This window comes from Triticum urartu, chromosome 4, assembly GCF_003073215.2.
Source record: "Triticum urartu cultivar G1812 chromosome 4, Tu2.1, whole genome shotgun sequence".
In the NCBI taxonomy this organism is placed as follows: Eukaryota; Viridiplantae; Streptophyta; class Magnoliopsida; order Poales; family Poaceae; genus Triticum; species Triticum urartu.
In genome coordinates this window covers 600202055-600346233 of record NC_053025.1, presented here as the reverse complement: position 1 = coordinate 600346233, position 144179 = coordinate 600202055, and the positions used below count along the sequence as shown (strand labels likewise).

Below are 144179 nucleotides of genomic sequence, written 5' to 3'. Positions count from 1 at the left end.
AGAATAAACCATTCACCATCGGAGCATGACCATAAAACATATCTCTCATATAAATAGAACAACCATTATTCTCGGATTTAAATGAGTAGCCATCTCGAATTAAACGAGATCCTGATACAATGTTCATGCTCAAAGCTGGCACTAAATAACAATTATTGAGGTTTAAAACTAATCCCGTAGGTAAATGTAGAGGTAGCATGCCGACGGCGATCACATCGACCTTGGAACCATTCCCGACGCGCATCGTCACCTCGTCCTTCGCCAGTCTCCGCTTATTCCGCAGCTCCTGCTTTGAGTTACAAATGTGAGCAACCACACCGGTATCAAATACCCAGGAGCTACTACGAGTACTGGTAAGGTACACATCAATTACATGTGTATCACATATACCTTTGGTGTTGCCGGCCTTCTTGTCCGCTAAGTATTTGGGGCAGTTCCGCTTCTAGTGACCACTTCCCTTGCAATAAAAACACTCAGTCTCGAGCTTGGGTCCATTCTTTGGCTTCTTCCCGGCAGCTTGCTTACCGGGCGCGGCAACTCCCTTGCCGTCCTTCTTGAAGTTCTTCTTACCCTTGCCTTTCTTGAACTTAGTGGTTTTATTCACCATCAACACTTGATGTTCCTTTTTGATTTCCACCTCTGCTGATTTCAGCATTGAATATACCTCAGGAATGGTCTTTTCCATCCCCTGCATATTGAAGTTCATCACAAAGCTCTTGTAGCTCGGTGGAAGCGACTGAAGGATTCTGTCAATGACCGCGTCATCCGGGAGATTAACTCCCAGCTGAGTCAAGCGGTTATGCAACCCAGACATTTTGAGTATATGCTCACTGACAGAACTATTTTCCTCCATCTTACAACTGAAGAACTTGTCGGGGACTTCATATCTCTCGACCCGGGCATGAGCTTGGAAAACCATTTTCAGCTCTTCGAACATCTCATATGCTCTGTGTCTCTCAAAACGCTTTTGGAGCCCCGGTTCTAAGCTGTAAAGCATGCCGCACTGAACGAGGGAGTAATCATCAGCACGTGACTGCCAAGCGTTCATAACGTCTTGGTTCTCTGGTACAGGTGTGTTACCTAGCGGTGCTTCTAGGACATAATCTTTCTTGGCAGCTATGAGGATGATCCTCAGGTTCCGGACCCAGTCCGTATAGTTGCTGCCATCATCTTTCAGCTTGGTTTTCTCTAGGAATGCGTTGAAGTTGAGGACAACGTGGGCCATTTGATCTACAAGACATATTGTAAAGATTTTAGACTAAGTTCATGATAATTAAGTTCATCTAATCAAATTACTCAATGAACTCCCACTCAGATAGACATCCCTCCAGTCATCTAAGTGAAACATGATCCGAGTTAACTAGGCCGTGTCCGATCATCACGTAAGACGGACTAGCCAACATCGGTGAACATCTACATGTTGATCGTATCTTCTATACGACTCATGCTCGACCTTTCGGTCTTCCGTGTTCCGAGGCCATATCTGTACATGCTAGGCTCGTCAAGTCAACCTAAGTGTATTCTGTGTGTAAATCTCGCTTACACTTGTTGTATTCGAATGTTAGAATCTATCACACCCGATCATCACGTGGTGCTTCGAAACAACGAACCTTCGCAACGGTGCACAGTTAGGGGGAACACTTTCTTGAAATTATTACGAGGGATCATCTTATTTAAGCTACCGTCGTTCTAAGCAAATAAGATGTAAAACATGATAAACATCACATGCAATCAAATAGTGACATGATATGGCCAATATCATTTGCTCCTTTTGATCTCCATATTCGGGGCTCCATGATCATCATTGTCACCGGCATGACACCATGATCTCCATCATCGTGTCTTCTTGAAGTTGTCTCATCGTCTATTACTTCTACTACTATGGCTAACGGTTTAGCAATAAAGTAAAGTAATTACGTGACATTATATGTTGACACGCAGGTCACAAATAAATTAAGACAACTCCTATGGCTCCTACCAGTTGTCATACTCATCGACATGCAAGTCGTGATTCCTATTACAAGAACATGATCATCTCATACATCACATATATCATTCATCACATCCTTTGGCCATATCACATCACAAAACACTTGCTGCAAAAACAAGTTAGACGTCCTCTAATTGTTGTTGCAAGTTTTTACGTGGCTGCTATAGGATTCTAGCAAGAACGTTTCTTACCTACGCCAAAACCACAACGTGAATTGCCAATTTCTATTTACCCTTCATAAGGACCCTGTTCATCGAATCCGATCCGACTAAAGTGGGAGAGACAGACACCCGCCAGCCACCTTATGCAACTAGTTCATGTCAGTCGGTGGAACCAGTCTCACGTAAGCGTACGTGTAAGGTCGGTCCGGGCCGCTTCATCCCACAATGCCGCCGAATCAAGATAAGACTAGTAACGGCAAGATAATTGACAATATCGACGCCCACAACTACTTTGTGTTCTACTCGTGCATAGAAACTACGCATAGACCTAGCTCATGATGCCACTGTTGGGGAACGTAGCAGAATTTTAAAATTTTCTACGCATCACCAAGATCAATCTATGGAGTCATCTAGCAACGAGGGAGAGACGAGTGCATCTACATACCCTTGTAGATCATGCGCGAAAGCGTTCAAGAGAACGGGGTTGATGGAGTCGTACTCGTCATGATCCAAATCACCGATGACCTAGTGTCGAACGGATGGCACCTCCGCGTTCAACACACGTATGGTTGGGAAGACGTCTCATCCTTCTTGATCCAGCAAGGGGGAAGGAGAGGTTGATGAAGATCCAGCAGCACGACGGCGTGGTGGTGGATGCAGCAGGATCCCGGCAGGGCTTCGCGAAGCGCAAGCGGGGAGGAGAGGTGTTACGAAGGGAGAGGGAGGCGCCAAGAGCAAGGGGTGTGGCTGCCCTCCCTCCCCCCTCTTTGTATAGGGGCCTTGGGGGGGCCGTGTAACGCCCCGAGACCGATGTGCCAGGTGTCCTCCAGTTATTCGCTGTTGTTGCCTTGTCATTTGCTTGCGTGTTGCATCTTATCATGTCATCATGTGCATTGCATTATCATGTTTTCAAAACTTGCATTCGTCCTGGTTCTTCGAGTTCTCTCCGTTGTCCGTTGTGAGCCCAACCACACTTGCACGCGCCCGCGGCATGTCCGAAATAGTATTTTTTAAGTGGCGGGAAAATGTTCTCGGAATGAGATGAGACTTGACGTGTGGTCTTATTATAGTGTAGATAGACCGCCTGTCAAGTTTCATCGCATTCGGAGATCGTTTGATGCCCCAACGGATAACTATAGCGGCAATATAGCCGGTCTAACGTCGGACCTTTTCGGTCTCCAGAAACAGATGCCGGGCCTCCCTCTCTTCTCTTCTCTCAGCTCGAGACCGTCTACACAGCCCACTACCTACCGCCAGGCCCAACCTAACCTCTCTCGTTAGCCCACGGCCCTCCTCGCGCGCGTCCGAAAGTTGTCCCGGACCCGACCCGGACAGTCGTCACCGTCGTGTCCAGATCATCCCCAAACATCTACAAAATGTCTCCGTTTTCTTATTCGATCTCCCTAGCCTGTTTATTCGAGACCGTCCGATTATTATCGGAGGACCCGAGTATCCCCTAAACTAACCCACCTACTATATATATAGTCTATCCCTAGTCCATTTTGGACAACCCTAATTTTTTAGGGATCCTCCCAGCCGCCGCTGCCGCACCCATTTCCCACCCCGGGATCCTCTCATTCCCCCGGCACCAACCATCAGCCACACCCAGATCCAATCCATCCATCCCATCGACCCATCTCGAGTCAACGAACACCGATGCTCAAACCCTCAGGAGCCTGAGCTCCACCTCCTCGCCCACCATCCCCGTCTCCTGGATCCCAATGCACCCGAGCTCTCTACTGCTCCTTGCGCCAACAACCACCGGAGCGCAGCCGCCCTTCCGCCGCCGTCGAGCAACGGCTGTGACCGACTCGACCTCCAGGCCGCCCGCGCCTCTGCTTCAAGGACCTCCTCGTCCCCAACCAAGAGCGCCATCCGGTCCCGAGCACCACGCCATGGCCCCGCCGTCAAGGCTGCTCACGTCCCCTCTGTCCCGTCGCCTGGATCACGCGCCGCAAGTTCCCTGTCTCCAGCGCCGCCGCACCTTGGAGCAGACTTGGTGGCTTCGTCCTTCTCTGAATCCCGCCGTCTTCTCTCTGCTCTCTGGCTCACTTCATCTCTCTTCCTTTGGGGTTCTACAGAGACCTCCCCATGGATCCTCGTGGCTGAGCTCTCCCCGTCGCCAGTTGCCTCGCCGACCCGCCGCTTCTCGCGCCTGCCGACCCCACCATCTCGCCTTCGCCCGCTGCCATCCTCTTCCCGGAGGTCCGCCGTCGCGCCCCTGTTTTGCCCGAGCGAGACGAGCAGCGCAGCCCGATCCGCGTCGCCGCGCGTTGACCACGGCCCCCGCACCCCCTCGTTCGGTCCAGCAAGGCCCAACGGCGACCGACCCAGCCGTGCCCTTCAGCAACCCCAGTACACCACCAAGCCGGACTCAAGGCCCAATTGAGGCCTAGTCCACCCCAGTTTTGGCCCAGATCTTTTTTTTAACTGCGATTTAATCAATTTCCAGGGTTCTGCAGTTTTACAGAAAACCCCCCTAGTTTCATACATTTAATAACTTCACAACCGTGCATCGGATCTAAATAAATTATATATGAAAGTTGCTTAGAATTTTGTCTAGTTTCATAATATGTCATTTTCATCCATGTTCAAAATGTTTAAAATGATGTTTGATTAAATTTGCTCCTATGCCATGTTAAAATGATTTAATTCATAACTAATTAACCGTAGCTCCGAATCTAACAAACTTTATATGTAAATGGGATAGAATTTTGCCTAGTTTAACATGGTGGCATCATCTTGCATGTTTAATAACTATAAAATATGGTTTAGGACAGAACAGGACCTAACCTAATATATGCACATGAGGAGTTTCCGGATTTGTTGTTTGTTGTTCCCGGCCTCATTTAAACTTGACTAGATAGGTAGTTTTTCTTTGCTTCACCCTCTTGCCATGTTTAACAACATTTAATATTGTTGGGTACATAAACAAGATCGAACTAAATAATTGGTGTGGTGTTCCGTCAATATGCAACTCGTTGCATATTGAGCTCCACTTAATTTGTAGGATTGTTTGTGCACTTTGCCATGCCATGCATATTTAAACCGGACATGCATCATACTTGGTTGTGCATCATGCCATGATTATGTGATGGTTGTTTACTATGTTGTTTGCTTCTTTCCGGTGTTGCTTCTTCGGGTTGGTTCCGGTAACGTCGTGTTGTGAGGACCCGTTCATCTACGTTCCGTTTGTCTTCTTCATGGACTCATTCTTCTTCCTTGCGGGATTTCAGGCAAGATGATCATACCCTCGAAATCACTTCTATCTTTGCTTTGCTAGATGCTCACTCTTTTGCTATGCCTATGCTGCGATACCTACCACTTGCTTATCATGCCTCCCATATTGTTGAACCAAGCCTCTAACCCACCTTGTCCTAGCAAACCGTTGATTGGCTATGTTACCGCCTTGCTCAGCCCCTCTTATAGCGTTGTTAGTTGCAGGTGAAGATTGAAGTTTGTTCCTTGTTGGAACATGGAGATGTTGTTCCTTGTTGGAACATGTTTACTTGTTGGGATATCACAATATATCTTATTTAATTAATGCATCTATATACTTGGTGAAGGGTGGAAGGCTCGGCCTTATGCCTGGTGTTTTGTTCCACTCTTGCCGCCCTAGTTTCCGTCATATCGGTGTTATGTTCCCGGATTTTGCGTTCCTCACGCGGTTGGGATATTATGGGAACCCCTTGACAGTTCGCCTTAAGTAAAGCTCTTCCAGCAATGCCCAACATTGGTTTTACCATTTGCCACCTAGCCTTTTCTTTCCCTTGGGTCGGCCAGCCCAAGGGTCATCTTTATTCACCCCCCCCCCCCTGGGCCAGTGCTCCTCTGAGTGTTGGTCCACCTTGTCAGCCGCCGATGGCCACCAGGGGCAACTCTGGGCTGGCCTACCGGAAGTTTAGACAATCCGGTGTGCCCTGAGAAAGAGATATGTGCAGCTCCTATCGGGATTTGTCGGCACATTCGGGCGGTGTTGCTGGTTTAGTTTTACCCTGTCGAAATGTCTTGTTGTACCGGGATACCGAGTCTGATCGGAACGTCTCGGGTGGAGGTCTATTCCTTCGTTGACCGTGAGAGCTTGTCATGGGCTAAGTTGGGACACCCCTGCAGGGATTTGAACTTTCGAAAGTCGTGCCCGCGGTTATGGGCAGATGGGAATTTGTTAATGTCCGGTTGTAGAAAACCTGAAGTCGACCTTAATTAAAATGAATCAACCGCGTGTGTAACCGTGATGGTCTCTTTCCGGCGGGGTCCGGGAAGTGAACACGGTGTTGGAGTTATGCTTGACGTAGGTTGTTTAGGATCACTTCTTGATCATACTTTTATCGACCGTGCTTTGCCTTCTCTTCTCGCTCTCATTTGCGTATGTTAGCCACCATATATGCTAGTCGCTTGCTGCAGCTCCACCTCTTACCTTTACCTTACCCATAAGCTTAAATAGTCTTGATCGCGAGGGTGCGAGATTGCTGAGTCCCTATGGCTCACAGATACTTCCAAAACCAGCTTGCAGGTGCCGATGAGTCCGTGCAGATGACGCAACCAAGCTCAGGAGGAGCTCGTTGAAGATCTTGTCCTTTGTGTTGTTTCGTTCTAGTTGATCAGTAGTGGAGCCCAGTTGGGGTCGATCGAGGACCTTTGTCGCATTTGGGGTTCTTCTTTTATTTTGGTTCTGTAGTCGGACCTTGATTGTATTTGGATGATGTAATGCTTTATTCATGTAATTGTGTGAAGTGACGATTGTAAGCCAACTATGTATCTTTTCCCCTATTGTATTACACGGGTTGTGTGAAGATTACCTCACTTGTGACATTGCTTTCAATGCGGTTATGCCTCTAAGTCGTGCTTCGACACGTGGGAGATATAGCCGCATCGAGGGCGTTATACGCCGGCCCTAGGAGATGGATCTCCAAGGGGGCGGCGGCCAAGGGGTGGCTTCCCCCCCCCCTCCCCCCAAGCCAAGTGGGGGGCGCCCCCACCCCTAGGGTTTCCCAACCCTAGGCGCAGGGGAGGCCCAAGGGGGGGTGCACCAGCCCATTAGGGGCTGGTTTCCCTCCCAATTCAGCCCATGGGGCCCTCCGGGATAGGTGGCCCAACCCGGTGGACCCCCGGGACCCTTCCGGTGGTCCCGATACGATACTGGCGACCCCCAAAACCTTCCCGATGGCCGAAACTGGACTTCCTATATATAAATCTTTACCTCCAGACCATTCCAGAACTCCTTATGACGTCCGGGATCTCATCCGGGACTCCGAACAACTTTCGGGTTACTGCATACTAATATCTCTACAACCCTAGCGTCACCGAACCTTAAGTGTGTAGACCCTACGGGTTCGGGAGACATGCAGACATGACCGAGACGCCTCTCCGGTCAATAACCAACAGCGGGATCTGGATACCCATGTTGGCTCCCACATGCTCCACGATGATCTCATCGGATGAACCACGATGTCGAGGATTCAATCAATCCGTATACAATTCCCTTTGTCAATCGGTACGTTACTTGCCCGAGACTCGATCGTCGGTATCCCAATACCTCGTTCAATCTCGTTACTGGCAAGTCACTTTACTCGTGCCGTAATGCATGATCCCGTGATAAACCACTTGGTCACATTGAGCTCATTATGATGATGCATTACCGAGTGGGCCCGGAGATACATCTCCGTCATACGGAGTGACAAATCCCAGTCTCGATTCATGCCAACCCAACAGACACTTTCGGAGATACCTGTAGTGTACCTTTATAGTCACCCAGTTACGTTGTGATGTTTGGCACACCCAAGGCACTCCTACGGTATCCGGGAGTTGCACAATCTCATGGTCTAAGGAAATGATACTTGACATTCGAAAAAGCTACAACAGACGAACTACACGATCTTTGAGCTATGCTTAGGATTGGGTCTTGTCCATCACATCATTCTCCTAATGATGTGATCTCGTTATCAATGACATCCAATGTCCATAGTCAGGAAAGCATGACTATCTTTTGATCAACGAGCTAGTCAACTAGAGGCTCACTAGGGACGTGTTGTGGTCTATGTATTCACACATGTATTACAATTTCCGGATAACACAATTATAGCATGAACAATAGACAATTATCATGAACAAAGAAATATAATAATAACCATTTTATTATTGCCTCTAGGGCATATTTCCAACACAACGTTATTTGAGTTTTGTTACAAACAATGGCAAGTTAATAAAGGTGACTAGGTGTAACTTTTGCAAAGTTTGTTGAAAGAAAGGCAATGACAGTGCATTTCATTCTCATATGTGTTCCTTTTACAGCCCAATGCATCCTTTGGAACGGGAGTTGAGTAGGCATGGTTTCCCTCTACATCCAACGACCACACGCTAGATTGGCAGGTCTCACTATGGCGGTGTATCAGAACGCCCCCCATGAAATTCAATTGGATATTTCTAGGGATCAATTCTAGAAAATCACATAGGTACCCTCAGTTTCTCTCATTTTGCGGTTATTTGAATGACTATTTATTGTTGTTCAGTAGCTATAAAATTTCAGAGTTGAGCTCGTCTCCTCTTTGTTTCGTAGTTTGCCTCAGATATCAATGATGGTAATGTAAAGAAACAACAGATTATCTTTTGATCTTATACATCAATAAGCATGTCGATTAATAGCTTCTCTTTGTTTCTCACCTGGCAGTTACCATGAAACTCTTGAATTGTTCAAAGCTATTTTGTCGAATAAATAAACATATATATGGATTTTCATCATGTGTTTCTGATTTTTATTTGTTCATGCCAAAATATTGGATGAACTCTGAGATTGTCACATGAACGATTTTATCATATTTCTCTTTTGATCCGATATCATGAATCAACATCACCCTCTTGCTCAATAATGCTTAGATAATGGGGGTGATGTTTGATTGCATGCAGCAGTCGTATGCACACTTGTGTAGCAAAATCATGGATATATTTATCTGCAAAATGGTAATCCTCATCTTTCATGCTTTGGTTAGATGCAAAACAGCGGAGATGGGGAAAATTATAGCACAACCCTTGCACACACACCCCTCCAGAATATATGAGAAATGGTATGTTTTTACCCTCATACAAGTATTCAAAATGTTCTCCTCCCAATATTATGTTGGGGAACGTAGTAATTTCAAAAAAAATCCTACGCACACAAGATCATGGTGATGTATAGCAACGAGAGGGAAGAGTGTGATATACGTACCCTCGTAGACCGACAGCGGAAGCGTTATGACAACGCGGTTGATGTAGTCGTACATCTTCACGGCCCAACCGATCAAGCACCGAAACTACGGCACCTCCGAGTTCTAGCACACGTTCAGCTCGATGACGATCCCCAGACTCCGATCCAGCAAAGTGTCAGGGAAGAGTTCCGTCAGCACGACGGCGTGGTGATGATCTTGATGTTCTACCATCGCAGGGCTTCGCCTAAGCACCGCTACAATATTATCGAGGAGTGTGGTGGAAGGGGGCACCGCACACGGCTAAGAAAACGATCACGAGGATCAACTTGTGTGTCTAGAGGTGCCCCCCTACCCCCGTATATAAAGGAGCAAGGGGGAGGAGGCCGGCCCTAGGAGGGGCGCGCCAGGGAGTAGGATTCCTACTCCTAGTTGGAGTAGGTTTCCTCCTTTCCTAGTCCAACTAGGAGAAGGGGGGGAAGGGGGGAAGAGGGGAAGGAAGGGAGAGAGGGGCCGTGCCCCAAACCCCTTGTCCAATTCGGACTGGGCTTGGGAGGGGCGCGCGCCACCTCCTGGTCCTTTCCACTAAGGCCCATTGCTTCTTCCTCGTATTCCCGTAACTCCCCGGTACCTCCGAAAATACCCGAATCACTCGGAACCTTTCAGATGTCCGAATATAGTCGTCCAATATATCGATCTTTACGTCTCGACCATTTCGAGACTCCTCATCATGTCCCCGATCTCATCCGGGACTCCAAAATCCTTCGCTACATCAAAACTCATAAACTCATAATATAACTGTCATCGAAACCTTAAGCGTGCGGACCCTACGAGTTCGAGAACAATGTAGACATGACCGAGACACGTCTCCGGTGAATAACCAATAGCGGAACCTGGATGCTCATATTGGCTCCTACATATTCTACGAAGAACTTTATCGGTCAGACCGCATAACAACATACATTGTTCCCTTTGTCATCGGTATGTTACTTGCCCGAGATTCGATCGTCGGTATCTCAATACCTAGTTCAATCTCGTTACCGGCAAGTCTCTTTACTCATTACATAATACATCATCTCGCAACTAACTCATTAGTTGCGATGCTTGCAAGGCTTATGTGATGTGCATTACCGAGAGGGCCCAGAGATACCTCTCTGACAAACGGAGTGACAAATCCTAATCTTGAAATATGCCAACCCAACATGTACCTTTGGAGACACCTGTAGAGCTCCTTTATAATCTCCCAGTTACGTTGTGACGTTTGGTAGCACACAAAGTGTTCCTCCGGCAAAAGGGAGTTGCATAATCTCATAGTCATAGGAACATGTATAAGTCATGAAGAAAGCAATAGCAACATACTAAACAATCGGGTGCTAAGCTAATGGAATGGGTCATGTCAATCACATTATTCTTCTAATGATGTGATCTCGTTAATCAAATAACAACTCTTTTGTTCATGGTTAGAAAACATAACCATCTTCGATTAACGAGCTAGTCAAGTAGAGGCATACTAGTGACACTCTGTTTGTCTATGTATTCACACATGTATTATGTTTCCAGTTAATACAATTCTAGCATGAATAATAAACATTTATCATGATATAAGGAAATAAATAATAACTTTATTATTGCCTCTAGGGCATATTTCCTTCAGTCTCCCACTTGCACTAGAGTCAATAATCTAGTTCACATCGCCATGTGATTCAACACTAATAGTTCACATCACCATGTGATTAACACCCATAGTTCACATTGTCATGTGACCTATACCCAAAGGGTTTACTAGAGTCAGTAATCTAGTTCACATCGTTTATGTGATTAACACCCAAAGAGTACTAAGGTGTAATCATGTTTTGCTTGTGAGATAATTTTAGTCAACGGGTCTGTCACATACAGATCCGTAAGTATTTTGCGAATTCTATGTCTACAATGCTCTGCACGGAGCTACTACTCTAGCTAATTGCTCCCACTTTCAATATGTATCTAGATCGAGACTTAGAGTCATCCAGATCTGTGTCAAAACTTGCATCGACGTAACTTTTTACGACGAACCTTTTTATCACCTCCATAATTGAGAAATATTTCCTTATTCCACTAAGGATAATTTTGACCGCTGTCCAGTGATCTACTCTTAGATCACTATTGTACTCCCTTGCTTAACACAGTGTCGGGTATACAATAGATCTGGTACACAGCATGGCATACTTTATAGAACCTATGGCTGAGGCATAGGGAATGACTTTCATTCTCTTTATATCTTCTGCCGTGGTCGGGCTTTGAGTCTTACTCAATTTCACACCTTGTAACACAGCCAAGAACTCTTTCTTTGACCGTTCCAATTTTTGAACTACTTCAAAATATTGTCAAGGTATGTACTCATTGAAAAAAAACTTATCAAGCGTCTTGATCTATCTCTATAGATCTTGATGCTTAATATGTAAGCATCTTCACCGAGGTCTTTCTTTGAAAAACTTCTTTCAAAACACTCCTTTATGCTTTGCAGAATAATTCTACATTATTTCCGATCAACAATATGTCATTCACATATACTTATCAGAAATGTTGTAGTGCTCCCACTCACTTTCTTGTAATACAGGCTTCACCGCAAGTCTGTATAAAACTATATGCTTTGATCATCTCATCAAAGCGCATATTCCAACTCCGAGATGCTTGCACCAGTCCATAGATGGATCGCTGGAGCTTGCACATTTTGTTAGCACCTTTAGGATTGACAAAACCTTCTGGTTGTATCATATACAACTCTTCTTTAATAAATCCATTAAGGAATGCAGTTTTGTTTATCCATTTGCCGGATTTCATAAAATGCGGCAATTGCTAACATGATTCGGACAGACTTAAGCATAGATACGAGTGAGAAACTCTCATCGTAGTTAACACCTTGAACTTGTCGAAAACCTTTTTGCGACAATTCTAGCTTGGTAGATAGTAACACTACTATCAGCATCCGTCTTCCTCTTGAAGATCCATTTAATCTCAATGGCTCGCCGATCATTGGGCAAGTTAATCAAAGTCCATACTTTGTTCTCATACATGGATCTCATCTCAGATTTCATGGCCTCAAGCCATTTCGCGGAATCTGGGCTCATCATCGGTTCCTCATAGTTCGTAGGCTCGTCATGGTCAAGTAACATGACCTCCAGAACTGGATTACCGTACCACTCTGGTGCGGATCTCACTCTGGTTTTACCTACGAGGTTCGGTAGTAACTTGATCTGAAGTTACATGATCATCATCATTGGCTTCCTCACTAATCGGTCTAGTAGTCACAGGAACAGATTTCTGTGATGAACTACTTTCCAATGAGGAGCAGGTACAGTTACCTCATCAAGTTCTACTTTCCTCCCACTCACTTCTTTCGAGAGAAATTCCTTCTCTAGAAAGGATCCATTCAAAGCAACGAATATCTTGCCTTCGGATCTGTGATAGAAGGTGTACCCAACATTTTCTTTTGGGTATCCTATGAAGACGCACTTCTTCGATTTGGGTTTGAGCTTATCAGGTTGAAACTTTTTCACATAAGCATTGCAACCTCAAACTTTAAGAAACGACAGCTTAGGTTTCTTGCCAAACCATAGTTCATACGGTGTCGTTTCAACGGATTTAGATGGTGCCCTATTTAACGTGAATGCAGCTGTCTCTAATGCATAACCCCAAAACGATAGTGGTAGATCGGTAAGAGACATCATAGATCGCACCATATCTAATAAAGTACGGTTATGACGTTCGGACACACCATTACATTGTGGTGTTCCAGGTGGCGTGAGTAGTGAAACTATTTCACATTGTTATTAACTGAAGGCCAAACTCGTAACTCAAATACTCTTCTCTACGATCAGATCGTAGAAACTTTATTTTCTTGTTACGATGATTTTTCACTTCACTCTGAAATTCTTTGAACTTTTCAAATGTTTCAGACTTATGTTTCATCAAGTAGATATACTCATATCTGCTCAAATCATCTGTGAAGATCAGAAAATAATGATACATGTCGCGAGCTTTAATATTCATCGGACCACATACATCAGTATGTATGATTTCCAACAAATCTGTTGCTCGCTCCATTGTTCCGGAGAACGGAGTCTTTAGTCATCTTGCCCATAAGGCATGGTTCACAAGCACCAAGTGATTCATAATCAAGTGATTCCAAAATCCCATCAGCATGGAGTTTCTTCATGCGCTTTACACCAATATGACCTAAACGGCAGTGCCACAAATAAGTTGCACTATCATTATTAACTTTGCATCTTTTGGTTTCAATATTATGAATATGTGTATCACTATGATCGAGATCCAATGAACCATTTTCATTGGGTGTGTAACCATATAAGGTTTTATTCATGTAAACAGAACAACAATTTATTCTCTTACTTAAATGAATAACCGTATTACAATAAACATGATCAAATCATATTCATGCTCAACACAAACACCAAATAACACTTATTTAGGTTCAACACTAATCCCGAAAGTATAGGGAGTGTACGATGATGATCATATCAATCTTGGAACCACTTCCAACACACATCGTCACTTTACCCTTAACTAGTCTCTGTTTATTCTGCAACTCCCGTTTCGAGTTACTAATCTTAGCAACTGAACTAGTATCTAATACTGAGGGGTTGCTATAAACACTAGTAAAGTACACATCAATAACATGTATATCAAATATACTTATGTTCACTTTGCCATCCTTCTTATCCGCCAATCACTTGGGGTAGCTCCGCTTCCAGTGACCAGTCCCTTTGCAGTAGAAGCACTTAGTCTCAGGCTTAGGACCAGACTTGGGCTTCTTCACTTGAGCAGCAACTTGCTTGCTGTTTTTCTTGAAGTTCCCCTTTTTTCATTTGCCCTTTTCTTGAAACTAGTGATCTTGTCAACCATCAACACTTGATGCTCTTTCTTGATTTCTACCTTCATCGATTTCATCATCATGAAAAGCTCGGGAGTCGTTTTCGTCATCCCTTGCATACTATAGTTCATCACGAAGTTCTACTAACTTGGTGATGGTGACTAGAGAATTCTGTCAATCACTATCTTATCTCGAAGATTAACTCCCACTTGATTCAAGCGATTGTAGTACCCAGACAATCTGAGCACATGCTCACTAGTTGAGCGATTCTCCTCCATCTTTTAGCTATAGAACTTGTTGGAGACTTCATATCTCTCAACTCGGGTATTTGCTTGAAATATTAACTTCAACTCCTGGAACATCTCATATGGTCCATGATGTTCAAAACGTCTTTGAAGTCCCGATTCTAAGCCGTTAAGCATGGTGCACTAAACTATCAAGTAGTCATCATATTTAGCTAGCCAAACGTTCATAACGTCTGCATCTGCTCCTGCAATAGGTCTGTCACCTAGCGGTGCATCAAGGACATAATTCTTCTGTGCAGCAATGAGGATAAACCTCAGATCACGGATCCAATCCGCATCATTGCTACTAACATCTTTCAACTTAGTTTTCTCTAGGAACATATCAAAATAAACATAGGGAAGCAACAATGCGAGCTATTGATCTACAACATAATTTGCAAAATACTATCAGGACTAAGTTCATGATAAATTTAAGTTCAATTTAATCATATTACTTAAGAACTCCCACTTAGACAGACATCCCTCTAATCCTCTAAGTGATCACGTGATCCATATCAACTAAACCATGTCTGATCATCACGTGAGATGGAGTAGTTTCAATGGTGAACATCACTATGTTGATCATATCTACTATATGATTCACGCTCGACCTTTCAGTCTCCGTGTTCCGAGGCCATATATGTATATGCTTGGCTCGTCAAGTATAACCTGAGTATTCCGCGTGTGCAACTGTTTTGCACCCGTTGTATTTGAACGTAGAGCCTATCACACCCGATCATCACGTGGTGTCTCAGCACGAAGAACTTTCGCAACGGTGCATACTCAGGGAGAACACTTCTTGATAATTAGTGAGAGATCCTCTTAAAATGCTACCGTCAAACTAAGCAAAATAAGATGTATAAAAGATAAACATCATATGCAATCAAAATATGTGACATGATATGGCCATCATCATCTTGCGCCTTTGATCTCTATCTCCAAAGTACTGTCATGATCTATATCGTCACCGGCATGACACCATGATCTCCATCATCTTGATCTATATCAATGTGTCGTCACATGGTCGTCTCGCCAACAATTGCTCTTGCAACTATTGCTATCGCATAGCGATAAAGTAAAGCAATTATTAGGCGCTTGCATCTTATGCAATAGAGAAATAACCATAAGGCTTTTGCCAGTTGCCGATAAATTCAATAAAACATGATCATCTCATACAACAACTTATATCTCATCACGTCTTGACCATATCACATCACAACATGCCCTGCAAAAACAAGTTAGATGTCCTCTACTATGTTGTTGCAAGTTTTACGTGGCTGCTACGGGCTTAAGCAAGAACCAATCTTACCTACGCATCAAAAACCACAACGATAGTTTGTCAAGTTGGTGCTGTTTTAACCTTCGCAAGGACCGGGCGTAGCCACACTCGGTTCAACTAAAGTTGGAGAAACTGACACCCGCCAGCCACCTGTGTGCAAAGCACATCGGTAGAACCAGTCTCGCGTAAGCGTACGCGTAATGTCGGTCCGGGCCGCTTCATCCAACAATACCGCCGAACCAAAGTATCACATGCTGGTAAGCAGTATGACTTATATCGCCCACAACTCACTTGTGTTCTACTCGTGCACAACATCAACACATAAAACCTAGGCTCGGATGCCACTGTTGGGGAACGTAGTAATTTCAAAAAAATTCCTACGCACACGCAAGATCATGGTGATGTATAGCAACGAGAGGGAAGAGTGTGATCTACGTACCCTCGTAGACCGAGAGCGGAAGCGTTATGACAACGCGGTTGATGTAGTCGTACATCTTCACGGCCCAACCGATCAAGCACCGAAACTACGGCACCTCCGAGTTCTAGCACACGTTCAGCTCGATGACGATCCCCAGACTCCGATCCAGCAAAGTGTCAGGGAAGAGTTCCGTCAGCACGACGGCGTGGTGATGATCTTGATGTTCTACCATCGCAGGGCTTCGCCTAAGCACCGCTACAATATTATCGAGGAGTGTGGTGGAAGGGGGCACCGCACACGGCTAAGAAAACGATCACGAGGATCAACTTGTGTGTCTAGAGGTGCCCCCCTACCCCCGTATATAAAGGAGCAAGGGGGAGGAGGCCGGCCCTAGGAGGGGTGCGCCAGGGAGTAGGATTCCTACTCCTAGTTGGAGTAGGTTTCCTCCTTTCCTAGTCCAACTAGGAGAAGGGGGGGAAGGGGGGAAGAGGGGAAGGAAGGGAGAGAGGGGCCGTGCCCCAAACCCCTTGTCCAATTCGGACTGGGCTTGGGAGCGGCGCGCGCCACCTCCTGGTCCTTTCCACTAAGACCCATTGCTTCTTCCTCGTATTCCCGTAACTCCCCGGTACCTCCAAAAATACCCGAATCACTCGGAACCTTTCCGATGTCCGAATATAGTCGTCCAATATATCAATCTTTACGTCTCGACCATTTCGAGACTCCTCGTCATGTCCCCGATCTCATCCGGGACTCCGAACTCCTTCGCTACATCAAAACTCATAAACTCATAATATAACTGTCATCGAAACCTTAAGCGTGCGGACCCTACGGGTTCGAGAACAATGTAGACATGACCGAGACACGTCTCCGGTCAATAACCAATAGCGGAACCTGGATGCTCATATTGGCTCCTACATATTCTACGAAGACCTTTATCGGTCAGACCGCACAACAACATACGTTGTTCCCTTTGTCATCGGTATGTTACTTGCCCGAGATTCGATCGTCGGTATCTCAATACCTAGTTCAATCTCGTTACCGGCAAGTCTCTTTACTCGTTCTGTAATACTCGTTCAGAACTACACATCACTACTTTTGACTCGACTCATGGACAGGAGCTTGGATGAAGCCGCCATCTGTCGTGATGGTCATGAAATCACGGGCGTTGTCAGCCTGCATTTGTAGCATTCCGTCTATCTCAATGTTGGACGGTTGATATCTGAGGAAGAACTGCCCCGAGGTATGAAGGACATCTTGATGGATGATGTCCGCAAACTCCGACTGGATGCGAAAGAATTCTTGTCTGATGTCCGCATCCTGGATTGCCGACAAGCTCGCGGCCCAATCTTTGAGATTATTTGGTAGCAGAAGGTGATGATGGTCCCTTACGATCACCCGCATGTGATGGAGGGTGTAGTAGGCATCCTTCTGACCGCCAGGCGGCTGCTTGACGCAGCAGAACGTCGTATTGTGGGCGAACACGTGCTTGCCGTACTTACGAACTGCCCTGGTGAAGGTGCCTTCAGATTTGGCGTAGCCGGGGAGAACGTCATCAAGAACTTTCTTGATATTTGTGTAGTCTATCTTGGAGTTACGGTTCGGGTCGAAATACGTGGCCATGGAATATTTCGGGCTTAAGAGGATGAGTGTGCAATGTGTGTCACTGCACAGAACACGGAATGTTAGAAAAAAAGAACGATCGAAATCTAAGAAATCATATGTTATGGGGCGGTTAAGGGATGACTTACTCGGGAAAGTAAGCCACAAGGAAGTTATGCTTATCTGGGTTTGCCAGAATGACGTCTTCGAGGTGTGAACTCGCGACTTGGCGGTCCCCAGCGCTGCTCAAGAGCTTGGCACGCATGTAGAAGGGGTCGACGATCACGATGTCCGGGGTCTTGTCTCTAATGATCCGCATCTCCATACTCAGCGAAAACAGCCGAACGAAGGTGTAGTGCAGCGGATGAAGATTGAACATAGCAAAGATGTCATCAAACCGCAGGACGATCGTACCCCCGATGGCGCCATCCACAAAGCCCTTGCCCTCTGGCACCTTGGCCACGAAAACCGGGTATGCCACATCATTCTCTCTGAGACGCCGCTTCTCCAAAGAAAGAACACTGTCGTGCAGACTCCGCATAGCACTGGTTGCAGCATTGAGCATATTTGTCGGTAGCATCGCCCTACCCGCCACATGCACCCTCCTCAAGATATCCTTAGGTGAAGGTGGCCCATCCTGAGCACGGATCGTACTCGGTGCCGGCTGGCTCGCACCGGCGCCCTTTTTAGTCTGCCGTTTCCAGGCCTTCTTCTTGATCTGTTGTAATGGGACCGAGTTCTGCTCACAGACCGCCTTCTTGAGTGTGTTGGGGCTGATAATATTTGGCACCTCCGCTATCTGAGGCTCGGTGAAGGCGGCAGCTGGAGGCGTCTCCTGAGAACTGAACGCCAGATGACGCCTGTTGCAATTGGGTTTCTCCGCCGTACCAGCTAGATCGCGGTCGTCTTGTTTGGGTTCTTGAGAAGGAGGCCCGCAGAACTCGTCACCGCACCCATGTTCGGCAAAGTACTTATCGACGTTGGTAAATGTACCATCGTCATTGTCGTCGTCGTCCGGATCCTGTGCCATAGGGATGTCCGGCATGTCCGGTAGCGTTGCGACGTTCTTGCCATGGCTTGGCGCCAGCACGACTGGCGGTCTTGTCTATGGGGTGGTGTCCCCCGCCCCCAAACGAATCTGGCTCTTCGGCCAAAGCAGGGGCCAGCTTACGCAGGCGCTGAGGGTCATCTCATCTTCTTCGTTGGCCCCAGCGGGTCGAATCGGAGGTAACAGCTCGTCACAGCCTGGCAACACCCGAACCACTTCAACCCTATACATTGTGGGTGGCATCGGATTACCGTGGAACATGGGGTTGCCCGGTTGAATGATTCTGCCCTGGGCGACATCGACCAACTCGCCGCCCACGAAGTGCAAGAGAGTGCAAGGAACGTCAGCGGCGCCCTGCGAAAACATGTAGGGCATCAGGGATGCCCAGTCAAAGGCAAGGAGATGAAGTCCTCGGCCGAGAGGCTTAGTTACCGTGATGCCGTCAAGCTCGGCTAATGTCGAGGCACCGCCAACGGCGGGCGTGCAATTGACGGAGGCACTGCTTGCTGGCGAGGTGTCGGCCGGCGTACACCCGGAGGTGCTCCAATGCCGGCGTCGGAGACACCAATACCGCCGCCGCCAGGGACACCAATGGCGCCGCCTGCGCGTTGTGCGAGTTGCTAGTCGTGAAGCTGGGAATCGGGGCGGCCCCTGTTGGCCACCCGCAATCCACGTCGTTATCCCATGAATCAAGGTAGGCATAATGCCGGTGAGCGTTGATCCCAGTTGTTGTTGCACTTGCTCTTGGACCATCTCCGGAATCCGCGCCACTTGCACCTTGAGTGCTTCAACCTCGCGCGACTGGCTTTCCGAGCTGGTCTTTTTCTCCTTTCGCCCACCAGCGGCATAGTATGACGACCATTTTGTGGACAAGCCTTTGTCGGCCACACGACCAGCTGACGTCGGCTTATTGAGCTTATCCCTGTTTTTCATTACATTCAACGCCCTATTCAAAGGGGTGCCGAAAGGGGAGTTCTGAGACGACCCTGCGCTACTGCTTTCTTTTTCCTGCGGAAGGAACATGAACCATTTAGAAATATTGGGGATTAATTAGAATGCAACCATATGGAGCTAATTACGCGGGGGTGTATTCCTTACCAGAACAAGCTCAAGCTCCTTGGTCTTCGGATCCGTGGTAAGCTCCTTTGTTATCGAGTCCTCCTTGTACCGGGCCCTGAGAAAGTTCCTGGTCTGCTTGTCACTGTATTTCTCGAAGCGGGGCGGTAGGCCTTGCTCGGCACGCTCCGCGTCCTCCTTGTCCCATACAGGCTCCGCCACTCTGTAACCGCCGGGACCGAGTTGGTGGACCCCTATGTTCAACTGCCGCATTTCTTTCCCCCACTGACTTGATTCGGAGGTTGCGGGTCTATTGCACTTGATCTTGAACTCCTTGTAGTCATCTTCGCCAATCAAAGGATATTTCGCCTTGATCTTCTCATAACTATCACCTTTGTCAATCATTGCCTTCACCGTGATTTTCCAAGTAGACAGGGCCGTGCTCATCGTCGTGAGGGCGGAACCGTTCACTTTATTACCCGAGAGGCATGTGTTTGCGAACTCAGCGGGGAACTTGTATTGTTCGTGCAGCTTTGTGAAGAGGAGGTTGCGCAAATTCCCTCGGTCCTTATGCCTTAGGTTCTCGGTGTTGATCGAGGCGGTGCTCTGGAGAATGCACCCGAGATGAATCGAGTACCCCTTGACTACGTGTTTGGGCACCGTCGGATGCCCGTCGGAGTTCACTTCAGTAAATTCCTCCCTGACGGTGCCGAGCATGTTCGGGCACCGGTCCTTCTGTTGCCTCTTCGGTTGGCTGCCATCTGTGCATGCACCGCCATCATTAGTGGTGGCATCCGCGGCGCCATCATCAGTGGTGTCATCCCCGACGCCACTAGGGGTTGTGTAGTCAGGATCGGTGTCTTCCGCGGCATCCTCATAGCGGTGAGGTTCTTCCTCCAACTCCTGGGATAGCTCCCAGAATTGCTTGCCGCCCGAACCGCCGGCCTCATCGTTGTGGGCCATATTTCGCTCTAAATAGGAAAAAAGTTTGGTCAAAAAGTTGGTTATTGTCAAGGAACAAGATCATGGTCTCATCATTTAGGGTTTGTCGACACCGAGGCATCCTAAAAGCTAAGCTTTTATCATTTAGGGTTTGTCGACGCCGAGGCACCCTAAAAGCCTAAGCGTACATCATTTAGGTTCTCATCGACACCGAGGCACCCTATAGAAGCCAAGTTAAGTTTTCATCATTTAGGGTTTATCGATGCCGAGGCACCCTAGGTTGGGCCTAATCACTTGGCTCCATTGCCACCTATGTTGGGTTTATCATCTAGGGTTTATCGATGCTAAGGAGAATTCTAAGTTGGGCCTAATCACTTGGCTCTATTGCCACCTATGGTTTAATGCAGCAAGAATGGCGGGGCAGTTGATCCTACTTAACTAAGTACTAAGATACCCCGGCCCATGCATTAGTCGCAAGTACCCCATATGTCCTATTTTTAGCAAAGTCATGCTAAAATTCACGGAAAATTTCAGCATGACCTTTGCTGAAAATAGGACATATGGAGTACCCGAATTTGCCGGAACGGAAGTTAATCGACATTCCGGCAAACTCAAGGGCCTCTCGGGGTACCTGCAAATTCATCACGACACAATGGTCGGAGACAAAACCCAGCCACAGACCATATGGTCCTCTGCTTTCATATGGAAAAAAATCAGCTCAACTTATGTGAGCTTCCATTCCAGATATAATAGGTCACCAAACAAAAAATCATCCAGATATAATGGTACAACAAAGAAACAGCTTAATCCATGCCTCAGCTTATGAACAGTCATTACTTCAAATACAGAAGAAGGAACAATTTATTTGTGACATAGTTACAAATGATGACAGAATAAAGCAACACCCTGCACTAGCCTAAAAACAAGTGAAGTTTCACCGATATAAGAACAACTTTATAAAATCAGAGAAGTTGCTAAAAATTTTGTATCCTTCATATACACTGGAGTACAATGCTTTATAATGTTCCATCATCATTACAGAAAATTGACAATTCTCCATAACAGTTAACTGAAATTCTTGCCTCATAGCTTGGGTGGGTTAAGTACTAGGAGACTTTGTAATGTGCAGTACAGGTGCAGTAACAGGCTTCTGAGTTAAGAAAACATTTCTGTTTGATTTTCAGTAAAAAGGCTTAAGAACTCAAACATTGCAAGCATAAAATTACTCCAAGAAATTTACTCCTGCAAGCACAAAATACAATCAAGAAATCCAAGAAACACATGGTCTTGAGGATATTCTTTATGACTGATTATTTCAGTTTTACATGCAGATTTTGACCAAAAAACACATGGTCTTTTTAACAGTTTTCAGTTTGGACAGAATATTGAAAACTACAGTTTGGACAGAATACACTTTGGTCTTCTAGTTACAAAACAAAACTGACATATTTCTAGATGCCATAATCAGATCAAAATTTCAAACCACACACTTACTTTCAACTATAAACAAAACTGACTTGCTGTTAATGAAACTCATGGTGGAAGTAACTACTAGCAGCATGTCATTATCATGGCAGTCCACTATATATTTTTATGACAAAATACATCATTATCAGGGCACATTATGGCCATTTTCTTACATGATGCTAACTGTACCTAACTGATTTTTTTGACAATAGCTCAAGTTTTTGACAGTAGCTCCTAACTGTACCTAACTGAATTTTTTGACAGTAGCTCCTAACAGTAGCTCCTAACTGAATTTTTTGCTTAAAGGGAAGGCTGACTTAAGTGGCAAGATGATACAATTTGCGTAACATAACAATAATATAACACCATCTCCTAACAGAAATAGTATCCAGATCTACTAGGGGGCAAAGTAGAACTGATATTCTTTTGCTGACCTCTAGTACAAGGTATAGAAGAGGAGGTAAGAGAAGAAATAGTGACATTTCTCTTAGCAGGAGACTTTTTCTTTCTTCTAGAAACTATAGTAAATTTCTCCTCCTCTTCCACTACAGTATCATGCCAACTTAGACACAGGGAGGCGACATTTCCATTCGAGTCATGAATATCTAAACAGTGTTCAGTTTTCTTACTAATTTGTTCCCTGGATAATTCCAATTCCTTGAGAACATGAATAAAATCAAAATTATCCAGAGGTATATCAAGACCCATCATTGATGCTCTAAACATAATCTCCTTAGCTACTTAATTCCCCAACCCTAGCTACTTAATTCTCCAACCCCTTTTCTTGTCCAAAATTCTCCAACCCCTAACCCTAGAACACATCTCAGAAGGAAATCAAGAGGGGGAAGCGGCTCGGGTGCTCACTGGGGAGGTCGAGGGCGACTCGGGGTAGCCGGAGCTAGTCGAGGCGGCGCGAATTCGGCGTCGAGCGGTGGCGATGGTGGCCGAGGCGGAGGAAATCGGCGGGCGTCGAAGGGATGGCTCGAGGGCGTCCGAGCTCGTCCGGGTCCTCGTAGTCGAAGAGGAAGACGGGGCGGCGACGGAGACGGAGGCGCGAGGGCGGCGGCAGCGTGGGGGCGGCGACGGAGACGGAGGCGCGGGGGCGGCGGCAGCGTGGGTCGGGGCAGCGGGGGGAATTAGCTAGGGAGGCGAGGGAGAGGGACGAAGGGGATCTGGCAAGAGGGAGGGAATTAGCTAGGGGGAATCTTACTAATGGCGCACCGCGGTCGGTGCGCCATTAGTAATCTTTTTTTTACATAGCAATGGCGCACCAGGCAGAGGTGCGCCATTAGTAATATTTTTTTACATAGCAATGGCGCACCAGGCAGAGGTGCGCTATTAGTAATCTTTTATATATATAGCAATGGCGCACCAGCCAGGGGTGCGCCATAAGTAAATTTTTTTTGTTGCATGTAATAATTTTTTAGAAAATGAATATGAATATGATATGAAACAATAATATTTTTTTATAAAAACAGTAATAATTGTTGTTTAACAACAATTGTAGTCTACACTTTTTTATTATTATTTTTTTTAAATGAAGAGGGGAGAGGAGGCGGAGCTCACCGGGGAGCGGGGGAGGGTGCGGGGGGTGCTCGTCGGTGGTGGTGGAGCGGGGGAGGGTGCGGGGGGTGCTCGTCGGCGGTGGTGGAGCGGGGGGGGGTGCGGGGGGTGCTCGTGGGCGGCGGGGGAGGGGGGAGGGGTGCGGTGGGTCGGCGGCGGCGGTGGAGCTAGCGAGGGAGGGTGCGGGTGGGATCGAGATCGAGATGGAGGGGGAATCAAGATCGATATGGAGGGGGATCGAGATCGAGTGTCCTCATGAATATTCAATATTTTATCATATTGAATATGAAAAAATATCATCAAATTTGAAAAAATATTCATGAATTCAAAAAGTGTCCATGAAATTTAAAAATATTCATGATATCAAAAAGTGCCCATGAATACAGTCGATCTTAGCTAGCTATCTGTTCATAATCTTCTTGCCCTTCTTTTTCGCAAATGGAGTTCTTCTGTGGAACGGACGTCCTTTAGGTAGGGTGGTCCTGCTTCTTCTTGTGGTGTATGCTGCTACTTCATCGTCGTCTTCATGTTCGATCTTCGGGTCGCCGTACTTGTCGAAGTCTTGCTCATTGGCTACTCCATCCATTCCGATGATCTTCCTTTTGCCTCTCCTCACGACAACACGACTGGGCTTTGACGGGTCGGTAATGAAGAAGCATTGGTCCACTTGGGAAGCCAGTGCCCATGGCTCATTTTTGCGGTGACGTTTGCGCCCGCGGTCTTGGATTTGGCTTCGGGTATAACCATGGTGGTGAAATACCGGTCTTCTTTTAGGACGCTCTTGGCTCATCTGACACGGAACATCGGTACCTTCTCTCAAGCGTAGCTCAGCTCCTAGATCTCCTCGATCCTTCTGTAGTATCTGTCCTTGACATTACCGGTGTAGGATTCCATCGTTACCCCGGAGTTCTGATAACCATCGCTCTTCATGTCCTTGTCCTCGGTGTAGAATGTGTAGCCGTTGATATCGTACGCCTCATAGGTCATCAGGTTGTGCTCGGCGCCCTGTGACAAGGCGAATATGAGTTGTTCTTCCGCAGAAGAATCCTCATGTAAAGGGTACGACAGAAGCTTCTGCTTGAACCAACGCGTGAAACATGAGTTGTGCTCTTTGATTATATCTCCGTCCGTCCTCTGTTGGCCTCGGTCATTGTACGTCTTCTCAATAAAGGTTTTGTGCTCTACCACCCAAGGATCGACCACGTCTATGTGTTGTAGCGCGACTAGGTTTGCTCTTTCAAAGTCGGGGAGTCGACCCTTGAAGTCGACATGCATTTCGCGGCGACCCTCACGGTGACCCCATCCAGCGAGCCTACTGAGGTGCCTGTTGACGGGCAGACCAACGGGGTTCTCGATGCCTAGATAATTCGTGCAGTAGGAGATGCACTCTTCGGTCAGAAAGCCTCTGGCTATACTTCCCTCTAGACGTGACATGTTGCGAACGTATTCTTTGATGACACCATTCATCCTTTCGAACGGCATCATGTTGTGCAGGAACGTCGTCCCGAGTTGGATGATATCCTCCACGATATGGACCAGCAGATGCACCATAACGTCGAAGAATGCGGGCGGAAAGTACATCTCAAGCTCGCATAGTATCACCACGATCTCTTCCTGTAGCCTTCTGAGTTGCCTCACGCCAACCGACTTCCGAGAGATGACGTCGAAAAATTTGCATAGGCCAAATAGCGTTTCACGGACGTGCGCGTCCATGATCCCACGAATTGCAACTGGAAGTATCTGCGTCATCAGCACGTGACAGTCGTGAGACTTCATCCCGCTGAACTTCTGCTTCGCTGGGTCTAGGTATCTGCTTATCTTCCCCGCGTAACCGTAAGGAAGTTTTACTCCTACGAGGCAGGTGAAAAACTGCTTGATCTCCTCCTGACTTAGAGTGAAGCACGCGGGAGGGTAGTCATTTCCGGTCTTCTTGGCCTTTTTGCCTTTGCGACGACTTTCTATGTCCTGCTTCGCCTCATCATCATCATCATCATCATCATCATTAGCATGAAGCTCTTGCCTGATGCCCATTGATTTCAAGTCTGCCCTTGCTTTCGGCCCACCTTTGGTCCTCTCTGGCATGTTGAGCAGGGTACCAAGCAGACTCTCGCACACGTTCTTCGTGATATGCATGGCATCAAGGCTGTGAGGCACACGGTGGATCTTCCAGTACGGCAAGTCCCAGAAAACAGACATCGTTTTCCATACCTTCAGCAGCGGCTCTGGCGCCTTTTGCTTCTTTCCCGGCAGTGGGCAATCTTTCTAATTTTTCAACAGCCCGTCTATTTCCTCGCCGCTCCTCGTACGTGGGCGTCTTCGGAGTTCGGTTTCACCATCGAACAGATCCTTGCGTTTCCTCCACGGGTCATCGTCGCGAAGCCACCTTCGATGTCCCATGAACATGGTTTTCGAAGACCCGGGATCTCTATCTAGCTGGCGATACGTTGTGTCATCCATGCACCTGACGCATCCAGAAAATCCGTGGACCACCTGCCCCGCGAGATATCTGTAACCGAGATAGTCGTGCACCGTCGTGAGCAGTGCGGCTCTCATAGGGAAACATTCTTTCTCTGCGGCGTCCCACGTATTGGCTGGCGTTTTTCTAGCTCCTCTTTCAGCAGCCCCAGATACAGATTGATGTCGTTTCCTAGTTGTTTCGGCCCTTCAATTAGCATACTCATGTGAATGTACTTCCTCTTCATGCACAACCAGGGGGAGGTTGTACATCCACACAAACACAGGCCAGGTGCTATGTGTGCTTCTCTGGCTGCCAAACGGATTGACTCCATCGGTGCTCGCGCCCAGCACGATGTTCCTTGGATCCTTCCCAAATTCTGGGTGTTCGAAGTTCAACGCTTGCCACTGGCTCCCATCCTTAGGGTGACTCAGCATCTTGTCTTTTTTATTTATCTCCGGATCATTTGCGTCATCTTCTCGCTTCTTCTCCTCCCTATCCGCGTGCCAATGCAGGAGCTTTGCTACCTTAGGGTCCGTGAAATACCGCTGCAGACGAGGAGTGATCGGAAAGTACCACACCACTTTTCGAGGAGCTTTCTTCCTCTTCTTGTATCGAGTGACGCCGCACACCGAACATATGGTAGACTCCGCGTGCTCGCCCCGATAAATGATGCAATTGTTCATGCACACATGGTATTTCATGTGCAGTAAATCCAGAGGACACACGACTTTCTTCGCCTCCTCGAAACTGGTCGGGCACTTGTTCCCCTTGGGAAGACGTTCGTGCCAGAATGACATGTTCTCGTCGAAGCATGCGTCGGTCATTTTGTGTTTTACTTTCATCTCCAAAGCCATGAGCGTTACTTTCAGGCGGGTATCCTCGGTTCTGCATCCTTCATACAATGGAGTAACCGCGTCTATCTCCAGTTGATCCAGCTTGGCTTTCTCTCGGGCGTCAGCTCTTGCGTTATCCGTTTGCTTGAGAAGCAGCTCTTGAATATGAGGGTCCTGCACCCAGCCCATCGATGGTCCATCGTCGTCTGCTCCTCCGGCATCTAGATCTTCATGATCATGCCCTTCGTCTGCTCCGGCATCTTCCTCATCATCATGTCCGGCATCTTCTACATGATGACTGTGTACAGCATCACCGTCGTGATCATGTCCTGGAGATTCTTCGTTTTCTCGCCCGCCCGAGCCGCGGTGGTTGTCTTGCTGCCCTTCCTCATTTCTTGCCCGGCCCCCATGGACGACTTCATAGTCATCTTCATCACCTTGCCACCGATAGCCATCCATGAAACCACGCAAGAGCAGGTGGTACCGCACCTGCCCGGAATCCGGGTCCGCAATAAGGCTCTTCAGCTTGCATCTTCGACACGGACATCTTATCTCCGTCTCGTTCTTTTGAAGCATCTCAGCCTTCGCGGAGCTCAAAAACCTATTCACGATGCCTTCGGTCATCGTGCGGACCATGGTCGCCTGCGGGGTAGAGCAAAACGATATTTTAGAACCAAGAAAAAATTTGGCATGACTTTCCTTAAAAATAGGACCAAAAAGAATGCATAGTGCCAAAATTCTCGCCGAAACGGAAATGAATCAACATTCCGGCAAAATATTGGCAACTATCGCATTTCAAATACCGGTACCTGCAAACACAAACATATATGCAACACCACAAACATATGCAACACCACAAACATACATAGATCTAGCTAGGCCACAAAAAGTGCATGTGCACGTTGTTCGAGCGAGCTAGGGAGAAAAAAAGTAGATCTACAACATGAAGATAGCTTTCCCCTTACTTACCTATCAAAAAAAGGTAATTTCAACACTTAATTTTGATGAATCTATGGTGCAAATGAGGTGAGGAGGAGGAGGCAGCCGACAAGCTTAGAGAAGGAGGTGGGGGAATGAAGTGGGGAAAGTGAGTGTGTAGGTGTGGCTGTCCAAAAATATCTAGCTGGTCCCAGGTTATTAATGGCGCACCACAGAGACATGCATCATTAGTGACCCAACATACTAATGGCGCACCACACAGACATGTGTCATAAGTAGTTTTGCAAAAAAGTAAAAAAAAATATACTAATGGCGCACCGTGGCACAGTGCGCCATTACTAGTTTTGCAAAAAAAGTAAAAAAAATACAGTAGTGGCGCACTCTATGGCTGGTGCACCGTTAGTAGTTCTAACTACTAATGGCGCACTCTGCCCGGATGCGCCATTAGTATGTTTGAAAAAATGAAAAAAAAACATTTTATTACTAGTGGCGCACCGTGTGCCTGGTGCGCCATTAGTGTCTTCCACACTAATGGCGCACCAACAAATGGTGCGCCATTAGTATATAGTGGTGCGCCATTACTGTCAGTTCCATCTATAGCCCTTTTTCTAGTAGTGACCAAAGAAAACCTCGAGGACTACATTCACTCACATGATGATGCGTTGAAGATCAAGCTCTTGCCAACAACAAGGTGCATGGCATTGTTACATCATGTTAGGAATGGAAAAGAGAGCCACCATCACCATCAACTGGTCAAGGTTTCGCGATTATGCAAACATCCACCAAGGAGACATATACGCCTTCCGCTTCAAGGTCACCGCAAATCGCTGCCTTGCTCTCACCGTGCATCGCCTCTAGACGCATCATCATCAACAACAGAAGCCTCTCCTTTTGGACGTTGCAATGCCCTGCTTGTGAACAGCTAGCATATTTGATGTCGCCATGTAGCCTCTAAGATTTCCACCTATCAGTTTCCACTGCACTTGTTTATATATATACTAAGACTCTTATCTATCTTTGTTTTTTATGCTCTACTCTGTTTCAAATATCAGTTCAACATCAATCACATAAGTTAGTAGATTCGGGAAGGAGGAAGGGGCGCATCCAACCTGACACTGCTCAGCTCCCGCTCAAGAAGCGCCACCAGTGGCGCCCCAACCCCTAGTGACTATAGATAGACGGGTGTCTGCACCTTTGTGAACACTGCTGATTTCTTTCCTTTTTTTTCCAAATGATACCTGTCACACTTTTTTTCCAACGGTCATTTGCGTCTCCTCCATCACATCACGTGTCTACGGCCGCAGGCACAAACGCTATGGACAGAAAAAAAAAACAGCGGTTGTTCCCTAGTGGTCAGCTGTACATCGATGTGGAATCTATTCGAGGTAATATTACCTTTTTTTGCGAAATCACACGGGAGTTTATTCCAAACTTATAGGGTTACAATCGAGAGGCAACAAGTTCTCATAATATAGAGGACATCTGCACATCCACATCGCAGTACATGACTCGATACGGCTATAGTTTGTCATACAATCTGCTACCCTATTTTGAGCTCTATTAATTTTCTGTGGAACAAACTCCATTTCATTCACCATTGACTTGATTTCTGTTACTAGGTGTCCATAAGTCGAACGAGACAAGCTATCACTTGAGAGGATTGATAGCGCTTCGAAAGAATCAGATTGCACCCTTACTTGCTGCTCTGTATGTTGTAACACGCTAGGACCATCCCCTGCATAAGTGCATGAATCTCGGCCTCCAATGCCTCGTTACAATTAAAAATAACTCGGTAGGCAGCGAAAATTACTGATCCATCATCACGTTGCAAAATCATACCAACACCCGCACTGCCATCCTGAGACGAGTAAGAGCCATCAACAAACAAGGCAGTCTAGTTTGTCGGAGGATGTGGCCAAGGAGTTGTAGGCCCCGTTTGATGTACCATTGGACGTACTACCTCCTCTCCTATTAACATTTTACCTTTAATAATCTCCTCCATACTATGATCCCTGGCAAGATCAAGTGATTTGTAGTAACTATCTAGAAAATCCATAGTAACCTCAACGCGTGGTACTTCTTTCCCATGCACAACATCATTACGTAGCTGCCATATCCATCATACAAGCAGAATTACCATATCACGAGTTTTGTTATCACATGTCGCCAATACATGCAATATCCACTCTTTGCCGTTATCTACTAGCACATCATCCCAGGCAGCGGCCATATTCTACGCATGCTTTGCCAAACCAGACGTGCCTGAGTGCATGCAACCAGCGCGTGAAAGGAGCCCCACACACCCGGCAACGATCTGTAGTGCCCAAATGGCGAAACAACCTGTTTTGTTCCATTGCAAGAGCTCCTGGCTCGGCCTTCCATGCAGTTATCCTCATCTTCAGAGGGACTTTAGCTCGCCATATAAAATTCTATATAGATCGTTCTTCCTCTGGATGTATACTAGATGCCCCACCCGCAAACGAATCATCGTGGTTTTTTGTTGCGAGACGATAGGCACTTTTAATAGTAAAACATCCTGATTTCTCTGGGTACCAAGCAAGGAAATCAACACGATTCCTCGACGACGTACGTATCCTCAAATTTTGTTGCACATCCATATCCCAGAAATGCTACCGGAGACGCTCCAGATTCCATCCATCATTATCAAAAAGGAAATCTGAAACTAGATTAAACCAGCGGTTTCTTTTCGGACTGATCAGTCGTAAGTCGTTACCCCTAGGTATCCAACGGGTCCCGCCACGTACATACCATAGAGCCATCACCAATTCTCCAAATAATTCCTTTTTTCACTAGCTGAAGGCCATACTCAATGCCTTTCCAGACAGCCGAAGAACAGCCAGAAAACATTGTATCCAGAATATTTCCGTTTGGGTAATATTTTGCTCGAAGTAGGCGAGCACACAAACTATCTGGGGTTTCAATCAACCACCACGCCTGTTTAGCTAGCAGGGCTTGGTTGAAAGCGCACATATCTCTGAACGACTGAACCCCATGCCACCCGTCAATTTTGGAAGGCGCATTTTATCCCAACTGAGTCAAGCCATTTTTCTCTTTCCTTTATCAACTCCCCACCAATATTGTCTCATCATGCGTGTTAAATCATCGCACACAGAAGCAGGCAATTTGAAGACTCTCATAACATATGTGGGGGTAGCTTGCGCAACAAACTTAATTAGAATCTCCTTATTACCTGAGGACATGAATTGCTCACTCCAATCTACTAGCTTCTTACTAATTCTTGCTTGAGTTGTTTCAAACCTACCTTTGTGCATCCTACCTTCTGGCACTGGAAGGCCCAAATACTTTGGCTCAAAGACCTCTTTTGTAATATCAAGGATTCCTTTAATCTCGTTTGCCACTGTCTCCGAACACTTTGAAGGATTAATAAGTTGACCCGTAGCCACTGCATAAGTGTTCAACAAACCTTTGACAATTGTAGCTTGTTGTTCGGAAGCCCGGAAAAATAATAGAGAATCACCCGCAAATAATAAATGAGAGATCACCGGTGCACGTCTACATATCTTACACCTTCCATACTCCCGTCCATAATTGCTTTGTTGACAAGAGCAGAGAAAGCATCGGCCACAAAAAGAAACAAAAACGGAGATAATGGATCACCTTGTCGAAGTCCTCATGAAGGAATTTAAAAGTTTCCCATAAAACTTCACTGAGTATCTCACTGAACAAACACATGTCATTATCCATGAAATCCACTGATGTGAGAACCCCCACTTAAGGAGGGCCTTCTCCAGAAACTCCCAATCCACCATATCATAAGCCTTGGAAAGAACAAGCTTGTAAGCACAACATGCCGGTGAATTAGCCTTCAGATTTTGGATATAATCAATGCACTCAAAAGCAATGATAGAATTATCTGAGATCAACTGTCCTGAAATAAATGCACTTTGGTTCTCCGATATTAACTCTGACAAAATGGGACGCAATCGGTTAACCAAAGACTTAGAGACAATTTTATACATGACATTACATAGGCTAATTGGCCTAAAATCTTTTAGCTCCTTAGGATGTGAAACTTTTGGAATTAGAACAATCGATGTATCATTCGCCCTGGCGGGCATGGTCCTAGTATGAAAGAAGTCCAATACCGCAACAATAATTTGACCCTTCAAGACAATCCAGTTGCGTTGATAGAAACATGCCGGGAAACCATCCGTACCTGGTGCCTTTAGGGGGCCAATCTGGAATAACACATCCAAAATTTTCTTTTCTGAAGAAGGTGCACATAAGTTTTCATTCATCACCTCCGTCACCACCTTTGATTGTACGCAATCCAACAGCTCTCCAGACGAGAGCGTCGGGTCTTTTGTAAACACCTCCTGAGGCTATCCTTTCCATCTCTGACGGAACATCGCACCATGTGCCATCAATCTTGCGTCAAAGAACTTGTGTTGTATGTTTACTTTGGTGCTAAAACTTTGAAAATACGGATTTGTGGTCGTCTAACTTGACTCAAGCGTGCAGATACGTACATAGTACACGTACATGGGTGTATTCATGTGTATGGCCCCACTTGTCAGTGAGGGGCAGCGTTGGGTGGGACGTATTGTGCACAAAACACTCTTAATTTTTTTTCGTGAAAAAAGTCAACCACCTCGACCCGTTTTTGCACAAAAACCCCTCTCATTTTCTATTTCCAGAATAACCCAACCACGGTACTGCAAGTAAATGCAAAAATTAGCTGCAAAAAGGTTTTGATCCCACAAATAGTCATAAAAAAAGGTTTTGTTCCCACGAAGATTTGTTTTAACCCAACAAGGCTAGCCACTACGACCTTCAGGTTCGGGTGACCAGTTTAGATAACAAATTTATATGTACCGAAAGGAGATTCATGTGGAGCTTAAATGGGCCCGGCGTACTGCGACCCATTTTGTGCGCGCTAGTTTTTTAAGATAATTGTAAAATGTAAGTAATAAAGTTATGTTCAAATATTTTTGTGTGAAAAATATTATACATACAGATGATGATCAGTAAAAAAATACAAACATGTGTAATATATATAAATTTTTAGATAAACATAAGTAATAGTTTTTTAGGATATTTGTAGAAATATAAGTAATAAATAATGTTCAAATATTTGTTTGTTAAAAATACTATACATATAAACGATGATTATTAAAAATAATAATATAAATTTGTGTATTATATAAAAATATTTAGTTAATACGGACATTGAAAATGTTTATTACATAAATATGTTTAATGAATCCAATTTTTGTTTACACTTGTGGCTTATATTTAAATTATAAAAAATGACGAATACAAACTTTTACTAAATATTTATGAATATTGACTTGTGTATGATTTTTACTCATGACTTACTCAAAAAATTTACTTAAATATTAGCCATAATTGAATATACGTATTAACAATTTAAATTTTAAATTATGAATACTTTTAATTATACAAACATTTGAAAAACTAGTTATAAAAACATTTAAATGTTTTAAATTACTAATAGCCATGATTACTAAATATTTTATATATAATAGATAGGTTTACATTTATAAGATTTATAATTACTAATCATCGCCTGTATCTATAGTATTTCTAACAAACATATATTTGAACGTACCTTTATACGTCTTACAATTATTTTTAAAAAATAGCGTGTGTAAAATGGGCCACGGTACCCCGTCCCATTTTAGCTCCAAGCTCCACATGAATTTTTCTTCAGTATATATAAGTTAGTTATCCTTTACTCATAAAAAATATAAGTTAGTTATCCAGATGAGACATGCCAGCCTCAATAGACATAATGGCTATATCGTCTTGCCTTAAAACAGTTGATCGCGGTATCAAATCCTGGCACACGCATTTTTACAGTTAATTTCTGCATTTATGTGATGTACCGTGGTCGGTTTATTCTGGAAATAAAAATGTGAGTAGATTTTGTGCAAAATGGGTCAAGGTGGTTGACTTTTTCCAGGAATAAAAATTATGTGGGTGTTTTGTGTAAAAATATGTCCCGACTAACGTCATCACTCACTGACATATAGGGCCATACACATCCATAGTTCCATACGACTGTGTATGTGCACCATGACTGTATATGCATGCTTGAGTAAAATTAAATGACCATAAAACTGTATTTTCAAAATCCTAGCACTAAACTGAACATGCGATGCAAGTTTTATGAATCCCGGAGATATTACCTCAGCATGCAAGTGCAACACTGCATACAGCACGAGATGTGGAGTGTGCAGTGTTACAGTATGTTTTGCATTGATGTGCTAATATGCGTTGCATAGTTGTGCGCCAAGAAAATTTAGCAGACACTGATATTGTTACATTGCTTGTAGTTTAGGGATTACAGATGATTAAAGTTGTCAACGAGTACTTGGAATTGACAAACTAAGCAATATTTTTAATTTTGGCAATAAGTAACAATAATTTGGCAACTAAGTTTTTTTAATTGGCAATAGGGGTACTAAGCACGATAACCTTTTGTAACATCTCAAAATTCTAAAACTTGGAATGTTAATTATTTAAATAGGATTTATTAAAAACTTGCTTCTGTTGCTTGTTGTTAGTTAAATTTGGTTAGGACTTGAAACTTTTGGATTATTTAAATGAATAATAAACAAGAGGGAATAAAAAGGACTTTCCCAATTATTCATTTGGTTCTTGTTTTGGTTTTGAGAATATTCATAATGTTTTCCAATTCAATTCTGAGAGAGGATCACATGACTTCCTCAAAGAATAATATTGGTGAATAACTGAATATTTTCTCATCTGGATTTTGAGTATTTAAAACAATTCTAACTCAAATTAAATCATACGAGAGAAAAGGCAAGATGAATCCTTCAATGTTAAAAAGAGTTGGAAGTGCTTTAAATGTTATTTGGATATTTATCTGGAGTTCTAAAAATATATTCTATGGGACATTTATAAAGACCCATATAGATTTTGTAAAAATGTTTTGTGTATTTTTGTTTCGTATTTTTCTGGAAAACAAAGTTCACTGATTTCTAACATATCCATAATATTTTACTGACTATTTTTGTTTTCTTTTAGGAATTATTGCGGTATTTTTTATCTAGCTATTTTAATTTCTGTTGCACAGTCTTTTATTAAAACAAAACAATCGCACTGTGCAGTCGGGCTGCACAGTGGCACAGTGGCCCAGTTGCAACAGCTGGCAGGCCGGCCGGCCCAGCGCAACCCTCTCCTTTTTTTTTCTCTGACGCTGACGCTGGGACCCGCCAGGTCATCTCCTTCCTCCACTCGAACTCCCCTTCCTGTACGAACCAATCTGCCCTTCCTGTACGAGAGCGCCGCTGCTGCCGAACCAACCTGCCCTCGATTCGGCCAGATCCCTAACCCCCGATCCGATTCATGGACACCAGACGGTCCCTCTTGCTCCTCTAGTCCGATTCCCGCAAACCGCTGCTTAATTTCCCCCTCGGAACGGCGCCCAGATCTCGCCGGAGTCCGCCGCCGCCGGAAGCTCTTCCGCCGGCCGAAATCGTCGCCACCGCGGGTCCCCCAGCACCTCGTGTTCCCCCTGTAGTGTTCCCCTTGTTTCCCTCTAGCTCCCTCATCTTCTAGTTCTCGCAGGGAAGCGCCGTACCGAGCACATCGAGCTCGCCCCGACGAAGACCCCACTGCCCGAGCTCCAGCCACCGCTGCCCGAGGGAGCTACCTTCACCACCGACGACCCCATCATCCTCACTGTTGAACTCCGTGTCCGCCAGTCAACTCTACTTCGCCGGAGTACGACCGGAGGAGTGCCGCCGCGGCGCCGCCCACGCCCGAACTTGCCGCCATCGTTTTCTTCAAGCTCACGGTGAGCACGTGCGCCCAGAACACCCTCCATCCAATCTGCATGCGACACCTAGCAACGCGCTACAGTAACCGCAGTTCATAATCATTCTTTTTACAGATTTTTACCCAATTTTCAACTAGCTATATCTTGAGATCCGTAACTCCAAATTCATCAATTCTTTTTCCTGTGTATTCGCAGAGACCAGGCGAGTACCGTAGAACTAAATTTTCACATTTTTGAACTGTTTAAATTTGAATTTGATCAAATTTAAATTTAACCTTTCGGTGGCCATATCTTTCAAACCGTTTATCCAAATTAGTTGATTCTTTTTGCGTTGTGATCCTACTAGCACGTAGATAATATATACCTACTGATATGTTCTGTTATTTATGTTTTATTTGAATTATTTGTTGTTGGCTTTATTGTGGTGTTATGTGATTACGGTTTATTAATCAGTGCCTTCATTAAACGTATGATTGTCCTGGGTGTGAAGCGTATCAGAATTAAGCGTTAGAGTACTTCAGCACCTTTCAAGGCAAGTTTGCACCTTTGATTTTGCTCATCCTATATTCTGCTATGCATGTGTGATTTTTATGCTATGATATGTGCTTAGTTTGATCTGTATATTCTCTGTTGTCATATTTGGGTATTTATTGTATTATGTGATGGTGTGATTAGCTTGCCATGGTAGACGTGGGCATGTGTCGAGTGATCCATGAAAGTGGTGAGTGTTTCTAGCCGTAGGCTCGGGATTATTAACTAGGTGTCACTGGCAGAGCGCTCTATTATCCCTAGAGAATGCGCCATTGACAGAGCACACTTGAGGCGAGGTATAGTTTTCCGAAGTTAAATCAGATGAATGCGTCCTTGGCAGAGTGCTCTATTGTTCCTAGAGAATGCGCCACTGACAGAGCGCACTTGAAATACTTCTGAAATTCTTGTCATGTTTACTTAGAATCATTGGGGTTATCTTGAGCGAATAAATTAGAGGCGGTTGTAAGTTCAGTTAGTGGAGGTAGGTGAAGACAATCTTCTACAAACCAATTTGAGTGTTCTGTTTGTCATTCTTTGCTTGTGGATGTAGGTTTGTTATATCATATTATGTGATTTGCCAATACATTTAATGTATTGACCCTTATGGCTGTAACTTATTATGTTGTAGGATTTTTAGATGATCAATGAGATACAGTAGGGTCGCGAGTCTTCAGTCAGCATTTTCGCCATGGGCATTGATAGGATTCATCGTTTATTATGCTACACTGTTGTTATTGAATAAAGTTAGCTATGTGCGAGAGCGGCATATAGCGAACGGGCTCGCACGCTCCTGGTATGTGTGCCAATGGGACAAGGTCACGTGGGGATTGCAGTTATGGCTAATGAAGAATACTGACTGGTATACACGAAGGGAACAGTGCACGAATGGGCATGGGTCCGTAGATTCTGCATGACAGAGTTAGGGAGAGCCCTGACGGCGTTTGTCAGCTAAACGGAGAGCCCCCAGTTAGGATGGAGGGATGCATTGAAATTTGTAGCTTGCAATGCGTCACCTGGTTTTGGACAGGTTCCCGTTGCTGGCCGCCTGAAGTACAAGAAAACAAGTAAATATATGTATGTTATGAGCTAGCAATTTTGATTGTTTCACAACTAAAGTGAACACTACAACCCAATCAATAATATAACATGTTTACGGCTCAGCCACTTTGCATCACGTCTTCAAAAACATCGTCCAGTGAGTTGGTGGATAAATGAATATTTCTCTTTTATGTTCATCTTTGAACACCCCAAATGCCTGCCCCTACCACATGTTGTTGGCTTTCGAATTTAAAACTTTTAAATAATTTCAACCAAAATTTAAATCAAGTTTTTTTTTTGCGGGTGAAATCAAGTTTCATTTTCAGATTCGTATTGCTTGTGATGAGGGCTTTCAAATAAGATCCATTTTGTATATGTTTTGATGATTTTTTTACCCGCAAAGAAAATGTTAAGTTCTAATCATTGAACCTTAGTGTGAGCTGATAAAATCGTAGGATTTAGAAACATGAAGATCGAAATCTAAAATTTAGTGCAAGCGAACAATAAAATCACAAGTTTCCATAAACAGTGAACGTCTTAAACATAAGTTTTTGATACTTAAAACTTGTGTTCCCTCGTGCGAAATCCAACAAATTTGCGGATTGCGAGGCAACCGGGTGGCCGTGCAGGGCTGGGCAGGTGCTCCCGCACATACGTGCCCCTATGAATTTTTTGATTGGTTTCCCTCAAGCTTTCCGTCGCTTAGAATTGAATTGTCTTTTAAAAAAACACTCTAATATTGAATTGAATTGAAACTAGAGGGAACACCGTAATTTTATTGTTTCTTTTCTTATCTTTTCCAGGTTCTTTACATGTTATTTAAAAAAATTGGCTAAAACACACATGGTTAAAATAAAAAAATATTTACGTACATCAAAGAAAGGTTCACGGATATACAAAAAGTTCCCGCGTATTTGAAAAGTATTTTTTATACATGTGTTAAAAATATTCATCATGTTAAAAAATCATTGCATATTTTAAAAAATTATCATGTATTTTGAAATGAGTGAAAATGTTCATCGCGTATTAAAAAATATTCATTGAAATTTTTAAAAATTGTGCCTCGTGTATTTTTCTAAAAAAATCATTGTGGTTTTCAAAATTATCAATAGTGTAATTAAAAACCTCTTACGGTATATTGAAAAGTGTTCATTTTGTATTAAAATTATTCAACATGTAATTAAAAATATTCGCCGTGTATTAAAAAATGACATATCTTTAGAAAACATCGTTGGTAAAAAATCATTCTGCATTTTAAAAATGAATAATGTATCGCAATGTACTCGCGTATGTTTTTTTATACAAATGCAAACGCATGCGCTTATACATATGCGCAAACACTTGCTCGTGTATGTGTTGGAACTCGGAATTGTTTCATGTTCCGACACATTTTTGTGCCAACCATATAATAAAAAGCTATGTCCCAGCTAACTGCCCCATGCATTTGTTTTGTTTGTCCAACAGTACATGCAATTGCTGTTTGACCGGGAGGCGAGCGAAAACTACAGAAAGAGGCGAACAAAAATAGTAAGTTTTTCAAACATGAATTGTTTTTTCAGTGCATGTTCAAACCTACTATCACAGGTTGTAACAGACTCCTACTTTGGTGGACTCAAATGTACTCAGGCCCCGGGAATGAAGATGAACACGGGATTGGAATTGCACGCTAGAAATGTTGGAGAAGTAATCCATTCGGCTGGCTAAAATGAATGAGCGGTCAATGTGGGGTACTTTGCCGCCGCGTGTAAACGTAGGCCTGTGCGTCCTGTGGCACATTTTTTTAGGGGTTCGTCCTGTGGCACATGCAGTAGCGGAGCTACACAATTTTTGTTGGACGGGCCAAGCTGAAGGGACGCATTGTTTTTCTCCCACATGATCTAACTTTTGCCTTCATTATTCACTGTTTTGGTCGTGGATTGGGCGGGCCACGGTCATGTTTTGTTTCAACTAAGCTCCGCCACTGGGCACATGTGTGTGCAGAACCCCAACGCCGTTTTCCACGAAACGTCGTTAGTTAGCACGTGGGCCCAGCTGTGCCGTACACGATCGAAACAATATGATTTACACACAACCTATACACCAGAAAATACGGGAGGTGGCCCATATCGCGAAGCAGACGAGTGCCCACCGATTCCGTGAGCAGGCGAGCTCGTCCGCTCTTATGTATTTCCGGCTATGTGCTATTCAGTTTGTAATACTTTATAAATTCTGGATCAAACGTTATAGTAAATGATACACTTGTTACTTTGGTATTTATATGTACTGTGTGTGTTAGCAAGTCGATTAAGGGACTAGCACAGTAAGTACAGAGACATCAAATTTTATCAGGTTCGGGTCATTACACCTTTTTTGGCAACTTAGCATTTTTGTCTGGCAACCAAGCATGTTTAAACCTGCTAACTAAACACCCTAAGTATGTGACAACTAAGCATACTAAACTTTTCTGGAAACTAAGCATTTTTATAGTCTGGCAACTAAGCATGTTTAAATTCGGTAACTAAATTCCCTAAGTATTTGGTAACTAAATAATGTCTGGCAACTAAGTATGTTTAAATCCGGTAACTAAATACCCTAAGTATTCGGTAACTAAAAAATGTATGGCAACTAAGTATGTTTAAATCCAGTAAGTAAATACCCGAAGTATCTGGTAACTAAAAGATATCTAGCAGCTAAAAGCATTTTTGTAATTTTGAAATAAGTAGTACATTTCACTTGGTAACTATGTATTTTTAAAATTGACAACAGAGTTTTTTGTAATCTGGCAACTAAGCATGTTAATTTTTTTGGCAACTAAATACTTTTTATATGTGGCAAATAAGTACTTTCAAACTTGGTAACCATTTTTTTTTAATTTGACAGCTAAGCATGTAAGAATCCGACAACTTTTTGTTTTGAGCAACTTAAAATCTGACAACTAAGTGCTTGTAATCGGAAGTATAAACTTCTTTTGACAAACTAAGCATCCCCACAGAAAAAAATATCCTTCAAAAGCAAAAGTTAATAGTTTTATCAGTTTTTCCATCGATTGTACTATACTTCTCAGTTCTGCCACTAAATTTTTTCAATCTTCCACGGTTACAGTAGTTGCGTGCTCAAAAAAGCATTTTTTTCACCGTTACCGTCAAATCAATAGACGTTGACCACGTTATATGACTATAATGCGCTGGTCTCATTTGCAAGATCTCTCTCCACGTTATATGCCCAACCTGTCAAGGAGTAGGAAAAGAAATTACAAGAAAAAAGAGTAACAAGGTGTATCAAAGAACCAGAGACCTCAGGTGAGCGAGCAAGCTCACCACCACATCCAATCGTAGTAGCATTTGTTTAAAGAGCAGATGTACTTAACCTTATTCAATACCTAACCTGCTCATATCAGTTTCCCTAGCCGGAACCACAATCCTAGCCGCCGCCTGCTGATCCTCAATTGTAACCGCAGGTCGCCAGGCTGCCCGCCCAGCTCCGACGCCTCCACTCGCCGCAGCCGCCGCGCTGCCCACCCAGCGCCGCTACCCGTCGCGGCTTTGGCGCCGCCTCCCGCCCAGCACCGCCACTCGAGGCAGGCAGCTCCGGCGCTTCTCCCGCCTGACTCCGCAGCTCCTCCCGAGTCCAGCTCCGCCACCTCCCAGCATGTCATAGCCTCTGAAATTCCGGCAGGGTGAGTATGCTAATTTTTAGTGTGGTGCGTGTGTGGCTCATAGTAGCTTGTAGAGATGGAATTTCTTGTGTAGAATTTGTAATAGCTGATTGGTGTGGTGCCTTATTGATACTCTCGTACAATTTGGTACACATGTTCTGATGGTCAGGATGGATACGGATACTAGAATTAGAAAGGGCTGCACATGTGAAGTTTGTAAACCTTGGTGCATTTGTGTTGTTTTCATAAAAATGGGCAGGCACCATGCTGAAATTTTCAGAGAACTTTACAAAATCATGTGCTCCTGCTATCATATTTGTTGTTGCTGTCAATTAGAAACAATATTATATACTGTTCTGTTTAAATATTACTATTTACCTAAAGGATGTATGACATATATTTCCATCTACATCAAAACTTCCCCTTAGCACACGTCTACCTTCGATCAAACGGGATAGGGGGTATTTTTGTCATCTACCTTCGATCAATGTCCTTTGACATGGCAGTAACAGTGAAAATGGCTTTTTTTAGCACGCATCTAGCGGAACAATGGCATTTTTTAGCAGTGAAACCTTTTAGTAATAGAACTGAGTAGTGTAGTACAGCCGATGACAAAACTGATAAAAACCCACAAGCTAATAACACGGAGGCGTTGTTTTTTTTTTGAAAGAAAACATCCACTTTATTAATTGGAAATGATAGTTACATCGTCTATAAGAAAAGATACAATATTCTCCATAGGCTCCTCAAACCAATCTCTAGTTACAGAAACTTTCGCTAGCCTAGCAAGTTCATGAGCAACCTTATTAGCTACCCTATTATAATGTTCAAATCTAGTCAACGGAAAATCGCATGCCATGAAATAGCAATCCTCGAATACTGCCGCTGCAACTCCCGCCGATTGTCCTCCATTCTTCATTGTGTCGATGACTTCCATATTATCAGAGTTAATAATAAGACGATTGCATCCCATCTTTTGTGCAAGAATTAAACCAAACCTAAGAGCCATCGCTTCTGCTGTTAGTACATCAGCACACCAATCGATCTTCCAATTTCCGCCAGCAGTGAAGTTTCCTTTGTCATCTCTGAGCACCACACCTGCCGTGCCCCTGAGTAGATCATGGTCAAAAAAAGCGTCAACATTTAGTTTAACAAAACCCATAGGAGGTCGGCTCCATCCTTCTTTTCTACTAGTCGCACTAGGGGAGTGGGCATTCACATAGTTTGCAGTTATAGCACGAATCCCCATCGAAATCTGATTCACTTCTTGAGATTTCTCTTCATGAACCAACATGCGTCTCTCCCACCATAAATACCAGACGGTTATCGCAATTAATTCATTTGTATTTTGGCAACCTAATATAGATAGTTCTTTCAAAAACTTGTGAGCAGTGGCTGCTTTTTTACCGTCGCTAGCTAGTAGTACTACTAGTACCTTTACTTCTACCTCTCTGCCGCCGCATGCCCTCGCACAGCTGTTGCATGGGCTGCAACTTCCCGCCGCCGCAGGGGAACGCGCAGGTACGGCGCTGCTCTGTAGTAGGGTCCATTCAAATATCATGTTTCTATATGGAATGTTCTAGAGTTGTAGAACATCCGAAGTTGGTATTCATTTCCTTTGATGTAACAATTCAAGTGGCAGCCAAACAGAAAAAGAAAAGGGCGCTAATCTGCGCCGCCGGCGCACCGGCCCAAAATTTGGGCCGGTCGCATCCGCGCCGTACGATGCAAGGCATCTTGTCCACCAGATCAGCTTCCCCGCTTCATTCCCCCACCCATCGTCCCGAGCGAGTAGGAGAAAAATTCCTCTCGCCCCATCAAATCGACCCGCCATGCCCCTGCCCACCACGACCACCTACCCCCGCCCACCACGCAGGTCGCCGCCCCCGCCATGGGTCTGAGTTCGCCGTCGCTGCCCCCGTCGTGGGTCGGAGTTCGCCGTCGCCGCGTCTCCACTCCTCCCCCTAGTCTTCCCATGTCCATGCCTAGCAACCATGCACCTCCTCCTCCCCCGTAATCCTTCGCATGCTTCTACTGCAGCACCGGCCAACTCGCCGGCGGCAGCCCGACAACGCCCCCACGGTCGCAACTCTGATTGTGGTGCCCAAAAAAACAGAACATGGTGGAAGCAAAAACAATGACAGGATCCAGCAAAAACAGAACATGGTGGAAGCAAAAAAGTAGACTCAGCTAGGGATTCAGTGGTCAATTGTAGCAAATAAGTAGACTAGTTCCAGCAGAAAAAACAATGATTGTAGCAAAATTAAGCACCGGTTCCAGCAGAAAACAAACTCGAACCGGGAAAGATTCAGTGGTCGATCGTAGCAAAAAAGTAGACTAATTCCAGAAAAAAAAACAATGATTGTAGCAAATTAAGCAATGTAGAACCCCAGGATCTCCTTCCTTCTTCCCCTGTGTCTTCTTCCCTAGGAAGCAGCCCCATAGCGCCGCCATGGACGAGCGACGCGCCCGGCCTAGAAGCACTGCCTGGCGCGTCACGCTGGTCGCCGCCCCTCACTGCCGTCATCTCATGTGTTTCTCGTCGGCTCCATGCATGCAGCAACATATGTCCCCGTAGTTGCAGCTCCCGGTGACGACGGTCGCAGCTCCGATGACGGCGGACGCAGCTTCGGGGTGCGGTGATTGCAGGTCGCAGCACCTCCGGCGATGAGCTCACAAAGAAACTGTACTCTCCGTCGGGTGTCGGTAGCAGCAAAAAGAACGAACGGTTGTAGCAAAAAAGGGTAACGGTTCCAGCAAATTAAAAGCTTGCCGTGCCGCCCGTCGTCGCCATTGTAGCAAAAATGTTAACCGATTGTAGTTTCTGTGGCTGCCGATTGCAGCAAAAATATGACACGGTTGTAGCAAGAAAAAAAATCGGCCGGTCACTGCGTATGGTGGTAGCAAACCATGTCACCGGTGGTAGCAAAACAAAACACTAGTTCCAGCAAAAAAAGAATCAGCGACAAATACAGTAGTTGGTTCCAGCAAAAAAAAGTTTATGGGTTATAGCATCCCTCACGGCGGATGTAGCATCTCCCATGACCGGTTGCAGCACTCCGTAGAAAAAGCAAAGCTGTGTGGGCACGTCCATGGTGATGTTGCATCGTCATGAGTGTTGACCTCGCAGCGGTGTGTGCGCAGGCAACGAGGGGGAGCGGAGGCTCGGACGTGAGGTGGCTGCTATTCAGCACCACCGCCTCCGATGAAGAAAACCAGCAGCTTGCGAGGTGTTGCTAGGGAGGAAAAAGAAGCAGCGGTGAAGTCTAGATGCAGACCGAGGAAGAAGAAGAAAGAAGAAAAGGATAAGGAATGTTTGGTGGAGAGTAGGCCACATTACCTAGTCCAGCTATACCCCGAGCAGAAAAACGGTTCGTTCGATCCCACTCGATCAATCGCATCCCGTGCGACCGGCCGAAGCTTCGGCCGGTGCGCCGGTTGGAAACGTTTACCAAAAGAAAAACGAAAAACAATTTTCAATTCTAAAAAGGCATTTGAACACAAATAAATTCATAAACCTTTACATCTGCAGTTAAAATATATTTTTTATGGTTTGAGATCACTATAGTTTATAACCGACTCGTGGCCTGGACTGACTCCGCACAAAGCACCCACACACGCAAACAACCAGAACTCTATCCACAACATATCTACCCTTTAAACGTTGATGTAGCAGGTTATTCACTTCCGTCTCTTCAGTGAATCCAAATATTCATGGGAACAAAAACGTCTGCAGCGCCTGAGCCTCCACAACTGCAATAGTTGATGCAGCAGTTCATCCCCGTTCCCTTCTCCTTCCCTGAATCAAAATATTCATGGAATATAAGCAGCACCTGTAGTCTTGAAACCAGCAGCTCCAATAATTGAGATTGAGGAAGCAGGTCTTCAGCCTCCCCGTCTCCTACACTGAATTTAACTATTCCTGGAACATAAACATCTCTGGCAACTGAAATCAGCACACCAATAAGCTTTATGGGTCAATAAAAATGCTTGTTATCTCAAATAATTAAACCAGCACATCGTTAACCTTCAAACCAACAATTGCAATAGATGATGCAACCAAGGATACCATGCCGAATAAAGTGTGTCAATAGATGTTCCATTCACACAACAGTTGTTTCCCTTGATCGTAAGGAGATCTCTGTACTTTGTTACTCCCTCCGTCTCGAAATAAATTACTCAACTTTGTACTAACTTTAGTATAAAGTTGAGTCACTTATTTTGGGACAGAGGGAGTAACATTTGTTGCAGAACCTGAGGCTCACCACAGGCTTATCAGATGTCTTGAGTTGTGTGCTTCCTCCTCACATAGCTTACAACAGATGTTTCCCAACACTATATTGAACTTTTTTCCCTGGACAGAAACAAGTCATGGTCAATACTAGACATATCAAACTCATGATAAAGAAACCAACAGAAAAAATATTAAAAAAGAATATATATAGACAATAAAAACAATAAGATATATTATGGCCAATGCACGCAATATAATGCAAAATGAACCCAATATTAAACTATTATCATATTTTATTAAATAAAGATATATGTTTAAATATATATTCACAATATGGACAACATTGAACTAAATAGAAAATCTAGAAGTCAAATCTCTTATTAATTTTAATATACTTATGAGCAAAACAAAATAATCATCATATTCATTTCATACTACTTCACACGATGCAAACAGCGATTCATCATCTAAAAATTAACTACAACATTATCGTTGAAACATTTTCATTCTATTTATTATATCATTATATCAATTTCGTTCTATTTATTATATATCCATTCAAACAATTTTAATATAATAGTTTGTGTTTTCAAAACTATATACAATATTTAATTAATAAAATTTTGAAAGCACCTTCCTTATAAATGATCTATATACAGTTAACAAATTAATTAATGAGTACAAAACCATAAATGAACACAGATTAACAAAATGAGATAATAATAATCATATAGTACCACAAGCTTATCAGACGTCTTGTGCTTTCTCTCCACACAAAACATAACTAATACATGATGTCATTTTTCCCTAACAAGTTGTGCTCTTCCTCCCCACATAGGTTACGCTCGCACGTTTCGCAAAACTATTGACTAATTGAATATTGCATGTCTTTTTTCTTAGGGAAACAAGGAGCATCAATACAAGGAAAAAACATATCAGTCATATTGAAGAGCCAACCTAGGATATATTCAACAAGACAAAGACAATAAAATGATATAATACAATTAATGTCCACTAAGATAGGATTGCTCCCTTTGTTATTTTTCTTAAGCATGCATTTTATCTAACGGTATAACACAAAATGAACCCAATAGTGAACTAGCACCATTTCTTCTAGTGAACGAAGATATACATTCAAAAACATGTTTACAAAGCAGACAACATTTTACCCACATTGGACTAAATAAATAATCTACATGTTGACTTATTATTTTTAAATCTAGCAGTCACTACAAGCAGGACAAAAATAGCACCTCACTAACAAACTAAGTGACATGCTAATTCCCATAGATCCATGCAAACAACTTTTAATCCTAACATGCTTTTTTTAATCCAGCACTCCCTACAAGGACAAAAATCGCACCTCGGTAACAGACTAAGCAACATGCTAATTCCTATAGATCCATGCAAACAACTTTTAATCCTAACATGTTATCTTTGACAATTAACTACTGCATGATGCTAGTAATTTTTGAAATCACTCCCTCAATCATGCAATAAACCAAGAAATAAAGGAAAAATCATGCAAGCCATACACGTTAACATCATGAGATAATAATTAAACCAAGGCATAACTTAGTAGCCTAACAATCTCACAACTAAAACAACATTAACATCTAATCATGCACATCTAATGAAAATCACTCATATAGTTAACAAATGCATCGAGTAACTATACTCTAATAGTGTTAATAAGATGTCATGATACGATAAAAGATAATTCAATGACTTCCCAGTTTCATCTGATGCATCACAAGACATAACAAAGTTATGAAGCACGGGCAGGCATCAAATTAGATGGTGAGTAGACGCAGTAGATCTGTAGAAAGAAATCGTCTATCCCCATCCTCTCTGATAATCCTCCTACTCCTGAAAACAATAAGAATTACAAGTGTGAATAAATATATGCATATACCCAAAAATAATATCAATTTACAAAAATAAATATCATGAAAACCCAATCTTTGGCCACTTCTAGCACAGAACATGCTACTTTATCTGAAGTAAACAATGCAGACAATAAACCTTGTAAAACTAATATCCATACATGAATCAATTTATCTAAAGTATACAATTGCATGCAACGGTACTACGATGATGGCAAATTACTGTTACTATCTTGTAACCAAGACCACCACCATCTCTATCTCCGTCTCTCGATTGATTGTGCGAATAGGTGATACACACATCTGTTTGTGTGGATCCTTGTCAATTATTTATCTCAGAAATTCCTTTTGCATGTCATAGTCTAAATATAGATGAGGATATTCACATCTATATTCTGACAATAAAAATAAAATAACGAATGTTTGGAGAGCCATAATCTGTGTGAAAGGTGATTGATATTTAATTATCATATCAAAATAAGTAATGTACAACATAGCTAATCACAACTGATATGTGACAGCTGATCATCAAAAGAAGGGCTACATAGCTATCACAGCCCACTTTATTGGTGATAATTGGAACCTTAGGAGTGTTATCATGTGGTACTAAACTTATCAATGCTGCTGTCTTAAGATATTATCAATGCTGCTGTCTTAAGATTATCAATGCTGCTATGTTGCACATATGAATGTTGTTGTCTAATAACTTGTCAATGTTTTGTATGGTGTTTAGGTTCATTTATGTGCCAGCTCCACAAATTGCAGAAGCTATAGCAGATGAACTGTATGAGACTTTGGTTGCTTGGAAATCTTGATGTGAAGCTTTCTGCCATGATTCTGGATAACTGCACCTCAAATGACAAGACAGTTGATCTATTGCTGAATAAGATAGGGAAAGAGAACTAATGCTGAAAGGTATGATGCTTCACATGCGATGTAGTGCACATGTTCTGAATTTGATAGTGAAGGATGGTTTGGATGTGTTGAAAGCTGCTAAAAAATTCCTAAGTGTAGCATTTTGGACAGCCACCCCAGAAAGGGTAGAGAAATTTGAGGAAATTGCTAAGTTTCAGAAAGTAAAAATGGGAAAACAGTTGGTACTTAACTGCAAGACTAGATGGAACTCTACTTTCACCATGCTCCATACTGCTTCTTCACCTTATAAGGCTGTGTTTGAGCGTGCAAAGAAGGTTGAGAAACTATATGACTGCTATCCTAGTGATGATGAATAGGCTTTTGCTTCTGATGTACTACCTCCCGTTTCAAATTATAAGATGTTTTGGATATTTCAACATGACCTACCTACGGATTGAAATGAGCAAACAAACACATTAAAATGTGTATACACATCCGAATCAGAAAAAAGCTAGATTGGGTACTCTTCTTGTAAGAAGATCAAAAATGAAATGTTGGTTGTTTGCTTCTCTATCCTACATGATGTTACTCCTGAAGAGTGCCATGGTCATGTTTCAGAAACCGTTGCTTCATTATGTAGCTTGTTGGAAGAATATCAGGTTGACAACAATGAAGATGATGTGGAATCATCACATTCCTCAAGGGCAGCACCAAAAGCTACAGCTTTAATGTCAATTCTCAATGCACGCGTTGCTCAGAAAAGGCCAGCTTTAATGTCAATTCTCAATGAGTTAGATCAGTACTTGATAGATGATTTGGTCCCATTGAGCAAAGAGCATTTTGATGTGTTGTACTGGTGGAAAGTGGCTGGTAGACGCTATCCTACATTGAGAAAAGTAGCAAGAGACATTTTTGCTATTCTGGTAACAACAGTTGCATCAGAATCTGCTTTTAGCACAAGTGGCAGGGTGGTATCAAACTGAGTGTATGGACCGACATTTAGAAACTTGTATTATTAAAACCAAAGCTTATAGTGGCAGCCTCAAACGCTAGCTCCAACGTGAAGAATAATAACATGCAGATATAAACCTTCAGCTGAGCTACTGCGATAGGGAAGGGAGAGAAGGTCATGCATGCTGTGTTAGCTCCACTGGCGACACAGACTGAAAATGGTCAGTTTTCACTCTAACACTATTCCTGCATTTTGTATGCCTATGCATATTGTAACCGCCCTCTGTTGGATGCTGTTTCCTGAACGGTGGTAGCAGTGTGCAGTCAAAATTAAACAACACCTGTGCTAATGTAGTATCAACTATCTTATCTCAATTGGGTGGCTCACCTCTCGAGCATCCATCGGATGGTAGGGAACCATGTTGCTTATCCTCGTTGATAATGCTCACAGCATGGTGGATTTGGAAGCAGTGAACCGCTGCCGTCTTAAACAGCAATAGACTTATAGACCTGATATCACTATGCTGCTCATCAGTAATACGTGCGGAGTCAGGATTCTGGGCTAAGGCAGGGGCAACTGGCCTACAGGCGTTACTACCAGCAGAGCAGGGTTTGTCCAAAAAGAATGAGACTCAATCAAAACATACACACGCTGAATAAGGATGTAAACGCTCGTGGGATATAGGATCAACCAGTTTGGATTATTTTAAGTAAGCAAGTGTAATTCCTTGCCGATTTCTATAGTCTCTGCCTGCTATATGTTTGCTGAATCAAACAGCATTCTTAGTTAAAGCAAAAATTGTAAGGATAGGCCAATTACAAAAACCCCAGACTGGGAATTAATCGCCAAGTACCAGAAACCCTGATTGTAGGAACCGAAATTGGTAAAGATACCACCTATCATTGCTCACCATTTGGTGTGCATCTTACTCCAATTCCATTGGTGCTTGCTGGGGAGTACTTACTCTAGTAGGTATTGTAACAGCAAAGAAGCTAAAAAAACATAAGAGTAAATGAATTCAAGAAAATCATGCATGAGTGGCATGCCATGGATTTGTAAGGGGACACGCAAAAATGTAGTGTAATTAGAAGGCACAAGCTGATCTGTGCAATCTTACTTCTCAAGCTTCACATATAAACTTGCAGCAGTACGGTACAAGTCAAAAGCCATACTTCTAATGATACTTCTCCGATATCGACCAGCCCAGCAAGACTAAACCCTACTTTCCCAATACGGTGCATTTTAGGTGATAAGATAGGTACCCTAAAGAAGTGAATATATATAGATATGGTTCAGAAATATCACAGGTCATCTGAAGTAAACATACCAGTGGGCCTGCCGAGGTAAACGCGGTGAAAAGATGACGGACAGCAGTTGGCTCTTCGTTGAACCTGGTGATGAGATCAGTGGCGGCCGCAATCGCCTGATGAAGATGTGCTAAACCAGCGGCAAGAACACCCCTGGTCAGGCCATACTGGAGTGCGACTCTTTGCAGGAAATCATCTGCATTTTCATTGAGGGCACGCAATTCTCTGAACCAAGTGGCAGCACCAACCCCAGCCTGCCCTAAATGTCCATTTATACTGTTGAGCTCACTGACGGCATACTTAAGGAACGATGACAGACGCCTTGACTGAGCAAGATCAAGGGATGCGAGTAGCACAGGATCAAAATCCGGCGGTGAGCTCTGCAGGCTTCGCGTGATCACTCTGGCATACTTGAGAGATCCACGGTTGGGATAGAACCTTTCATGGAGGATGTCCATGACCTTACGGTGCCCAAACTTCACCGCAGCTGTCGTGAGGATCGCCACGTTGCCCTCGATGACACCAGTCTGTAGGTCGTTCGCGAGCTTGGCGAGGCTGCCAGCCCGCTCCTGCAGATCCTCGAAGGTAGTGCGGGTGGCCCGCAGGGAGCTGAGCAGTAGCTGCGCGTATGTAGGCAGACGAAGCCACGGCCGCTCACCCCCGCCACCGCCGGCCCCTCCGCCGCCAGCCGCGCCGCCGAACGCCCCTCTGCCAGCCCCGCCGCCGCCAGCCCCTCCGACACCAGCCCCGCCGCCAAACGCCCCTCCACCGAACGCCCCGCCGCCGCCTGCCGCCGCCATCACCGCCAGGTACAACCGGATCCGCGGCGCCGTCGAGTGTGTGGGGGAGGGGGAGGGGAAGCGGATGTGCTAGAAGCGTCGACTGGGGAGAGGGGTGGGGTGCGGGTTGTTCGTGCGAGGATACCTAGCGTCCTTGGGCCTTAACACCGATCCAGCAGCTCCTGGGCCGGCTAGCAAGAGACTCGTTTCTTGCTCGGTGCTTCTCGCCCACATAGACCATTCTAAAAAAAAATCTCAGAAAAAAACATAGACCATTCTAAATATTCTCCGAAAAAAACATAGACCATTCTAAAAATAAATCTAAAATTATGAATATTGGTTTATTTTTTAAACCTCCCACCATCTGGCATTTTCGGTTTTTTTGTTCTTTTATTCCATTTTCCATTCTCTTTTCCTTTTTAGCTCTCTTTTCATTAATTTTTGTTTGCTCCTCTTCCTTTCTCTTTCTTTTATTTTGTTTATTTTCGTGTATTCTTAGGGGGTTTTGGCTTTTTATTGTTCTTATTGAGTTTTGCTTATTTTTATATTTTTGTTTGTTTTTTAAATGCATGCCAACTTTTCTAATACACGCTGAACATTCTGTTTGCATCATGTTGAGCATATTTTAAATATACACTTAACATTATTTGAATACATCTTGAACATTTGTCAAATGTACATTAAACACTTTGTAAATACACGATGCACATTTTTCAAACACGTTGAATATTCTTTTAAAGACATATCCAACATGAGTCATTTTTTGTTTTACCTTTCTATTCCCTTTAAAAAAAATCATTTTTTGTTTTTTTGGAACAATTTTCTGATTTCATTTTTAATTCTGTTTTATTTTTTCAGTTTCCATTTTTTGTTCATCATGTATAATAAAATTTTCCATTGTCTTTTCCCAAATGTTTGTTATGTACTTAAAGAAGGTTAATACCATATTACCAAAAAAACAGTTTGTATATAAAAAACAGTAGTGTATTAAAAATTGTCCACCATAAATACTTTAAAAAGTTGAACATGTATTAACAAAATGGTCGTTTTGTCCAAAATTTCTATCATGTATTAAAAAATTTGTTCAAGTGCATCTAGAAATTGTTCATCGAGTATTTAAAAAATGTTCATTGTTTATTTGACAATGTTAAACATGTATTTTGAACTGGTTCATTGTGAATTTCAAAATATGTGATTACGAAAAACGCATGAACATTTTTAAATAAACATGAAAAAGGTTAAAATAGTCATTAAAATACATGATTGACATTTTTAATACGTATGAACATTTTCTGGATACTAAATGAACACCTTTTTAACATTCATGGACATTTTTAGGTAAGAGATGAATTTCATCAAAGTACAATTCGAACATTTTTAAATATGCAATGTACATTTTTTTAACATGCGAGAAACCGTTTTGCTATACACAATGAATAAATATTATAAATACATATTGAATATATTTTTAAATGCACGTCAAACAACTGATTAGAGTACTAAAATATAAATATTTTCCAAATATATGCTTTTATGATATTTCTGAAAGTAAGGAAAAATGAAACTATAAGCACGTTTGGGCCCGACATGACCATTCTAAGTTGGGCTCTTTAATAGGGAGTTCTGGAGGCCAAAATTTTAAAAAAGAAATCAAAATGAAACCTTTTCAGTTTAAAAAATGCTGAAAAAATATACATGTGTACACGGAAGTAATGTATGTGTATTTTCAGAATTTTTTGTAACATAAAGGTATGGAATTTGACACTTTTCAAAATCCAGCCTCCATAGAGCTCGGCCTCCATTTGGCATTTTGGGTTATTTTCTGTTTTTGGTTTTGAATCTCTTTTATTTTTAGTTTTTCATTTCTTTTTTAAATGTCTTTTCATTTTTATGGTTTCCTCTTCCATTCTTTTTCTTTTTTATTTTTATTTTTATTTTCGTCTATTCTAGGGATTTTGTGTTTCTTTATTGTTCTTTTTTTTGTCGGTCGGAGGAGCCCGACAAAAAGTGTCGCTCGTGGCTTCGGATGGCAAGGCGGAGCAGAATTATTTTTTGAGAAGGCTTTGGGAAACCGGCCATGATCTTCAGAAGACGGCATAGTCGATTCGCCCTCGACCTGGAAGCAGCCAAACTTAAGAAAAGAGGAATCAGGAAGACTTGTTGAAGACAAAGAAGGTAGAGATCCTAACTATGGAAGGTAAGGATCCTATCAAAAGTCCATGTGTTTACTTGGAGCCTTGCACACACTTCATTGTCGACGGGAACTGTTCGAAAAGACAGGAAGATGGCAGATTCTTCAGTTGCCCCATTTGTAATACAACAGAAGATACTTAGCACCAGTCACTACTTTCATGTCGCATGGCGAGGTGCACTTGGGCTTTGGGGAATGAGCATTTACTCGAGCATGTGATATCAAATCAAGAAGAAGATGCCAGGTTGTGGTTGTTTTGGCTCTTCAAAACCACAAACCAACAGGATCTCGCACGGGTGCTAGTCACTATTTATGGGCTATATGGTGGGCTAGAAGGGAAGGCCATCCATGATAATGAATACCTAAGTCCTACCTCGACTTGGTGCTTTATAAACAGATACTCCTTCCATTCCTAAATAAAAGTCTTTTAGAGGTTTCTAATGGACTACAACATTCAGATGTATATAGACATATTTCAGAGTGTGGATTCACTCATTTTGCTCTGTATGTAGTCCCTTGTTGAAATCTCTAAAAAGACTTATATTTGAGAACAGAGGGAGTACTTGGAAGAGCTAGAGATAGGTCAGTCTCGGCCGTCCCCTACTAGCACCTTTTCTGCTAGGCGAATAAGATAGGCAAGTGGATTCCCCTGAAGGAGAAGCGGCAAAGATGAACATTAATGGTGGTCTATCACGCCTTGGCGATAGGGCGCTGCGGCGGTGGCCTGTAGAGACAAGCAGGGAAATTATCTTGGGGCTTCGGCTGTAGTTTTTGATTGTCTGGTCGGCCGGCATCTCTGGAAGTTTATGTGTGCAATGAGGCACTTGTGGTTGCTCAAGATCTTCATATTCAGCAGATGACCATAGCCTCGAAGTGCCTCGAGGTGGTTACAAATATCAAGCAGGGGGTGGCTACTATGTATGCTTGTGTTCTGGAGGAAATTAATTTTAGAAGGAGAGACTTCAGTAGTGTTAGCTTTCGTTTCAAGTCTAGAGATTGTAATTTTGAAGCACACGCCTTAGAAAAGGTTGCTTCTTCGTTATCTGTCAGTCGTCATGTGCGGCTAGGGATGGTTCTAGACATTGTTTGTATGCCCTATTATTTACAGATTGAATAAAGTCCCTAGTTGCCCTAAAAAAGACAAATGAGGTCGGATGTGAGGACTCCTCCACTGCTTTAACCAACTAGGGGATCCTATTTTTCCGGTTCTTTTTTTTGTTCATCAAGTATAGTAAAAATGTTCATTGTCTTCCCAAAACGTTATTGTGTATTTAAAGAAGGCTCATGTCATATTATAAAAAGCATTCAACTTGTATTGAAAAAATGTTCACCATTGTGTTAAAAAAATGTTTGTCATATACTTTAAAAAGGTTGATCTTGTATTAAGAAAAGGTCATCGCTTTTTCCAAAATTGTTCATCATGTATTAAAAAGAATTGTTCATGTGTATCTAGAAAATGTTCATCGCGTATTTCAGAAATGTTAATTATTTCTTCAACAATTTTTATAGTGTAATTTGAAAAGGTTCATTGTGCATTTTAAAAATATGTGATTACAAAATGCATGAATATTTTTATATACAAACGATGATTTTTAAATAGGTTCAAAAATACATGATGGACAATTTATAATACAAAATGATCAATTTCTTGATATGGGATGAACATTTTTCTTGATACCAACTGAACACTCTCTTCAATTCACGGACTTTTTTTAGATACGAGATTGATTTGGTAAAATACATGTTGAACTATTTATAAATACACAATGAACATTTTTTAATGGGTGATGTACATGTAATATTAAAAAGAGGAGATATGTTGTCGTAATGGTTAGCACACGTTTCAAACCGGCGTAAAACCCAAAAGATTTCGCACGTCATCCGCCACCGCCCCCCTCCTACCTGCCAGTCTCCAGAGGACCCTGATGATAAGAGCAGACCGTTGAGAATTTTGTGCGGAAACACAAACATTCAAATGAAATTGCGTATTCACCAGATAACTAATGCTTGATCATCGCAAGGAAACACACACATAGATTATTGCTTGGTCCTCAAATGAAATGGAGAAGAAGAAATTGCCGGGCGGACAAATCATCAAATGGCAAGTAGTACGTTTGTCTGTAGAATAGAATTAATGTAGAGTACAAGCAAGTATACCAACTGATCGCTGCCTGTGTATATATAGTATATGTATGGGGGTAAAGAAGGAGAAAGAAGCATGAATGAATGAATTTGCCTGCCCTATCACGACGACTCGGAATCATCGTCGTCTGGAGGGGTTCCGACAAGCCAGCCCCACACGCCGCCCGAGCCAGCTTGCTTCTTCTGCTTGGCGTCCAGCGCCGCCTGCTCCTGCTCGGAAGCCGCCTTCTGCCTTCGAAGGAGCTCCACCTCCCTCTCCAGTGCATCCAGACTCTGAAGCTTTTGCCGCAGCTCCGCCACGTCCACCTCCAGTTTGAAACATCTCGACTGCTCAGCGGCAAGTTGCCCACGGACAGCTTGAAGTTCCTACAAGGTTTTACATACATAGATGCGCAAAAATAAGGATCCACACAGTACAAGTGGTTTACTGGTTTAGACTTCTCTTACTTATTGTGTATATACAAACTAAAACTCATAGCTTGATTGATTCAAAGACTGTATATGCAGGACAAAAGGACAGGCAAACTAACTATGCCGTACGTAGGGGCAGAAATTGAGCAACTGGAAGATAGAAAACAAGACTCGCCTTTGTCAGCTCCGCATTTCTGGCCTCTGCTTCAGTTATCTCTTCTTTAAGCTGTACAGTTTGCAGTCCTTCCCTGTTAAGCGTTGCCTCTAGTTCGTCTTTCTCAGCTTTAAGGGCTGCCAAAAGTTGTTCATTTGCTTCATCATTTCTGTTTTTCTGAAACACAGCACAACACAATGACGTATAAAGCCAGTTTCAAGTACATCTTCCAAATAACAGAAAGTTGTATCAAATAATGTTGAATGTGCATATGTACCCAAAAAAATAGCTGCACCCTCTAGTTTAAATTTGTACAAACGGCATTTCTACAGTAACCGAGATTCAATAAATGCTTTCTGCTGTATTCAAGTTAGGTCAACATAGGCACCTCCAGGTAGTTCCAGATATTAGAGAGAAACATTACCGAATCAGCATTGTCCATGGCAATCTCCCGTATCTTCCCATCTTGAGAAATTTCAACCTCAGGTTCCAGCACCCTAGACGTGCTATCTGAGGTTGGTTGGTCCTTTGTGCTCGACTGCAAATCTAACTTTACACTAAGTTTAAGAGCATACACCTGTCCAGCACAGAGGAAAACAAAAGATTGAAATTTTGAAAGCGATTTCCAGGCATATAGATGATTAATAAAATGCCAGTTACCTCATTGCTGTACCGTCCATTGTATCCTCCAAAAGAAATGAGATAATCTTCTCCACTATAATTGCTATACAATAAAGTCATGCCCTAAAAATAATAGGGTGTAAATGTTACCAACCAAAAGAAAATCATTTCAACATTAACAAATTGCTCAAGAGGAATACCTCACTGGCAAGAGGAACACGTCCTTCTACAGTGCTAACAACCGACCATGCCAGAGTTGACATGTTAAGCACAAGTGTTTCGGAGACACCTGCAAGGACAAATGCATGAGATCACTAAATGCAAACATAAATCAAAATAAACTAAAGGTAAACTTAAAATTGACGGCCCGAAAACGCTGCCTAACTGCAACAGAAGTATTGACTTGACAAGAACCTGATGTTAACAAAGATGAGTGATACAGTGGCTACTCATCACAATTCCATAGCATTAACAAAGATGTGTGTTATCTTAATCCTCTTAAAGGAAAATAATAAGACAATACAATTTGCATTTCAAGACGACAAGTGCTTGAGCCATTGCTTTGTGGATTTGAATGAGATTTTGCAGAATACTTTCTGAGCTTATGTGGCATTGTGATTTCTCAACATAATGTGAGAAACCATCTCGTAAGTGAGGCACCAAGTTGCAAGCCAATACCTAAATTCAGCATATTCAACTGCTGAGTTAGTTTTGAGGTGCACAAGGAATTGTCTTGGTTCTATATGCAGGGAATGTTTAAGGAAACTGTGCCTCCCATAACTCTTCGCAGCACCTCCAATTAGCACTTAACAAATTAAACTGGGGAAATTATCTCAGGAAGTAAAAATCTACTAGTAATATGAACATATAAATATAGACTGAAAGCCATAAAGATTTCTCCAAGAAAACACCGATACTTCCAGCAACTAGCGTATCTGTTGGTTCTTGCTTTTGTTGGAATCATGGATAAGAAGACAGAAGCTAATGGACTGCACTGACTAAATATATGGTAAATGGCTTGATGTTTAATTGTTAACATATTTTTTATATTGTTTTCAACAATAGTCAAACGTATCCTCGTATTGGCGCTTTTCAGAAATGACGTATTTACGTATCTGTATCACCCCGATACTGATATGTGTATCCGTATTGAGGCAATCTAGGGTTTTTCTAATATTGTACGAGAAGAGCCGGAATGTACATAAGATCAGGCACTTAAAAACCTACCGCTTTTGTTATTGCCACCACCAACAATGTACCAATTCTCTCCAACAGTTGCACCTGCGTGACCAGCTCGTGGGCTTGGAATCGGGCCCTGCTGTTTGGGTCTTGACCATTCCATCTGTGATTCTAACATTAGAACTTAACAATCACAGGCAATGAATTAATCTTCAGAGTCCCAGCAAGAAATTTGTTCTTACCGTCTGCAAATCAAGGACATGTAGGTCATTAAAACATGTCGCATGAGATCCGCCGCCAAAAATTAGAAGATAGCGGTCAGCATGGCAAGCAGCAACATGGTCTGATCTAGGAGCAGGAGGGGTGCCTCTAAAACATAAAGCAAACATTAGAATACATTGAATCCAGAAATACGGTAATATCAAGTTCGGTGTCCAGAACAAGATTCAAATTTCACATCCAATATGCCTTCTCTGTTTTTCCCTTTCATTTCATTTGTCTCTTTCAATCAATTTAGTACTTCTATCAGTCCCATCTAATTGAGAAAAAATAAGTAGTAAACCAGTAATAATCCAACTAAGCGCTTCAGTTCAGAGATTCAAATATGCCTTCTCTGTTTTTCCCTTTCATTTCATTTGTCTCTTTCAATCAATTTAGTACTTCTATCAGTCCCATCTAATTGAGAAAAAATAAGTAGTAAACCAGTAATAATCCAACTAAGCGCTTCAGTTCAGAGATTCAAATATGCCTTCTCTGTTTTTCCCTTTCATTTCATTTGTCTCTTTCAATCAATTTAGTACTTCTATCAGTCCCATCTAATTGAGAAAAAATAAGTAGTAAACCAGTAATAATCCAACTAAGCGCTTCAGTTCAGAACTATTTAACATGAAGAGTAATCTACTTGAACAGCTTTTAAGCTAAGTTTATGGAGCATCTCACTAGGAAAAAAAAGCTTCAATCATAATAAAATAACTTGAAAGGCAACAAATGCACACGATGACCTACGTGTTCCAACTAAATTTAGTAGCACTTAACAGTAGTTCAGATACGATGAAGCTAACAATGTCACCAAATGAACAGTACATATCACAAAGATTATGCATGAGAGATCTACAGAGATTCCAGTACTCACATTGCATCCACATCATCCCATGTCATGGTTTCAAGATCAAGAATGTGCAAATCATTCAAAAGACATCGCTTTGCATCTTCGCCACCGAACACGACTAGAGTTGTTCCAACAAGAGTCACTGACTGACCTCCACGAGAAACCTGCAGCAGATGAAATTCGCATAAGTAATATACTTTAAATAACTAATTAGCCAATTTAGTATTTAGCAAGATTTTGTATCATTCATTCACTTAAGGGTGTTTGTGTTATCTCAGCAAGCACCGGAGAATTATTGCAACAACAAAACTAGACATGGCCATGAACTTAGTATTATACTCCGGATTTTGGTGCAAAATATAAAATGCCCTCACTTAGTATCATAAATGGACTGAGTCAAAATATTTCTTGTAAACATGATACATATATTTTGATGATGTGAAAGATGGCCCCAAGTTTGATACTGGTACCGCTAACACTGAACAAAAACTACCGCATAAGCTACGAATGAATTGGTCACCCCCAAAAATTGTATACATCTATGCAACTATATGCAATATGTTTCATAATTCCAAAGCTGAGAGTATGCTCTTTGGACTATGTTGCAGATTGCAAGTGTTCAGCTTGAACGAATAGAAGACTTCTCTGGACTTGGCCACAAAGTTAAAAGAACATGAGCTGAAGGCTATTATAATGATCAATCCAAGTTCATAGTTGCCAGAGAAAATTAGAACTGCACATAACTCACCACTCTTGAACCTTAACTATACCACATATAATAGTGTGTTAGCCCTTACTTAAGGCACATCATACTGTGTTAAACTAAAGTAAACTCTCGGATAAAATAAGGTATATGCCAATTGAAGAAACCATTAAGACATGCTTATCAAAGGACAGTGAAACAATAAACAAATATGTCATTCCAATTATAACTGATATAATAGGACAGGAGAGATCACAGATCTATGGGTTGAAGAAAATTATTACCGGTGGTTTTCCGTAAGTCTTGACAATCGACCAGGTACAAGTATGTGGATCAAATTCCTTCACTAGCATAAAAACACCAAAAACATAGTAACAACATCAACAAATATTCACAGATGTTAGATATGATTACATCACAGCGCTATGCAGACTGAAAAGTGACTTTTAGTAAACCTGTAATGCTGTCAGATGGATCTTTTGTATGCCCAGCAACAGAGAAGAATTTGTTACCGCATGATATCTACAAAGTGGTAGTGGGGGGTTAGCATCAGGTGGAAGATACTCATTAGCTGCAGCTATTACATATTTGTGTAAAATTTACCAAAGAATGGCCAGCACATGGAGAGACTTGTGCTGTTATAGCTGAATCAGATGTTCCTGCTTGCAATTTGGCATCAATCTTGGACCAAGTCAAACTCTTCAGATCCAAAACCTGCGGTTGGCACAAATTGTGGCAAAGAAAAACAAGAAGCATTGAGTCGGTGTTACTTAATTCTGTAGAAAAAACTATCGTTGTTCCCATGCATTGTTACAACATACTCAATTGAACAATAATAACAATCTAAGAGCATAAGATGACTGGAATTGTTACAGGGCATGCTTCAGCACCGCACTAATTTTACATAAGATCATTTAGCTTAGGGATTATGAATAAAAATGAATCACTAATTCTGAGAGCAGTGTGTACAGACAAAAACAATTGGTTGATGATGATTTAGTGACAAATATGCGACAAAATTTGTTCGTGTGCCTCCATGTCCAAGCTAACAAAAAATTAGAATGCATACATATGACATGCTGCATTATCACAGTTAGCTTCACAAACCTGAAGGTCACTAAGATAACGGCCATTGTGGTTTCCACCAAATATATACATTTTGTCTTGAAGAACAGTTGCTCCATGCTGCAGCAGCCAAAATTCACATCAATGCTACAAAAGTAAATATAGCAAACAGAAACAAAAGATAGGGTAATAACCCTACAAGTTTGAAAATAAAGAGGCAAGGGAACACATGGCTCACCTCATAGCGGGGTTTAGGCCGCTGGCCGCTAACAGACAATGCAGTCCATTCCTCGTGAGCACTGACAGTACTAAGACCTTCCAGAATAACAACTTTGTCTTGTGTCTCCACTGAACTTCCGTTTTCAGAAATGGTTTTTGGTTCTGGAATTGATGATGTTCCAGTTCCATTTGTCAAAGCCGGTACGATGTCCGGCTCTTCCTTTGGTTTCTTGTAAAACGAAATACAGATAATTTATTGATAAACCAATAAGTTCAAGGATATATAAGGTGGATTCAGAATACTCAGGCAAACAACAGAGAAGCAATGTATACTTGGGATATATATGTACCCAAATACATTATCTGACGTGACTTACATGCATTTCAATATCTACTACAGGCTGAGGGTTGATGAACTCAGGGATTCTAGAGTACCATCCAGGATCTTCCTCCTGCCACCATAACATCAATGTGTCAATACAACACTAGCGCAGATGCAACACACTGAAGAGCAACATGTAACTAGCTATACCTCCAGTATTTTGACAAAGAGACGCATCGCCTCTGCGGACGGCATGCTTCCAAGCCCATGCCAGCTGAAAACACAAGAGTATGACTAAGCAAGCAGCAGCAATTCAAGTGCGCGCACATGGCAATTGCTAAATTGGTGTTCACTGGGCATCTATCTATATGACAGATAATTGTTCCAAAAGGCCAAACTAGTGAACTAGCGGCATATATAGGAAAATTGCACTATCTAGCTAGGAGTTGTGGCCTTTGCAGCAGCATATCTTAAGCTCGATGGAAGCCGGGAGTCAGGCTCGGAGACGCCAACCTCGTCCATTTGCTCTGCTCCACGGGGCTCCACGCCCTGGGCTTGGGCACGTTGCAGGGCCCGACCGTCGCCTGCGCCGAAACGAAAACCACGAGGTCAGTCGCCACCAGCCGAATTCCCGATCCCTGATCCCCACCATTTCGGCGGGCCTAGCCTAGGTCGTCACCTGCTGGTGGAGGCCGTAGAGGAGGAGGGCGACGTCGTTCTGGAAGCGGGAGATGGCGGCGGTGGAAGGGGCGCCGGCGCCGAAGCCGGCGTAGGCCGCGGCGGCGTAGAAGCGGTCGGGGTAGGCGATGCCGGAGCTGGCCATGGCCCTGCTGGATCTCCCTCGTCGAGATCTCCCGCCGACCGTCGCGCCGGCGCCGGCTGGAGGCGGGCGGGCGGCGGCTAGGGTTCGCTGCGGGCAGCCCCGCCTCTGCTTACTCGCCGCCGGGTGGGGGGAATGGGAGCGGGGGTCAGCGGCGCGGGGATGGGAGTGGGGATGGGAGTGGGGAGGGGTCTCCGGAGATCTGGAGGGAGACGGCGATCCGACGCTCGCTTCGTTGGCGGGGCGGGCCGAGGCGACGCTCCTTTAACGCGGCCGCTGAGGTGGACGGGGGAGGCCACGTGCGCGCGACACGTTGGTCCAGTGACGTGGTGGTGCAGAGTCGCCGGGGTTGCTTGCTCGCTCCGTGTCACACAATTTGTGAGTAAGAAGAGTTTACATGAATTTTGTACAATTTCTAAAGGAATTTATTTTAGTCCTCTTGGTTCCTAAGAATGAATTCTTGTTTCTATGTAGGTTATGAATCAATATCCTTCACATTTCAAAGAAAAAACATCAGCCGACTCAATGGAAAAATCCATATCTTATGCCTCAGATAACATCTCTTTTTCTATAACGTGTCTCTATGATTTTCCTATTCGTATAATACTCATATCCTATGAACCAAAGGAGATCTAAGCTCTACTATAGTTTATGCGAGTTAAAATCGCAAGTCCCCAACTAACACCTGCGTGGAAGATATTAGGTGCTCTTTGCTAATTCTTTCATCAATTCACTCAAGGAGGTTTCATGCTACAATCCGAGGTCTCGATACAAGCAGAAGCGAGCAAAACGGGAAGAAGAGAGGGTTGTGTTGAGAGCCAGGTGGGAGTAGGTAGTCCTCGTCCTTTCCGGTTCGTGATTGATTTTCCATGACGATTGTCTTGGATCATGAGCTTCTTATGTTGCCGCAAGCATGTTCACCCAGTCCGGGCCAATCACTCTGGTGTTGCTTCTTCTATCTCTCTTGCGATGACCTTGGGCCTTATTCAATGATGGGTCGGCCTGCTATTGGGCTTCACATACAATAGCAGTAGTGGTGCTGACACTCTGTCCTTTTTGTGTTTTGGCTTGTCCACAAGCCACATCACATGGGAACCAGGCTTGCAATTATTCATGGTCTCATCAGGTGGAATCTGTGTGATAACCAGACCGACGCACCAAAACTTGTTCTATAACTCGATTGGTTTAACTTCATGTCGAGTGTCGGTTGTACATGGATCTCAAATTGGGTCGTGTCTGAAGATGGAGATGGGGAGGCAAACACACATAGTTTCAGAGTTGAAAGACGTGAAAATCAGATGAATAAACGAAGCCTCATGCAAACCGATCTGTAAGGGACTTGGCCAATATGAGCTCAAACATGGAAAAGGCCCAAAATATCCGAAAGACAATTTGTGGCAAGCATGTTGGGTTGTAGAACTTTGCACATACAGCTTTAGCTTGATGTAAACTTGCTTGCCCACTTTAAAATTGTGATGTGGCATGTTTTGCCAGCCTAATGTTTCATACGCATATGAGCTTGTAACAGGTGTTGCCTGACCAGTCACTCCTTTAACGCTACCCGAGGTGGACGGGGGTGGCCACGTGGGCATGCCACATGGGTCGAGTGACATGGTGGCGGAGAGTCGTCGCGAAAGTAAAACATCGGTCTTTTATGTTGGAGAAGTGAGCCCACCTTGACAGTGGCGATAATAATTGTGACTAAGCTCTATAGCTCGCGCAAGCTTAAAATTTAAATCCCAACTAACACCTAAGTTGTTGGGTTTCGTAGTAATTTCAAAAAAATTCCTACGCACACGCAAGATCATGGTGATGCATAGCAACGAGAGGGGAGAGTGTGATCTACGTACCCTTGTAGATCAACAGCGGAAGCGTTGACGCAACGTAGAGGAAGTAGTCGTACGTCTTCCCGATCCGACCGATCCAAGCACGTTACTCCGGCACCTCCGAGTTCTTAGCACACGTACAGCTCGATGACGCTCCCCGGGCTCCGATCCAGCAAAGCTTCGGGGATGAGTTCCGTCAGCACAACGGCGTGGTGACGATGATGATGTTCTACCGACGCAGGGCTTCGCCTAAGCACTACAACGATATGACCGAGGTGGAATATGGTGGCAGGGGGCACCGCACACGGCTAAGGAACGATCACGTGGATCAACTTGTGTGTCTAGGGGTGCCCCCTGCCCCCGTATATAAAGGATCCAAGGGGGGGTGCGGCCGGCCCTATGGAGGCGCGCAGGAGGAGTCCTACTCCTACCGGGAGTAGGACTCCCCTCCCGTTCCTTGTCCAACTAGGAGAGGTGGAGGGAGAATAGGAAAGGGGGGCGCCGCCCCTCCCTCCTTGTCCAATTCGGACTAGGGGGAGAGGGGGCGCGCGGCCTGCCCTGGCAGCCCCTTCCTCTTCTCCACATTAGGCCCATAAGGCCCATTAACCCCCCGGGGGGTTCCGGTAACCCCCCGGTGCTCCGGTTTTATCCGATAGTTCCCTGGAACCCTTCCGGTGTCCGAATATAGTCGTCCAATATATCAATCTTTATGTCTCGACCATTTCAAGACTCCTCGTCATGTCCGTGATCACATCCGGGACTCCGAACTAACTTCGGTACATCAAAAATGCATAAACTCATAATAACTGTCATCGTAACGTTAAGCGTGCGGACCCTACGGTTCGAGAACAATGCAGACATGACTGAGACAAATCTCCGGTCAATAACCAATAGCGGGACCTGGATGCCCATATTGGCTCCTATATATTCTACGAAGATCTTTATCGGTCAGATCGCATAACAACATACGTTGTTCCCTTTGTCATCGGTATGTTACTTGCCCGAGACTCCTCGTCATGTCCGTGATCACATCCGGGACTCCGAACTAACTTCGGTACATCAAAATGTATAAACTCATAATAACTGTCATCGTAACGTTAAGCGTGCGGACCCTACAGTTCGAGAACAATGTAGACATGACTGAGACATATCTCTGGTCAATAACCAATAGCGGGACCTGGATGCCCATATTGGCTCCTACATATTCTACGAAGATCTTTATCGGTCAGACCGCATAACAACATACGTTGTTCCCTTTGTCATCGGTATGTTACTTGCCCGAGATTCGATCGTCGGTATCCAATACCTAGTTCAATCTCATTACCGGGAAGTCTCTTTACTCGTTTTGTAATACATCATCTTGCAACTAACTCATTAGTTACAATGCTTGCAAGGCTTATGTGATGTGCATTACCGAGAGGGCCCAGAGATACCTCTCCGACAATCGGAGTGACAAATCCTAATCTCGAAATATGCCAACCCAACATCTACCTTTGGAGACACCTGTAGAGCTCCTTTATAATCACCCATTTACGTTGTGACGTTTGGTAGCACACAAAGTGTTCCTCCGGCAAACAGGAGTTGCATAATCTCATAGTCATAGGAACATGTATAAGTCATGAAGAAAGCAATAGCAACATACTAAACGATCGGGTGCTAAGCTAATGGAATGGGTCATGTCAATCAGATCATTCACCTAATGATGTGATCCCGTTAATCAAATAACAACTCTTTGTTCATGGTTAGGAAACATAACCATCTTTGATTAACGAGCTAGTCAAGTAGAGGCATACTAGTGGCACTAAGTTTGTCTATGTATTCACGCATGTATTATGTTTCCGGTTAATACAATTCTAGCATGAATAATAAACATTTATCATGATGTAAGGAAATAAATAATAACTTTATTATTGCCTCTAGGGCATATTTCCTTCAGTCTCCCACTTGCACTAGAGTCAATAATCTAGATTACATAGTAATGATTCTAACACCCATGGAGCCTTGGTGCTGATCATGTTTTGCTCGTGGAAGAGGCTTAGTCAACGGGTCTGCTACATTCAGATCCGTATGTATCTTGCAAATCTCTATGTCTCCCACCTGGACTAGATCCCGGATGGAATTGAAGCGTCTCTTGATGTGCTTGGTTCTCTTGTGAAATCTGGATTCCTTTGCCAAGGCAATTGCACCAGTATTGTCACAAAAGATTTTCATTGGACCCGATGCACTAGGTATGACACCTAGATCGGATATGAACTCCTTCATCCAGACTCCTTCATTTGCTGCTTCCGAAGCAGCTATGTACTCTGCTTCACATGTAGATCCCGCTACGACGCTTTGTTTAGAACTGCACCAGCTGACAGCTCCACCGTTTAATGTAAACACGTATCCGGTCTGCGATTTAGAATCGTCCGGATCAGTGTCAAAGCTTGCATCAACGTAACCTTTTACGATGAGCTCTTTGTCACCTCCATATACGAGAAACATATCCTTAGTCCTTTTCAGGTATTTCAGGATGTTCTTGACCGCTGTCCAGTGATCAACTCCTGGATTACTTTGGTACCTCCCTGCTAAACTTATAGCAAGGCACACATCAGGTATGGTACACAGCATTGCATACATGATAGAGCCTATGGCTGAAGCATAGGGAACATCTTTCATTTTCTCTCTATCTTCTGCAGTGGTCGGGCATTGAGTCTGACTCAACTTCACACCTTGTAACACAGGCAAGAACCCTTTCTTTGCTTGATCCATTTTGAACTTTTTCAAAATTTTGTCAAGGTATGTGCTTTGTGAAAGTCCAATTAGGCGTCTTGATCTATCTCTATAGATCTTTATGCCTAATATGTAAGCAGCTTCACCGAGGTCTTTCATTGAAAAACTCTTATTCAAGTATCCCTTTATGCTATCCAGAAATTCTATATCATTTCCAATCAGTAATATGTCATCCACATATAATATCAGAAATGCTACAGAGCTCCCACTCACTTTCTTGTAAATACAGGCTTCTCCGAAAGTCTGTATAAAACCAAATGCTTTGATCACACTATCAAAACGTTTATTCCAACTCCGAGAGGCTTGCACCAGTCCATAAATGGATCGCTGGAGCTTGCACACTTTGTTAGCTCCCTTTGGATCGACAAAACCTTCCGGTTGCATCATATACAACTCTTCTTCCAGAAATCCATTTAGGAATGCAGTTTTGACATCCATCTGCCAAATTTCATAATCATAAAATGCGGCAATTGCTAACATGATTCGGCCAGACTTAAGCATCTCTACGGGTGAGAAGGTCTCATCGTAGTCAACCCCTTGAACTTGTCAAAAACCTTTTGCGACAAGTCGAGCTTTGTAGACAGTAATATTACCATCAGCGTCAGTCTTCTTCTTGAAGATCCATTTATTCTCAATTGCTTGCCGATCATCGGGCAAGTCAACCAAAGTCCATACTTTGTTCTCATACATGGATCCCATCTCAGATTTCATGGCTTCAAGCCATTTTGCGGAATCTGGGCTCACCATCGCTTCTTCATAGTTCGTAGGTTCATCATGATCTAGTAGCATGACTTCCAGAACAGGATTACCGTACCACTCTGGCGCGGATCTTACTCTGGTTGATCTACGAGGTTCAGTAGTATCTTGATCTGAAGTTTCATGATCATCATCATTAGCTTCCTCACTAACTGGTGTAGGTGTCACTGAAACAGTTTTCTATGATGTACTACTTTCCAATAAGGGAGCAGGTACAGTTACCTCGTCAAGTTCTACTTTCCTCCCACTCACTTCTTTCGAGAGAAACTCCTTCTCCAGAAAGTTTCTGAATTTAGCAACAAAAGTCTTGCCTTTGGATCTGTGATAGAAGGTGTATCCAATAGTTTCCTTTGGATATCCTATGAAGACACATTTCTCCGATTTGGGTTCGAGCTTATCAGGTTGAAGCTTTTTCACATAAGCATCGCAGCCCCAAACTTTCAGAAACGACAACTTTGGTTTCTTGCCAAACCACAGTTCATAAGGCGTCGTCTCAACGGATTTTGATGGTGCCCTATTTAACGTGAATGCGGCCGTCTCTAGAGCGTATCCCCAAAACGATAGCGGTAAATCAGTAAGAGACATCATAGATCGCACCATATCTAGTAAAGTACGATTACGACGTTCGGACACACCATTACGCTGTGGTGTTCCGGGTGGCGTGAGTTGCGAAACTATTCCACAATTTTTCAAATGTATACCAAACTCATAACTCAAATATTCTCCTCCACGATCAGATCGTAGAAACTTTATTTTCTTGTTACGATGATTTTCAACTTCACTCTGAAATTCTTTGAACTTTTCAAATGTTTCAGACTTATGTTTCATTAAGTAGATATACCCATATCTGCTTAAGTCATCTGTGAAGGTGAGAAAATAACGATATCCGCCACGAGCCTCAACATTCATCGGACCACATACATCTGTATGTATGATTTCCAATAAATCTGTTGCTCTCTCCATAGTACCGGAGAACGGTGTTTTAGTCATCTTGCCCATGAGGCACGGTTCGCAAGTACCAAGTGATTCATAATCAAGTGGTTCCAAAAGTCCATCAGTATGGAGTTTCTTCATGCGCTTTACACCGATATGACCTAAACGGCAGTGCCACAAATAAGTTGCACTATCATTATCAACTCTGCATCTTTTGGCTTCTACATTATGAATATGTGTATCACTACTATCGAGATTTAACAAGAATAGACCACTCTTCAAGGGTGCATGACCATAAAAGATATTACTCATATAAATAGAACAACCGTTATTCTCTGATTTAAATGAATAACCGTCTCGCATTAAACAAGATCCAGATATAATGTTCATGCTCAACGCTGGCACCAAATAACAATTATTTAGGTCTAATACTAATCCCGAAGGTAGATGTAGAGGTAGCGTGCCGACCCCGATCACATCGACTTTGGAACCGTTTCCCACGCGCATCGTCACCTCGTCCTTAGCCAATCTTCGCTTAATCCGTAGTCCCTGTTTCGAGTTGCAAATATTAGCAATAGAACCAGTATCAAATACCCAGGTGCTACTGCGAGCACTAGTAAGGTACACATCAATAACATGTATATCACATATACCTTTGTTCACCTTGCCATCCTTCTTATCCGCCAAATACTTGGGGCAGTTCCGCTTCCAGTGACCAGTCTGCTTGCAGTAGAAGCACTCAGTTTCAGGCTTAGGTGCAGACTTGGGTTTCTTCTCTTGAGCAGCAACTTGCTTGCTGTTCTTCTTGAAGTTCCCCTTCTTCTTCCCTTTGCCCTTTTTCTTGAAACTAGTGGTCTTGTTGACCATCAACACTTGATGCTCCTTTTGATTTCTACCTCCGCAGCTTTCAGCATTGCGAAGAGCTCGGGAATAGTCTTGTTCATCCCTTGCATATTATAGTTCATCATGAAGCTCTTGTAGCTTGGTGGCAGTGATTGGAGAATTCTGTCAATGACGCAATCATCTGGAAGATTAACTCCCAATTGAATCAAGTGATTATTATACCCAGACATTTTGAGTATATGCTCACTGACAGAACTGTTCTCCTCCATCTTGCAGCTATAGAACTTATTGGAGACTTCATATCTCTCAATCCGGGCATTTGCTTGAAATATTAACTTCAACTCCTGGAACATCTCATATGCTCCATGACGTTCAAAACGTCGTTGAAGTCCCGATTCTAAGCCGTAAAGCATGGCACACTGAACTATCGAGTAGCCATCAGCTTTGCTCTGCCATACGTTCATAACATCTGGTGTTGCTCCAGCAGCAGGCCTGGCACCCAGCGGTGCTTCCAGGACGTAATTCTTCGTGCAGCAATGAGCATAATCCTCAAGTTACGGACCCAGTCCGTGTAATTGCTACCATCATCTTTCAACTTTGCTTTCTCAAGGAACGCATTAAAATTCAACGGAACAACAGCACGAGCCATCTATCTACAACCAAACATAAACAAGCAAGATACTCTCAGGTACTAAGTTCATGATAAATTTAAGTTCAATTAATCAAATTACTTAAGAACTCCCACTTAGATAGACATCCCTCTAATCCTCTAAGTGATCACGTGATCTAAATCAACTAAACCATGTCCGATCATCACGTGAGATGGAGTAGTTTCATTGGTGAACATCACTATGTTGATCATATCTACTATATGATTCACGCTCGACCTTTCGGTCTCCGTGTTCCGAGGCCATATCTGTATATGCTTGGCTCGTCAAGTATAACCTGAGTATTCCGCGTGTGCAACTGTTTTGCACCCGTTGTATTTGAACGTAGAGCCTATCACACCCGATCATCACGTGGTGTCTCAGCACGAAGAACTTTCGCAACGGTGCATACTCAGGGAGAACACTTCTTGATAATTAGTGAGAGATCATCTTATAATGCTACCGTTAATCAAAGCAAGATAAGATGCATAAAAGATAAACATCACATGCAATCAATATAAGTGATATGATATGGCCATCATCATCTTGTGCCTGTGATCTCCATCTCCGAAGCACCGTCATGATCACCATCGTCACCGGCCCGACACCTTGATCTCCATCGTAGCATCGTTGTCGTCTCGCCAATCGTATGCTTCCACGACTATCGCTACCGCTTAGTGATAAAGTAAAGCATTACTCATGATTGCATTGCATACAATAAAGCGACAACCATATGGCTCCTGCCAGTTGCCGATAACTCGGTTACAAAACATGATCATCTCATACAATAATATTTAGCATCATGTCTTGACCATATCACATCACAACATGCCCTGCAAAAACAAGTTAGACGTCCTCTACTTTGTTGTTGCAAGTTTTACGTGGCTTCTATGGTCTTAGCAAGAACCGTTCTTACCTACGCATCAAAACCACAACGATAGTTTGTCAAGTTGGTGCTGTTTTAACCTTCTCAAGGACCAGGCGTAGCCACACTCGATTCAACTAAAGTTGGAGAAACTGACACCCGCCAGCCACCTGTGTGCAAAGCACGTCGGTAGAACTAGTCTCGCGTAAGCGTACGCGTAATATCGATCCGGGCCGCTTCATCCAACAATACCGCCGAACCAAAGTATGACATGCTGGTAAGCAGTATGACTTATGATCGCCCACAACTCACTTGTGTTCTACTCGTGCATATAACATCAACATTTAAAACCTAGGCTCGGATGCCACTGATGGGGAACGTAGTAATTTCAAAAAATTTCCTACGCACACGCAAGATCATGGTGATGCATAGCAACGAGAGGGGAGAGTGTTGATCTACGTACCCTTGTAGATCAACGGAAGCGTTGACGCAACGTAGAGGAAGTAGTCGTACGTCTTCCCGATCCGACCGATCCAAGCACCGTTACTCCGGCACCTCCGAGTTCTTAGCACACGTACAGCTCGATGACGCTCCCCGGGCTCCGATCAGCAAAGCTTCGGGGATGAGTTCCGTCAGCACAACGGCGTGGTGACGATGATGATGTTCTACCGACGCAGGGCTTCGCCTAAGAACTACAACGATATGATCGAGGTGGAATATGGTGGCAGGGGGCACCGCACACGGCTAAGGAACGATCACGTGGATCAACTTGTGTGTCTAGAGGTGCCCCTTGCCCCCGTATATAAAGGATCCAAGGGGGGGTGCGGCCGGCCCTATGGATGGCGCGCAGGAGGAGTCCTACTCCTACCGGGAGTAGGACTCCCCTCCCAATCCTTGTCCAACTAGGAGTGGTGGAGGGAGAATAGGAAAGGGGGGGGCGCCGCCCTCCCTCCTTGTCCAATTCGGACTAGGGGGAGAGGGGGCGCGCGGCCTGCCCTGGCAGCCCCTTCCTCTTCTCCACATTAGGCCCATGAGGCCCATTAACCCCCCGGTGGGTTCCGGTAACCCCCCGGTGCTCCGTTTTATCCGAAACTTCTTCCGAAACCCTTCCGGTGTCCGATATAGTCATCCAATATATAATCTTTATGTCTCGACCATTTCGAGATTCCTCGTCAAGTCCGTGATCACATCGGGGACTCCAAACTAACTTCGGTACATCAAAAATGCATAAACTCATAATAACTGTCATCGTAACGTTAAGCGTGCGGACCCTACGGTTCGAGAAATGTAGACATGACTGAGACAATCTCCGGTCAATAACCAATAGCGGACCTGGATGCCCATATTGGATCCTACATATTCTATACGAAGATCTTTATCGGTCAGACCGCATAACAACATACGTTGTTCCCTTTGTCATCGGTATGTTACTTGCCCGAGATTCGATCGTCGGTATCCAATACCTAGTTCAATCTCGTTACCGGCAAGTCTCTTTACTCGTTCCGTAATACATCATCGCAACTAACTCATTAGTTACAATGCTTGCAAGGCTTATGTGATGTGCATTACCGAGAGGGCCCAGAGATACCTCTCCGACAATCGGAGTGACAAATCCTAATCTCGAAATACGCCAACCCAACATCTACCTTTGGAGACACCTGTAGAGCTCCTTTATAATCACCCAGTTACGTTGTGACGTTTGGTAGCACACAAAGTGTTCCTCCGGCAAACGGGAGTTGCATAATCTCATAGTCATAGGAACATGTATAAGTCATGAAGAAAGCAATAGCAACATACTAAACGATCGGGTGCTAAGCTAATGGAATGGGTCAATGTCAATCAGATCATTCACCTAATGATGTGATCCCGTTAATCAAATAACAACTCTTTGTTCATGGTTAGGAAACATAACCATCTTTGATTAACGAGCTAGTCAAGTAGAGGCATACTAGTGACACTAAGTTTGTCTATGTATTCACACATGTATTATGTTTCCGGTTAATACAATTCTAGCATGAATAATAAACATTTATCATGATGTAAGGAAATAAATAATAACTTTATTATTGCCTCTAGGGCATATTTCCTTCACCATCAAGATCTCTCTCAACCCGGTGCAACACTTCAAGACGAAGCATATTGAGATCCGGTATCACTTCATCCGGGATCACATTAGGCGAGGAGAGATCGAGATCAACTACGTCAACACTCATGATAACCTTGCAGATATCTTCACGAAGCCCTTGGATGAAGCAAGATTTCGCGAGTTAAGGCATGAGCTAAATATCATTGATTCGAGCAATGTTGCTTGAACCCTTGCACACCCCACTGCACGCAACTTGTTGTCTTGTTTAGATGTAGGCATGAACATAGGGGGAGTGATGTTCTCTCAATGAACTCTCCCTCCCCCCATTATGCATAAATCAATCGAGTCTTTCACATTAGCCATGTTTGATGGTGCTTGTGCTTCAAAGACGAGTTTTGGTCATGGACCCAAGGATAATTCTTCACGGTGCCATACCAATTGACTCAAACATAGGTGGCTACGGCCACCGTCCTCTCTTTTGGAGAGGTGGTGTCTCGTGTTTGGTTCGTTTGTCGTTTGCCCTTCTGGTTTTGTGTGTTGCGTGGTCTTGTGGTGTTGTGTTGGCTCGGAGTAGTTTGTGCAAAGATCCTGTCTTTTTCTTGCTCGAAACGTGCATTCTCTTGAGCCCACGGTACTACCGCATCTGGGCGCGGTACTACCGCTTGGGAGGCACGGTACTACCGCACCTTGCGGTACTACCGTGTCTGGGCACGGTACTACCGCGCCGTCAAGGGCGCGTGGGGAGGTTATGACTCGGGCAGGGGATTTCCAACTCCCCATACCCATTCATTGTCTCTCTCTCTCCATGTCTCTCCCTCTCAAGAACGGCGCCGGAGGCCCTCGCCGGATCTCCGTCTCCGGCCACTCTCCTCGGATTCCGACCGGTGGGATCGTTCCCCACCACTTCCTCTTGCCATGGACCAAGGTTTTTCCCCAAATCCCTCTTTTTCTTGGCTGTTCTCTTGCTTCTAGGCTTTTGGGGAGAAACTTGTTGTTCTTGAGATTTTAGGCCAAATCTTTGCAAGAGTAGGATGTAGGAGAGTCGTGATGCGTAGGAAACATACTTGATATGCTATCTTGTGGTAGCTTTGTCCAACCGTAGTACCGCCGTGATTTCGCGGGCTTTCTTAGATTTGAACCGTTTCAGATCTGACACGGTGCGGTACTACCGTGCCCGATGTGCGGTACTACCGCTTGCGCGGTACTACCGCCCGTCAGGTGCGGTACTACCGTTCCGCAGGCGCGGTACTACCATGCCGGCCGTGGTGCTAAGCTCATACTACCGCTACTACACGCGGTACTACCGTGACCTTGCACGGTACTACCGCGTCTAAGAGTCGTACTACTCTCTTAGCTCCGCAGCTCTTGGCAGTACTACCGTAGGGATCAAATCTCTCTCTAGGCATGTATCATGTGTGCTTTCTACCTGTTTCACTTGTTTTGTTGTGGTCTTTGCATTAATCTCTCTTGGCTTTTGTGGGTGTTTTTGCGTTCTGTGTCTCAGGTGGTGGCTCTCGCCGTTCCAATCCCACTCGTGACACTGGCTCCAAGCGTCTGCGCAACCCTCAAGATGAAGCCCCAGAGGGCTCCAATGCCCCCAAGCGCAATGTCAAGACCACTGCCAGCAAGCTCAAGGAACCGGCTAAGGGCATGGACGAGATTTCAACCACTGAGTATGTCGAGCGCCGGAAGATCAATCCCTATGTGAGTCCTCGGGCTGTTCTCAGAGGCACCGAGTTGTTCTGGACCAAGCAACATGCTCTTATCTATCTGGATGTGATCAAGAACAAGCAGAATACCTACGTGGATGTCAAGTGGATAGACATGCATCACCTGCAGAAAGACAAGTTTCGTGACTATTTTGGAGAGGCTCTGGACTTGGTGGAGCAGTTTGCTATTGAGCCGGTGATCTCCTTTCACCTTGACTATGACCCTGAGCTTATCTGTCAGTTCTTTGCCTCAGTGTACTTTCATCCCGGGGTGGAGCGGAGGATGACTTGGATGACCAATGGCCGTCAGCTGTCTGCTACATGGAAAGAGTTCATGGATCTGCTGCACATTCCTGATGACGGGCTCCACACCCCAGTTGGTGTCCGTCCCCATGCCAACTCTGAGTCTGCCAACAAGAACCTGCTTCAGCCCTTTCTTGTTGAGAAGGTACTCCCCAATGGGAAGTCGTCTTGGGTGTTGAACTCCTTTCTGGATATCATGCATCGCATCTTCCGCAACACTCTGTTCCCACGCATTGGCGACAAGGACAAGGTTCATTCTGTTGGAAATATGCCCTAGAGGCAATAATAAAAGCATTATTATTATATTTCTTTGTTCATGATAATTGTCTTTATTCATGCTATAACTGTATTATCCGGAAATCATAATACACGTGTGAATACATAGACCATAATATGTCCCTAGTAAGCCTCTAGTTGACTAGCTCGTTGATCAACAGATAGTCATGATTTCCTGGCTATGGACATTGGATGTCATTGATAACGGGATCACATCATTAGGAGAATGATGTGATGGACAAGACCCAATCCTAAGCATAGTACAAAGATCGTGTAGTTCGTTTGCTAGAGCTTTTCCAATGTCAAGTATCTTTTCCTTTGACCATGAGATCGTGTAACTCCCGGATACCGTAGGAGTGCTTTGGGTGTATCAAACGTCACAACGTAACTGGGTGACTATAAAGGTGCATTACAGGTATCTCCGAAAGTGTCTGTTGGGTTGACACGGATCGAGACTGGGATTTGTCACTCTGGATAACGGAGAGGTATCACTGGGCCCACTCGGTAATGCATCATCATTATGAGCTCAAGGTGACCAAGTGGTTGATCACGGGATCATGCATTACGGTACGAGTAAAGTGACTTGCCGGTAACGAGACTGAACAAGGTATTGGAATACCGACGATCGAGTCTCGGGCAAGTAACATACCGATTGACAAAGGGAATTGTATACGGGGTTGATTAATCCTCGACATCGTGGTTCATCCGATGAGATCATCGTGGAGCATGTGGGAGCCATCATGGGTATCCAGATCCCGCTGTTGGTTATTGACTGGAGAGTCATCTCAGTCATGTCTGCTTGTCTCCCTAACCCGTAGGGTCTACACACTTAAGGTTCGGTGACGCTAGGGTTATGAAGATATGTGTATGCAGTAACCCGAATGTTGTTCGGAGTCCCGGATGAGATCCCGGACGTCACGAGGAGTTCCGGAATGGTCCGGAGGTAAAGAATTATATATAGGAAGTGCTGTTTCGGCCATCGGGACAAGTTTCGGGGTTATCGGTATTGTACCGGGACCACCGGAGGAGTCCCGGGGGCCCACCGGGTGGGGCCACCTATCCCGGAGGGCCCCATGGGCTGAAATAGGAGGGAACCCAGCCCATAGTGGGCTGGGGCGCCACCCCCTATAGGCCCATGCGCCTAGGGTTTCACCACGGAGGAGTCCAAGTGGTGGAAGGCACCTCGAGGTGCCTTGGGGGGAGGGAAACCTCCCCTTGGCAGCCGCACCTAGGAGATTGGATCTCCTAGGCTGCGCACCACCCCCCCTTGGCCCTCCTATATATAGTGGGGGAGAGGAGGGATTTCATACCTCAGCCTTTGGTGCTTCCTCTCTCCCCGTTACGTCTCTCTCTCGCAGTATAGGCGAAGCCCTGCTACTGTGACGCCCTGCATCCATCACCACGCCGTCGTGTTGCTGGATCTTCATCAACCTCTCTTCCCCCCTTGCTGGATCAAGAAAGGAGGAGACGTCATCCGTTCTGTACGTGTGTTGAACGCGGAGGCACCGTCCGTTCGGTGCTAAGATCATCGGTGATTTGAATCACGTCGTGTTCGACTACATCATCCCCGTTCTTTGAACGCTTCCGCTCGCGATCTACAAGGTACGTAGATGCATCTAATCACTCGTTGCTAGATGAACTCCTAGATGGATCTTGGTGAAACCATAGGAAATTTTTTGTTTTCTGCAACGTTCCCCAACACATTCATATCTAGTGGACATGTTGCTCTTGTGTGCAGAGGCACGTTCTTCTCAGACTCAGCCACTTGATGTCTCTCACATCATGTGGTGTGAGTTTCGGTTTACGGTGTTCACTCGCAAGGTACCTATCTATGGACCGTACCTGTTTTTGCTGCTCTCCTCCACTTGGGAGAAGATGTATCCAGGTGATGAGTTCCTTCCTCCAGACTGGATTCGCCATGAGTCCATCAGCCTTCGCGTCAAGCCCAACTGGGCCAACACCACTAATCGTGCTGAGGCATCGTCTGCTAGGAGGGCTACTGGTGGGGGGGCTGCTGCTGCTGCTGAGGACCGTGCTGCTGGTGAGGGGGAGGCTGCTGCTGCTGAGGACCGTGCTGCTAGGTTCACCACCTCTTCCTCTGAGCCGTCATGGGCCAAGAAGCTGAAGGACAAGATGAAGACTCTCTTCTGCATGCAGGCAAAGGGACAGTACAGGACTCACGTGGCTGACAAGGAGAGTCGCCGCCACGACAAGAAGGTGATGAGGCTCTTTGGAGAGGATGTGTCTGGCGGGTCTGAGGACGTCATCACACCTGAGGTAGACTGGATGTCAAAGCAAGGCTACAAGTGGACCAGTTCAGAGGATGACATGGAGGAGACTATCCCCGCCGCCGAGTCTGACGAGGAGCACGAGGAGCAGTGGGACGACTTCTCTGCTTGAGCCACCACTTGTGTTGTAGGTGTCCTCTCTGCCTTTTTGGCGTCTCGATGCCAAAGGGGGAGAGAGTGTAGGGATTTGCGTGTGTCGTGCTTGCTGTGTTTGTGGTGTGTTTGTTTGGACCTCGTTTGCCTCGTTTGCTTTTGTTTGGTTTGTGTCTTCGAGACCTATCCTCCATATGGTGTAAGACATATGCACTCTTTCTATCTATCGTAGTTAACTTATGTTTGGTATATCTTGTCTAGTGATAGATATGCTTTGTCTCTATAATATAGGGGGAGCTGTGATCCTAGTATTCGTGTGTCGTGCAGTCCAAAGCACTCATCTAGGTGGCACACATCTAGGGGGAGCCCGTCTATATTATAGAGAGGAGGGGTTTGCATTTACTTAATATTATTTTCTTTGTCCAAATCCCCTTTTGTCATCAATCCACCAAAAAGGGGGAGATTGTAAGGTCATATTTATCCCTAAGTGTTTTGGTGATTGATGACAACGCATTTGCGGACTAATCGTGTGCCATGAGCTTTCCAGACTCTTCTCTGCTAGGCACAAGACGATTGGGTGTCCCTCGAAGACTTACGAAGACGGCGTCTTTTCTACGTTTCCTTTTGGTGGATTTGAGTCGTAGGAAAGCCGTACTATTAAGAGGGGGTCCGTGTTGGAAAGGTTTGGGTGGAATCATCACGTACACGTCTCCTTGTATCCCCTCCTTTCTTCCTTGGAGCTTCGTCCATTTTTCTGCCTCAGATGACTGGCTGCTTATGTGGTTGCGGTAGTACCGCTCCAGGAGCAACGGTAGTACCGTGGGCATCCATGGTAGTACCGCGCAGGCGCGCGGTAGTACCGCTGGTGCTCACGGTAGTACCGCTCCCCTGGAGCCGTACTACCGCTGCCCACCCGCTAGTGCCGCCCGGGTGCGGTAGTAGGAGCGGATGTAAAAAATTACATCCGCACCTCCGCGGTACTACCGCTTTCGCCGTGCGGTAGTACCGCGCTAGGCGGCCAAGCAGTAGTACCGCCCCTCGGCAGTACTACTGTGTCGAGTTTTTGCTACTTCCGTTCTGTTGCGGAAGTATGCATGGAAGTTCCCATTCCTCCTATCGGACTTTTGCCTCACGGTAGTACCGCGCTGTGGGCGCGGTAGTACCGCTTGGTTGCAAGCAGTACTACCGCGCGGCCTTGCGGTAGTACCGCTGGTCATGCGCGGTAGTACCGCTGGCCGCGGGCTGGTAGGTGGGTAACGGTTGGATCTTTTCTCCACACTATATAAAGGGTCTCCTTCTTCCCCGTTGACTTACCTCTTCCACCATTAATGCTTCATTATTGCTCCAAGCTCCATTTTCGCCCGATCTCACTCCCTAGCCAACCAAACTTGTTGATTTGCTTGGGAGTGGTTGAGAAGGCCCCGATCTACACTTCCACCGAGAGATATTTGATTCCCCCTACTAATCCCTTGCGGATCTTGTTACTCTTGGGTGTTTGAGCATCCTAGACGGTTGAGGTCACCGCGAAGCCATAGTCCATTGTGGTGAAGCTTCGTGGTGTCGTTGGGAGCCTCCAATTAAGTTGTGGAGATTGCCCCAACCTCGTTTGTAAAGGTTCGGTCGCCGCCTCCAAGGGCACCAATAGTGGAATCACGGCATCTCGCATTGTGTGAGGGCGTGAGGAGATTACGGTGGCCTTAGTGGCTTCTTGGGGTGCATTGTGCCTCCACACCGCTCCAACGGAGACGTACTTCCTCTCAAAGGGAAGGAACTTCGGCAACACATCCTCGTCTCCACCGTCTCCACGTTTGGTTATCTCGTGCCTTTACTTGTGTAGCTTATTTGTTTCTTATATCTTGCTTGCTTGTGTTCCTATTAGTGTTGCATCATATAGGTTGCTCATCTAGTTGCATATCTAGACAACCTATTTTGATGCAAAGTTTAAATTGCTAAAGAAACGCTAAAAATTGTTAGTTGTCTATTCACCCCCCCCCCTCTAGTCAACCATATCGATCCTTTCACTGATGTATCGACAATTTTTCATTTCAAGCGGTCTAAAATGTGCTATTGGTTCTCACCAACGGGCGAAAAGGAGGGACAATATTAAAATTGAAGGAATGAGTGTGGGCGATTACCGTGTAATTCTTCGGATAGTGGGGATGATCGATCATATGTTGTTTCTGCGGAGATTAAGAAGGCAAATCATGGAAGGCCTCTTTATTTCAAAGAAGTATTATAAGAGTGCTAGAAAATTCTACTTCGTGCAACATGTTATGTGCATCTAATATCGTTCTAGTTTTATGAAGGCATCTCGTAATTATTTTCCTGTAGATTACTCTAAATGAAAGTTCATGGCAAGGGTCTTCTCGGATCTAACCTCATGAAATGATGTAATCAAATACGACATGCAATATGACAATGTTGCTGCTAACATTTCGAAAAGCAAGGACATGCGGTCCATGATTCACGAAAGCGCACAACTCAAATCATCACACTCAACGAGAAAATCCTCGAATAATCCAACGTGTTTAATATGCATGGTGTGAGCAACTTGAACCCTACCATGCTACCATATCTGAATTTAGTCGTTTGAAGTAACACATTAATTTTCTTCCATCGTTCATCTCATTTGAAGTTCTCTTCGACGTACTTAGTGAAGGAAATATGCCCTAGAGGCAATAATAAAGTTATTATTTATTTCCTTACATCATGATAAATGTTTATTATTCATGCTAGAATTGTATTAACCGGAAACATAATACATGTGTGAATACATAGACAAACTTAGTGTCACTAGTATGCCTCTACTTGACTAGCTCGTTAATCAAAGATGGTTATGTTTCCTAACCATGAACAAAGAGTTGTTATTTGATTAACGGGATCACATCATTAGGTGAATGATCTGATTGACATGACCCATTCCATTAGCTTAGCACCTGATCGTTTAGTATGTTGCTATTGCTTTCTTCATGAATTATACATGTTCCTATGACTATGAGATTATGCAACTCCCATTTGCCGGAGGAACACTTTGTGTGCTACCTAACGTCACAACGTAAATGGGTGATTATAAAGGAGCTCTACAGGTGTCTCCAAAGGTAGATGTTGGGTTGGCATATTTCGAGATTAGGATTTGTCACTCCGATTGTCGGAGAGGTATCTCTGGGCCCTCTCGGTAATGCACATCACATAAGCCTTGCAAGCATTGTAACTAATGAGTTAGTTGCGAGATGATGTATTACAGAACGAGTAAAGAGACTTGCCGGTAACGAGATTGAACTAGGCATTGGATACCGACGATTGAATCTCGGGCAAGTAACATACCGATGACAAAGGGAACAACGTATGTTGTTATGCGGTCTGACCGATAAAGATCTTCGTAGAATATGTAGGAGCCAATATGGGCATCCAAGTCCCGCTATTGGTTATTGACCGGAGATATGTCTCAGTCATGTCTACATTGTTCTCGAACCGTGTCTACATTGTTCTCGAACCCGTAGGGTCCGCACGCTTAACGTCGATGACAGTTATTATGAGTTTATGCATTTTGATGTACCGAAGTTAGTTCGGAGTCCCGGATGTGATCACGGACATGACGAGGAGTCTCGAAATGGTCGAGACATAAAGATTGATATATTGGACGACTATATTCGGACACCGGAAGGGTTCCGGAGAAGTTATCGGATAAAACCGGAGCACCGGGGGGTTAATGGGCCTTATGGGCCTAATGTGGAGAAGAGGAAGGGGCTGCCAGGGCAGGCCGCGCGCCCCCTCTCCCCCTAGTCCGAATTGGACAAGGAGGGAGGGGCGGCCCTTTCCTATTCTCCCTCCACCTCTCCTAGTTGGACAAGGAACGGGAGGGGAGTCCTACTCCCGGTAGGAGTAGGACTCCTCCTGCGCGCCTCCATAGGGCCAGCCGCACCCCCCCCCCTTTGGATCCTTTATATACGGGGGCAAGGGGCACCCCTAGACACACAAGTTGATCCACGTGATCATTCCTTAGCCGTGTGCGGTGCCCCCCGCCACCATATTCCACCTCGATCATATCGTTGTAGTGCTTAGGCGAAGCCCTGCGTCGGTAGAACCTCATCATTGTCACCACGCCATTGTGCTGACGGAACTCATCCCCGAAGCTTTGCTGGATCGGAGCCCGGGGAGCATCATCGAGATGTACGTGTGCTAAGAACTCGGAGGTGCCGGAGTAACGGTGCTTGGATCGGTCAGATCGGGAAGACGTACGACTACTTCCTCTACGTTGCGTCAACGCTTCCGTTGCGGTCTACGAGGGGACGGAGACAACACTCTCCCCTCTCGTTGCTATGCATCACCATGATCTTGCGTGTGCGTAGGAAATTTTTTGAAATTACTACGAAACCCAACAGCAGATGGCACTTTCATTGTCACACCAAAGAGGCACTTTGTCACAAGTGACACCATAATCCTTTAAAGTTTGCCTCATCCATAAGAGTTGTGCACAACAACTACCGGCCGCAACATACTCCGCTTTGGTGGACGAGAGAGACACACAACTTTGCTTTTTGGAAGACCAACTTACCAAAGAGCAACTAAGGAATTGGCACCCTCCAGAAGTGGACTTCCTATCCACTTTGTCTCCCGCCCAATCGGAATCCGAGTACCCTACAAGCTTGAAGTTTGATACTCTTGGGTACCATAAGCCAAAGTTTGGGGTATGAGCCAAATATCAAAAGATTCGTTTGACCGCCACATAGTGACTTTCCTTAGGTGCGGCTTGAAACCGTGCACAAATTCCCACACTAAACATGATGTCCGGTCTAGATGCACAAAGGTAAAGAAAGGATCCAATCATGGAACGATATACCTTTTGATCCACCACTTTACCATTGGGATCTAAGTCAAGTTGTCACTTGGTGGGCATTGGAGTGGAAGCCGGCTTGACGTCACTTAGCTTGAATCTCTTGAGCATGTCTTGAGTGTATTTGGATTGATTGATGAAGGTTCCTTCTCTTCTTTGCTTCACTTCGAACCCGAGAAAGAACTTCAACTCCCCCATGGAAGACATCTCGAACTTTGAGGTCATGAGAGCGGCAAATTCCTCATTGAAAGCTTTGTTAGGAGAACCAAAGATAATATCATCAACATATAATTGGCACACAAACAACTCCCCTTTGACCTTCTTAGTAAAAAGAGTGGGGTCGATTATCCCAACTTCAAACCCACGGTCTTGTAACAACTCGGTAAGGTGGTCATACCACGCACGTGGGGCTTGTTTAAGGCCATAGAGTGCCTTATCGAGTTGATACACATGATCGGGAAAGTAGGGATCCTCGAACCTGGGGGGTTGCTTGACGTACACCAATTCATTAATGGGACCATTAAGAAAAGCACTCTTCACATCCATTTGCGAATGGATTCAAGACGAGCGACGGGAGCAAAGGTTTCACTATAGTCGATACCCTCGACTTGGGAGTAGCCTTGTGCTACCAAACGAGCCTTGTTGCGAATGATAATCCCATGGGAATCTTGCTTGTTCTTGAATATCCACTTGGTTCCAATGACATTGTGGCACCAATCTCCACACTTTGTTGCGCTCGAAGTTGTTGAGTTCTTCATGCATGGCATTGAGCCAATCCGGATCTTCTAGCGCCTCATAGACCTTGAGAGGTTCCACACAAGAGACAAACGCGTGATGCTCACAATAATTTGCTAATTGTCTACGAGTGCTTACCCCCTTTCTTAAGCTTCCAAGCACAATCGTCATGAGATGATCCTTGGTGGAGAGCTTGGAAGCAACCTTGGCGGCACGACGCTCTAATTCCTCCTCGGTGGTGAGTTGAGGAGCGGTTAATTGATCATCTTGAGCGTCGTCATGAACTTTTTCTTGGTCTTGAACTTGCTCGGGGGAGAGAACTTGACCTTGGGCATCACTCGGTGTGTCAACACCGTCTTGAGTATGATCTTGCCCTTGGTCTTGTTCATGAGGTTGAGGGCCTTCACTTTGTTCTTCGGAAGCGTGTGGGCCTTGGGTTGGTGATGGCTCCACTAGAGTGGAGCATTGTCCTTCTCCTTCGGCCACAAGGGGTTCCTCAATGGGTAGGATGAAACCAACACCCATTCTTCTTATGACTTGAGGAGGAATTTCATAACCTACATCACAAGTGCCACTTTGCTCCACTTGGGAGCCGTTATTCTCATCAAAATCCACGTTACACGTCTCCTCAATAAGTCCCGTGGATTTATTGAGGACACGGTAAGCATGAGAGTTTGTAGCATAACCAACGAATATGCCCTCATAAGCTCTAGCCTCAAATTTAGACAACCGAACGCCTTTCTTGAGAATGAAACACTTACACCCAAACACCCGGAAGTACTTGAGATTGGGCTTGTTACCGGTGAGTATCTCATATGGAGTCTTGTTCAAGCCCTTGCGGAGGTAGAGCCGATTGGATGCATGACACGCGGTGTTGATGGCTTTGGACCAAAAGTTGTACGGAGACTTGAACTCCGCCATCATGGTCCTTGCCGCATCCATCAACGTCCGGTTCTTCCTCTCCGCAACACCGTTTTGTTGAGGGGTGTATGGTGCGGAATATTGATGCTTGATTCCCTCATCACTAAGAAATTCATCCAAGGTGTAGTTCTTGAACTCGGTGCCGTTGTCACTTCTTATTGTCAAGATCTTTGCATTATGTTGACGTTGTGCTTCATTTGCAAAGTCAATGACGGTTTGTTGGGTCTCGCTCTTCCTCTTGAAGAAATACACCCACGTGTACCTTGAGTAGTCATCCACGATCACCAAGCAATACTTTCTACCTCCAAGATTATCGAAGGATGGGGGCCCGAAAAGATCCATGTGAAGGAGCTCCAAGGGCCTCTTTGAATAAATGATAGTCGTGGGAGGGTGAGCCTTCTCATGTAGCTTTCCTTCGATACAGGCACTGCAAGCACGGTCTTTAACAAAACTAACATTCGTTAGTCCACGGACATGGTCCCCCTTTAGGAGACTTTGCAAAGATCTCATATTGACATGGGCTAAACGGCGATGCCAAAGCCATCCCACATCAACTTTAGCCATTAGGCATGTCGCGGTCTTAGTGGGTCGCTCCGAAAAGTTAATCACATATAGACCGTTCTCGACATGCCCAACAAAAGCTACTTTAAGAGTCTTGCTCCACAAGAGGGCCACGGTATCAATGTCAAAGAAAGTGGCAAAGCCCATGATTGCAAGTTGATGAACGGAAAGTAAATTGTATGCAAGGGACTCAACAAGCATGACCTTCTCGATCGTGAGATCATGAGAGATTACCACCTTGCCAAGTCCCAATACCTTAGAGGATGAGGCGTCACCCCACTCGACATTGGTGGGCATAGATGGAACTTTGTGCACGTCCACCACCAAGTCCTTGCTTCCGGTCATATGATTTGTAGCTCCGCTATCGAGCAACCATGATCCACCACCGGAAGCAAACACCTACAAGAGATCAATGCTTGGTTTTAGGTACCCATTTTGTAATGGGTCCTTTGATGTTAGTAACAAGGGTCTTAGGAACCCAAATAGACCATTCAATGTGCTCATGAAGAGAACCAACAAATTTGGCATAAACATGCCCATCACTAGCTCGGCATAACACATAAGAAGGATTAAAATCGCCGGCTTTGTTGGAAGAGGTGACATTGCCCTTCTTGACTTTGTTCTTCTTCTTCTCCTCGGGGACACTCTCTCCTGCCCTCACAAAGGTTTGCATGAGGGGAGGAGGTCGTTTGGTCTTGTCATTCTTCTTCTTGTTCTCGGAGTCGGGGACGTACCCAACCCCTTCCTTCGCCACACCTCCCTTTTGGTTGATCAAGATATCGTTGAGGTTCTTCTTGCCTTGTATGCACGTCGCAAGACCTCTCTCAAGTTGCTCCTTCAACTTAGCATTTTCTTCAACAAGATGCATATGCTCACAACACGGGTTAGTAGCATTTGCATTATCAATCAAAACCATATGAGGAAAAGTTGCTTTCTCCATAGTTAGCTTCACTTGGAGTTGATCATGAGACTCCTTGAAACTAGCATGAATACCCTTCAAGGCCTTGTGGGCCTTGTCAAGTATATCAAACTCCTCTTTGAGTCTAGCAAGATCAACCCCAAGTTTGGCCTTCTTGGAATTTAGCACACGAGAAACAACGGGGGCATGATCATAATCTTTCTCTAACTTAGCATGATCAACGTTGTGTGACTCCTCAAGAGCCAAACGAAGACCACACTCTTCCTCAAGAGCATTGGAAAGATCTGAAATCTCATCGGCATAGTCATGACTATGCCCTTCCATCTTCGAGATGGTGTCTTCGTGAGCCTCGATCATGTCATTGGCCTCACCAAGTTGTTCCAAGAGAGCAACAAAGTGCTTCTTGGATTTTCCCTTGAGTTTGCCCATAAAGGCCTCAAACTCGTTAGCCTCCACATTAGCTCCCTCAACTTCATTAATGCAATCCGATGGGGAAGGATGATTAATGATGGTAGTTTTGATGTTGGAGGTTACCTTGTTGGTGGCTTTAGCCATGAGGCACTTGGCGTTGATGCTCTCGTTGGGTGAGTCGAAGAGAGACACTCGTGACGTTGTTGCAATGGCAACGGAGGCCATGGCAACCGACTCATCATCTTCATCATCATCATCATCCTCATTGTACTCTTCTTGCACAACCAAGGCCTTGGGAGGAGTCTTCTTGGTGAAGTTGTTCTTGTTGGGGAATGACTTGGCCTTATCCTTTCGAATGAGTTTGCCACCATTGTCTTCCCTCTTCTCATACGGGCATTCCGCAATGAAATGACTCACGTTGCCGCAATTGTAGCAAGTCCTTACACGTTGCTTGCCCCTTGTGCCACTCGAGTTGTTTTTGCTAAAGTTGGGCCTCGAGTTTTTCTTGCTCCCAAATTGCCTTGAGGCAAGTGCCATGTGTTCATGATATGCATACTTTGTATCTTCGGGGTTGCTCTCCTCTTCTTCCTCTTCTTCTTCTTCCACGGTGAGCTTGGCCTTCAATGCAAGGTTAGGCTTCTTTGCCTGTTGAGAACGGAGCACCGCATTGTCGGCGGTCTTGTCCAAAATGTTCATGGCCACAAACTCATCCAACACCTCGCTTGAGGTCAAAGTGTGGAAGTCCAGTCTTTGGCAGATGACGGAGGACATGGCCTTGTGGTAGGGCATCATTGCCTTGAGGAATTTGCGCTTGATCCAATTGTCATCCGTGTCCTTGCTCCCGTGATCTCGTAGTGAGACCGCGAGTTTGGTGACTCTCCGATAAAGCTCACGAGGTTCTTCATCTTCCTTCATTGCAAACTCATCGGCCTCATCTTGTACCACTTCATAGTTGGAGCGTTGAATGCTTGCGTTTCCCCGGTAGAGAGACACCACATAATGCCATGCATCTTTGGCCAAGGAGAAGGGACGAAGATGAGGTAGGTCTTCGGGTGGAATTGCATCTTGAATGATGAAGAGAGCATTCTCATTGAATTGATTGTCCGCGGCTTCTCGAGGAGTGAAGTTGCTTGGATCATGTGGGTAGAAGCCTTCTTCAATGATTCTCCAAAGGTTAGTGTTCACATGATTTAAATGACGTTTAAAGCGATAAACCCAAGAATCAAAATCCTCATTTTTCACAATCTTAGGAGGAGGACCGGCATGATTCAAATGAGTAGAAGGAACCGGTCCACCATAAATAAGTGGTGGTTCCACATGGGCAAAGATGCCGGTGCCATTCTTGCCACTAGAAGAAGGAGCCTTTTCACTACTAGCTTCCCCCTTGTCGGGGATAGCATCCGACACCTTGTTGGCGGGATCCCCCACTTTCAACGGTGCGGTGGAGAGTTTAAGCCCCTCAAGAAATTTAGTGAACATGCTTTCAACTTCGGTCGTCATGGAGGTTTTCAATGTCTCCAAAGCTACATTGAACTCCTCACGAGAGACCGAAGTTCCCCCATCGCCCGTAGACGAGATAGGATTCACACCGGAGTGTTCCTCCGCTCCGTCTACGGTATCAACCATACTCTTCGGACGATAAAGTCCTTAATAAAGAGACGAGGCTCTGATACCAATTGAAAGGATCGATATGGTTGACTAGAGGGGGGGGGGTGAATAGGCAACTAACAATTTTTAGCGTTTCTTTAGCAATTTAAACTTTGCATCAAAATAGGTTGTCTAGATATGCAACTAGATGAGCAACCTATATGATGCAACACTAATAGGAACACAAGCAAGCAAGATATAAGAAACAAATAAGCTACACAAGTAAAGGCACGAGATAACCAAACGTGGAGACGGTGGAGACGAGGATGTGTTGGCGAAGTTCCTTCCCTTTGAGAGGAAGTACGTCTCCGTTGGAGCGGTGTGGAGGCACAATGCACCCCAAGAAGCCACTAAGGGCACCGTAATCTCCTCACGCCCTCACACAATGCGATATGCCGTGATCCCACTATTGGTGCCCTTGGAGGCGGCGACCGAACCTTTACAAATGAGGTTGGGGCAATCTCCACAACTTAATTGGAGGCTCCCAATGACACCATGAAGTTTCACCACAATGGACTATGGCTTCGCGATGACCTCAACCGTCTAGGATGCTCAAACACCCAAGAGTAACAAGATCCGCAAGGGATTAGTAGGGGGAATCAAATATCTCTCGGTGGAAGTGTAGATCGGGGCCTTCTCAACCACTCCCAAGCAAATCAACAAGTTTGGTTGGCTAGGGAGTGAGATCGGACGAAAATGGAGCTTGGAGCAATAATGGAGCATTAATGGTGGAAGAGGTAAGTCATCGGGGAAGAAGGAGACCCTTTATATAGTGTGGAGAAAAGATCCAACCGTTACCCACCTACCAGCCCGCGGCCAGCGGTACTACCGCGCATGACCAGCGGTACTACCGCAAGGCCGCGTGGTAGTACTGCTTGCAACCAAGCGGTACTACCGCGCCCACAGCGCGGTACTACCGTGAGGCAAAAGTCCGATAGGACGAATGGGAACTTCCGTGCATACTTCCGCAAAAGAACGAAAGTAGCAAAAACTCGACACAGTAGTACTGCCGAGGGGCGGTACTACTGCCTGGCCGCCTAGCGCGGTACTACCGCACGGCGAAAGCGGTAGTACCGCGGAGGTGCGGATGTAATTTTTTACATCCGCTCCTACTACCGCACCCGGGCGGCACTAGCGGGTGGGCAGCGGTAGTACGGCTCCAGGGGAGCGGTACTACCGCGCGCCTGCGCGGTACTACCGCAACCACATAAGCAGCCAGTCATCTGAGACAGAAAAACGGACGAAGCTCCAAGGAAGAAAGGAGGGGATACAAGAAGACGTGTACGTGATGATTCCACCCAAACCTTTCCAACACGGACCCCTCTTAATAGTACGGCTTTACTACGACTCTAATCCACCAAAAGGAAACGTAGAAAAGACGCCGTCTTCGTCAGTCTTCGAGGGACACCCAATCGTCTTGTGCCTAGCAGAGAAGAGTCTGGAAAGCTCATGGCATACGATTAGTCCGCAAATGCGTTGTCATCAATCACCAAAACACTTAGGGATAAATATGACCTTACAATCAGTCTTCATCTTTTCCCGGTCTCTCAAAATCGGCCACTCAACTGTAAATGTAGATTTTGGTTCGGTTTGAAAGTTTGATTTGAATATAGCCGGCCACGTCAGCAGCGGGGTCCTTCCTAGGTGGCGGTGTGAAAAGTCAGCTGACACAGGCCGGGCACAGTGGCCCACCGTCAGAAGGGGAACGAAGGGCTCCGTTCCGGCGACGCGACGGCCGCGACCGCGTCACCGGGAGTGGAGGAGAAGGGATGATGCAGCAGCTGCAGCCGACGCGGATGCACTGGGCGAGGGCCGTCCCCTCCGACTTCGGCGGCCAAGCCCCCGCCCCTCGCAGGTAACCGATCCCCTCCCCGCCGTCCATCGCCGCCGATCTCTCCCTCCCCCGATCCTTCCCGGCCTGAAAACTGAGCCGGCGCGTATCCCCGCAGCGGGCACACGGCGGTCGCCATCGGCGGATCCAAGGTCGTCGTCTTCGGCGGGTTCGCGGACAAGCGCTTCCTCGCCGACATCGCCGTCTACGACGTCGGTAAATCCCGCCCCCACCACTCGCTTCGCCTGCGCCGCCCGCGGCAGCTCAGCTCCACCCGAATGGGAGTCGGCTCTCCGCTCTGCCACTGTCTAATTAAACTCGCGTGGCCGATCCCCTTGTCGCAGAGAACAGGCTATGGTACACGCCGGAGTGCAGCGGCAGCGGCCCGGACGGGCAGCCAGGCCCCAGCCCGAGGGCCTTCCACGTCGCCGTGGTCATCGACTGTAACATGTTTATCTTCGGCGGCCGCTCTGGGGGCAAGAGGTTCGCCATTGCGCACAGCGCTCTGTCTATTAGAGTTTGCAGCATGTCATTGTTCCTTGTTTACAGTTTCGGTGTCTGCCTCGCAGGTTAGGTGACTTCTGGATGCTCGACACCGGTAAAGCCCTCCGTTCCATCGACCCTTTCTAGAATCCCCTGTTATGCTCGTTTTGTTTCGAATTGTACCAGGGATTCAGCGATCGCTAAGCCCTCTTAATATGCCTCGGTACTTCTTTTATGTTCAGACATTTGGCAGTGGTCGGAGATGACTGGCTTTGGCGATTTGCCGTCTCCCCGGGAGTTTGCTGCCGCATCAGCCATAGGAAACAGAAAAATTGTCATGTAAGCGATTTGTTCCCTACAAGTTCCGCCTGACAATATGTGTCTCATCACCTGTGATTAAGATGATGTTCATCCTTGTTCAGGTATGGTGGTTGGGATGGCAAAAAGTGGCTGTCTGATGTATATGTCATGGACACAAGTGAGCTCACAGCTCCCTTTATTCAAGCTGTGATGATCATTTAATGTATTTTGTTGAATAAGTTGATCATTCATTATTTTACTTTTGTTATAATCTTTTATGTATTTTCTGTTGGATAGTGTCACTTGAGTGGACAGAACTAGCAGTTACTGGATCAGCGCCACCTCCAAGATGCGGACATTCTGCCACTATGATTGAGAAGAGACTGCTTATATTTGGAGGCAGAGGTAATTGCCATTCCTTAATTTCGTTCATCTTGGGCTCTCTCAAAGCTCATGTTAGCTTAGATGACTAGCAAAGTCTCATTTCATATGTTGCAACAAGCTAGTAGTACTTCTCAAGTTCTCATGCCTTCCTGGTCCAACCTTGAAAAGCTGGCTGGCACTAGAAAGTATAATTCTGATTTATTTATAAATAGCCACCAAACATAAAAGATGATTGAAACTAAAGTGCTTTGTTGCACTTGAATACCTTCAACATTGAATGTTTCAAGAGCAGTGCCAGTATCAACCCCTTTTTCTAAGGAAAACTGGGAGGCCCCGACAAACATAACAAATAGGAAGCCAAATTGGAGTTCATGGGGACTCAAATCAGGTGGTGGGATTGTACATCCACTCCCACCCAAGTGAGCTAGGTTCTTTTCCTCAGCACCAACCCTTTATTGTCATTTAGTTAGTCTATGTGTATTACGGATTATTTATATTTTCCCTGAATAATTGTTAATTTCTGAAGAGCTATTATATAACTGTTCCGTGCAATCCGATTTGCTTGTAGGCTTCCTGTTGGGTATCAGACTATTCCTGAGTATAATTTTTAGTGCACTGACGATTTAGATGATTAGTGAGTTGCATAATTTTTTGGTCTAAAAAATCCTACCCCTGACTACTGTATATCTTCCTTCGAACAGGTGGAACTGGGCCGATAATGGGTGATCTCTGGGCTTTAAAGGGTATTACTGAAGAAGGTATCTCTTGCTATTTGTTGTTTAAAGGCTTTAAAGATCTTAATTGATGAGTACATGAACAAAACTCGTAATGCACTTAGAACTTCTTGTCTAGACAGTTTATGTAACGGAACTATTGCATGTATGACATTTCCTGGTCCGATCCGGGTAGGATGCAAGATCCAGTGGTGTGCTGCACTTTGGTTCCACCCCATGGTTGGTTTGATCTGGTGGGTCGGACAAGGATCGGACGGAACATGTCATATCTAGAGCAGGACTCTTTTTGCAAATATGTGTCATGATCGGTGGAGCTTACATACCTGTGTTTATAATATTCACATATTATTCCCTCCGTAAAAAAATGTAAGAGCGTTTAGATCACTAGTATATTTCTTTACAGAGGGAGTACATATTAAGGACACTATCCAGTGTATTGTATTCACATCTTCTTTGTCGTGTATGTCCACTCCTGCTTTTTTGAAGGAAATGGAGTTTGAGATGGCCCACCGGTATTATTTTGCTATCCTATTCCACTGAGGGATGTGGGGGATCACCCTTTTTTGTTGATATACTTCGCATGCTTATTTATACATAGTTTGTTCTCATTTAGTCCTTTTGCAGTGGTTACCGCACAGTTGTTTGAGTTTTAGTATGAAGTTGTGTTTCTTAGTTGATTTAAGTAATGGTTCACTGCAAATCGAAGCTAGACAATTACTGCAATATTTGTAAATTTGCTATTACTGAACCTGGTATTGTTGATTTTGGGAGATAATGAGACACCAGGATGGACGCAATTAAAGCTGCCAGGACAATCTCCCTCTGCACGATGTGGTCATTCAGTGACTTCTGGTGGACCTTATGTATGCAATCTGAAACCTTGATGTTTTTCTCTCCAACTGCCTAAGTATTAACAGCTGATATCTCTGTTGTGTGTATCACATATTTGGAAGGTTGATTTCACTTGATTATTCTGTTAGAATCAATATTAATCGTGGTACCTATTAATCATCGGGTTGTTTGCTATCATGTCAAGCTTCTATTCAGCGAAGCTTAATGTCCGATGAACGTGCATATAATGGCCCTCGGGTTTACTTTTGTCGGATAAACAATTAAATAAACTTTGTTTTATCTTCTGTGGAAAATTATTTGTTAATATTTAGTATCCACTTAGATATGAGTTTGTGGAATGCATTAGCTTTGATTTAAACTTCGCTCTGATCTGGTGAAACAAGGCTTAGCTACCAAAACCTTGCTCCCTTGTTTTTAGTTACATAATAGGAAGTTTATTTAGTGATCCAGAAATAATAATAAAATCATTCTTCTCTTGGAACCTGAAACAAAAAGTTTGTTACATTTTACAGCTAGAATTAATGTATCAGAAAAGAATTTCCTCTTGGGGGCTTATCTTTGGTTTTCTCGTCCAGTTTCGGTTATGCAATAACATTACTAACAACATATAGATCTTGGATCTTGCTGTCAGCTCTTGCTATTTGGTGGACATGGAACTGGGGGTTGGCTAAGTAGATATGATGTGTACTACAACGAATGTGTTATTTTAGACAGGGGTAAGCTCAAACGATATTTTTTTCCCTGCACATCCACTTTGGGGACATTGAGCATGAGTTTGCATCTTGTTATCAACTGAACACACCAAATCTTGTTATCGTATTATTGACACAGATGGTTTTCTGAAACAAAATACCGCGTCCTGGTAATTAAATTTAAAATGTGATTCCATAATTAACCAGCTTAGCCCCAAATTATCTAGCTTGTTTAGTACTATGAATTTGCTGAAACACTACAGATAGCTAGGATAAATGCCATGTGTCCACTCATTCTGCACACGTGCATCATATGTCTATGCTGTCCTGGGTGGCACATGCAGCATGTGTCCACTCCAGATCTGCATGTATTTGTGCAGACAGGTGTAGGTAATGATATATGTAAAATCTATAACATCCAAAATGTCATCTCGGACGGATTGGCCTGTTTCTTGCTTTGATTTGTCTTCCTTTAATTACTGTTCTTTTGTTGGAGCAATCAGCATCGCGTATGAATTTTCGGCATTGTATCTATTTTTGCTGACTAATACTTTGGTATCCCAGTCTCTGTTCAATGGAAGCGCTTGCCAACAAGTAATGAGCCACCCCCTCCTCGGGCATATCATTCTATGACTTGCATAGGGCCTCGGTTTCTTTTATTTGGTGGCTTTGATGGAAAGAATACCTTTGGCGATTTGTGGTGGCTTGTTCCTGAAGGTATATTAGTATCACATCAAAGGATTTTTTTTTCTTGGAGATTTGTGGTGGCTTTGTTGGAGATTTGAAGTTTTAATTTGTATTGTGCAAACAGCAAACCGTAAAAGCTTTTAGAAGCAATATTATGTGTTATCATATGTTGGCCTGTGGTTTGAACTATAATCTAGTTATTACACTCGCCATATTTTCTACTCCATCAGTATCATATAGGTGTTGTTTTAGCTGTATGCACAGATAACTAAGAATAAATCAATTTATTGTCTTTAAGCAGATTGCAGAAGTTTATCAGTTAGCATATTGGTAGAGTACTTCAAGTGACATATGTTTCCCCTACTAACGGCGTACATATCCATCTCTGTAGCATCGTATAAATAAGTAATCAATAGGGGCATTTGGTGGATAATGTTACCTACAAAGAACCGTAATGTTTATACTTGCTAAGATAATGCCCTGACTATGTACTAGTTACCGATTAACACAGCAATATGTTTAAATTAAGCTGGCTATGGCACAATGTGTTAAATCTACACGACCAGTGAATTGTATTAACCCTTAGGGATGGAAGATGCACATAACTTGGGTTGGTACTTGTATAAGCAGCCAATGTGCTGCACACTTCACACAGGCAAACCAAATTGTTTTAGTTAATGGAAGAGATTTCTCCCTCGGCATCTGCATCCGATGATGCACACGATGAACCAATGAAGATATTGGTCCTCGAAACTTCAAGAAATGATACATTTAAACATGGAGCGAACTTGGAATAAGATGCTTGGAGGGTTTTGTGGGGATATGGTCGTGTCCCGCCAATCATGGTTAGATACTTGAGTTCTTACATGTGTCAGCACTAATTTATAAGAAAACAATTAAATATGTAGAGCTGTTAGTGTTGAGTCATATTCTGCCAGTCAATACCCAATTGACCCTTAGCGTCCACACATTCTCCAGTAATGACTGGTGAATGGTGAGAAGAATTTTGTCGGTTTACAAAACTGCCAAGGAAAAGGAATTCATCTGACTCAGTTCAGTTACTGATATTATTTGCTACTTATAACTAGAGGTGTTGGAAATTGCTAGAGCTTATGGTTATTGTTCATGTTTGCATCTGTTTCCTTTTCTGATTGTAGCCAGACACTAGCTAGATATTCTCCTTTGCTGTAAACTCTTCTGATCTACACTTAGTAATGTTTAATGGAGAAAGATAATCTCTGCTTCTATAAACTCTGCCCGATTGACGTTCAGATGATCCTATTGCCAAGCGGGACTTGGTTCCTGATGTTGGTTCAGACAGCAACCATAGCACTGTGACTGGTGATGCCCAACAGTCTGCAGTGAAGGTATGTTTTCATACACCTGAAGTTCAGAAGATCTTTGTGGGGAGTAAAATGAGAACCAATGTCGATTTTTTTTATGACATTAGAATTTAGAACCTTGCAATCACTAAAGAATATGATTGTTGCAGGAATCAGAATCACAATCTGATGAATCTCCAATGTTGGAGTTGGCCAAACGATTGGGGATTCCACTTTCTATAGAACCTTCAGCAAGTTTTGTTGACGAAATCAATGATAGAGAACTAGTGGAATTATCATCTAGGCTCATTGGTGAATCACTTCCTACCACCGACCAGCTTGCATGTATTCAGGTGCTGATATCTTTCCTTTTCTGCGATTCTTTGAAATTGTGTTGGCTTCCAAGGAAATGGGACATTATTGTATATGATGTACAGGCACTTCGTGATCATTGGAGAAGTTCTCCATCCAGCTCAATACAGCTCCAGGAGCTAGGCCCTCTGCTGAGGGACTATCAACGTATCATTATCCGTCGCTTTGTGTATGGTTTCATTCCTCTATTCACCCTCTGCATTATTATTTACACATTTTAAGTATTCAGTTTTCCATAAATCAAGAAACAATGCGGTGGAACAATGACACGACTTTGCAGATAGTTCCATCTCTGGCCTATTATTATTCTCTTCTTGTCATGATAATAATTTCAACTGCTAGATATTAATCCATTCATCCATTTTGTTGTCTTTTGCACACACAATGATCTGGAATTGTGCAAAACAAAATGTTGCCAGTTCATCACGTGGATTATGTGTTTTATCATGTAACTAGAGGCATGTTTTCATGTCATTTATACTTAATTCAAAAGGAAAAACGAAAAACAATCGAAAGTGGAATATGCCTTTTTTTCAGTCAGACTAGTGGACTTGCTGGCTAAAAATTGAGTAAGGCTGTATGGGTAACCCAACCATGGTCAGAGCTTGTTATGTCTGAAGAAACTATAGCACAGGAACTAACAATTATTAAAGTCCTGCCATGAGTATTTCACATTGACTATATCTTCATTTCCATTGCTAAATGGATGCAGGGAAAACCCATCCCCGACATTCCTTGAAAGGGAAGATCACCGACTCTTCCATTTGAAAAATGCCTCGCAGGTATATGAGCTCCACAGGCGACCATCTACTCCTCATTGTCCGATGCACGCTCATTTACCAGTTTCCCCTACTTACCCAGTGCTTTGTATTTCTTATATACTTCAGTTGCGCATGGATGACATCCCCATCTTACTGGGCGAGTATAGAACTCTGCTTTCCACCTGAGAGAGGTCCACACAACTATTTTGCTTGGTAAGTGCATCTGGGCTAAAACCATTGTGCTACGACCATCGGTTCTCTGCTTCTGTGGTTTCCGATGCCCAGGGCAAGAAGGACGACAGCCCAGCCACCTAGGCCCTAGGGCAAGCAAACAGACCATTGGTGAGCAAAATTGATGAGGAAGTGTTTGTATTTGCGAAATGCATAGAAAAACAAAATGCCATGATCTATAATGTTTGTATTTTGATGTACAAGCTAGAATCTTCTTTTATTTTCTTGGATGTACAAATGTAATTTTAAAATTTTCGAAAGAAAGAGCTCCATGGAGCTACGGAGCAAATTAATTCTCATCCGCCATCATTTTAACATATGCGATCACATGCTTGTCACGTTGTTGGACAGAGATACAACATATACTTATTATAGACTTCACATCGACAAAAAGAGAATGGTGTATTTTCTAGATTCGCACTGCCGTTGACTTGCTCCGTTCGGAATTACTTGTCTCGGAAATGGATGTATCTAGAATTAAAATACGTCTAGATTCATCCATTTCTGCGACGAGTAATTCCGAACGGAGGGAGTAGGTTCAAAAACTTGGATTCTTTTGAGGTTGCAAAAATGACCTCTGTTTAAAGTTCATTTGGTGACACCTGGGTCCAAAAGATTCACGATCTACCACAATGTCTGAAACTTAGGTCATATTAGGTTGATGACTAAATTTGCCACAACTAATCCTAGGCAAAATGGGTTTGCGCCCCAAAAGCACGGAGAACAAAGAACAAAACGACCGTCACAAGTGTGACAAAGATTTGAAAAAAATTTTAAGTCTTATGATAATCGACAGATTTGGGATTTGAGCATGAACAAGGGCATTCCGATTTATTCTCACCATAATATATGCATCCGTTTTTTAACATTGAAATTAATTGCAAAACACACATGTAACAAAAAAAGAGAAAGCATAAAAGGACGTAAACAATGAGACAAATCAATATTCTAGCGGTGCGTTTGGCAATCTTTAGGACGGTGAATGGGAGTTTATGGTAGGGAATTGTATTGAGATTAGACATGAAATGAGTCGTTTTATTTCCAGTCCCCTATTTTGGTGCATGATAGGATTATGTGTGAGAATTTGCATTCCCTTGTTTAGTTCATGGGAATTGACGAGAGACTAGACTAGGGAAGTGAATAAGTTATGATGAAGGATGAAGATTGACTCACTAAAACAATTTCCTTTCACCCCCTCTGTCTCCAAAAGGAGGGCCTACAAATGTTGTCTCAAGTTAAATGCACAACAATTATAGCATCAAATTAGTATCATCATTAAATACAAAAGAAACTATTCTCATGCTATTTTGCAACGTCGTTATTGATGGTTTTGTTATAAACCCGGTCAAACATTGCATCATTTGACTTGAGACAAGCCCTTTTTTTTTGAGTCGTTGGAGTACAAAATGGAAATGTTTGGAGTTGACTCTCAACACCTTGACAATAAAAAAAAGCAAACAACCTTCCTCTGCCCCGAATCGGTTGTTTTAGCTCTGTCTAGATACGTCCGGTAATACATACAACCAAGAAAGCGTGCCAAGCTCTAGTCAGAATGACGAACCAAACAAACGTCTAGTAAATTGTTGCGGGACGACTAAGGATAGATGTGGCAACCTCGGTGTTCTCTCCCCGATTCATAGGATTTTCTGAGACTGCACGGCGTGCATTGAGAAACATAATTTTTTATTTTTGCGCACGGGGAAACGCATGGCATGGCATGACTCTTGAGAAGAGATGATATGAATACGCTTATGAAATGCAATCGTGCGGAGAAAACAAAGCACGTGGAGTGGAACGACTAAAATCCTTGAATCCAACCTACCCCGTTGCTGGGGTTGCCGGAGTGGACCGAACTCCCATCCCATCCCATCCGGGGGCCTCCAGAACCTTCCTGAGGTTGGAGGAGGGAATGGGTGAATGAATGTGGGCCGAAACTGGAGAACCACCCACGGACCCGGACCCAGACCCAGACCCAGCACCGCACCCCCGGGTTCGTTCGTTCGCAGCCGCCGCGGGGGGCAAACCCGTCATTTCAGCCGCCGGTTTTTTTCCCCAATGGACCGCTGGCAAGGGCAGGGCACTCGCCACCATTCCGCCTATTAAAAGGTGGCCGCCGCCGCCGCCCACCCCCACCACACACAGAGAGAACACACGCAAGGAGCACGAGGAGGAGGCAAGGGAAGCCGCCGCCGCCCCGTCCCTCCTCGCCGGCCCGCCGCGACAGGTAGCAAGCAGCGGCCCCGATCTGTTCCCTTCCTTGTCTGCTTTTCACTTGTCTTGTTTCGTTCCTTCTGGCGGCGGCGGCGGCGGCGGCCTGCGAACCCTACCCGCCACTTCTCCGGGATGGAACGGCCGGCCCGCCCGGCTCGCCGCCGATCTGCTTTGCTTTGATGCGCGGCCTGGTTATCCCCCGGAATCTCCAACCCCACCCGCGCGCCCGCCTCGTTAGGTCCGCCCCTTCCGTGGCGCATGCTCAGCCGGACCGGACGGACAGGGGATCTCGTCGTTTCCTCCCTCCCTCCCTCCCTCCCTCCGGGAAACAAAGCGGGGGTTGCGGTAAAAATTACAACGTCTGCTCTTGGGGATTCTGGGTTTAGGCATGCATGTATGTACTCCCTCTGTAAACTAATATAAGAGTGTTTAGATCACTATTTTAGTGATCTAAACGCTCTTATATTAGTTTACAGAGGGAGTATGTACTACGACCTCCGTCCGGAATTACTCGTCTCTGGATATGGGTGTATCTATCTAGAACTAAAATACATCTAGATACATCCATTTCTGCTACAAGTAATTCCGAACACGGAGGGACTAGTATGTTGCTAGGTGAACAAGCGCCAACATTTCACTTGACCCTTGTCCCGATTCGACGAATTGTTTGCTCAAGGCTTCTTGATTTTGATGATGATCATCAAGGACCTGGTGAGCATCGCAAGGGACGCTGGTTTTCTCTTTATTTACCTGTATGTGTTTGTCCCGGAGCTTCGAGTGAATGGCAGGGATGCGACGCTTGCCTTTCTCATATCGCTCCGGAGAGTGACTCCGGCCTTATACTGGAGGGGGGCTGTTGGCTTGTCCTCAGTTTCCCCCCTCCCTGGTGAAGATACCGTCGGCTTATATCAGCGTCCCGATGCGTGTTTGGCATTAAAAACCACTGTTTGTCACGCAAATAATATGTCCCGGTGCTAGTGTTGGACAGCATGTTGGATGATGAGGTCAAGCGCAATAGGCGCACAATAAGCATGACTTCTTATGTTTGTTTTTCCTATTATTGTTACAGAGTTTGGCTATTTCTTTTTATTAGAACATGAAATTGGTTGCTCTATTAGGCAACTCATGGTTTGTGTGCTGTGTCCTGGAGCTTCGAGTGAAGAGCAGGGTTGCAATGCCTGCCTTTCTCATAATGCTCCGAAAGTAATTATGGCCTTCTCATGAAGGGAGTGGATGGCCTGTCCCCATTTCTCTTTGTTGGTAAATATACCGTTGGCGTATATCAGCACGGCATTTTCATAAAAAATTAAGAAGGTTGATTTAGGTCTAGGCGGGTATCTTTTTTCGCAATAGAGCCTTTCTGTTTCCCGTGTCCCTAGTCTGGGTGTCAATCGTTTATCATGAAATTAGTTGTTATCTTGAGCAAGCAACAAAAGGGTGTTGATGTCGTGTATTGTGTCCTGGAGCTTCGAGTGAAGGGCAGGAGTGCAATGCCTGCCTTTCTCATACTGCTCCAAGAGTAATTATGGCCTTCTCACGAAGGGAGTGGATGGCCTGTCCCCATTTTGCTTTCTTGGTAAAGATACTGTTGGCTTATATCAGCAGAACATTTTCATACAAAATTAAGAAGCTTGATCTAGGTTCAGACGGGTATCTGCGCAATAGAGCCTTTCTGTTTCCTGTGTCTCTAGTCTGGGTGTTCAAGTAACAAAGGGGCGTTGATGTTGTGTATTGTGTCCTGGAGCTTCGAGTGAAGGGCAGGAGTGCAATGCCTGCCTTTCTCATACTGCCCCAGAGAGTAACCGTGGCCCTCTCATGGAGAGAATGATGGTTTATCCCCATTTTTCTTCCTTGGTAAAGATACCATCGCCGTATATCACGAGCTCTTTGTGTTTGACCTTAAGCTGTTCTTGTGGAAAACAATGGGTGCTTTTGCAGTGCTAGTGGCAGGATAGCATCCGACCCAATGCATAACTTCTTGTGTGCTGAATAATTGGTTGCATTAGATAGTGAGAATTTCAGTTCTATATTTTGTTACCTTTTCTTAAGTTGGGTTCAAATCACTGACTTGCTTCTTTGGGTCAGGTTTCAAGATGTCAACCTGCACGTTTGCGACCTCCTGCGTGCTCTTGGGCAATGCTCGAACAACCGATGCCCCCCAGAAAGCGGTCAAGAGCCGCTTGAGCTTCCTTGGCCGAGGCGCCGTGCAGGTGCCGAGCCTGAGGTCCTCCTCTTCCAAGAAGCTGGACGTCTCCGCGGCGGCCACGTACAAGGTGAAGCTGGTGACCCCGGAGGGGGACGAGCACGAGTTTGAGGCGCCGGACGACACCTACATCCTGGACTCGGCGGAGACGGCAGGGGTGGAGCTGCCCTACTCGTGCCGGGCGGGGGCATGCTCGACCTGCGCGGGCAAGATTGAGGCGGGCGCGGTGGACCAGTCGGACGGGTCGTTCCTGGACGACGCGCAGCAGGAGGAGGGCTACGTGCTGACGTGCGTCGCCTACCCCAAGTCGGACTGCGTCATCCACACCCACAAGGAGGGGGACCTGTATTAGGGGGCGTGCCGTGCTCCGCCCACATCTCTGGTGCCAGTTGGTTGTGTGTTGGGTAGAAGAAGAAGGTGTGTCTGTCTGTAAAACCTTGATGGTTGTTTATCCCCTGCCTGGCTGCTGCCTGTGTGCGTGCGTGCTTTGGTCGTTGGTCGGAGGTGGTTAAGATTGTTGGGTGAAGCCACTACACCCATGGATGGAGAAGGCGAATAAAATGAGGGAACAGCTCGCTGTGACTGTGACGGCATTATAAAGCGGTTTCATGGTTTTTTGCGTGTGTCTTTGTGCCGTTTTTGCTGGTTCGTCGGGTTTCTTCCTATCTTTTGAAACCAATTCCAACTGGTATGGAGCTGCTGCTGCCCAGTAGTGTTAGTTAATTTGAATGCAGCATCTTGAGACACTTGTGATAAGACGATTTGCTGTGTGTGTGTGTGCGCGCGCGCCAAGAATGGCATCTCAGCATGTCAAAGTGGCTGGGGATGCTGATGATCCCTTCCTGTGGTGCTCCTTTTGTTTTTGTTTCTTGGACAGCGTTTCATTGCTAGTCCAAGTTTCTTATTTTGTTTCTGGCTTTGGTCCTATGTGTCTCCACAACCATTGACGCATTCAGTTTGGTTTGGTGGCCGGCCGAGGAGCGAGAGAGAGCCTCCGCTTGATTCCTTTTCCTTTTTTCTTTGTCCCTTGGCTCTGAGCTGGAGGGCTTGATTCCTTTTCCTTTTCTTTTTGTCCCTTGCCTCTGAGCTAGAGGTTGGCCTGTTCTTCGTTGGAGGCCTATCCTAAACTTCAGAATCTTTCTCTTCTTGGGTGTTCATTCTGGTTTTCCCTAATTAGACCGGTTCAATCTCTCCGAGGTGCTCATAGGGGTTTCTCGGAGGTGCTCATAAGGGTGAGTGTATGCTTATGTACGTGAGCGACTTCGAATGAATTGAATTGTTGATTGTGCTGTAAAGGCCCTTATGCCCACGCCCTAATCGACCCCCCGAAGGAGTATGCGCTTCTAAAGGATCTCTAATACCGTGCCCAATTCCAAAGTTAGTTTGATACATGTGACCGGCAATGAGAAATGCAATAGCTAAATGATGGCGAGCCATGTCGGTCAGCCACAAACTTTCCCCCAAGAAGAGTTAGAATGGCAGTTCCCGCTCCTTGAGCGGTATCAAATATATATGATTACTCGAATCAGGGTTTTAGGCATAAATATTTCACTGACCCGTCAAAAGGGGTCCCAACCCCTGGGGTAATACATCTAAGAAATTATTCCATCGAACGTACTACCTTCTGGATGCGGGAATAGCAACATGATCTAAATGTCCAGTCGAAGCCAAAGAACTTACCCTGAAAAGTCCCGACAAATGATGATTGAGACGAGGTTTCACGTTTTTGAACCACGAAAGGTTTGGTTTTCATTTGGGTTGTAGATGTAACTAACCCACTATTAAGGCTAATAGAAAAAGAGCTCCTCGGTTAAAATAAAATAAAATAAACCGGCGTTGTTAGGATTTTAGGTTTGATTTTTTTTATAAACTAGATCATCTCTCTTCTTCTTGGTGAACTGCCCCTGCCCACGACGAGGTTCTTGAAAAAAATCATTGGCGGCGACAAACACAGACTCAAAAGCATCAAAGCAGATGGATGGGGAGATTCCACAAAAGCCTCCGGGGGCTCAGTGGCACAGATCTCGCATAAACATCATACATACTGCCAGCAGCGCTTGCAATGGAAGGAGGCACGAATACTTTCTAGGAAACTTTCCTTTTCTTTTTGTATATATATAAATAAAAAACAGCAAGCCGAAATAGACCGGTGACCAGCCTTGCTGACCAAAGCAACTAAAGGTAATAACAATAATAATAATTCCACACCAATATACTTGATGGAAGAAAATAATTATACATACACAGCCAGCGTTCTGCACTCTGCAGCCACACAACAGCCCAAGCCCACACCCGAAACCGGTGCGTCGGTCCTCCTCCGCGCGCACCGGCTAAATATCAACCAACATAGTAGTATATCACTAAGAACAAGCGGCATCTTCTGTATTAAGCGATACAGGACCTACTTTTCCTTCATCCGGCAATGCCAAATCATCCGTAAAAACGGCCGCAGAAAGCTCGGGGAATACTTCAATGGAGGGGAGTCGGATACAAGCTCAATCATAGGAAAAGTGCAGAGACACGGAGTAAGACACGGCCCAAGGCTTAGAAGCACTTGCGGTGGACGATGGAGGGGCCAGATTCGTCGTACTCTCCCTTGGATATCCACATCTGCAAAAGGGAAAGGGATCAGGGCTACTTTCTTCAAAAGCTGGAAACTCAAGTAATACTTTGCTTTGTAGGAAAAGATTAATTTGCTTTCTGGTTGGTTTATGTAACAAGATGTTATTAAAAAGGAATAAGAAAAAGACATGTATCTTTTCCCGCAAAATAATAAGATGGTAAACGCCATAACGACGAAACAAAATGGTCGCGTAAGTAAGTACCTGCTGGAATGTGCTGAGGGAGGCGAGGATGGAGCCACCGATCCAGACACTATACTTCCTCTCGGGAGGCGCCACGACCTTGATCTTCATGCTGCTCGGCGCGAGGGCGGTGATCTCCTTGCTCATCCTGTCGGCGATGCCGGGGAACATGGTCGTCCCTCCACTGAGCACAATGTTGCCGTAGAGGTCCTTCCTGATATCCACGTCGCACTTCATGATGGAGTTGTAGGTGGTCTCGTGGATCCCAGGAGCCTCCATGCCGATCAGCGACGGCTGGAACAGCACCTCCGGGCACCTGAACCTCTCGGCGCCGATCGTGATGACCTGCCCGTCAGGCAGTTCGTAGCTCTTCTCGACGGACGAGCTGCTCTTGGCGGTCTCCAGCTCCTGCTCGTAGTCAAGGGCGACATAGGCGAGCTTCTCCTTTATATCTCTTACGATTTCCCGCTCAGCAGTTGTGGTGAAGGAATAGCCCCTCTCCGTGAGGATCTTCATCAGGGAGTCGGTCAGATCACGGCCCGCAAGATCCAGCCGGAGAATAGCATGAGGAAGTGCATATCCCTCATAGATCGGCACAGTATGGCTCACACCATCACCAGAATCAAGCACAATACCTGCACATCGCACGTTCAGGTCATACAATGACTGACGAAGGGATACAATTAAGTATACATAAACCCATCTTGAGTAGGGAAAAACAGACACGTACCTGTAGTACGACCACTGGCATATAGAGAAAGAACAGCTTGAATAGCCACATACATCGCTGGGGCATTGAATGTCTCGAACATGATTTGGGTCATCTTCTCTCTGTTTGCCTTTGGGTTCAGAGGAGCTTCTGTCAGCAAAACTGGATGTTCTTCAGGGGCAACACGCAGCTCATTGTAGAAGGTGTGATGCCAGATTTTCTCCATGTCATCCCAGTTGCTCACAATGCCATGCTCAATAGGGTATTTCAAGGTCAGGATACCCCTTTTTGACTGCGCTTCATCACCCACATAGGCATCTTTTTGGCCCATTCCAACCATGACACCTGTGTGCCGAGGGCGGCCAACTATACTAGGGAAAACTGCTCTTGGGGCATCATCACCAGCAAAACCAGCCTACAGGAATGAGGTGTTTATTTTCCAAACAACAAATTTTCTGTGCTTAAAATTTGAATGAAACAAAGGGGTGAGCATCGAACCTTGACCATTCCAGTGCCATTGTCACACACAAGTGGCTGGATGTCCTCGCCGTCAGCCATTGGTCTGCACAAGACAATTGAAAACCTTCCCAATCATTTACTTGTTACATCAGATGTTCACTGCTAGGTATCTTGCTAATAAGAATTACGTCGATGAGCACAAAAACACAGAACTAACTGAATCATTTTAAGAAGCTGTCAATTTATCTCTACCTGACATGCTCATCAACCTTATTCATCAAATATGTAACTAAAGCAATATTTCTGGTAATAAACTAATAACACAGTAAGGAGAAACTAAACAGCTGTATTTAGCAAAGTGTAGCTCTTGCTTTAAGGCTCTAAGCATAGCAAATATTTTCATCACTAATGAGGCTAGTGGATAAAAGTAGGCTGGCAAAACTAATCAAAATTGTGAATAAGAAAGCACAGACCACTTCAATCACATTAATGGACCATTTATGCTTAATAGAAATAATAAAGAGAGCAATAAGCTGTCATAAGCTGTCCTTGCAGGCAGGCATGCTCTACCCATGTGCAACTATGCCTACCAAAGTTGAAAAAAACTATAGCTGTACTGGATCACAATTATTGCTGTTGCTGGACATCCAGCCTAGTACTAGTTATAAATCAACATTTTTAGTCATCCAGCCTAGAACTAGCTATAAATCAACATTTTTAGTCATCAAACACGATTTACGGAGCTGCAAGGTCCATGTGCCAGCAGCAGTGGTGGAATTCAAACTGGTTTTTGCACTATTAAGAACCACGCACTGAGGTACGGTGCCGAGCTATTCAATTAACGCCATTATGATATGATGTGATTAAGAAATATCAGACAGATATACTGATTAGGCTAAAAATTGGTGTGTTCCGTAATACATGAACCATTTTAAGACCGCAAGATGAGAGTATACACAATCAAGCATCATACATATAGTAGCAATCTTAAAAGTTGTACTAGAATGATGACGTGCACATCTAGAATTTAGACCGTACATTTCATAATGATGTCCCTGGGATACCACGGCATCTGAAATCAGCTCCCCAAGTTATTTGGTTTATGAAGTATTCAGGCAGGGTGAGATTTATTTTAGATTTGGACAGATCCAAGCCCAGCCATCTCATCTTACACAGAAGACAGTTGATGCCAAACCCATTTAAATGATTGAACTCTACACTTGGTTTCCCCTTGGATCAAGAAAGTAGCAAGTCGCCACCCCGATTTAGACAATACTACTCCGGTGGCCTGGCAGATCCCATCGGGCCAAAGCAAAAGCTAGAACACTTGGACACTCTGTGCTTGCACCACGCCGCATCAAGCTTAACACCCAACGCAACAGCCGCTGGCTGGCTGGACCAGCAGCAACCGAAGGAGGAGCAGCCATTTCGCAGTGACTAACCAAATCAGAATCACCAGCCGCCGACGGGGCCGGAGGACCGTCGGATCGGCAGAACCCACCCGCGCGCACGGGCAGATCCACGCCGCCAGATAAACGGCACAGCAGGCTCTGCGGCCAGATCCGCGCCGCGCACGGAGCAGCTAGCAAAGGGGTTCGGGGACGCGTGGCAGGGAGGGAGGGAGGGATCGAACCTTGGGGAGCGGGGCGGCGGCGGGGACCGGAGGAGGAAGCGGAGAGGAGCTCGCTGGCGGAGACGGAGGCGTGGAAAGTGGTGGCGTCCTGCGCTGCGTGCGTTGGCGTTGGGTTTGGGTGCGTCGTGTTAAATACAGGGGAGGGGGAGGATCTGTGCTGTGCTGTGCTGTGGTTTGGTGTTCGCCGTTACGGAATTTCGAATTGAGGGGAAGATCTGGAGGACACGAGGGGCTATAATGGTGGGATCTCCAACGGATCTGCCCGCTGCCCCGGACCGCGCACAAGATCTGCACCTGCCAACGCACGTTCTCTCTTCCCCCCCATCTCATCTACCTGTCCTAAATCACAGCTTTCTCTCTACGTGGGCAACTCATCAAAACGCTCCTAAACGTGCGAACCAATCTATGGTGATTAGGAGGATAGTGGTATCCTCAAATTCTAGACTTGACATTGATGCTCGTAGTATTCCTGAATTTATTTTAGGTTTTCGGTGGTGTTCGTTCGGTGGGAGGAGACGTTCCCACCGATTGCGAGGCGCATGTGGTGACTTCGTAAAATCTCAAGATGCTATGCCGGCTCAGTCTCTCGGAGGTGCTCATAAGGATAAGGTATGCGTGCGCGCATTCATAGGGATGAGCGTATGCTTGTACATGTGAGCGGCTTTTGATTGTACCATGTTAAAAAAAGTTCATAAATGTCAAAAAAGCGCAGACCTGGGTACTTTTTGTCATCCAACACCATTTCGCCGTCCAGTGTCGCGACAGGGCTGATCGAGATGGTCGCCATCACGCTGGAGCCGAAGGACCTGTTGATGGCACGCAACACCTGCTGCCATGAACAGAAAATAGGAAGGACACTTTGGAAGTGGACGGTCACTCGGTACCTCCTCCGCCAAAAGCGTGTGCCCCGGCGGGTGTCGTTTGTTCAATCGTCGATGCAGTTGTATCTGCTATACTACTACGCCGCCCAACAGCTTGGTTTGCAGCAGGAGTCCGCGCCCACCATCATTGCCAGCCATCAAGTGCCGTTCAGTCTTGACCTCAACGGGGACTACACCTTCATGGAGCCTCAGCCACAGTCAACGGGTGCTAGTCTATTTGCGGATGCCGGCTATGCCTCCCTCGCCCTTAGGTGCACGGTCTTTGTTTGCCGGAATGTCTCAACCGGGCGCCATGACGGATGAGAAGGAGGCAATGATGAACACGATCCACGATAGTGGCGGACACGAAGATGGGAAGGTGGAGGACTCCCAGCCAGAGCCGGACACCTAGCACACACACACACCCAAATATTGCACACCCAGTTGTTGGACATCGACCAGTCGGATGGTGTCCGGACGACTTTTGGGTGCCGGGTGCAGACCCAAAGAAGAAGACGGGAGAAAATAACATGAAGAAGGATTAATTGTTGGTTGATGTGCGGTTGGTCACTAGCATTGATCTTATTCATTGCACAGAGCAAATTATCCGAACCTTTTGGGCAATTGTGCATGTTTGTTTCCATGAGCGAAAACGGGTGGTGGCCAAGATGGCAGAGAGGTTTGAGGACATCATGTCGAACGAGGAGGCATGCGTCAAGTGCAATGACGTGAAGGAGGAAAAGACGATAGAGAGGTTTGACGAGTTCATGGCGGCGCAAGGTAAGAAGATCAAATTTCAAAAGAAGAAAGTTGATGCCGAGATGTTGACAATGAAGATGTTGGACTTGGATACCGATGCGGTGAAGATTGTGCAAGCGTATCGTGCTAGCAGGTTAGCACTACGTAGACGCTTCGGAGGAATTGGCCAACGCTTGAATACTTTGGCACGAAAAACCAGACTGGAAGGCAAAAAAAGTCTTTTGCACAACAGGGCTGTCATCTTTTGGCATTGGTTGGATGTAAAAACTTGTTGAACATCCGGTGCTTTTTGGTTGTGATTGTATATGTTTGTACTGTTTGTGCATATGCTAAATTGCTATTGATCTACATATGCATATCAAATGGAGGAGGCTAGGCCCAAGGCGAACATTTAGTGCACCGGGTGGGATGTCCAGCTTCCCTACCGCTATCCATTGACACGTCCGGGCGTGTCCCGCGGACGTTCCGTGTTGAAGTTGTTCTAAGATCATAAACCATTTTTCTATCACAAAATATAACAAGCGAACCTTTGTTGTGCAACTCTCTCGTGTGACGCATTGTACTCATAAATCATTTTTCTGTCGTAATATATAATTAATGAGTGAACATTTGCTCTGCAATTCTCTTGCGCGATGACACGTTGTACTAGTTAGGATGTTATGAGTGTTGTCGACTTCAACCTCAAGTACCAATGGACTATGAGGCCAAACCGCCGCAGAGTGGAGGAAAGAGGCCTCGTATTGGAGTGGCTAGGGTAGAGCTGTTGGCAACATAGCAATGGCGAAAGAGAGATCTCACCGGAGTTTTGGGAGATGTTCGACGCCCTTGGATATGACTAAGAAGAGGTGGCAACAATGTGCGGGATGATGATGAGGATGCGGTGATGCGGATAAGGTCAAGGTCGGATCGAGGAGGGTGACTTGAGGTCGCCTATGACATGGCTAATAGATAGAAGAAATTGATAGGTTCGCCTGCTCACCAAGGTCGCCTATGATTTTAAGAAAATAACGACGACCAGCGATCCTATATTTTCCTATGTGTTATGATATATATATATATATATATATATATATATATATATCAGATCAGCATATGAGGATATTTTTTCTTCTATAATTTACTTACTCCGCCCTGCTAACCTCGTCGCCTCTATGTCAACGGGTTCCTAGGCCTCGACGAACCCCCCGCGCTATGTGCACGTCGATGCCAACCTCAACCATGGTGCACGGTGTTGTGTGATAACCCACAAGTATATGGAATCACAACAATTTTCAAGGGTAGAATATTCAACCCAAATTTGTAGATTCGACACAAGGGAAGCCAAAGAATATTTGCAATTATTAGCAGCTGAGTTGTCAATTCAGCCACACCTGAAGATTAAATATCTGCAGCAAAGTGATCAGTAGCACAGTAATATGATAGTTTTGATAGTAGTGGTAATAGCAATAGTAACGGTAACACTGATAGCAATGATTTCGTAGCAGTTGTAACAGTAACAATAGCAGTAGTAACTTAGCAAGAACAACATGTAAGAAATTTGTAGGCATTGGATCTGTAGATTCGTTGGATGATATTCATCATATAACAGCCATAATCTAGGGCGATACAAAACTAGCTCCAGTTCATAAATATAATGTAGGCATGTATTCCGTAAATAGTCATACGTGCTTATGGAAAGAACTTGCATGACATCTTTTGTCCTACCCTCCCGTGGCAGCGGAGTCCATAAAGAAACTAAGGGATATTAAGGCCTCCTTTTAATAGAGAACCGGAACAAAGCATTAACACATAGTGAATACATGAACTCCTCAAACACGGTCATCACTGGAAAGTATCCCGACTATTATCACTCTGGGGTTTATAGATCATAACACGTAATAGGTGAATATGACTTGTAAGATCGGATCTAGAACATAGATATAATGGTGAAAACATAAACGGTTCAGATCTGAGTTCATGGCACTTGGGCCCAAAGTGACAAGCATTAAGCATGACAAACTCATAACAACATCAATCTCAAAACATAATGGATATTAGGGATCAAGCCCTAACAAAACTAACTCGATTACATGATGAATCTCATCCAACTCCTCACCGACTAGCGAGCCTACGGAGGAATTACTCACTCCCGGTGAGGAGCATCATGGAATTGGTGATGAAGGAGGGTTGGTGATGACGAAGATCGAAGATCCCCCTCTCCGGAGCCCCAAACGGACTCCAGATTTGGCCTCCTGATGAAGAATAGGAGGTGGCGGCGGCTCCGTATCGCGAAACAAGATAGTTCTTCCTCTCTGATTTCTTTCTCCAAATTTAGGTATTAAGTAGTCGGAGTCAGGGTCTGCGGGGCCAACAGGTGGGCACAACCCACCTGGGCGCACCTGGAGGGGGAGGGGGGCGCCCTAGTGGGTTGTGATCACCCAGGGGGCCCCTCCGATGGTTCTTGGCTCCAGTATTTTTCTTTTATTCTGAAATAAAACTCCAAAAAGTTCCGTTCCATTCCTAGAACTTTTATTTCTGCACAAAAACAACACTATGGTAGTTCTGCTGAAAACAGCGTCAGTCCGGGTTAGCTTCATTCAAATCATGCAAATTAAAGTCCAAAACAAGAGGAAAAGTGTTAGGAAAAGTAGATACGATGGAGACGTATCAACTCCCCAAGCTTAAACCTTTGCTTTCTCTCAAGAAATTCAGTTGACAACCTGAAAGTGAAAAAGAAAAACTTCTATGAACTCTTTTGCTCTTGTTTATTTAAATAAGCTTAAATAGCACCCAGGTTTTCAGCAAAGATTATGACCAACGATATCAACAATAACTCTTAAACACTATATTAACTCATGTTAATGGCATAATCAACTAGCGAGCAATAATAAGATATCTCAAATGGCAACACTTTGTCAAAAATAACCATGATATAATATGACAACAGTGGTATCTTGCTAGCACTTTCTGAGACCACAAAACATAAAAGCAGAGCACCTCCAAAGTTTAAGCAGCAACTAAATATTATAATTCATGGTAGAAAAGATCCAGTCATGATGCATCCAACATTAACTATCACTACAAAAAAACCACGTCTGTGATGATACGTATTTGTCACAGTAGGTCACGTTTTCTGTCATGCATGTACATCCATGATGATTTTATGATAGAATCAAGATAGTCATACATGTGCTGTCATAGAAGTGTTCCATGACAATACAAAATTATCATCACAGAAGTGTCCACTTCCATGACGATAAATCACGTGTCATGGAAGTGCTTTCATCAAGGGTAACGGACACGTGGCTTCCACCATAATGGGTTGCCGTTAAGCTATCGGGTTCCAGTTTGGATCCGATAACCCGTTATAGCCCAGACCAGTGGGGGTTTTCCACGTGTAAAATTCTCAATGGCTAGAGGAACCACGTGTTAGCTTCGCGTTGGGACAGATGTCATCCACTCATTAAAGCGGAGGCGCCTATGATACGTCGACACATGGCAAGGCCCAATAGTGGCCCATTCAGATGAAAAGGCGAGCCCGTTTGACTTGGTCAAAAGGTAGCCGGCCGACCCACCGAAAGCCTGTTAACGGTCTGTTCGCATATAGCCCATTTACAGCCCGCTAACTCACGGCCCGTTATGACCTATCCGAATTAGGCCTAGTAGCGTCATCTGGGCCGTCCACTATGATTCCATCCCGTTGTAACTTCCGGCCCATGTATGGCCCATGAAGTCTTTCGGCCCATATGAGGCCCTTTGTAACTCTTGGCCCATTAACGACCCATGATGAAACTGGCCCGTAATGAATAGTGTATCACTTTATACCCATTAACGACCCGTTATTCCATTGGGCCATTTCTAGCCCGTGTTATCTTTCGGTCTTCTTAGGGCCCATTTGTTCTTGGGATGATTTGCAACATTCTATTATTTACGGTTCGTTACTGGCCTGTTCTGGTTGTGGGCCAAATTCAGCCCGTGGTTAAAGTTGGCCCGTTTATGGCCCGTTAAACCATTGGGCCGCTTTCATAGCGTCATCAAATATGGCCCACTAACGACCCTTTATGCCTTTCGATAGAATCAAGCCCATTATACTCATTGGCCTATTAACGGCCAGTTTCGGCCCTTGAATAGACGATTCCCACTGTAGCTCGTTTACAACCCACAATGCGGTTCGTTATTGGCCCATGTTTTGGCCAATCGATCATATGGCCCATAGAAGGCCCATTGATTCTACGTCCCGTAGAAGGCCCATGGTCACTACAGTAGATATGTAGCCCATGGTTATTGTGGCCTAGTTTTAAAAAATAGATTATTGTGGCCACTAGCAAACCGTGGAAAAAGAACTGCACTGACTACAAGCAAACAAATAAACAAGACAAAAAGGAAATAAATAAGCAAGCAACTTACGCTAGGCTATTACGACCATTACACATATTACATCCACTGGGCATCAAAGTTCGCCACCAGTGCAAATATGGGGAACAAAGCAGCATATTACATACACTGGTTGTCAAAGTTGGCGACCAGTGCAAATAAACGCCACAGCAAAACAAGTCCAGCACTGAAACCACTTCACAAGAGCTCAAGAAACAATATCCTGGGTATCCACTATGTTGGCAAGACGCTTAGCAAGCTTATTAGATTTCTCTTGTTTAGCGCTTAAATCCTCCAGCACTTGCTATTGCATCAAAAAGTATGCATCTGAATTTTGCAGGGACTTCCCCAGTCCTCCGGCTTCCTGTCGCAGCACATCTGATCGATGTCTTTCAACTTGAAGTTGAGACTCAAGAAGCCGAACTGATTTAGGCAGCAAGTTTGAAGAGCTGGTGCCAACAGTAGTGGCCAGTATCTCAAACACTACATCAAGATAGGACTTTGGGGTTGTCTCACTGTCTTCAAGATAGTTTTTATCAGCTTTCTTGGAGACCAACAAGGATGTCTCACTATCTTGAACCTTATCTGCATTACTTCCTTTACCATTGCATAACGGGGTACTCTTCTCCAATATTTTGTCCGCATTCTAAAAGAGAAACAAGCAGGCACATCGCATGTTTACCATGTTGTATATGAAGCTCACTTTGGTAAACCAGTTCAGTACTAAGGTGGACCGGATAACAACATGAAACAAACATATGTAGTATGGTCACTATATTGTCTATATCATTCTAGTTTATGTTGCCAAATCAAGATAGAGACAGTTCAAATTATATTTGTTTAAGAAAAAGCAGCATAGACAGAATATAAGTGTGGGAAACTACACAACACTAACAACACTTGTAATGTGCATGGCATGAGAACATAACTATTTATTCAATTGAAACTGAAATCAACATAGAGCAAGTTATAATAGCAAACACATTAAAGAAACAGGTTTAAAACATACATGTTGCGCCAAAGTTTCAATTACATCCTTCAAATTGGAAATTAGTTGGTATGAGTAAATACAATGATGCAAGAGCAAAGGAGTATGAACCATAGCTACGAAACATGACATGAGAACAAATCTTCTTCTGCTCTAAGCATTGAATTGGGGTTCACAGTGGTGGTCCTTGTGCTTTGGGCACTGTAGTTGTCTTACTAGCTGCTTGTGTTTGGGTGCTCTGTGGTGGAGACGGTGTTGTGTCAACTAGAACTGGGTTACTATCTGCTAGGGTTGGGGTTAGAAGGGGTGTAGCTGGTTCTCCGTCCAACTAGGTACGGGTACAATCTGCGTAAGTCTGGGTTATGTGTGGTGGGGCTGGTTCTTGGGCAAGTACAACTGTGGTTCTATCTACATCGACGGGTAGCATGATCTTTTCTGAAGACCGTGTTTTTACTCCCATAGATACTGCCATCACCTCCTCCAATTCAAATGGTTGATAAACAAGAAAAAAGCAATTGAATGTGTTGGGGAACGTAGTATTTCAAAAATTTTCCTACGATCACGCAAGATCTATCTAGGAGATGCATAGCAACGAGGGGGGAGAGTGCGTCTACGTACCCTTGTAGACCGAAAGCAGAAGCGTTTAGTAACGCGGTTGATGTAGTCGAACGTCTTCGCGATCCAACCGATCCAAGTACCGAACGTACGGCACCTCCGCGTTCAGCACATGTTCAGCTCGATGACGTCCCTTGGGCTCTTGATCTAGTTGAGGCTGAAGGAGAGTTCTGTCAGCACAACGGCGTGGCGACGGTGATGATGAAGTTACCGGCGCAGGGCTTCGCCTAAGCACTACGACGATATGTCCGAGGTGTGTAACTGTGGAGGGGGGCACCGCACACGGCTAAGACAAATCTTGGAGTGCCTTTGGGGTGCTCCTTGCCAACATATATAAAGGAGGGAGGAGGAGGAGGTCGGCCTAGGAGGGGCGCGCCTATAGGGGGAGTCTAACTAGGATTCTCAATCCTAGTTGGAGTCCCCTTCCTTTTCCAAGAGGGGAGAGAGGGAAGGAGTAGGAGAGGGAGAAGGAAAGATAGGGGGCGCTGCCCCCTCCCTAGTCCAATTCGGACTTGCAATAGGGGGGGGGGGCGGCCAACCCTTGAGGGCCTTCTCTCCTTTCCTGCATGGCCCATTAAGGTCCACTACTTCCCCCGGTGAATTCCCGTAATTCTTCGGTACTCCGAAAAATACCCGAATCACTCGGAACCTTTCCGATGTCTGAATATAGCCTTCCAATATATCGATCTTTACGTATCGACCATTTCGAGACTCCTCGTCATGTCCGTGATCTCATCCGGGACTCCAAACAACCTTCGGTACATAAAATCACATAACTCATAATATAAATCGTCATCGAACGTTAAGCGTGCGGACCCTATGGGTTCGAGAACTATGTAGACATGACCGAGACACATCTCCGGTCAATAACCAATAGCGGAACCTAGATGCTCATATTGGCTCCTACATATTCTACGAAGATCTTTATCGGTCAAACCGCATAACAACATACGTTGTTCCCTTTGTCATCGGTATGTTACTTGCCCGAGATTCGATCGTCGGTATCATCATACCTAGTTCAATCTCGTTACCGGCAAGTCTCTTTACTTGTTCCGTAATGCAACATCCCGCAAATAACTCATTAGCACTAGTAGAAAAAGGGTCAAATGTTCAGCTCATTAGTGCCGGTTTGAATTTGAGCCGGCACTAATGTGTCCATTAGTGCTGGTTCCAACGGCTAGCCGGGCCGCTCTCATTAGTACCGGTTCTTGCCGAACTTTTAGCACCTGTTCGTGCCACAACTGGTACTAATGAGAGTGGTGGAAGGATGTTGTCAGTCTGGGGCCCCACAAGCACCTATAGTACCGGTTCATGCCACGAACCGGTACTAAAGGTCACCCTATATAAACCCTTCGTCCACCCGAGCTCGCTTCTTCCCCCTTCCCCCTCTCCTCTGTTCTTCCCTTCCTCTCGAGCTCATCACAAATTTTGCCCAAATTTTGTCAAGATTTGAAGGCCCCCATCCATTCAAATGATCACAAAGGTTAGCAACTTTGTCCTTTCATCTCTCATTGCTAGATTAGCTCTTGCAATGGTTTATATAGTGATTAATTTGTGGGTTTTAGTAATTTGGGAGGAATTATATGTGGTAGTATTTGATTTATATGCAATTTGAGGTCAAAATAACACTTAGTTTGCATATGTAGGTGTGGTTTACTTAGTGCCTTCTAAATCTCCGTCGTAACCACCGTCGATCGCCAGCACCGTTTCGTCGCCGGCACCACCTTGTGTGAGCCTCTTGTTCATGAATTTTTTATATAAAAAAATGATGTTTGTGTGATTTGGATATATCGTTACTCATATAATCATCTTACCAGTATGTTGTTTGTTATATATAGTGCCATGGTTTTGATATCCGTCCCCGTCGGCCCTCGTCCTTGTTATGATTCGGATGTGGTATATTCTCTTTTAAAACTATTTGTTTCATTTCATGTTTATGACAAATTATGCCCATCAAGTTGACATAGATATTTTTATGTAGGAGGTATGTGAACCGGAAATTCCAACCGACCCTATTGTCGAGGGTTAAATTTAGTTGAAAGAGAAAACGAGTATTTGAAAGAAAAATTGAAAAGAATTGAGGGGGAGAAGATGGAATTGGAGTTGCATGTTGCCAATGTCATCGATGATCACAAGATCAAGATGGAGAAAATGCGCTTGAAGATTAGAAAGATTAGAAAATATGCCATTCATAGTGAGGCTTGGTATCATTATGCTGTTGGATCAATTGTTACCTTAGTTGCGATCTTGATCGCATTTGTTGTTGCATTTAAATGCTTTAGCTAGAGAGTTATTTGTTTGTTGCATTTAAGTGTTGTATGAACTTGTATTAATTTGTTCTTTTCGATGTTGTGTAATTAAGATGAGCCGACAATGGATGTACGATGACCGCTGCTCTCCCGAGTTCATTAATGGCGTGCAAAATTTTCTGCTTGCGCCCGAGGCAAACAAGCGGGCGGATGGTTTTATGCCTTGTCCATGTGCAGGCTGTAAGAATGATCACAATTACTCTAAGTCAAGACCATTCACGTCCACCTGTTTGAGTCCGGTTTCATGCCCCACTATAATGTTTGGACCAAACACGGAGAAAGAGGGGTTATGATGGAAGACAATGAAGAAGAAGAGGACAACGACAACTATCCTGGCCATGGGTTCCCTGAATACGATGATACAACAATGGGGGAAGAAGCTGAGCCGGCAATGCGGGAAGAAGCTGAAGAAGAGGCATCAGATGAGCCCACTGATGATCTAGGTCGGGCCATTGCCGATGCAAAGAGAAACTGCGCAAGTGATTTGGAGAAGAAGAAGTTGCAGCGCATGTTAGAGGATCACAAGAAATTGTTGTACCCGAATTGCGAAGCTGACAAGAAAAAGTTGGGCACCACACTGGAATTGCTATAATGGGAGGCAGAGAATGGTGTATCTGATAAGGGATTTGGAAAGTTGCTGGTAATGATAAAGAATATGCTTCCAAAGGACAACGAATTGCCCGAGAGTACGTACGAAGCAAAGAAGGCTGTCTGCCCTCTAGGGTTAGAGGTGCAGAAGATACACGCATGCCCTAATGACTGCATCCTCTATCGCCGTGAGTACGGGGATTTGAACACTTGCCCGATATGCGGCGCATTGCGCTATAAGATCAGCCGCGATGACCCTGGTGATGTCGAGGGCGAGCGCCCCAGGAAGAAGATTCCTGCCTAGGTGATGTGGTATGCTCCTATAATACCACGGTTGAAACATTTGTTCCAAAACAAAGAGCATGCCAAGGCGATGCGATGGCACAGAGAAGACCGTAAGAAAGATGGAAAGTTGAGAGTACCCGCTGGCGGGTCACAGTGGAGAAAAATCGAGAGAAAGTATAGGAAGGAGTTTGCAGGTGACGCAAGGAACGTATGGTTTGGTCTAAGCGCAGATGGCATTAATCCTTTTGGGGAGCAAAGCAGCAACCATAGCACCTGGCATGTGACTCTATGTTTGTATAACCTTCCTCCTTGGTTGTGCATGAAGCGGAAGTTCATTATGATGCCAGTGCTCATCCAAGGCCCTAAGCAACCCGGCAACGACATTGATGTGTACCTAAGGCCATTAGTTGAAGAACTCTTACAGCCATGGAATGGAACAGGTGTACGTGCATGGGATGAGCACATGGGGGAGGAATTTGACCTAAAGGCGCTGCTGTTCGTGACCATCAATGATTGGCCTGCTCTCAGTAACCTTTCAGGACAGACAAACAAGGGATACCGCGCATGCACGCACTGCTTGGATGATACCGACAGTATATATTTGGGTAATTGTAGGAAGAATATGTACCTGGGACATCGTCGATTTCTTCTGAGCAGGCATCCCGTAAGAAATAAAGGCAAGCATTTCAAAGGTGAGGCGGATCACCGGACGAAGCCTCGCCACCGTACTGGTGCTGATGTACATGATATGGTCAAGGATTTGAAGGTAGTCTTTGGAAAGGGTCCTGGCGGACAACCTGTTCCGAATGACCCTGACAGACGCGTACCCATGTGGAAGAAGAAATCTATATTTTGGGACCTTCCCTATTGGAAAGACCTAGAGGTCCGCTCCGCAATCGACGTGATGCACGTGACAAAGAATCTTTGCGTGACCCTACTTGGCTTCTTGGGTGTGTATGGGAAGACAAAAGATACACCTGAGGCACGGGAGGACCAGTGATACGTCTCCAATGTATCTATTATTTTTTATTGTTCCATGCTATTATATTATCTGTTTTGGATGTTAATGGGCTTTATTTTATACTTTTATATTATTTTTGGGACTAACCTATTAACCGGAGGCCCAACCCAAATTGCTGTTTTTTTGCCTATTCAGTGTTTCATAGAAAATGAATATCAAACGGAGTCCAAACGGAATGAAACCTTCGGGAACGTGATTTTTGGAACAAACGTGAACCAGGGGACTTGGAGTGGACGTCAAGCAATCAACGAGGCAGCCACGAGGCAGGGGGGCGCGCCTACCCCCCTGGGCGCGCCCTCCACCCTCGTGGGCCCCTCATTGCTCCACCGACCTACTTCTTCCTCCTATATATATTGACATACCCCGAAAACATTCAGGAGCACCACGAAACCCTATTTCCACCGCCGCAACCTTCAGTACCCAAGAGATCCCATCTTGGGGCCTTTTCCGGAGCTCCGCCGGAGGGGGCATTGATCACGGAGGGCCTCTACATCAACTCCATGGCCCCTTCGATGAAGTGTGAGTAGTTTACCTCAGACCTTCGGGTCCATAGTTATTAGCTAGATGGCTTATTCTCTCTCTTTGGATCTCAATACAAAGTTCTCCTCGATTCTGTTGTAGATCTATTCAATGTAACTCTTCTTTTTGTGGTGTGTTTGTCGAGATCCGATGAATTGTGGGTTTATGATCCAGATTATCTATGAACAATATTTGAATCTTCTTTGAATTCTTTTATGTATGATCGGTTTATCTTTGCAAGTCTCTTAGAATTACCAGTTTGGTTTGGCCTACTAGATTGATCTTTCTTGCAATGGGAGAAGTGCTTAGATTTGGGTTCAATCTTACGGTGCTCGATCCCAGTGACAAAAAGGGAAATGACACGTATTGTATTGTTGCCATCAAGGATAAAAAGATGGGGTTTATATCATATTGCATGAGTTTATCCCTCTACATCATGTTATCTTGCTTAAGGCGTTACTTTGTTCTTATGAACTTAATACTCTAGATGCATGCTGGATAGCAGTCACGTGTGGAGTAATAGTAGTAGATGCAGGCAGGAGTCGGTCTACTTGTCGCGGACGTGATGCCTATATACATGATCATGCCTAGATATTCTCATAATTATTCGCTTTTCTATCAATTGCTCGATAGTAATTTGTTCACCCACCGCAATACTTATGCTATCTTGAGAGAAGCCACTAGTGGAACCTATGGCCCCCGGGTCTATCTTCCATCATACTAATCTACCGTTATTTCCATTACCGTTTATTTTGCAATCTTTACTTTCAATCTATATCATAAAATACCAAAAATATTTATCTTATTATTATCATCTCTATCAGATTTCACTCTTGCAAGTGGCCGTGAAGGGATTGACAACCCCTTTATCGCGTTGGTTGCGAGGTTCTTATTTGTTTGTGTAGGTACGAGGTGACTCGCGCGTGGTCTCCTACTGGATTGATACCTTGGTTGTCAAAAACTAAGGGAAATACTTACGCTGCTTTACTGCATCACCCTTTCCTCTTCAAGGGAAAACCAACGCAGTGCTCAAGAGGTAGCAAGAAGGATTTCTGGCGCCGTTGCCGGGGAGATCTACGCCAAGTCAAGACATACCAAGTACCCATCACAACTCTTATCCTTTGCATTACATTATTTGCCATTTTCCTCTCCTTTTCCTCTTCCCCACTTCACCCTTGCCGTTTTATTTGCCCTCTTTTTCCATTCCCCTTCTCTTTTTCAATTTGCCTCTTTTGCTTCTTCGCTTGTTTGCTTGTGTGTGGGATTGCTTGCTTGTCATGATGGCTCAAGATAATACTAAATTGTGTGACTTTGCCAATACCAACAATAATGATTTTTATTAGCACTCTGATTGCTCCTCTTACCGATGCTGAATCTTGTGAAATTAATACTACTTTGCTGAATCTTGTCATGAAAGATCCGTTTTCTGGCCTTCCTAGTGAAGATGCCGCTACCCATCTAAACAACTTTGTTGATTTGTGTGATATGCAAAAGAAGAAAGATGTGGACAACGATATTGTTAAACTTAAGCTATTTTCGTTTTCACTTAGAGATCGTGCTAAAGCTTGGTTTTCGTCTTTGCCTAAAAATAGTATTGATTCATGGAATAAGTGCAAACATGCTTTTATCTCTAAGTATTTTCCTCCCGCTAAGATCATCTCTCTTAGAAACGATATTATGAATTTTAAACAACTTGATCATGATCATGTTGCACAATCTTGGGAGAGGATGAAATTAATGATACGTAATTGCCCTACACATGGTTTGAATTTATGGATGATTATACAAAAAAATTACGCCGGATTGAATTTTGCTTCTAGAAATCTTTTAGATTCAGCCGCCGGAGGCACTTTTATGGAAATCACTTTAGGAGAAGCTACCAAACTCCTAGATAATATTATGGTTAATTATTCTCAATGGCACACTAAAAGATCTACTAGTAAAAAGGTGCATGCAATTGAAGAGATTAATGTTTTGAGTGGAAAGATGGATGAACTTATGATTTTTTTTGCTAATAAGAGTGCTCCTACTGATCCTAATGATATGCCTTTGTCTACTTTGATTGAGAATAATAATGAATCTATGGATGTGAATTTTGTTGGTAGGAACAATTTTGGTAATAATGCGTATAGAGGTAATTTTAATTCTAGGATTTTTCTAGTAATTCCTCTAATAATTATGGTAATTCCTACAACAATTCTTATGGAAATTATAATAAGATGCCCTCTGATTTTGAATCTAGTATTAAAGAATTTATTACTTCGCAAAAGAGTTTCAATGCTTTGATTGAAGAAAAATTACTCAAGATTGATGAGTTGTCTAGGAACGTGGATAGAATTTCTCTTGATATTGATTCTTTGAAACTTAGATCTATTCCACCTAAGCATGATATCAATGAGTCTCTCAAAGCCATGAGAATTTCCATTGATGAGTGCAAAGAAAGAACCGCTAGGATGCTGATGTCTACTACACAACCTTCTTCTTGTAGACGTTGTTGGGCCTCCAAGTGCAGAGGTTTGTAGGACAGTAGAAAATTTCCCTCAAGTGGATGACCTAAGGTTTATCAATCCGTAGGAGGCGTAGGATGAAGATGGTCTCTCTCAAGCAACCCTGCAACCAAATAACAAAGAGTCTCTTGTGTCCCCAACACACCCAATACAATGGTAAATTGTATAGGTGCACTAGTTCGGCGAAGAGAGTGTGATACAAGTGGTATATGGATAGTAGATAAAGGTATTTGTAATCTGAAATTATAAAAACAGCAAGGTAACTAATGATAAAAGTGAGCATAAACGGTATTGCAATGCATTGAAACAAGGCCTAGGGTTCATACTTTCACTAGTGCAAGTTCCCTCAACAATACTAACATAATTGGATCACATAACTATCCCTCAACATGCAACAAAGAGTCACTCCAAAGTCACTAGTAGCGGAGAACAAACGAAGAGATTATGATAGGGTATGAAACCACCTCAAAGTTATTCTTTCCAGTCAATCCATTGGGCTATTCCTATAAGTGTCACAAACAACCCTAGAGTTCGTACTAGAATAACACCTTAAGACACAAATCAACCAAAACCCTAATGTCACCTAGACACTCCAATGTCACCTAAAGTATCCGTGGGTATGGTTATACAATATGCATCACACAATCTCAGATTCATCTATTCAACCAACACATAGAACCTCAAAGAGTGCCCCAAAGTTTCTACCGGAGAATCACGATGAAAAGTGTGCCAACCCCTATGCATAGGTTCATGGGCGGAACCCGCAAGTTGATCACCAAAACATACATCAAGTGAATCACGTGATATCCCATTGTCACCGCAGATACGCACGGCAAGACATACACCAAGTGTTCTCAAATCTTTAAAGACTCAATCCGATAAGATCAAAGGGGAAACTCAATTCATTACAAGAGAGTAGAGGGGGAGGAGAAACATAAGATCCAACTATAATAGCAAAGCTCGCGATACATCAAGATCGTGCCAAATCAAGAACACGAGAGAGAGACAGATAAAACACATAGCTACTGGTACATACCCTCAGCCCCGAGGGAGAACTACTCCCTCCTTCTCATGGAGAGCACCGGGATGATGAAGATGGCCACCGAAGAGGGATTCCCCCTCCGGCAGGGTGCCGGAACGGGTCTAGATTGGCTTTCGGTGGCTACGGAGGCTTCTGGCAGCGGAACTCCCGATCTATTGTGCCCTCGGATGTTTTTAGGGTATATGGAGATATATAGGCGGAAGAAGTACGTCAGGGGGGCCACGAGGGGCCCACGAGGGTGGAGGGCGCGCCCAGAGGGGGTGGGCGCGCCCTCCTGCCTCGTGGCCTCCTCGTAGGTCCCTTGACGTGCACTCCAACTCTTCTGGGCTTCTTCTGATCCAAAAATAAGTTCCGTGAAGTTTCAGGTCAATTTGACTCCGTTTGATTTTCCTTTTCTGCGATACTCTAAAACAAGGTAAAAACAGAAACTGGCACTGGGCTCTAGGTTAATAGGTTAGTCCCAAAAGTCATATAAAATGGCATATAAATGCATATAAAACATCCAAGGTTGATAATATAATAGCATGGAACAATCAAAAATTATAGATATGTTGGAGACGTATCAGCATCCCCAAGCTTTATTCCTGCTCGTCCTCTTGTAGGTAAATGATAAAAACAGAATTTTTGATGTGGAATGCTACCTAACATATTCATCATGTATTTCTATTTATTGTAGCAAGAATATTCAGATCCATAAGACTCAAGACAAAAGTTTAATATTGACATAAAAATAATAATACTTCAGGCATACTAACTAAGCAATCATGTATTCTCAAAATAACATGGCCAAAGAAAGCTATCCCTACAAAATCATATAGTCTGGCTATGCTCCATCTTCACCACACAAAATATTTAAATCATGCACAACCCCTATGACAAGCCAAGTAATTGTTTCATACTTTTGATGTTTTCAAACTTTTTCAATCTTCACGCAATACATGAGCGTGAGCCATGGATATAGCACTATAGGTGGAATAGAATGGTGGTTGTGGAGAAGACAAAAAGGAGAAGATAGTCTCATATAAACTAGGCATATCAATGGGCTATGGAGATGCCCATCAATAGATATCAATGTGAGTGAGTAGGGATTGCCATGCAATGGATGCACTAGAGCTATAAGTGTATGAAAGCTCAAAAAGAAACTAAGTGGGTGTGCATCCAACTTGCTTGCTCCCGAAGACCTAGGGCATTTTGAGGAAGCCCATCATTGGAATATACAAGACAAGTTCTATAATGAAATATTCCCACTAGTATATGAAAGTGACAACATAGGAGACTCTCTATCATGAAGATTATGGTGCTACTTTGAAGCACAAGTGTGGTAAAAGGATAGTAGCATTGTCCCTTCTCTCTTTTTCTCTCTCTTTTTATTTTTATTTTTTATTTGGGCCTTTCTCCCTTTTTTATGGCCTCTTTTTTATTTTTTTATTTGGGCTTCTTTGTCCTCTTTTATTTTATATTTTCGTCCGGAGTCTCATCCCGACTTGTGGGGGAATCATAGTCTCCATCATCCTTTCCTCACTGGGACAATGCTCTAATCATGATGATCATCACACTTTTCTTACAACTCGATACTTAGAACAAAATATGACTCTATATGAATGCCTCCGGCGGTGTACCAGGATGTGCAATGAATCAAGAGCGACATGTATGAAAGAATTATGAATGGTGGCTTTGCCACAAATACGATGTCAACTACATGATCATGCTAAGCAATATGACAATGATGGAGTGTGTCATAATAACGGAATGGTGGAAAGTTGCATGGCAATATATCTCGGAATGGCTATGGAAATGCCATAATAGGTAGGTATGGTGGCTGTTTTGAGGAAGGTATATGGTGGGTTTTAAGGTACTGGCGAAATTTGCGCGGTACTAGAGAGGCTAGCAATGGTGGAAGGGTGAGAGCGCGTATAATCCATGGACTCAACATTAGTCATAAAGAAATCACATACTTATTGCAAAAATCTATTAGTTATCGAAACAAAGTACTACATGCATGCTCCTAGGGGGATGGATTGGTAGGAAAAGATCATCGCTCATCCCCGACCGCCACTCATAAGGAAGACAATCAATAAATAAATCATGCTCCGACTTCGTCACATAACGGTTCACCATACGTGCATGCTACGGGAATCACAAACTTCAACACAAGTATTTCTCAAATTCACAACTACTCAACTGGCATGACTCTAATATCACCATCTCCATATCTCAAAACAATCATCGAGTATCAAACTTCTCATAATATTCAATGCACTCTATATGAAAGTTTTTATTATACCCCTCTTGGATGCCCATCATATTAGGACTAGTTCCATAACCAAAGCAAATTACCATGTTGTTCTAAAAGACTCTCAAAATAATATAAGTGAAGCATGAGAGATCATTATTTCTATAAAATAAAACCACCACCGTGCTCTAAAAAGATATAAGTGAAGCACTAGAGCAAATGACAAACTACTCCGAAAGATATAAGTGAAGATCAATGAGTAGTCGAATAATTATGCAACTATGTGAAGACTCTCTAACATTTAAGGATTCAGATCTTGATACTTTATTCAAACAGCAAGCAAAACAAAATAAATTGACGCTCCAAGCAAAACACATATCATGTGGTGAATAAAAATATAGCTCCAAGTAAAGTTACCGATGAACGAAGACGAAAGAGGGGATGCCTTCCGGGGCATCCCCAAGCTTAGGCTCTTGGCTATCCTTGAATATTACCTTGGCGTGCCTTGGACATCCACAAGCTTAGGCTCTTACCACTCCTTATTCCATAGTCCATCGAATCCTTACCCAAAACTTGAAAACTTCACAACACAAAACTTAACAGAAAACTCGTAAGCTCTGTTAGTATAAGAAAATAAATCACCAGTTCAAGGTACTGTAATGAACCCATTCTTTATTTATATTGGTGTTAAACCTACTGTATTAAAACTTCTCTATGGTTTATAAACTATTTGACTAGCCATAGATTCATCAAAATAAGTAAACAATACATGAAAACGGAATCTGTCAAAAACAGAACAGTCTGTAGTAATCTGGATCAAACACATACTTCTGGAACTCATAAAATTCTCAAATAAATTTCTGGACCTTAGGAATTTATCTATTAATCATCTGCAAAAAGAATTAACTAAATATCACTTTCCAAATAAAAATGGCAGCAATTCTTGTGAGCGCTAAAGTTTCTGTTTTTTACAGCATGATCAACAAGACTTTCCCCAAGTCTTCCCAAAGGTTCTACTTGGCACAAGCACTAATTAAAAGCATAAAACCACATCTAAACAGAGGCTAGATTAATTATTTATTACTAAACAGGATCAAAAAGCAAGGAGCAAAAATAAAATTGGGTTGCCTCCCAACAAGCGCTATCGTTTAACGTCCCTAGCTAGGCATGATGATTTCAATGATGCTCACATAAAAGATAAGAATTGAAACATAAAGAGAGCATCATGAAGAATATGACTAGCACATTTAAGTCTAACCCACTTCCTATGCATAGGGATTTTTTGAGCAAACAACTTGTGGGAACCTGAATCAACTTGCATAGGAAGGTAAAACAAGCATAACTTCAAAACTTTAAGCACATAGAGAGGATACTTGATATTATTGCAATTCCTACAAGCATATATTCCTCCCTCATAATAATTTTCTGTAGCATCATGAATGAATTAAACAATATAACCAGAACCTAAAGCGTTCTTTTCATGATCTACAAGCATAGAATTTTTATTACTCTCCACATAAGCAAAATTCTTCTCATTCGGGATAGTGGGAGTATCATAAGAGACTTGAATACTATAAATTGTTTCACCATTAAAAGAGTAATGTTCAGAAAAGGGGTAATCATAATCATGACAAGTTTTATAAATATAATCACTACTTTTTATAGCATAAGTATCATCACAATAATCATCATAAGTAGGAGGCATGCTATCATCATTATAAATTTGCATATCAAAACTTAGGAGACTAAAAATACCATCTTCATTAAATGTAGCATCCCCAAGCTTGGGACAAACATAAATTGCAGCAAATATATTCTCAAAAATATCATATTCATCAAACATAGCATCCCCAAGCTTGGGCCTTTTCATATCATAAGCATAATCACTCTCATCATTAATAGTATGGATATCACCAAAAGTATAGCAATTATCATATTCTTCCAAGCAAGTGCCAAAAAGATTTTCAAGATTATAAGAAGTATCATTATCTTACACAATTATATTTTCATGAGGCACAATAATAATAGGAGCAACACTATTTGGGAGAGATATCTTTTTACCTCTCTTCCTTTTTCTTTTCTTCTTCTTCACCACATCATGTGTGGGTTCAATCCTCTTTTTGGAGCTCCTTATTAATGAGATTGGTTGAATAGGAGGCTCATCCTCATTACCTGATTCATCATAAGAAATAATAGGAGGATATTAGGAAGTCTCTTCCCTTTCATTAGTATTATCTTCATCTTCTATTTGTTTTCTTTTCTTTATGTAATTGGCAATATAATGATTTTCAATACAATTCACCACACAATACATATAAATTTCCTCTAGATCAAAATGAAGAACTCTATCAAGGGCAAATTTTGGAATATCCTTAGTTATACGTTTCATTTGTTCATAACCCAAGAGCAAACCAAGTTCATTATGATGTGCAAGGGAAATCAAGTCATCACAATTTTTGGACACGATACGACCATGAAACAATTTGCATTGGGTACTAAAATGATCATGTTCATTGCAAAGCTCACAAGTATGGGCAAGATAATTTAAATTTTCAGCACATTCATCTAGCCTTTCTTGCAACAATTTAGTTTCTAAGTACTTATGCCTCTTGCAATATCTATCTTCCCTATTTGGTGTGTACTTACAAACCCAATGTACTCCACAAAAATTGACGTGTTTATAGGAGACATTTTCATCATAACTAGTGAAATCATCATTAGTATCATGGATATTCAAAGAATTCGTACTAATAACATTGCAATCATGCTCATCATTCACATATTTTATGCCAAGCATTCTATGTAATTCTTCTTCTAGCATTTGAGCTCAATTTTCCTTTCCATCATACCTACGAAAGATATTAAAAAGGTGAAGCGTATGAGACAAACTGAATTCCATTTTTTATAGTTTTCTTTTATAAACTAAACTAGTGCTAAAACAAGAAACAAAAATATTTGATTGCAAGATCTAAAGATATACCTTCAAGCACTCACCTCCCCGGCAACGACGCCAGAAAAGAGTTTGATGTCTACTACACAACCTTCTTCTTGTAGACATTGTTGGGCCTCCAAGGTCAGAGGTTTGTAGGACAGTAGCAAATTTCCCTCAAGTGGATGACCTAAGGTTTATCAATCCGTAGGAGGTGTAGCATGAATATGGTCTCTCTCAAGTAACCCTGCAACCAAATAACAAATAGTCTCTTGTGTCCCCAACACACCCAATACAATGGTAAATTGTATAGGTGCACTAGTTCGGCGAAGAGAGGGTGATACAAGTGATATATGGATAGTAGATAAAGGTATTTGTAATCTGAAATTATAAAAACAGCAAGGTAACTAATGATAAAAGTGAGCGTAAACAGTATTGCAATGCGTTGAAACAAGGCCTAGGGTTCATACTTTCACTAGTGCAAGTTCCCTCAACAATACTAACATAATTGGATCACATAACTATCCCTCAACATGCAACAAAGAGTCACTCCAAAGTCACTAATAGTGGAGAACAAACGAAGAGATTATGGTAGGGTACGAAACCACCTCAAAGTTATTCTTTCCAATCAATCCGTTGGGATATTCCTATAAGTGTCACAAACAACCCTAGAGTTCATACTAGAATAACACCTTAAGACACATATCAACCAAAACCCTAATGTCACCTAGATACTCCAATATCACCTCAAGTATCCGTGGGTATGATTATACGATGTGCATCACACAATCTCAGATTCATCTATTCAACCAACACATAGAACCTCAAAGAGTGCCCCAAAGTTTCTACCGGAGAATCACGATGAAAACATGTGCCAACCCCTATGCATAGGTTCATGGGCGGAACCCGCAAGTTGATCACCAAAACATACATCAAGTGAATCACGTGATATCCCATTGTCACCGCAGATACGCACGGCAAGACATACATCAAGTGTTCTCAAATCTTTAAAGACTCAATCCGATAAGATAACTTCAAAGGGGAAACTCAATTCATTACAAGAGAGTAGAGGGGGAGGAGAAACATAAGATCCAACTATAATAGCAAAGCTCGCGATACATCAAGATCGTGCCAAATCAAGAACACGAGAGAGAGATCAAGCACATAGCTATTGGTACATACCCTCAGCCCCGAGGGAGAACTACTCCCTCCTCGTCATGGAGAGCACCGGGATGATGAAGATGGCCACCGGAGAGGTATTCCCCCTCCGGTAGGGTGCCAGAACGGGTCTAGATTGGCTTTCGGTGGCTACGGAGGCTTCTGGCGGCGGAACTCCTGATCTATTGTGCTCTCGGATGTTTTAGGGTATATGGAGATATATAGGCGGAAGAAGTATGTCAGGGGGGCCACGAGGGGCCCACGAGAGTGGAGGGCGCGCCCAGAGGGGGTGGGCGCGCCCCCTGCCTCGTGGCCTCCTCGTAGGTCCCCTAACATGCACTCCAAGTCTTCTGGGCTTCTTTTGATCCAAAAATAAGTTCCGTGAAGTTTCAGGTCAATTGGACTCCGTTTGATTTTCCTTTTCTGCGATACTCTAAAACAAGGTAAAAACAGAAATTGGCACTGGGCTCTAGGTTAATAGGTTAGTCCCAAAAGTCATATAAAATAGCATATAAATGCATATAAAACATCCAAGGTTGATAATATAATAGCATGGAACAATCAAAAATTATAGATACGTTGGAGACGTATCAGATGCATGCTAAGAAAGATTGCTTTGTGAAAGCGTGTTCTTCTAGTTTTCATGACAATAAAGATGAAGATCTAAAAGTAATTGATGTGTCCCCTATTTAATCTTTGTTTTGCAATATGAATATTGATAATGATGGGACTGGAGATGAGTCAACTTTAGTTAGAAGGCGTCCCAAAAATTCGGAGTTTTTAGATCTTGATGCAAAAATTGGTAAAAGTGGGATTGAAGAGGTCAAAACTTTAGATAGAAATGAACCCACTATCTTGGATTTCAAGGAATTTAATTATGATAATTTCTCTTTGATAGATTGTATTTCCTTGTTGCAATCCGTGCTAAATTCTCCTCATGCTTATAGTCAAAATAAAGCTTTTACTAAACATATCGTTGAAGAAAAACTTGAGTTGGAAGTTTCTATCCATAGAAAAATTTATGATGAATGGGAACCGACAGTTAAAATTAAAATTAAAGATCATGAATGCTATGCTTTGTGTGATTTGGGTGCTAGTGTTTCCATGATTCCAAAAACTATGTGTGATTTGCTAGGTTTCCATGAATTTGATGATTGTTCTCTAAACTTGCACCTTGCGGATTCCACCATTAAGAAACCTATGGGAAGAATTAATGATGTTCTTATTGTTGCAAATAGGAATTATGTGCCCGTAGATTTCATTGTTTTTGATATAGATTGCAATACTTCATGTCCTATTATTCTTGGTAGACCTTTCCTTAGAACGATTGGTGCAATTATTGATATGAAGGAAGGGAATATTAGATTCCAATTTCCGATAAGGAAGGGCATGGAACACTTTCCTAGAATGAAAATTAAATTACCTTATGAATCTATTATGAGAGCCACTTATGGATTGCATACCAAAGATGACAATACCTAGATCTATCCTTGCTTTTATGCCTAGCTAGGGGCGTTAAACGATAGCGCTTGTTGGGAGGCAACCCAATTTTATTTTTATTCCTTGATTTTTACTCCTGTTTAGTAATAAATAATTTATCTAGCCTCTGTTTTGGTTGTGTTTTTGTGTTTAATTAGTGTTTGTGCCAAGTAGAACCGTTGGGAAGACTTGGGGAAAGTCTTTTTGATCTTGCTGTAAAAAGCAGAAACTTTAGCGCTCGCGAGAATTGCTGCCATTTTTATTGGAGAGTGATATTTAGTTAATTATTTTTGAAGATGCTTAATAGATAAATTTGTCACATCCAGCAATTTAGTTTAGAATTTTTTGGGTTCCAGAAGTATTCGAAACCTACAGATTACTACAGACTATTCTGTTTTTGACAGATTCTATTTTTCGTGTGTTGTTTGCTTATTTTGATGAATCTATGGCTAGTAATAGAGTTTATAAACCATAGAGAAGTTGGAATACAGTAGGTTTAACACCAATATAAATAAATAATGAGTTCATTATAGTACCTTGAAGTGGTGGTTTGTTCTCTTTTACTAATGGAGCTCACGAAGATTTTCTTTTAAGTTTTGTGTTGTGAAGTTTTCAAGTTTTGGGTAAGGATTTGATGGATTATGGAACAAGGAGTGGAAATATCCTAAGCTTGGGGATGCCCCGGAAGGCATCCCCTCTTTTGTGTTCGTTCATCAGTAACTTGACTTGGAGCTATTTTTATTCGCCACATGATATGTGTTTTGCTTGGAGCGTCTTGTTTGATTTGAGTCTTTGCTTTTTAGTTTACCACAATCATCCTTGCTGTACACACCTTTTGAGAGACACACACATTAATTGGAATTTATTAGAATAATCTATGTGCTTCACTTATATCTTTTGAGCTATATAGTTTTTGCTCTAGTGCTTCACTTATATCTTTTAGAGCACGGTGGTGGTTTTATTTTATAGAAATAATTGATCTCTCATGCTTCACTTATATTATTTTGAGAGTACTTTAGAAAAACATGGCAATTTGCTTTTAGGCATAATAAGAAGCTTTCATATAAGTGCATTGAATACTAAGAAAAGTTTGATACTTGATGATTGTTTTGAGATATGGAGATAGTGATATCAAAGTTGTGCTAGTTGAGTAGTTGTGAATTTGAGAAATACTTGTGTTGAAGTTTGCAAGTCCCGTAGCATTCACGTATGGTAAACATTGTGGAACAAATTTGAAACATGAGGTGTTATTTGATTGTCTTCCTTATGAGTGGCGGTCAGGGACGAGCGATGGTCTTTTCCTACCAATCTACCCCCTAGGAGCATGCGCGTAATACTTGGTTTTTGATGACTTGTAGATTTTTGCAATAAGTACGTGAGTTCTTTATGACTAATGTTGAGTCCATGGTTTATACGCACTCTCACCCTTCCATCATTTCTAGCCTCTTCGGTACTATGCATTGCCCTTTCTCACCTTGAGAGTTGGTGCAAACTTCGCCGGTGCATCCAAACCCCGTGATACGATACGCTCTATCACACATATACCTCCTTATATCTTCCTCAAAACAGCCACCGTACCTACCTATTATGGCATTTCCATAGCCATTCCGAGATATATTGCCATGCAACTTTCCACCGTTCCGTTTATTATGGCACGCATCATCATTTCGTATTTGTGGCAAAGCCACCGTTCATAATTCTTTCATACATGTCACTCACGAGTCATTACACATCCCGGTACACCGCCGGAGGCATTCATATAGAGTCATGTCTTGTTCTAATATCGAGTTGTAAATAAATAGAAGTGTGATGATCATCATTAATAGAGCATTATCCCACAAAAAAAAGAAGGCCCCAAAAAAAAGAAAAAAATAAAAAATAAAAAGGGGCAATGCTACTATCTTTTTTTCCACACTTGTGCTTCAAAGTAGCACCATGATCTTTATGATAGAGAGTCTCTTATTTTGTCATTTTCATATACTAGTGGGATTTTTTCATTATAGAACTTGGCTTGTATATTCCAACAATGGGCCTCCTCAAGTGCCCTAGGTCTTCGTGAGCAAGCAAGTTGGATGCACACCTACTTAGTTTCTTTTGTTGGGCTTTCATACATTTATAGCTCTAGTGCATCCGTTGCATGGCAATCCCTACTCCTTGCATTGACATCAATTGATGGGCATCTCCCTAGTCCATTGATTAGCCGCGTCGATGTGAGACTTTCTCCTTTTTTTGTCTTCTCCACATAACCCCCTTTCATTATATTCTATTCCACCCATAGTGCTATATCCATGGCTCATGCTCATGTATTGCTTGAAGGTTGAAAAAAGTTTGAGATTACTGAAGTATGAAACAATTTCTTGGCTTGTCATTGGGGTTGTGCATGATGAGAGCATTCTTGTGTGACGAAAATGGAGCATGACCAAACTATATGATTTTGTAGAGATGAACTTTCTTTGGCCATGTTATTTTGAGAAGACAAGATTGCTTAGTTAGTATGCTTGAAGTATTATTATTTTTATGTAAATATTATACTTTTATCTTGAATCTTTCGGATGTGAACATTCATGCCACAATAAAGAAAATTACATTGAGAAATATGTTAGGAAGCATTCCACATCAAAAATTCTGTTTTTATCATTTACCTACTCGAGGACGAGCAGGAATTAAGCTTGGGGATGCTAATACGTCTCCAACATATCTATAATTTTTGATTGTTCCATGCTATTATATTATCTGTTTGGATGTTAATGGGCTTTATTTTACACTTCTATATTATTTTTGGGACTAACCTATTAACTGGAGGCCCAGCCCAAATTGCTGTTTTTTGCCTATTTCAGTGTTTCGTAGAAAAGGAATATCAAACGGAGTCCAAACGGAATGAAACCTTCGGGAACGTGATTTTTGGAACAAACGTGGTCCAGGGGACTTGGAGTGGACGTCAAGCAATCAACGAGGCGGCCACGAGGCAGGGGGGCGCGCCTACCCCCCTGGGCACGCCCTCCACCCTCATGGGCCCCTCGTTGCTCCACCGACCTACTTCTTCCTCCTATATATATTGACATACCCCGAAAACATCCAGGAGCACCACGAAACCCTATTTCCACCGCCGCAACCTTCTGTACCCAAGAGATCCCATCTCGGGGCCTTTTCCAGAGCTCCGCCGGAGGTGGCATTGATCACGGAGGTGTTGGGAAACGTAGTAATTTCAAAATTTTCCTACGCACACGCAAGATCATGGTGATGCATAGCAACGAGAGGGGAGAGTGTTATCTACGTACCCTTGTAGACCGGAAGCGGAAGCGTTAGCACAACGCGGTTGATGTAGTCGTACGTCTTCACGGTCCGACCGATCAAGCACCGAAACTACGACACCTCCGAGTTCTAGCACACGTTCAGCTCGATGACGATCCCCGGACTCCGATCCAGCAAAGTGTCGGGGATGAGTTCCGTCAGCACGACAGCGTGGTGACTATCTTGATGTTCTACCATCGCAGGGCTTCGCCTAAGCACCGCTACAATATTATCGAGGATTATGGTGGAGGGGGGCACCGCACATGGCGAAGAGATCAATGATCAATTGTTGTGTCTATGGGGTGCCCCCTGCCCCCGTATATAAAGGAGTGGAGGAGGGGGCCGGCCAAGGAGGGTGGCGCGCCCTAGGGGGGAGTCCAACTCCCACAGGGAGTAGGACTCCCCTTTTTCCTATTAGGAGTAGGAGAGGGAAGGAAGAGGAAGGAGGGAGGAAGGAAAGGGGGGGCCGGCCCCCCTCCCAATTCGGATTGGGCTTGGGGGGGGGGGTGCCCCCTCCCTTGCTCCTTTCCCCTCCTTTCCACTAAGGCCCAATAAGGCCCATATACCTCCCGGGGGGTTCCAATAACCTCCCGGTGATCCGGTATTGTCCCAATCTCACCCGGAACCTTTCCGGTGTCCAAATATAGTCGTCCAATATATCGATCTTTATGTCTCGACCATTTTGAGACTCCTCGTCAAGTCCGTGATCACATCCGGGACTCCGAAAAACCTTCGGTACATCAAAATATATAAACTCATAATGAAACTGTCACCGTAACATTAAGCGTGCGGACCCTACGGGTTCGAGAACAATGTAGACATGACCGAGACACGTCTCTGGTCAATAACCAATAGCGGAACCTGGATGCTCATATTGGCTCCTACATATTCTATGAAGATCTTTATCGGTCAGACCGCATAACAACATACGTTTGTTCCCTTTGTCATCGGTATGTTACTTGCCCGAGATTCGATCGTCGATATCTCAATACCTAGTTCAATCTCGTTACCAGCAAGTCTCTTTACTCGTTCTGTAATACATCATCTTGCAACTAACTTATTAGTTGCATTGCTTGCATGGCTTAAGTGATGTGCATTACCGAGAGGGCCCAGAGATACCTCTCCGACAATCGGAGTGACAAATCCTAATCTCGAAATACGCCAACCCAACATGTACCTTTGGAGACACCTGTAGAGCACCTTTATAATCACCCAGTTACATTGTGACGTTTGGTAACACACAAAGTGTTCCTCCGGTAAACGGGAGTTGCATAATCTCATAGTCATAGGAACATGTATAAGTCATGAAGAAAGCAATAGCAACATACTAAATGATCAGGTGCTAAGCTAATGGAATGGGTCATGTCAATCACATCATTCTCCTAATGATGTGATCCCGTTAATCAAATGACAACTCATGTCTATGGTTAGGAAACATAACCATCTTCGATTAACGAGCTAGTCAAGTAGAGGCATACTAGTGACACTCTGTTTGTCTATGTATTCACACATGTATTATGTTTCAGGTTAATACAATTCTAGCATGAATAATAAACATTTATCATGATATAAGGAAATAAATAATAACTTTATTATTGCCTCTAGGGCATATTTCCTTCAGTCTCCCACTTGCACTAGAGTCAATAATCTAGTTCACATCTCCATGTGATTTAACACCAATAGTTCACATCACCATGTGATTAACACCTATAGTTCACATCGACATGTGACCAACACCCAAAGGGTTTACTAGAGTCAATAATCTAGTTCACATCGCTATGTGATTAACACCCAAAGAGTACTAAGGTGTGATCATGTTTTGCTTGTGAGAGAAGTTTAGTCAACGGGTCTGCCACATTCAGATCCGTAAGTATTTTGCAAATTTCTATGTCAACAATGCTCTGCACGGAGCTACTCTAGCTAATTGCTCCCACTTTAAATATGTATCCAGATTGAGATTTTGAGTCATCTGGATCAGTGTCAAAACTTGTATCGACGTAACCCTTTACGATGAACCTTTTGTCACCTCCATAATCGAGAAACATATCCTTATTCCACTAAGGATAATTTTGACCAATGTCCAGTGATCTACTCCTAGATCACTATTGTACTCCCTTGCCAAACTCAGGGCAGGGTATACAATAGGTCTGGTACACAGCATGGCATACTTTAAGAACCTATGGCTGAGGCATAGGGAATGACTTTCTCTCTATCTTCTGCCATGGTCGGGCTTTGAGTCTTACTCAATTTCACACCTTGTAACACAGGCAAGAACTCTTTCTTTGACTGTTCCATTTTGAACTACTTCAAAAATTTGTGAAGGTATGTACTCATTGAAAACTTATCAAGCATCTTGATCTATCTCTATAGATCTTGATGCTCAATATGTAAGCAGCTTCACCAAGGTCTTTCTTTGAAAAACTCCTTTCAAACACTCCTTTATGCTTTGCAGAATAATTCTACATTATTTCTGATCAACAATATGTCATACACATATACTTATCAGAAATGCTGTAGTGCTCCCACTCACTTTCTTGTAAATACAGGCTTCACCACAAGTCTGTATAAAACTATATGCTTTGATCAACTTATCAAAGCGTATATTCCAGCTCCGAGATGCTTGCACCAGTCCATAGATGGATTGCTAGAGCTTGCATATTTTGTTAGTACCTTTAGGATTGACAAAACCTTCTAGTTGCATCATATACAACTCTTATTTAATAAATCCATTAAAGAATGTAGTTTTGTTTATCCATTTGCCAGATTTCATAAAATGCGGCAATTGCTAACATGATTCGGACAGACTTAAGCATAGATACAAGTGAGAAACTCTCATCGTAGTCAACACCTTGAACTTGTCGAAAAACCTTTTGTGACAATTCTAGCTTTGTAGATAGTAAACTACTATCAGCGTCTATCTTCCTCTTGAAGATCCATTTAATCTCAATGGCTCACCGATCATTGGGCAAGTCAATCAAAGTCCATACTTTGTTCTCATACATGGATCTCATCTCAGATTTCATGGCCTCAAGCCATTTCGCGGAATCTGGGCTCATCATCGCTTCCTCATAGTTCGTAGGCTCGTCATGGTCAAGTAACATGACCTCCAGAACAGGATTACCGTACCACTCTGGTGCGGATCTCACTCTGGTTTACCTACGAGGTTCGGTAGTAACTTGATCTGAAGTTACATGATCATCATCATTAGCTTCCTCACTAATTGGTGTAGTAGTCACAGGAACAAATTTCTGTGATGAACTACTTTCCAATAAGGGAGCAGGTATAGTTACCTCATCAAGTTCTACTTTCCTCCCACTCACTTCTTTTGAGAGAAACTCCTTCTCTAGAAAGGACCCATTCAAAGCAACGAATATCTTGCCTTCGGATCTGTGATAGAAGGTGTACCCAACATTTTCTTTTGGGTATCCTATGAAGACGCACTTCTCCGATTTGGGTTTGAGCTTATCAGGTTGAAACTTTTTCACATAAGCATTGCAACCTCAAACTTTAAGAAACAAGAGCTTAGGTTTCTTGCCAAACCATAGTTCATACAGTGTCGTCTCAACGGATTTAGATGGTGCCCTATTTAACGTGAATGCAGCTGTCTCTAATGCATAACCCCAAAACGATAGTGGTAGATCGGTAAGAGACATCATAGATCGCACCATATCTAATAAAGTACGGTTATGACATTCGGACACACCATTACACTGTGGTGTTCCAGGTGGCGTGAGTAGTGAAACTATTTCACATTGTTTTTAACTGAAGGCCAAACTCGTAACTCAAATATTTTACTTCTGCGATCGTATGGTAGAAACTTTTATTTTTGTTACGATGATTCTCCACTTCACTCTGAAATTCTTTGAACTTTTCAAATGTTTCAGACTTGTGTTTCATCAAGTAGATATACTCATATCTGCTCAAATAATCTGTGAAGATCAGAAAATAATGATACCTGCCACGAGCCTCAATATTCATCGGACCACATACATCAGTATGTATGATTTCCAACAAATCTGTTGCTCAATCCATTGTTCTGGAGAACGGAGTCTTAGTCATCTTGCCCATGAGGCATGGTTCGCAAGCATCAACTGATTCATAATCAAGTGATTCCAAAAGCCCATCAGCATGGATTTTCTTCATGCACTTTACACCAATATGACCTAAATGGCAGTGCCACAAATAAGTTGCACCATCATTATTAACTTTGCATCTTTTGGTTTCAATATTATGAATATGTGTATCACTACGATCGAGATCCAACAAACCATTTTCATTGGGTGTGTAACCATATAAGGTTTTATTCATGTAAACAGAACAACAATTTATTCTCTTACTTAAATGAATAACTGTATTGCAATAAACATGATCAAATCATATTCATGCTCAACGCAAACACCAAATAACACTTATTTAGGTTCAACACTAATCCCAAAAGTATAGGGAGTGTGCGATGATGATCATATCAATCTTGGAACCACTTCCAACACACATCGTCACTTCACCCTTAACTAGTCTATGTTCATTTTGCAACTCTCGTTTCGAGTTACTACTCTTAGCAACTGAACCAGTATCAAATACCGAGGGGTTGCTATGAAAACTAGTAAAATACACATCAATAATCTGTATATCAAATATACCTTTGTTCACTTTGCCATCCTTCTTATCCGCCAAATACTTGGGGCAGTTCCGCTTCCAGTGACCAATTCCTTTGTAGTAGAAGCACTTAGTCTCAGGCTTAGGACCAGACTTGGGCTTCTTCACTTGAGCAGCAACTTGCTTGCCGTTCTTCTTGAAGTTCCCTTTCTTTCCCTTTGCCCTTTTCTTGAAACTAGTGGTCTTGTTAATCGTCAACACTTGATACTCTTTCTTGATTTCTACCTTCATTGATTTCGTCATCATGAAAAGTTCGGGAACCGTTTTCGTCATCCCTTGCATAGTATAGTTCATCATGAAGTTCTACTAACTTGGTGATGGTGACTAGAGAATTCTGTCAATCACTATTTTATCTGGAAGATTAACTCCCACTTGATTCAAGCGATTGTAGTACCCAGACAATCTGAGCACATGCTCACTGCTTGAGCTATTCTCCTCCATCTTTTAGCTATAGAATTTGTTGGAGACTTCATATCTCTCAACTCGGGTATTTACTTGAAATATTAACTTCAACTCCTGGAACATCTCATATGGTCCATGATGTTCAAAACATCTTTGAAGTCCCGATTCTAAGCCGTTTAAGCATGGTGCACTAAACTATCAAGTAGTCATCATATTGAGCTAGCCAAACGTTCACAACATCTGCATCTGCTCCTGCAATAGGTCAGTCACCTAGCGGTGCATCAAGGACATAATTCTTCTGTGCAACAATGAGGATAAACCTCAGATCACGGATCCAATCCGCATCATTGCTACTAACATCTTTCAACTTAGTTTTCTCTAGGAACATATAAAAATTAAACGGGGAGCAACATCGCGAGCTATTGATCTACAACATAGATATGCTAATACTACCAGGACTAAGTTCATGATAAATTAAAGTTCAATTAATCATATTACTTAAGAACTCCCACTTAGATAGACATCCCTCTAATCATCTAAGGATCACATGATCCAAATCAACTAAACCATAACCGATCATCACGTGAAATGGAGTAGCTTTCAATGGTGAACATCAATATGTTGATCATATCTACTATATGATTCACGCTCGACCTTTCGGTCTCCAGTGTTCCGAGGCCATATCTGCATATGCTAGGCTCGTCAAGTTTAACCTGAGTATTCTGCATGTGCAAAACTGGCTTGCACCCATTATAGATGGACGTAGAGCTTATCACACCCGATCATCACGTGGTGTCTGGGCACGATGAACTTTGGGAACGATGCATACTCAGGGAGAACACTTTTATCTTGAAATTTAGTGAGAGATCATCTTATAATGCTACCATCAATCAAAGCAAGATAAGATGCATAAAAGATAAACATCACATGCAATCAATATAAGTGATATGATATGGCCATCATCATCTTGTGCTTGTGATCTCCATCTCCGAAGCATCGTCATGATCACCATCGTCACCGGCGCGACACCTTGATCTCCATCGTAGCATCGTTGTCGTCTCGCCAATCTTATGCTTCCACGACTATCGCTACCGCTTAGTGATAAAGTAAAGCATTACAACGCGATTGCATTGCATACAATAAAGCGACAACCATATGGCTCCTGCCAGTTGCCGATAACTCGGTTACAAAACATGATCATCTCATACAATAAAATTTAGCATCATGTCTTGACCATATCACATCACAACATGCCCTGCAAAAACAAGTTAGACGTCCTCTACTTTGTTGTTGCAAGTTTTACGTGGCTTCTATGGTCTTAGCAAGAACCGTTCTTACCTACGCATCAAAACCACAACGATAGTTTGTCAAGTTGGTGCTGTTTTAACCTTCTCAAGGACCAGGCGTAGCCACACTCGATTCAACTAAAGTTGGAGAAACTGACACCCGCCAGCCACCTGTGTGCAAAGCACGTCGGTAGAACTAGTCTCGCGTAAGCGTACGCGTAATATCGATCCGGGCCGCTTCATCCAACAATACCGCCGAACCAAAGTATGACATGCTGGTAAGCAGTATGACTTATGATCAATGGTCAATTGTTGTGTCTATGGGGTGCCCCCTACCCCCATTTATAAAGGAGTGGAGGAGGGGGATGGCCAAGGAGGGTGGCGCACCCTAGGGGGGAGTCCAACTCCCACAGGGAGCAGGACTCCCCTTTTTCCTATTAGGAGTAGGAGAGGGAAGGAAGAGGAAGGAGGGAGGAAGGAAAGGGGGGGCCGCCCCCCTCCCAATTCGGATTGGGCTTGGGGGGGGGCGCCCCCTCCCTTGCTCCTTTCCCCTCCTTTCCACTAAGGCCCAATAAGGCCCATATACCTCCCGGGGGGTTCCGATAACCTCCCGGTGATCCGGTATTGTCCCAATCTCACCCGGAACCTTTCCGGTGTCCAAATATAGTCGTCCAATATATCGATCTTTATGTCTCGACCATTTCGAGACTCCTCGTCAAGTCCGTGATCACATCCGGGACTACGTACAACCTTCGGTACATCAAAATATATAAAATCATAATGGAACTGTCATCGTAACGTTAAGCGTGCGGACCCTACGAGTTCGAGAACAATGTAGACATGACCGAGACACGTCTCCGGTCAATAACCAATAGCGGAACCTAGATGCTTATATTGGCTCCTACATATTCTACGAAGATCTTTATCGGTCGGACCGCATAACAACATACGTTTGTTCCCTTTGTCATCGGTATGTTACTTGCCCGAGATTTGATCGTCGGTATCTCAATACATAGTTCAATCTCATTACCGGCAAGTCTTGTCGGAGTAAATAGCCATGGGTAGCCTAGCCGGCTTCCCCTGGCCCTTCTAAAAAAATTACGAGCCCGTCCGGCTCTCAAGAATCCAAGACATGGGGCCGCCTTCCCCTTGCTGGCTGTCACCTAGGCCGGCTTTCGGAAGGCGGCCCGACTTTAGCCCTCATGAAGAAAGTCATGGGAGGGCCAACTTCGAGAAGCCGGCCGCAAGAAGGCCGACTCCAAGAAGCCGGCTCCCATAAAGCGGTCGAGACCGTACCCTCAAAGTTTGCATCCACCTAGCGGCGATGTGACGGGGCGTGGCTACAGTGAAGCCTGCCACCCCCGAATCCCGGAGCACGCCTGGCATGGTGCGCCGTACGGAGTGGGCATGACCTGTCCGGCGCGGAACTATTGCCATGTTGACCCTGATGTCACCCACGACGGGTCGCCAGCGCGGCCCACGGGCGGTGGGCCCCTTCGGGCAGAGAGACGCCCAAAGGCGGCCAGGCCTCCCCCAGTCGGCCCGAGACGGGGCCGGCTCCCCGCAGCCGGCTCGCTTCCCCCCTCGAAGGAGACGCCCCATTAAGGAGACAAGACGCGGTGAGGCTACAGTAATCGCCCGCCGGACGGCGGCACTGTAGCCACGCTTACCTTGACGAAGCCCTCGTCATCAGGTTGAGGCAACAGTAACCAGCCACCGACAAGACCCTTGGCAGTGGGGCCTGCATGTTGTCAAGGAGTTGGCAGCCGGCGGGACCCACCAGTCGGCGCAGAAGCCGGCGAGCGCAGTCATAGACGGCTGGGCCCTGCGCGCAGTCGGATTACCATTGTACCCCCGGGGGGTAGGCCTATATAAACCCCCCGGGGCGCCCATGCAAAGGGTTGGACCCCCAGCTAGTTTTAGACACCACATAAGGAGAAGAAGCAAGCTAGCCGTGCCCTTCTTCCTCCTCCCACCGAACAACTCAAGGAGCATTGTGTAGCTACTTGTCCATCTAGTGATCATGCGGAGACCCCGCAGAGCAGCAGTAGGGGTGTTATCTCCACGGAGAGCCCCGAAGCTGGGTAAGATTCGCCGGCGTGCATGTCTTCGCCTCATCCCGTTTCCAGGCACCGGCGACGTCTTACTGGTCCCACAATGATAAGCCACCTGTTGGCATATGTCGCACCTACCACCCGACATTTGGCGCCCACCGTGGGGCCAGGTGCACCGTCGTCCGGAGACCTGTTCTGGACGGGAACCCTCTTCCTCCCCAGCGAGCGTAGCCAGCCCGGCACGCCCGATGGCGCTTGCCATGACGCGCTGCAAGGCGTCACCAGCATCTGCGCGGCGAGCAGCCTTGCCGATCTCCTCGACGAAACCCTCATCTCCGACGAGCTCGCCTCCGATGCGGGCACCGACCACCTCGCCAACCTCCTCGGCAAGCTCCATGTCTCCCGCGAGCCCGCTGTGGATCTGGAGTCAGTTGGTTCCACCGACCCGATGCCTGTCGACTCTGACACGGCCTCCTTCGACACCTTCCCCACCAACGTCGCGATCTACAACGACCCGCTTCCTCGGACCGACGGCCGTGATACTGTCACCACCGAAGTGATGGTCATCGGCCACGGCGGCCCGGCCGACGAGAGCGCCCACGACGCCCCGCACGCGGCGGCCCACGACTTGTCCACCCCCCTCCCGGCTGATGCCGACGGTGAAGCACTGTAGGCGCGCCGCCTCGCCCTCCTCGCAGAGGGCCGGAGGCTGGCTTCCGTGAGACGCCTCACTGAGGCCTACCAGCGCGAAGCTGACCGTGCCACCTTCGGCACGCCGGCCCCGGGCGGGCCTAGCCGGGCCGGTATTGTCAAGCAACGCGGCGCCGTCATCGCCGACACGCTGGGAGTCGACCGCCCGGTCTACGCCACTCCGCTCAAGAACTTGCGTGCCGCCCAGGCGGCTGTGGACGAGTTGGACGGCTTGGAGGCCGAAGAACTCCCCCACATGACCCGGCACATCCAGCAACTGATTGACGCGGCCGCACGGCGGCACGAAGCCAACGCCCGCGCGGGAAGCCCTCCCCCGCGCCGAGATCACGGCGCGACGTCCCGGACACTGACTACGAGCAACGCCCACGCGCGACACGAGAAAGAGCCGGCGGCCAGCCGAAGCCGGACCCGAATCTCCATCGAGCGAGACGCGGACGGCCATCCCCGAGCCATGGAATGGCGGGGCAACCCGCCTCCGCCTCGACCCCGTGGAGAGAGATATCCCACCCCGCCGCCAGTTGCGCACCCGACTCTCAGCGGCCGACTAGGTCGCCGCGAAGGAGTCAGCGAGAACGACGCCCGCCATCGGATCGACCGCCTGGCGCGATCCCTGGCGCTGGAAGAAGAAGACGATGTCGGCCCGCCTTGTTTCGGCCCCCGCGTCCGCGACGAGCCTTTCCCCAAAGGGTTCTCGCTCCCAAGAGACACGCCCAAGTACAACGGCTCCATGAAGCCGGAAGATTGGTTGATCGACTGCTCCACGGTGGTCAGCATAGCCAACGGCAACCGGCGCGTCGCCATGAAGTACGTGCCCCTCATGCTGCAAGGCACGACGCGGACCTGGCTCAACAGCCTCAAGCCTCTCAGCATCAACAGCTGGCTAGATTTCACCGAAGCTTTCATCCGCAACTTCACCAGCACCTACAAGCGGGCCCCCAAGCCCAGGCAGCTCTCCCTGTGCGTACAGGGCCCAGCCGAGTCCACTCGCGACTACCTCACGCGTTGGGCCGAGCTCCGCATTGCGAGGGGGTGCACGAGGTGCAAGCCATCGAATACTTCACTGCCGGGTGCCGAGAAGGTACCCTCCTCAAGCACAAGCTCCTCTGTGACGAGCCGACTACCCTCGACGAGCTTCTGGACATAGCAGACAAATACGCCACCGCCGACTCTTCGATGAAGACCGAGCTCCGGGTAGACGCGTCCGGGAAAGTACTCAACCCGGCGCCCAAGATGCCGGCAGGGGATTCCGGCCGACGCCCACACCCAAATGACCACAAGTGCAAGGGCCCTGCGCCGCCTCCCACCAGTCGGCAGGTGGCCACGGTCGAAGACGCGCTGCCTGAAGGGCGACCCGCACCCAAGAAGCCCAAGGGCGGCCGGCCGGCTTGGCAGCCGGCCTTCTCCTACGAGCAAACTCTCGACGCCCCGTGCAAATTCCATAGCGGCGCGAAGCCGTCCAACCACACAACCCGGAAGTGCCATTGGCTCACCCGAATCTCTAAAGGCGAGGGGCTCGCGCCGCCTCCGCCTGCCGGCCCGCCGCCTCCGCCTCCGCCGCCTCCGGCCGCTCGGCCCGCAGTCGGAGCCGTGCACGACGAATTCCCCGACGAGCAAGCAACCTACATCGTCTTTACAAGCCAGCTCGAAGACCGGCGCGGCAAACGCCGAGAGCACCAGGAAGTCAACGTGGTTGCTGCCAACCCCGCCGGACACATGCATTGGTCAGAAAAACCCATCAGCTGGAGCCGGGCCGACCATCCAGAGGTGATGCCATCTCCCGGCTCTTATGTGTTGGTCCTGGAGGCCACCCTCGCGACGGACAGACGCGCTGCCCGCTTCTCCCGCGTGCTGATAGACGGCGGGAGCAGCATCAACATCCTGTACCGTGACACCCTGGAGAAGCTAAATGTCAAGACGAAGCAGCTCATGCCCACTCGGACAGTGTTTCATGGCATCGTACCCGGCTTGTCCTGCGCCCCCGTTGGCAAGATC

The 144179-nt window shown here is 44.4% G+C and overlaps 5 protein-coding genes and 1 long non-coding RNA gene across 9 annotated transcripts; 3 read left to right on the top strand and 3 right to left on the bottom strand.

The window, feature by feature from the left end:
• Window positions 1-35300: 35300 nt before the first annotated feature.
• On the top strand, window positions 35301-40295 carry LOC125553046. The gene is made up of 3 exons (XR_007303891.1): window positions 35301-35916; window positions 38932-38994; window positions 39094-40295. It is a non-coding gene; the product is annotated as an uncharacterized LOC125553046 (long non-coding RNA).
• Window positions 40296-40445: 150 nt separating this feature from the next.
• LOC125553045 (translation initiation factor IF-2-like) lies at window positions 40446-51234 on the bottom strand. Of its 3 annotated transcripts, XM_048716794.1 has the most exons (5): window positions 50356-51234; window positions 49416-49551; window positions 44935-47204; window positions 40831-44854; window positions 40446-40673 (listed from the first exon to the last, which is right to left on the bottom strand). In XM_048716794.1, the coding sequence occupies exons 1-3, from the start codon at window positions 51133-51135 to the stop codon at window positions 47104-47106; spliced, it is 1017 nt and encodes a 338-aa protein (XP_048572751.1). In that variant the 5' UTR covers window positions 51136-51234; the 3' UTR covers window positions 40446-40673; window positions 40831-44854; window positions 44935-47103. The 3 variants fall into 3 exon arrangements, with proteins under 3 accessions (XP_048572751.1, XP_048572750.1, XP_048572752.1); XM_048716793.1 differs by having other exon boundaries at window positions 40831-47204; XM_048716795.1 differs by lacking the exon at window positions 49416-49551 and having other exon boundaries at window positions 40831-47204; window positions 50356-51232.
• Window positions 51235-55322: 4088 nt separating this feature from the next.
• LOC125553044 (acyl-CoA-binding domain-containing protein 6) lies at window positions 55323-62259 on the bottom strand. Its single transcript, XM_048716792.1, has 17 exons — window positions 61909-62259; window positions 61743-61813; window positions 61440-61503; window positions 61285-61359; window positions 60927-61136; window positions 60731-60808; window positions 60227-60337; window positions 60079-60145; window positions 59908-59969; window positions 58945-59084; window positions 58055-58181; window positions 57861-57975; window positions 56834-56922; window positions 56673-56756; window positions 56437-56589; window positions 56034-56189; window positions 55323-55813 (listed from the first exon to the last, which is right to left on the bottom strand). Exons 1-17 carry the CDS (start codon window positions 62050-62052, stop codon window positions 55550-55552), a joined length of 2010 nt encoding a protein of 669 aa, XP_048572749.1. The 5' UTR covers window positions 62053-62259; the 3' UTR covers window positions 55323-55549.
• A 26879-nt stretch (window positions 62260-89138) lies between these two features.
• Window positions 89139-96422, top strand: LOC125553042 (protein GLUTELIN PRECURSOR ACCUMULATION 3). The gene is made up of 16 exons (XM_048716791.1): window positions 89139-89329; window positions 89424-89521; window positions 89650-89788; window positions 89875-89903; window positions 90031-90127; window positions 90211-90266; window positions 90386-90493; window positions 91174-91230; window positions 91978-92069; window positions 92690-92774; window positions 93315-93467; window positions 94710-94804; window positions 94930-95112; window positions 95197-95300; window positions 95844-95913; window positions 96019-96422. The coding sequence occupies exons 1-16, from the start codon at window positions 89244-89246 to the stop codon at window positions 96076-96078; spliced, it is 1512 nt and encodes a 503-aa protein (XP_048572748.1). The 5' UTR covers window positions 89139-89243; the 3' UTR covers window positions 96079-96422.
• A 1764-nt stretch (window positions 96423-98186) lies between these two features.
• Window positions 98187-101152, top strand: LOC125553041 (ferredoxin-3, chloroplastic-like). The gene is made up of 2 exons (XM_048716790.1): window positions 98187-98347; window positions 100420-101152. Exon 2 carries the CDS (start codon window positions 100428-100430, stop codon window positions 100887-100889), a length of 462 nt encoding a protein of 153 aa, XP_048572747.1. The 5' UTR covers window positions 98187-98347; window positions 100420-100427; the 3' UTR covers window positions 100890-101152.
• Window positions 101153-102713: 1561 nt separating this feature from the next.
• LOC125553040 (actin-3) lies at window positions 102714-106351 on the bottom strand. Of its 2 annotated transcripts, none has more exons than XM_048716789.1 (5): window positions 106164-106351; window positions 104549-104615; window positions 104072-104465; window positions 103363-103976; window positions 102714-103147 (listed from the first exon to the last, which is right to left on the bottom strand). In XM_048716789.1, the coding sequence occupies exons 2-5, from the start codon at window positions 104606-104608 to the stop codon at window positions 103082-103084; spliced, it is 1134 nt and encodes a 377-aa protein (XP_048572746.1). In that variant the 5' UTR covers window positions 104609-104615; window positions 106164-106351; the 3' UTR covers window positions 102714-103081. The 2 variants fall into 2 exon arrangements, with proteins under 2 accessions (XP_048572746.1, XP_048572745.1); XM_048716788.1 differs by having other exon boundaries at window positions 104549-104612; window positions 106143-106350.
• Window positions 106352-144179: the final 37828 nt, after the last annotated feature.

Excerpts from the sequence above, each read along its gene's own strand:
- LOC125553045 (XM_048716793.1), bottom strand. The coding sequence starts at position 51,135 with ATGGCGGCGGCAGGCGGCGGCGGGGCGTTCGGTGGAGGGGCGTTTGGC. Across the intron at positions 49,552-50,355 it reads TTACCTCGGCAGGCCCACTG|CATAGTGATATCAGGTCTAT; the intron begins GTATGTTTACTT and ends ACTGATGAGCAG. Across the intron at positions 47,205-49,415 it reads ATCCGATGGATGCTCGAGAG|GAGTAGGAGGATTATCAGAG; the intron begins GTGAGCCACCCA and ends TATTGTTTTCAG.
- LOC125553044 (XM_048716792.1), bottom strand. The coding sequence starts at position 62,052 with ATGGCCAGCTCCGGCATCGCCTACCCCGACCGCTTCTACGCCGCCGCG. Across the intron at positions 61,814-61,908 it reads TCTACGGCCTCCACCAGCAG|GCGACGGTCGGGCCCTGCAA; the intron begins GTGACGACCTAG and ends GTTTCGGCGCAG. Across the intron at positions 57,976-58,054 it reads ATGTCCTTGATTTGCAGACG|ATGGAATGGTCAAGACCCAA; the intron begins GTAAGAACAAAT and ends TTAGAATCACAG.
- LOC125553042 (XM_048716791.1), top strand. The coding sequence starts at position 89,244 with ATGATGCAGCAGCTGCAGCCGACGCGGATGCACTGGGCGAGGGCCGTC. Across the intron at positions 89,522-89,649 it reads CATCGCCGTCTACGACGTCG|AGAACAGGCTATGGTACACG; the intron begins GTAAATCCCGCC and ends CCCTTGTCGCAG. Across the intron at positions 90,128-90,210 it reads GGAAACAGAAAAATTGTCAT|GTATGGTGGTTGGGATGGCA; the intron begins GTAAGCGATTTG and ends ATCCTTGTTCAG.
- LOC125553041 (XM_048716790.1), top strand. The coding sequence starts at position 100,428 with ATGTCAACCTGCACGTTTGCGACCTCCTGCGTGCTCTTGGGCAATGCT.
- LOC125553040 (XM_048716789.1), bottom strand. The coding sequence starts at position 104,608 with ATGGCTGACGGCGAGGACATCCAGCCACTTGTGTGTGACAATGGCACT. Across the intron at positions 104,466-104,548 it reads ATGGCACTGGAATGGTCAAG|GCTGGTTTTGCTGGTGATGA; the intron begins GTTCGATGCTCA and ends TCATTCCTGTAG. Across the intron at positions 103,148-103,362 it reads CCCTCAGCACATTCCAGCAG|ATGTGGATATCCAAGGGAGA; the intron begins GTACTTACTTAC and ends TCCCTTTTGCAG.